At 36.4% G+C, this 144179-nt stretch overlaps 1 protein-coding gene across 1 annotated transcript; it reads left to right on the top strand.

The window, feature by feature from the left end:
• Positions 1 to 24318: 24318 nt before the first annotated feature.
• Positions 24319 to 119873, top strand: LOC110452432 (glutamate receptor 4-like). Its single transcript, XM_021500960.1, has 12 exons — positions 24319 to 25017; positions 49381 to 49524; positions 80160 to 80399; positions 88803 to 88981; positions 93411 to 93464; positions 96187 to 96414; positions 97098 to 97202; positions 105726 to 105854; positions 106981 to 107190; positions 111882 to 112714; positions 114061 to 114238; positions 115789 to 119873. Exons 1-12 carry the CDS (start codon positions 24903 to 24905, stop codon positions 115846 to 115848), a joined length of 2475 nt encoding a protein of 824 aa, XP_021356635.1. The 5' UTR covers positions 24319 to 24902; the 3' UTR covers positions 115849 to 119873.
• Positions 119874 to 144179: the final 24306 nt, after the last annotated feature.

Here is a 144179-nt window from a genome sequence, read left to right as displayed (position 1 = left end):
CCTTCATACCCCTGTGGTACAATGTAGCTATACACTTATAAGGCAGTAAATTGTACAAATATTATTACATATTACACACAGTACAAATTTGACGACAGTTCATACCGTCCTTATACATTATTCCTCATCCCAGTAATGCCTCAGAGTGGTCTAGAGGAGTAGGTTCTCTAATATGTATCACCCAGCTTCCCGTTTTTAGCATATCACCTCAGCCCCCAGGTGAGCTAGATCTACGCTTTTTAATCAAATGATTCCAAGGTCCCAATGTGTCTTTATGCCTTTCTTTGTATTATTCAGTATTGTAGGGTTAAACTGTTGAGATCTCAGATAAACTGTTTCCAAGACACGGTGGATAGATTGAACCCCAACGCAAATATATGTGGTATTAAAGTGAAACGGTGTTGGGTGGGGTCACACATTCCATTTGCACATAAACTAAGCGTTCTTCTTCAATAAAATATTGCATTTTAAGAGATAGTCGGGAGACCGTTGATATGAGTAGTTATCAATACTGTTAGCGATAATTATAGGGATTAGTAGCGGTAGTCGGGAGGGATTAACTATAATTGGTCTACCTGATATAAAATTAAACAATAAAGAGTTACCTACCATCTTACTCAACTTGAAATTAGCCAAAATATATCATATTTCAATGTTTTTCTTCCCTATTTCAAAACAAAATTTACATAAAATTGTTCAGAACGCGCTTAAATGTCACCCTTTAAAATGACCGAGAGTTACAATATTGTTGTAGTATTAAATTTAATGTTATAAAAAACCGCACACCTGCGTAGAAAGATTTTATTTTATATAAAATCTGTACGATTTATTAGCATTGCTGTTGTTGTTTCAAACACGGAAGTGCCCAACTGTGCGCTGATGTGTAATCAAAGCTCCCCTAACACCTGATTGGCCTTTTTGTCGTGAAGCGACTGTAGATTGTTACGTGTAAAATTACTACACATTCATCTACATGAGCAATTTCACGGTCAGCTTTGATAGGAGAGTGCTACTTTGGCAGTTGTATTCTGATATTGGAGGTATCTACTGTGAAAGGTTACCTTTGATTGGATACTCCATGTCCAAGGTGGTTGTTTTCTTATTGGGTGTGGGAGAGAGAAATAGTGGGAGAGAGTGTGTGGGAGGGAGAGTGAGTGGGTATTGGTGAGTTTTTTGGGAGTGAGTGGGTGTGTATGGGAGGGAGAGAGTTGGAGGGAGTGTTTGGGTGTGAATGAGAGAGAGTGGTTGTGGGAGAGTAAGTGAGTGTTGACGAGAGGGTGAGGCGTATTGAAGTGGTTCGAAAAGAGGTGGTGAGAGTGTGCGAGACGGTTTAGAGAAGGTGAGAGTGGTTGAGATGGAAATATTTGGTGTGGAGACAGGAGATACACTCTAGTAAATGTATAACAAAAGAAAAAGATTTTTGGGATAAGTATGAAACTTTCTCAAATTAAATATCATTATATAACCAATATCTACACTATTGTATGTCAAGTTCCATGCTTATCCAAATATACCTTTTATGTACAATCAGCGCATAAACATATTGGAAATAGGCACAACAATTGATAACAAAATGAAATAAGTTAACTTAAGCGATTAAAACAGATACCTTCCTTGAAGCTAGGAGACTTAATGTTACCAGCAAATCAATCTTCATATATTCAACAAAGCATTGTAATGTAGTTGTGATGCCAAATGCCATTTCTTTATTTATAAGTTAACTTTGATAAATAAGAAATCAAATCAGGACCTATAACTCACTTCAGCAACAGGTGCTAAGCACATATTATATAATATAAATGATATACAATATTAACTATTACGATCATATACTTATAGCATATAAAGGGTGTCCTGCACCTTTTAATTCACTTAAGATAGAGCGGTATTTGAAATTGCCAAGTTTGAGATGTGTCTAGAAATCATAACTCGGTATAAAACAAAAGGAAAGTGCGTAGTGAATATGCATTTTATATAAGTGTACTCAAATCAGAAAAGTTGTAAATTACAACTCAAAATATATATATTAGAAAGGAAGTTATTAAGAAAACAAAACACTTTTCATTTGAAAATTACCTAAAAACACCATTGACTTAATCCTCTGATTTTTATAAACAATGTTAAGTGACGATTGCATTTCTGTCATTTTTTATTCTTCTATATATGCCCGTTAAGTTTACGCGTGTTTTCAAAAACAGAAATGGAACTATTTTGGTATTTAAGCTCATTTTGAAAACAGCAAATTACATTTTTGATTTACCCTACCACTTTTGGTACCCCCAAAAACACACTTTTTAGTCAAACTTTGTTGTTGTTTTAGTGCATGTTATACAACAGGACATCTTTGTACAAATTAAGGAGGGCAACATCTGAATACACCGGGGCCCAAAAAAGGTGCACTCATCATTTGTTCTAAGATTGCAACAACGAAAAGTTAGCTTCGAGAAGTTAAAATGTTATACATCATATATAATTAAGGAAAAATCCACTGTATCCAGGAGATATAATAGAAAACAGTAGGGAACCAAACATAAGAAAAAGACTTTGACTTAATCTTGCAGGGTGATCGACAAACAGTGTATGTAGGGATTGAAATGAGTCTCAAACAATTGCCATAATCTAAAAATGAATAAACTAGGCTTAGTACCATTGAACTGTTCTCACGCGCAATTAATTAGTTTAGATTCCCAGCAGATCAAATTATTTAATTGTCCATGTTCTTGTTTTCAAAAACGTTCTTTGAGGTATTTCAAGTTTCCTTTGTGAATTAAAGTAGCAATTTCTAAGCGTTGTATATGTTATTACCTCCAGGTCATTATTAGCAGACATTTCTATATAGCAGTTAATGGTCTTCTCAAGTGAATCACAATGTTTCTTTCCATTTCAAAATCCCGCGTCCTTGTTTCCAAATATGTTTTTATCTGTAATATTTCACCGTCCAACAAATTAACAAAATATAACCATTTGTTCACGTTTACAATTGTATTTTTGTTCCGTGGAAATTGAGATTCCTGTCAAGTGAATACAATTAAGGACATATAAAAACTTCAGCACATTACAACGACACTTGTTTAATGATGCACATCGAGAAATGAGTTTCCGGTTTATTTGGAACAAGCTAACAAATTACAATTAAATGATTAAAAATGGATAACCAATAAATGTCATATCGATTAGCTAACTTGACAACACCCGCTACTAATGAGAGCAGAGATTCATTTCTGGGGGAGGGATGGGAGTTTATAATGCTGTAACTTAAAAAACGTGTTCTTCACAAGTTCATTAAAGCTCACTGATTTTAACGGTGGTAGTTTCATTCTATCTAACGTATTGGTGTATCAACAGCAACTGAACTCTGAGTTGGTTTGTCACCAGGCCCCAGTTGTATCAAAAGTCACATACTGAATACTACTTTAATTTGACAATATGCATAATGAACCCCAAAACTACAGTCCTTGTATTCTTAGATTCATAATGATAACTAACAAATAAAAAGTGATAAACTTATCATTTGCATAAGTATACAAGAAAAGCCTAAGTCAGTGCAATCTTCATGCATGCGTCTGTAGATAATTGCAATCGAAGCTTGAAGCAGAAATATTGATGCTATTAATCTTGAAGGCGAAGCCATATACATCTCTGAACACGTTGAAGAAGAATGCAACAGGGATCCGTGGTTTGTGTCTCAATTAGTATCTCTTTATTAATTACAAGTCGTTTGACAATGGGGAACCTTTTTTCGTATCCTAATTAAATGTTAAATCGACTGCAGTAAAGCCGAGTTAATAATCCAGACACCATTGCTCAACGTAAATAAGCCATCGCTTTTCGTTCCCAGTAGATAATCCAGCATTTTCAGTAGAGAAAACACCCAGCGTCATTTCCAGTAGATAATACCGTCACCGTCGTTCCCAGTTGACAATCAAGAAATCTTCCTCCCATTTGTTAATCCATCAAACGTTTTTATTGGTAAAAAATATAAGCACATTTATTCCAAGAAGATCCAAGTTAAACCACCATTGTTCTAAGGTGCTACTAGATCCACGTTCGTCCGAAAAGAGAACCTATCCACCTCCGTTCCCAGTGGATAGCCGTCAGATCGCCTTTTTCCAGTAGATAAGTCAGCCATCTTAATTTCCAGTAGATAATCAAGCTACTCAGTTCGAAGTACACAACCCGGTAAACTCTATTAACGGTAAATGTCCAAGCCACTGTCGTTCGAAGTAGATAAGTCAGTCAACTTCATTCACATTAGATAATCATCCAGGCATCTTCATTCCGAACAGAAAAGCCAGCCAAATTTCATCATTCATTATAAATAGATAATGCATCAACCTTCTTTTTAACCATTGTTCGAAGTAGATAATCTACAACCACGTATATTTCCAAGTGGAGAGCCCAGCCCCCTTTATTCCCAGTAGATTATTTTGCCACATTCGCTTCAAGAAGATAAGTCAGCATATTACTTCATTCCCAATAGCTAGTAATGTCGCCTTGGCTTTAAATAGATTATGTAGTCACCTTCCTTCTGTGAACGTAACCGAGCCACCTCTGTCTCCAGCGCATCATCTAGATACCTTTGTTCCCAGTAAACAATCCAGGAACGTTTGGTAAAAAATTGATAACCTGGCCTCCTTCATTTCAACATTATCATCCCCATTCTCAGGAGTTTGCCTAGCCACCTGCGTTTCTACCAAAGTGGCTTAGTTATGAAACGGCTAGATCACTGGAGAATTTGGCGTATGGAAAGTTGTAGGGCTTCCGAACTAGTGGTGGTTGAATTTACGAGGCTCATTTTTACCAAGTTATGGTACTTTAAGGGGCCTTTATCTACCAGCAGCGTCACTAAACCAGCGGTAGTAGATAACCAAACAATTTAACAACAAAGTTTATCACACCTTATTTCACAGTTCTTGCAGTAACTTAGACAGACCATGCAAAATGTCAATGAAACCAAGCCCTTATCCACAACCCTGTCTCACTCTAGGGAATCATACTTGCGATTAGTAGTGCTTCAAGATTTCAGAATCTAGGAAATATTCCATAATCTATTATCATTATCTAAGATCCACTTGATTTAATGTTTGAACCACGACTTAAAATTATAAGGCATATATGGATTATCACACTGTGTTTTCAGGGTTTGTCGTGAGCACAATTTTCTCATCGCGAGCACGCGGATAAAATCGAGAGGCCACCACAGGTTGACTAGAGATTTTATCCACGTGCGAGCGATCAGAAAAGTGTTCGAACGACAAACCTTGAAAATACTGTGTGCTAAACTGTTTATCATCTGTATACATACTACTACTTTATATATTACTTTATTTAAAAACGTCAACTAAACACCATATTTTCCAAACGACTTCTAGGCTCAATGTTCTTCGATCGGAAATCCTCGGCCTGTGACAAACGTATACAAATAGAAGATTTGCGCGGTGGAATACCATGAACCTTACAACTATGTAGAAAAATATATTTATCAAAACAATCTTACCGTCATTTGCACCATTCCATATGATTCCATATGCACATTAACGCTTGAAATGGTGTTATTATTCTCACAATATTTATTCGTAACTTTGTACTGATATGTTTATAATGAACTATTTTCTTACGCGAATCACTTTTTTGTGGACACTGTTTCCGGTTTTGGACGTCACGTGACGCGAGCAGACGTTATTTTTTGAGAAAATACCTTCCCAAGTTGTGGGAAGTGGGAAAATCCGTTCTCAAGTTCTTCTCAAGTTGTTCTAGAGTCGTTCTCAACTTTTCATAGTGACAACCAATGATAATGAATTTATCATGCTACCGGTAGATATTATAAAGTAGTTTATTATATAATACAGGCTATTTTCGTGAAATATTGCCGTTCAATAAAAACGATATAGTATACGTACAATAAACATGAAATGAGTCTTGTCACCGTGGAAAACAGGTCATATTCCTACGCACTACAACTTCTACGTTTGTAAACAAAATGGCTGACTGAATTACTGTTTGCATTGATAGCAGAGGCAGATGTACTGGGAGAATAAAATTAAAAACGAGTTTAATAAATTCACTATTATATAAACACGAGTGTTAGCTTCACACACATTCAACACCTGCATGTTCGAATTCCACTTGAACTTCTCCGACATACACACAATCAATGGCGAACACGTGTAACCAGTCAACTTCATCGGTGTTCCAGTTTCATGGCGGATCCCACAGTATATTTTCTGGCTCAGTGACAGGCGGAAACATCGAGGTTAACATTCACCAACAACACTCTCCAAAGAAATGCGCTTGTGTTTAGAGAGTAACAATCATTCCAGTCCCTGTAAACTTTTAAAAAGTGCAGACTTATGCCAAATATGAGACGTCACTGCTATTTTCGTAAACGCCAATTCGTTGAATGGTTTTCGTATAAAAATGATTATTCATGTTGTTATGGTAATTATTAAAATATTGATTGATTCATTGAAAAGGTTCTCGGGAAGAAGTTTCTGAAACTATGTTTTGTGGCGCAGCGAGCTCCAAACAAAATGCATGTAATGCGTCCTTTCGTCAGCCATCGGTACAATTCATATAGAGGAGACGTGGCAAGAAAAAGAATGTTTCTCGAATTTTATCATAAATATAATCTAACACTCGTGTTCATGTAATATTGAATTGATTAAACTCGTTTATTAATTTCATATGAAATTAATAAACTCATTCAATAAATTCAATATTACATGAACACTCGTGTCAGATCCTCTATATATAGATGATAAAACATATTCCATATCGTCAACTTCATATTTTGACATTTATCTACAATTTGGTAATAATGGTAGCAACGCTACTACATGGTAATTCACAAAAAGACCTTTAAATTCACGGCCGTTAGCTTCTATACAAATGCACGCTGCTGAAGTTGTCCTATCGTCACCTAATGGATATATAGAGCTTATATCTGGGAGGTTTTGTAATGTACTTTGCTTATGTTCGCGTCCTGAAAATAATATGCCAAATAACCCAGTATATGTACAAATGTTGGCCAGTCTGATAGAAAGTTAAAAGGAATTTTGAATATTAACGGTTTTCCATGATATTATTTCCAGGAAATCCGTACGAAAGTTATACCCGGCGAATGAAAGACTTTAAAAGGAATCTAATGACTATCGTTAGTAGATACATGAAAAAACTTCGTCTCAGGTCGTCGATGATCCAGATGGGATTACCTGCCGTTGTTATTATATTTTCCGTCAGATTTCGCTTCGAAATACAGAAGAGCGGCCAATCTGACACGGAGAACCGTAGCTAAGGCAGATAATCCAGTTTGGGTTTGTTTGGGTTTTTTTTTTTTTTTTTTTTCAAAACTTCACGAGAAGCATCATGACGGAGCCCTCATGTCTTGCAGGGTACTCAAACCTTCGTCAGAAACATTGGTTTCAGCAATTTGATAGGATTCTGTTTGGAGTTTCTCCGATCGTTGTTGTTGTCTTAAGTTTTTTTCCAACATAATTACTATAAGCTATTATAAAATTATAACCGACACTACACATATATTTGAATAAATGAATCTAATTCAAAGGTAACCATTTTTTTATTTTTTTTTTTATTTTTTTTTGTTGAAACGAAAATTCCAAGGGCAGGGTTATTAAAGATGGATTTTCTCACACGCTTATATACAAATATACATGTATAAAGATATATATATATATGTACAGCATTCTATTATCGATTTAGCTGTGGTGGTGGTGGTGGTGGTGGTGTGAGATTGGAACTCTTCCTTTGTTCCTTTCCTATTACCATATCCACGTTTTATATGACTCTGGCGCATTGTATTATGTATTCATTAAAATTATTCTGTACCAGTTTTCGTTAAATGGCAATATAAAATGTGTGAGGCTGTATGAGCAATCTTAGTTTCTTTAGCACTGTGAATAAGCGTCTTCTGGCCACAACGCCCCCTGAAATGTCAAATGTCGTTTGGGGTGTGATCACATCCCCACGGGAATTTTACCGTTCGCGGTGTTTACTTGGTCCTCGAACAGGCACAAGCGTTTCGTGTCAGTTTTTTTTAGTGAAAGGTCGAGAACGGTATTTTTTTTATTTTTATTTTTTTTAAATCTAATAAATCAATACAGTGTAAGGTTCTATTATATATATAAGAAGAAATATTGTTTCGACATGTATGGTTTGTGATCTTTTCGTTTGTTTGGGATTTTGTTTGTTCCAAAACAAATGTGCTTATACATGTGAGTGTGATAGGATATAGAGAAAATGTAATCGCTTTCCCTTTGAATACCGTATATTTTCACGAGTATGGCAGAGTATCGAAAAAAAAAATCAAGGGGAAAATCAATGTTAAGTTCTATATTACATTTTTCAATTACCTACATCACCGTTCATGACACAGCATCAAAATAGTATGAGGATAAGTAGCGTAAACTTTGGTGTCATGTTCCAATGACGTCACGACTGACAATATAATGTACACGGCCTTTCGAATCAGCTACTAAACATTATTTAACTCTGTTCTTCTTTTATTTGGTACGATTCGCTTATGAGATATAACCAATTGTATGGTTTAGTGAATGTCTTTAAGTACATAGCAAAGACGAACCAATCTACATATGAACAGAAAAACCCGGTTTGAAATGCAGACGTTCCAGTATACGTTGGAACAGAAAACCAGTTTTCAATGCAGTAAATGACAAAAACGCTTTGATTGGTCAATATAATAAAGGACGATAGAGCAGAAAATGTAACAAGTAAGCATTATCATTGCTGTTAGTGTGTGTTTATGTACAGTATATGTTTTGTATAAAAATGTAAATATCAATAATATGTATATTCATTAAGAAAAACAACTGGAAACATACGTTAAAGCTATTTTACATGTATATAATCCATATATGATAATGAAAATGCAGGTTGTAAATGAGCGTGTATGCTATGCATGTGTGTTTCTAATACTCCAGTAAAACGTCGATACATTTTATATTAAATCGTAACATAATTGCCACTTTCAAAACAGAATTCCGGGGACACGTTTGGTCGATGACTAGAATTACTTTAAATTGAGTTTACTTGGATGCGAAATTACACGTTTGCCTGCCTCTTCACGTGTGAATTGGAGCATTGTCGTGTTCTCACGTGTATACCCAAAACGCAAAAATACATTAACACGTGTTAGACAGTAAGAGACATAATGTTGTAAAATTGCAGGTTCGTGGTACGTATAGTAACGCATTGATGGTAACAATTCTCAACTGACACTCGCGAGGATGGTTTGATAAGAGATTAGCTGTAATAGCACACCTTAAATCAATTAAAAACAGGCTGAAGTGTATTTCTGTGACATCCGTTACGGGATCGTTAGCTACCGTTTGCATGACAACAAAACCGCAGAGAGAACAATGAGTTGAATTTCGATATAACTATTCTAACATAGTGAAATGTACTTCAGTGTGTCGTATGCTTTTTTATTTATTTTTTTATAGAATTCCTGCCTAACGAATGTTGTAACAGGGACAGCATACAAGGAGCATACCTCTACCACAGCGACTACATAAATGGACATGTCATTAACCACAGCGTAAATGCACAGTGACAACATTTACCACAGCATCTACATACATAGACAAAATTTACAAATCACAGTACCAATAAAAATATAGAACATACCCCATCGTCAAGACACAGTAAACATTATATACTTAATAGTTTTGTCGCAATCCCATTTGCCAGTTCCTTTACACGTGACCAGATCTCAAAACCCGTGTTTGACTGGTTTGTTTTATGAATTTCTGAATGAAGCATTAGGGAATGTTGTTGTCAGGGTGATATTTCTTCTAACCCCAACTGTACGACCTGAAACCTTCGATATGATATTGCATTAAATCCAAATCAATTTGAACCTTTCGGTTTTTGTCTGGGTTTTTTTCTATTTTCTATATACAACTATGGACTGTTGTGATGGTGAATATGATATGATATGATCATCCTCGATACTCCATAGTTTCGCTCACTTTTGCTCTCTGCACCCCTGGAATATGTCATGAAAAATCGGAGACTCGGTGTGCACCACATTGTTGGTAAGATAAGAAGACTTGTTTGATCCGCTGATGTACAACAAAAGAATTTCGCGGTCGCGTAACGGTAAAATTGACTGGCTCGTTTGTCGGTCCTCTGTAATCTTTAAAGGACAGCTTACAGCTAGTAATTGGTCAGGTTTTATAACCAGAGACCGATCAAATAGCTTGCCGCAAGCCTTCAATATTGCTATGACATATTCCAGGAGTGCAGGGAACGAAAGTGAGTGTAACCTCTTGAGTATCGATGGTGTGATATGATATAAGCCTAAAAACATATCGCTTTCACACAAGAACGAAATAAACCCCTGTCTCAACATACAAGGACATTATGTACCTCAGCGTCAACGTGCAACGATAAAAAAATACTATACCGTCAATTAACTAGAACAAAAATGACCATAACATCAACACAAGGAAAAAATGTACCAAAACGTTAACACACATTACCAATATATACAAGAGTGTCAAAATACATGTACACTGACAAAACCTACGAAAGGGTTGATGCAAAATTGCAAAATAGACCAAAGTGTCAACACACGAGGACAAAATCCGCCATAGTGTTAACACACATTGGCAATATAGACATGAGTGTCGACAGACAATGACAAAATCTACGATAGCGTTAATGCATAATGGCAAAATAGACCAAAGTGTCAACACACGCAGACAAAATCCGCCATAGCGTTAACACACACTGACAATATAGACAAGAGTGTCGACAGACAATGACAAAATCTACGATAGCCTTAATACACATTGACAATATAGACAAGGGTTTCATCACACAAAGGCCTATACGAGGAAACATTCCGAGCGCTACATTTAGCTCCAAACAGGATGACTGCTCTCGAATCCAAGGAAGTGTCACCCAAGAACAAGGATACAGTAGACATTATTTATCCTTGGTAGACACTGAAAATAGACAAAGTTGGATGACATGGGTGACTGTTAAATCAACGTAAAGTCAATTTGATCATGAGCACAAATTTAGCATAAACACTTTATCAACAGAGAAGGCGTGGCAAAATTAAGGAAAAGGAAAAGTCGATAATAATCAAAATCGTCTAGTTTGTAGCGGTGTGACCATATTTGTCGCAAAGCAACTGTTTGTGAAAATATAAAGTTGAGCGAGTCATCGTTTTTAGTTTTCTTATTTTTGTGTTTTACCATAATAGGATTACATCAAAATGCAATATGAGACGTACATGTCTAGCACGATTTTCCTACAGGAAACATATTGCATTTTTTCAAACAGAAACGTGACCAAAAAGGTTAGGACCATTCAATCCATGATGAGAGCCAACCCCGAAAGCGTCAATCAAGAATGACTGCAGACATTTATTGAGATGTAAGGGAACAAAATGCAGCATCATGTGGCTATTGTAATTTTTGATGATTTTTTTTCATTGTGTGCCTCTTGTATTTTATTTGTTTTACTTGTTGAATATAGAGGCTAATGCAGTTGACAAGGATTGTTATACACGGAAAAAATCTTCTCCAGGCTTTCCTCCACCACCAAAAACCTGGCACGTCCTTAAATGACCATAACTGTTAAAAGGACGTAAAACACAACCAAACAAGCAAAACAAACACTTATACTGATTAGTTATCATTGAAGTAAGCACTTCACTTTATCCAACTCGTACTTTCGATTACAGGTTTGACGTGGCTATTTGTAATGCATGTCTTCCTGTTTAAGTGTCTCCTCGGCTCCTGGATTTGTCTCTTCGTATAGAGAAATAATTATGGTTTTGTCCGTAGGTTTTACCACTGTACTAATTGTGATACTGACAAAATGTACCCATTTCACTCTAAGGTCGTTTTCGTTTATACTATGAATCGGTCGGATCACAGTTGTTAGTTTATTAGATAAGGTCGGACCTAGCAATCTGATACTGCTTTCTTGCAAGCCTTGACAAGACATTGTAAGGCATAAACATTTGCAGGTCCGCCAGTTTTGACACCCGAAATTGTTAAAAACGGACAAACCAGTTGTTCCGCGTAAACGAACAGGCCCTGGCATGAATATCATCATTTGCGATGCCATTGCCTTTTTCCATGGCTACTTTCTGTCTTTCTATGAAGTTGTTTGTTGTAAGCGATTCCTCCGCCACGACAGAAGCGATTGTGCCGAGGCGATTTGTTCGGTGAAGACAAAACGTCTTAAGTAGCCGATGATTTAGGATAACAATGAAGTGGGCTGTTTAACGAACACGACAGTCGTGGTAATATTTAGGACCTAATTTGTCTGAGGAGCCACATAGCACCTGGGCGAAACCTCTCAAACATTGGAAATTGCTGTCGACGTCTCGTGTGTTCGCAAGCATGATTGGTTGTTATGTCTTCGATGAGGCCGTACTTGTATATATTTCAAACGAATCCAATTCGCCACAAGCTGTTAGTTGGAAATAAACTCGAAAGTGAAGACCGTTCAATTTCAATTTTCAATTTCATTTTGATCATATTCACATACCAGTAAATGGTTTGTGATATAATTTTATGGGTTATGAAGAAATTATCTACTGATGTGAGGTGTATGCACTGGTATACATCATAGTCCGAGACAAGTTTAATCGCACGCTTTCTGTAAACATGTTTCTTATCTCTACCGTTTCCATGGCGGCGTATCACAGGCCATTGCAATCTACGGTCTGCTGTCAGGTTGTGAGAAACAATATCGTATTTATTTATTAAAATAATCTCAACGCCACACCCACACAAATAATAACTAACCATTTCTTATGGTGATGAATCAAACTTCTTTAAATTTAATAAAAGTCATATATTTGACCAAACTTGCTCTTTTTTCTCACAAAAAGATTGTTACCATGCAATCGGTAAAAGCGACGGGCGGTGTGTACAAAGGGCAGGGACGTAATCAACGCGAGCTTATGACTCGCACTCACTGGTTTGATTGTCACCCGAAAATTATCGCATCATTTCGAATTTTATTTATGACGTCACCATGTATGCTTTACACATGACACATATTGAAATGGAAAACTTGATTTTATTTCAAGTAATATCGAGGCTCGACAAGCGATAAAGTGTATATACAGGAACGATATTAACATGTTTTTATTTCTTTTAATTTTGATCAATGATTAAACATGAACAAAACTTGAAATCCTTACATGCTATCTGACGTAAATCAAATGTGATAAATTATTCTTTAATATAAGGTTAGTCTTATTTTGCATTTTTGCGATCTCACCATATGTGCCATCAACCTTTCGAAAAACGCAGTACAAACAATAATTTTTGACTTAATTTAATGAGGTATATATGAGTGTGTTTTCTACATTCTATAATTCTCTTTTAGCAACTTTTCATTTGTGTTACGATTGTTTTAATTCAGTTAATACTTAAGCAACTGTAAAATTTTATGGAAGGTAAATAAAAAAAATCGTGACAAGACATATATCGCGATATGATGTCTAGAATAGCAGTCAAGTCGAGCGAGTGACCTAACTTAAAGGCGAAAAGTAAACGAAGACATTGTGTTGGAACAGTTTGAGAGAAGCAAATATTCAATCTTAACCTTTGAGAAGAATATGATATGTAATATATTTTGGAACTATCCAAGTTTTCTGTGAGAGCAGGAAAGCGCAAACTGTTTAATTAACACTGATTTCATTTCCCCGTAAATAAAGACTGTTTGAAATGGAGCACTGAGTCTCTCAACATGGAAAAAAAGGAAATCGAATGAAATTATTTTGATCGATGCGGGCTTTTGTTGACGTTTTGTGCTATTTTTGTTCCTTTTGTTTAATTATTTTGTTGATAAAGGATCTCGTTATCTGTTGAGGATTACCGTTTACTTCCATTTCAAATTAAACGTTCCATATTTATACCACAGCGTCAACTCACAAATCAATCGAAGTCAATGCAAAGAAGACGGCACCCGTTGCCAAGGAAAGAATTAATAACTGAATCAGGCTTTTGTCGATTTCGTGGGATGATGAAATGAGTTGGTCTTGAGACACATTCAATTAATTTGCAAAACAGTTCGTGTTGAGTTTGTCATAAGACAAACTCGATTAAGCACCCCATGTAATCAGCGAAAGAAATATGCATTTAAAAAAAAAAAAAAAATTAAACCCGTGTATTAATACCAGGAACAACTATTATTAAGCACTAGATATACTGGAACTTGTGCAAGTCTATGTGTAAATGGACAATGTCTAAAATAAATCATTCTGAATACAGCTTTTTTGGTTTTTGCAGTAGGAGATCCATGAGTTCCTTAAGAGTTGTCAATATTGCATATTTCAAAAATAACGGAAAGACAATTTGAACTGCTGTGGCGGAGTAATCTAAACGGTGTGGAATAAAGCACAAATTCAAACGCAAAAACAAGTCATTTTTTTGTTATTTCATTGAGTACAGCGTCAGTAGAAACAGAACTGTTACAAATAGAACCTCCACCTATATGTGACTCACGTATAATGATATGCAACAAATACATATGTTGCTTTATTTGATGTAAAAATAAAAATTTGCAAATATTTAGATTTAAAAAAATAAAAACCATAAAAAAATATCATTATATTTCATGCAACATGTTTTAGAATAAATCATTGAGACATCTTTGCATACGTTTTCGCTAGTGTAAGGTTAGTATTTAAAAGAGACGCTATATATAAATACTGCTACAGTTGGTTGTACTTGTACCAGGTTCATAAACACTTGCACTATATAGCTGTACTCCAATAGAATCCGTGTTATTTGTATGGTGAGATATTGCATTCTCGGCTCGTTTATATTGTACTTTGTATTAAAATGATACACATTTTTTATATGAACGTCCATGATATTGGAAACCCTGTGAACTCTCCTCTCTAGGGTCCCTATATCTGAGATTTTCTTCAGACTTGTGTTGCACAACTGGGATGACGGCCTATGTATCATCTGCTGTAGTTAGTTGCATGTCATTATGACTATGTATATTTGCCGTTTATTAAAGTTGCTGTTATTTTGTAACCAATAACCGTCCAACTATTTTGTTTTCAGACTTTTTTTATTCTGTAGTGTATATTATTTGAATCTTTATACATTGTATGTCACCTGTTAATATAGTTTGTCGCAAGGAAAACTCCACAAGGGAAATACGTTTATAAATGGTGTATGCGATTTAGATAATATTGTATCGTCAAAACCAGCTGACTAATCTAAAGCAGTAATTGTTCTTAAAATGTGTTTACAAATTATAAGCATAAAGGCTTATAATGATGATAAAACGTCTCGAAACCTTCTTATATTTAAGTTAATTGTGCTTTCTGTTTAAAACGTAACCTATGTGTGTGACAATTGATTACAATTACCGTTAAACTTTCAACGTAATGCTGAATGATGAAGCGTATTCAATTTGTTCTTTCTTTTTACCAGAACAAATGGGTCATTTGCGTAAAGCAATAACATAGATAATCTGATATTTGTATTTAACAAATTACAGACCACATCAAATATAAATCGTTTAACATAATTAAATATTTGTATTGGATATGGAACATGCGAAGGTATATGACTACATTTGTATATATATGCTTTAAAAATAATATATCCTTCGTATGGTACTTAGCTAAAATAGATACGCAATATTTATCAACCTCATCAATATCTAAATTTGCATATGTATTTTTCATAGACATGTGCAAATCAAAACTAGTTTGAGATCGAAATTGATAACAGCATTTCCGAAATAACTCACGCTAATCCTCATTATGATGGTACTTGGTATTTCGACACCTTTGAAGTTTCAGGCACATTAAAATAAACTTGGCCTGCTTAATCATGTGGTATTATCAAATGCGGCGACTAAAGTGGTCTGGGTATATATAATCAGATGTACTTCAACTGCGTACACAGAATAAAATTAAATTAAAATTATGGCAATCATTTTTCTTATCTGATATTCCCGTTAAGTACTTTCCCAAGACACCTTAAGTCAGGCTGTCTGAGTGCAATTGATTTCGTATTATGTCCTTCTATGTTCCTTGGTTGGACGAAGGAAATGAATGGGCGGATTGGTCGAGTGGTTAACACTCCGGTCTGCACCGCAGGCGGCCGTGGTTCGGTCCCCGAAGTTGTCAAACGCATTGATATTCAGAGAAAGTGTTTTTCTCCTCCCCACACACCTCCAACAACACAGATGGAGTAAAAGTTGGTCTGGGGTGGATGTACTCCCATAACATGAGAGGCCGCTGGTCGGCCTTTTTTCTATCGGATATGATTTTGCCGACTGCGACCTCTCATTTCCGAAGCACTTATTCTTTGATGCAGTTTCCGCCCGAAATCCGGGCGGAACAAAATCGGCTTGAAAAACTCACTTAAGTGGTTAACAGTTCATGACAACGATGTCTACTCACGGTTTATATAATAAAGATATCATATGTATGTCACAGACACAAATATAAAGTATATTACGGAATAGAACACTCAAAATACATGTCCATGCCGTTGTAGCACATCTCTGTCCAACATTTAAAACATGGCTTCCAGGATTAATACAAAATAGCAGGGGGATTTCAAACGGAACGAAATGATACGGAGTTTGTTTGTATTCCGCTTGTGAAACATAACATGTAATCCATTTTTGTATTAACCGGAAAAATCATGGCAAATGCTGTCTGCTTCGCTTCGAATGAGGAAAAACTCATTATTTATGTCTTTGACACGATTTTTTTTCAAATAATCATGGATTTATGGAAAGGAATATTTATTGGACCCTTTTAACCATTTAAATGTATGTAAACACGATAAACTCTTTCTTAATCCAAACTTTGAAAATGATATCGTCAGCATCGGGAAAATCAGCTATGGGCAGTTAGAGGTTACGCGGCGCCTGTCAAAAGTTTTTCGCCGTGCAAAACCTCTAACATTGTTGGAGTAGGGTGGATGTTGCGGTGTCTGTGCTGAAGTAATACCGTTGGAAGCACGGTCCCACAACAAACAGAACAAAATACATCTCCAGCACACACGCAGGCATGCACACATAGGGAGATATCAGCCAGGTGGCATATGACTAGCAGTTAGCGCCTGATAAGGCAGCTCCTGCGAATTACTCAAAATTGTATTGATAGATGTATATATGCTTATTTTATTAATTGGATATCTATGTACTGCAAAGCGCTTTAGAGTGGCTTATGTTAGCTAGATAGGGCGCTATATCAAAGGTTGTATATTATTATTAAGTGTATCTTGTACGTTTAAAATGGATGAGGTATTTGTATAGATATCAATGATACCTTATAACTATTGATGAATCATCAGTACGCTCGTGTAGTTACACGTCGGTAGAGCTGGTGATTAGATTATCGGTAAATTAAAAGAGACGCCCTGTCGTGGAACATTCATCCGTTTCACCACTGTGACTGTTTGATCTTGTATGTTCAACAACTAGAGCACAACTGTTACTTTATATTCACATTCATACTGTCGCGTTCACAGAATGCTTATCAAGTTTTATTACGAAAACAAAATGCAATATACAAGCATACGTGTATGTTTCTTGTTCTGTCAAGTTGCCAAGCGACATGCAATTTTCTTATGTAAACAATACATGTCTAGCTAATGTGTTTACATTCTTGGAAATATCGCCCTTACACGGACATAGAAAATTAACTTCGTGATAAATTCATGGAACGATTAAAAGCATTGCCGTTATTATTGTCGGTGTTGCATGGCGTATCAACGTGCACGTGTGTTTACCTAGGAATCACTAACTTAATTAATAATGTCGTTATTAATTGGCACTATATGGCGTGTTATGATTGCTGCTGGGTAGTCTGTCCCAAGAGGGGTAATTGATTGCTGTGTTCTGTATAGGGACTCAGTCGTCTGGTATATGTATACACTGTCCTTCTCAGGGAATGGCTGTGGTAGGAATTTGTATACGTATGAAATGAAATGGAAACCAAGTTCAGGTGAATCACGTGCAGATGATTAATACCAAGCTAATAACGTACGTATACATGCACAAAATGTATGACAGAATAAAGATATTTGTCTCTTTCCCGTTTGTGTTATACGTTCATCTTTCAAGATACAAAATGTACAATGTATTAGACACTGCCGGTTGATTGCTTATAATAGTCCCCGAGGTTACCTTGATAGCAACAGTTATTGCATTGGAGTTGTGTCATATTTTATAATATGCATAATTTACTAATTAGAATTGAAATTAAACCAGTTTTCGTCTAAATTTTAAAATTATGGGGATTTTCACACATCTCTTTCTGTTTGAACAACAGTAGTTGAGATCGATTTGGAATTCCAACTGTTTGGCCCTTAGCATCACCCAGGAGTCCTAGAAGGACGAAACAGCGGTATGATGCAGTGAGTTCATTTTAGACATACAATGTACTGTATTATTTACCAAATTTTTAGGGGCAACCACCTGTATTTCTGTTATGCTCATCTTACTTGTAAATATAGAAATAATGATATCCGACGTATCATATTAATCACTCTTGTTGGCCCGGATGGAAGCGCGTGAATGGGTTTCAAAGTGGGAGGAAACCGAAGTACCCGGAGAAAATCCACGTCGTAGACCAGGTAACCAAATACGTTTCTAAACACGATCGGGGATTCGAACCCCGGCCGTCCTGGTATGTAAAAGGCGAGTGCGCTATTCACTTGGTCACCCGACTACCCAACAATAAGTGTACATGTACATTTTGAAGGATGACATAAATTACAAATAACTTAAAAGGTTTGCTTTTATTTTGTTACTTTTGATTTAGATGAATATCAAGTTTCATTGCTGAGGCTTGATGAAACATTCAGATAAAATTAGATCTCGAAATCTTTCATTTACTTCTACGATGGAAATTTAAACATATAATTATGTTACAAAATGGAATGAACTCCTTAGTATTGTTTCTAAAAGAAAACTTATTTGACTAAATGCATCAATTATATGCTGGAGATTAAGACAATTGAACCATAGATCCAGCCCTACCCATAAAAGATAATTTAAAAGATACACATAAATATCAGAAATGAAGGCAAGTACAGGTTATTAACTGCGAGACTGTTATACAATTGTATGTTGGTGATCATGTTGAATTACAGAACAAAACTGATTGTATTATTTATGCATTGTACTTTTAAGGAAATATAACAAATTAAATCATAGTTATCTTGGGATACAACGGAATAAAAAGACGTATCTTAGGGGGACAAAGGATAATCCAGAAGTATCTTGGAAGACAACGGAATAACCAGGGATGTGGTGTCTTGGAAGACAAATGAAAATCCAGAAGTGTCTTGGAAGATAACGGATAACCAGAGGTGTCTTAAAGAACAACGAAATAACCAGAGGTGTCTTGGAGGACAATGGAATAACCAGTGGTGTCTTAGAAGACAACGGAATAACCAGAGGTGTCTTAAAGAACAACGGAATGACCGGAGGTGTCTTGGAAGACAATGTAATAACCAGTGGTGTCTTTGGAGACAACGGAATAAACAGGGGTGTGGTGTCTTGGAAGACAATATAATAACCAGTGGTGTCTTAAAGAACAACAGAATGACCAGTGGTGTCTTAAAGAACAACGGAATAACCGGGGGTGTCTTGGAAGACAACGGAATAACAAGTGGTGTCTTCGGAGACAACAGAATAACCAGAGGTGTCTTAAAGAACAACGGAATAGCCAGAGGTGTCTTTGGAGACAACGATATAATCAGACGTGTCTTGGAAGACAATGGAATAACCAGTGGTGTCTTGGAAGACAACGGAATAACCGGAGGTGTCTTGGAAGACAACGGAATAACAAGTGGTGTCTTCGGAGACAACAGAATAACCAGAGGTGTCTTAAAGAACAACGGAATAGCCAGATGTGTCTTTGGAGACAACGATATAATCAGACGTGTCTTGGAAGACAACGGAATAACCAGTGGTGTCTTTGGAGACAACGGAATAACAAGTGGTGTCTTGGGAGACAACGGAATAACAAGTGGTGTCTTGGAAGACAACTGAATAACCAGTGGTGTCTTTGAAGACAACGGAATAACCAGTGGTGTCTTTGGGGACAACGGAATAATAAGTGGTGTCTTGGTAGACAACGGAATAAACAGTGGTGTCTTGGAAGACAACGGAATAACCAGAGGTGTCTTGGAAGACAACGGAATAACTAGTGGTGTCTTTGGAAACAACGAAATGACCAGTGGTGTCTTGGAAGACAACGGAATAACAAGACGTGTCTTTGGAGAAAACGGAATAATCAGAGGTGTCTTGGGAGACAACAGAATAATCACAATGGTCTTGCGAGAAAACGTAAAAACCAATGGTGTCTTTGCTTGGGAGACGACGGAATGACCAGTGGTGTCTGGGGAGACAACGGAATGACCAGTGGTGTCTGGGGAGACGACGGAATGACCAGTGGTGTCTGGGGAGACAACGGAATGACCAGCGGTGTCTTGGAAGACAACGGAATAACAAGTGGTAACTTGGGAGACAACATAATAACCAGATGTGTCTTTGGAGACAACGGAATAACAAGTGGTGTCTTGGTAGACAACGGAATAACCAGTGGTGTCTTGGAAGACAACGGAATAACCAGTGGTGTCTTTGGAAACAACGAAATGACCAGTGGTGTCTTGGAAGACAACGGAATAACAAGACGTGTCTTTGGAGAAAACGGAATATTCAGAGGTGTCTTGGGAGACAACAGAATAATCACAAGTGTCTTGCGAGAAAACGTAAAAACCAATGTTGTCTTTGCTTGGGAGACGACGGAATGACCAGTGGTGTCTGGGGAGACAACGGAATGACCAATGGTGCCTTGTTGAACCCAGAACTGGGATACAACCGGTTTACCAGGGATGACTTTAGGACATCTGGTTTATACGGCTTACTTTGGAGACATCTGTAAAACCAGAGCTAATAAGTAAGTATGTGAGTTTTGTTCAGTATAGTGGACAGGCATGGAGAACCTGTATAATACAAATTCCGTCTGTTTACACCGTAACAAAACGTGTTTTTTTTAGTATATACTTTTACCAAATGATTTGAAGCCAAGTAACAGACATGGTGCATTTAAATGTGAAATTTCACTGAAAAATGGATACATTTAGAGAAAAATTGTGACATATGTCATGAGTGACTGAGGATGACGTGCATGGATTTCTCACACACTTTAGGTACATCAGGTAAGTCTTCCTCACAAAATGGCTGATACGATTCTGCTGGTATTTTATGTACGTAGACTGAGGTGAAATTCGGTAACGTTACAAGAAGAGTCGAATAGACTGAGACATAGTTTGGCGGCATGAAAATTAGGACTTTAGCCAAATAAAATGACTAAGGGCGTATAATGTAACGGCAATAGCACTGATCGTATACAAGCTGCAAAAGATAATGTTGGATGATAAGTTGTGAAACTGAACAGATAAATAGTTTCTAGAAAAGAACGTAAAAAGGATCGAATTGATTGGATTCATAAGATGATGAATGAAAAGAAAGAGAAGACTTCCGATACTTAGTGTACAAGTATGAACTACTGTATTACCAAAAGGGCGAAAACGTGGTTTTGTTTGGTTTGTATGTGTTTAACGTCCTGTTAACACCTATGATCATTTAAGGACGTGCCAGGTTTTAGTGGTGGAGGAAAGCCGGAATTCCCGATGAAAAACCACCGACCTACGGCCAGTACCTGGCGACTGCCCCACGTATGCCTCGAAACCGCGACCCAGTGGAGGAAGGCTAGTGGTAGCAGATGGTCAGACGTCATAACTACGAAAGCGTGGGGCCAAACTCTAAGCGTAGACCATGAACACAAAAAAGCATTGCTAAAGATAAAAGATATATACATGTAAATTTTGGGAACCGATATGAAAGAGTCGGCGGCGACAAAAAATAAAGGTAAACATACAGCATAGTACAGTGTATTGTTGATTATATCATATGCTGTGCTTCCGATCTTTTCAAATACATGGTTGACGTTGATGTTTTAGATTCAAGTTCTCTTTTCTCTGACGCACATTGTCCAATTTTGATCAGCATACGTGGTGGTAAACCTGTCGGTGATACTAGTGATAATTATCTATTATCATATTTACTTCAGGGCTTGTCGCGAGAACAGATCTACTCGAGATTTTAACCACGAGTGAGCATTGGGGAAATATTTGAACGACTAACTATGAAACCATTGTGTGATAAACTGTTAACCATATACGGCACGTTCCAATTAATTTGTAACAGTATCTTAGAGATTATCTGCATTTACATTTGGAAGCAAAGTCTAGTTAGCGTGGAGTTATGCTACTAGTTGTTAAAAAACAATCGTTCTTGTTGCTCTATGTGCGCATTTCAGCTTGAAAAGGGATGTTGCTTTCCTCAAAATATTTTTAAGGGAATTTGTTTTTTTTAACAAAAGGCTTATTTCTCTTTTTGCAGCGCTTAATTGAAAAAATGGTGTTTCGTCTTAGAAAATCAACGTCACCTGAAACGAGCAGACATTCTAATTTGAGAAAAACCCTATTCCCAAATGGGAATTCCTTTCCCGAGTGTCGTTCGTTTTATCTAGTTTATTCTCAACTACTCCATTATAATCGGTCTATCATGCTGCCGCTATGTGGTAGATGCATAAAGTTACATACAAAAATGTACAGTTGATACTGCAGTTTATATATAAATAATTGAAACATGTGACAATACAAAATACAAGTACTACTTTAACTAATTTGGTCAAGTTTGGAAGAATGATGCATACAATTCATCGAAATATAGACCTGTCAAATAATCTTTAAAAGAAGAGAAAAAAACGATTAGGAGAAATAGATGGATTTTCAACGTTCAAAATAAGGAATATTTATATAAATTGGGAATTTGGAATGAATACAACTTCCAACGTGAATATAAATTTATGTCTGAATATCGGAAAACAGTTAAAAATAAATATTGATATATGAGACGTTATTTGATAAAATTTATAGAAATGATGAACTTTTAAAATGTATGTACATTGGATAAGGTACATGTCATTATTAATATCTTTTCTAATGAAAAAAATCAAAAAAATCCTCGATTACATAAATCTTTATGAAGATTACAAACCGTCCCCGGAAATATTTTAGCCGGATTCGTATGGCTATATCAGCACCAATCATCATCTCATCGTAATATGACTCATACTCGATCCATAGCATCAGCGCCAATTGGGAAGGTCCGTTTTTGCATGACATTCCATGAACAACTATAATAATATGGAATCGATCATTCCGTAAAGTCTAGAAACACAATATCGCATTGCAGGTAAAACAAGGTTGAATAAAGAACTAACACGTTGGTGTTTCAAACAAATGAAAGTAGTAATCGCGTTTGTTTTAGATTCAAAATATACTGAAGAATATTAGAAAAGTTACAAAAAAAATTCCTATCAGTATATATACATTGTATATATCGTCGCAGATTATTTTGATTGATCTAAAAACGGTCATGTCATGAATTAAATGAAAAATAATTAATATGCTACTTCAATATTCATATAAATGGATGTAGACGGGTTGCTGGCTTCACGAATACTCGAAACTGGGAATTCTCTTCTTAAACTATGTATCCCCCCTCCCCCGCCCTCCCATCATCCCCATGTAAAAAAAATACCCTATCTGTACCCAATTCTGATATTTGTCAATTCATGAACATCCCTGTGTACCTTTCCAGTGCGCCTTCAACTATAGCTAATTAACGATACATGTAGCTATCCTCTTCCTAAAGGATAGTATACAAGTCTCGTAGTCTGGAACTCTTTTTGGAAAGGAGGCGCATGTCACATTAACGTACCATGCATCTTCATGTGATCAAATTAACACAATATTTTTGCTACATTTGTCTTAATAAGACACAACGTGGAAGTGTCATGCAGCAACATACAAATTTAGAAAAGATTCCAATCGACGTTTCCGCTATCTGTCTTACCTACAGTGAGATGGCAGCAACGTGTCTAACCTATGATAGCTGTTATAGATAAACACAACGTCTGTGGAATTATCTGTTAATAGTACAGTGTGAATTCTACAATGTACGCCATGAGGACATCTACTACACATGGAAGCAAGGACCGTATCCAATTTTCTTATTGCTTTTTTCTGTTATTTCTACACAAAAAAACCTACCGAAATAATTGTCCCAAGTGTTTCAGCGACATACTCCTTCTCGCTGATAGCAACAGTAACGTGTGCACATCAAATGTAATATAAATGTAATATGTGTGTAAAATACTATATTAATAGTGTCATTATACACGTATACACGCTAGTGTGTTTGATAGATATAACGCAGGCGTCACAAATATAAACCCCGTGACTGTAATAAGAAGATCAAACAGATTGTTCCGATTCGAGTCAATACCAGATTAATAATTTGCTGATGTATATATATAGTAGCTTATGTAGATAGCGGGTCTGTCACATTTGTACTGGCCGTGTTGTCAAATGGACGTACATGACTTGTACTAATGTTTTAATAGCTTGAAACAATTATCGACCACTTCACTCCTCTATCATTCATCCGACTCTCGTCCCAGTCCATCCAGCATCAGCAACTGCGCGTGTGTACGACACTAAGGCCGCGCGAACAGCAGCTAGCTCCGTACGATAGGCCTGATCGCAACATGGAGAATTACGAGCCCGGTATACTACTGTTCGGCTGACGCTCGCATGCCGAGGATATAAGAGCACAGGAGTTACAATACCCCGGGACCCGGGCAAAATGGGGGACCAAACCATTATAAAGTGATGTTGTGACAAAAACACACCTATACAGGACAAATCTACATCGTGCCTTGTGTTATATATGTATTTTAAAAGTGATATAGTGCAGAAAAAATGGAGTTCAATACATTGACAGTTAGACGGGTATGTCTAGTTATCGTTATACTAGCATGCCAACTATATTTTGTGGTACCTGAAGCAGAGAAGCACAGCTTCATCTTAAATGCAGGTAAGTCTTAATTTAGATATACCCCATAAATAATTTACCTGTGTGTTTTCCGACAGGTAAGTAATTTAAACATATAATCTATATGTGATTCTGTAGCACGTGTTGCACATCGATTTGTAATTATGTGGTCTTGGTGGGTTTTTTTTGTTTTTTTTTGATTTTATAGTATTATATTTCAAGCCCTTAAAAGTAAGACAGGTAATAAGAATTCTACTATGAGTGTACAATATTCATTTATTTATTAAATTTAATACGTACCGCGTATAGAGGTACATGTAAAACCAATTTAACAATCCGGTATATATCCCCATATGTTTGTAATGATCCGGAGATGACAGCCCATTAACCTGTACCTTACATATATATAGCAGAGGGAGGCGACGGATCCTATGAAATATTTAACGCTTTCTCATTGTCGGATCTCGGATGTTATGATGTGGTGATTCTGCATCAATGTGTCAGTACGTGTGTTTGATGTCATGCTGCTGATCGTTCCGACAGCACACGATGTACAATGTATAAGCGTCTAAACAAACCAAGCTCAGATATCTATATCAGGGAAATACACAGAGGAGGGAAACAGCTTAATGACATATGAAAATCTTTCCGTTATAACACAGTAACGTTAAATAGATCAAGATGTTTTTTTAATTGAACACCACTACTGCTATATGCTGTTGTATAAGGGAACATGTACAGGTATGTAACGTGGATTTCTGAAGTTCCAATTATTCAAATATGTATAGATAAAACATAAGAGTTTGAAATACAAGTTATCTACACATTTACAAAATATGAATCCTTGAATACAGGTTTTAAATACTTTAAAGGTTAAATATATAATCATGAGTTACATAGTTTATATACATTCACAGGTAAGACAGGTTGTGTACACATTTACAGGTAATCTCTATCATCCTGAAATGCAAATCATCCACATATTTACAGGTGTAAAACAGGCCACCATTGAATGCAAATTAAAAGCATGCCATCCTGAGTTCAAGCGTTCTACAGGTAAACATTTACAGGTAGACGGTGATACTGCAGGGAACATATCATCTACACATTGCCTTTTGTCGGGTACAACTTGCGCACGTTTCACATTGCTGTATGGTTCATGCACAGGTATCAAATTGAATAGTTTTACTTTCAATTATGTATGAAGATCGACAAAATCACTCGCACAAATAATGCACAAAGGGGAGACAACTCCGTATTATACATTGTATGATTAACCAACAAAAAATGAGATAACACTCGCAGGCGGCTGGCCTACATTACAAACAGCACTGATGTTAATGACGCATGCAAATTCAAAAGGGATGGTCATAATTGATACAAACGCACAAAAATATGATGGAAGTCAGTCGCAAAACAAACCCACTCAATCGGAGACAATGCTGTTTATAAATTACAAACAAACACAAATGTTGCTCACAGTAGTACCATATGATCCCAATTGGAGACCAACAACAGTTAAAAAAGCCAAGAGGAGACAACTCAGTTATAGCATAAACACGAAGGGAGATAACTCGGTCACAACTGATACTTAATCATTAAGGGGTGACGATTCCAGATTAAAATGATTAACAACACAAAGGGGAGACAATAAGGTGGATAATACAAGTTGGAGTTATATGAATACAGTAAATAAGCCAAAAAGCTGATTCACAGACACAACTAGAGGGAGACAAGCAGGCAGACTTATTAACCTCCATGTATAGGGTCGGACCTACAGGCGACTGTAAACCAGCACAGTTACCTACAATGTATGCAGACCAACGTCTAAACTGCTTCATTCATTAATCTGGGGTCGGGTTTCATAACCGGCTTGTGGTCCAGAACGTTGTTTACATGTAACATGTACCTGTACCTCATACAGTGTACGTGCATTACGGTAATGGTGTTAAGAGATAACGTATAACTATGTGTGCTCCTCCTCATTAAGTTGGCACCTGTTATAAATAAAGCTATAGGACATTAGGACCAGATCATCAGCTCTCAAGTAGAAACAGGGACCTGAAAAGCCATGAGTTACGTACTTATTCACAAGACTCAAGTGCTCTTATCTTAAATAGTTCAATTGCCTGTTCCTTTGCCCATTTATCTGGGGGGGGGGGGGGGGGGGGGGAAGGTTTTTTTTTGTGAGTTGAACATGTTTGTAAGACAAATTGAATATCAGTGAAGTTTTCGTTAAATTCATACATTTTCATTGACTTTTTTAACACCACAATACTATTTAAACAGATTCAGTAAAAAAACAATTAAGTATTTTTTTTACGGTGTTTACTGTTGAAAAGTTTGCGTTGGGGTTTGCAATGCTTTAGAAAACTTTCCTGGTTGTTACGCATTCTCTACCCCAAAAATACTTCGTCTTCTTTGATGATCTAACCAATCAAACTGTGGCAGTTCTAATGGCGCTACTTAAACATATTACATTTATAACACAGCTAGACATATTTCCAACATATTATAACTCGTATTTTATCAGATCTGATAAATGCTGATGATGTTGGTGCCTGCTATCTGCAGCCCCTATTATATGTAAGAATTTGTTCTTCCGCGTGTAAAATTTATCGCTGGGCACAGCAGGAAGATTTAACCCCAGTATCGTCTGCTTATTTCTCTGAGCCCTCAGAAAGAGGTTCTTGGGGGCAAGATGCTCAATCATACCTAACAGATAATTGTCAGAGATTTTTTTACAAAAAATATCCGAAGATATTTGTGCATATATATACATCTCAAACAGGTGTCAAGCTGAACGTTGTATACAGTGTCAGAGCACTTATTTCTCTGGAGACTACGTGTCTTATTGTGGGTGTTGAATATAAATTTTGGAACCTTGATGCTCCAAACATCCTTCTTGTATTCGTATATTCGGTGTTTTGTAATGACAAGATTTTCGGTGGAAAACTATAAATCTTTTGGAATTTCTTAGACTCGCATTGTTTTATTGGAAGTGGACCTTTATTGTGGAGGTGTTCTACGAAGCAGCAATCCGAATCTATATACATCTATCGTCATGGCCTGGTGTTAATCTAAAGGGAATGTTAGAATGGCACTCTCCAGAGACACGGTTATAATAAAAACATTTCCGAAATAGAAGTAATGATTTCTGACGTCTCTAGCATTTCATTTGTCATCAAGTATTGCTTTGAAATAAAGTTATAGGTTTCTGTTTATCAGATATATTTCGAGATCTTTATATTTTTTAAATTATTCCGAGAGCACATTCGGTATCGAAATGAAATATTCTCCTGAAAATGTATGTATATCCATTTAATTGAGGAAACTACAAGGTTAAACGTTCTATTCATAATTTATAACTCCTCGGGAATAAGTAGTACCGCGGAAAAAAGAACCCGCAAAAATACAGTCATCCACAGTAAACGGATCATCGTTTCGGGTGTAGTGGTAAGTGAATTTCCTCTTGAAAACATCGACCAGATAACGGCCGAAACAGTGGAACAGTTTTGCAAAGGATGTTCATATAGGAAAACGGAATGTCGAGAATCCGGGCAGTTTGATTTCAAGAACGACGAATTATCCCGGATCATTGGGAGAGGGAATCCAAAAATCTTGCATATGCATTCGAAGAGTGCTTTCAAATGCGTCTATTTTCAGACGACGGTGTCTGAATTTTAAAATATCACCGATAGTGTTATATGTCTTGATAACCAAGGTTCCGAATAATCAGGAATCATTTATATCGTTTTCGATCCAAATACACGAGATTCGGTAATTGTAAAATTGAGATATTTACACATATTACTAATTATCAATTTTTGGTTATACTGTTCTGTGTCCGGAATTACAAACGGCAGCAAAAGTGTTATGTGACCGTTCCGATTAACGATGTTCAGCAATTAAGTTGTTTGTCGAAATTAATAAGAAACAAAGAACAGTTATAGTAATTAGTGTCTGTTTCAACGAAGTTCAGTGATAGTGTTATGTGTTTGGATTAACGAATACAAGTTATATTATTGTGTTTCTGATTTAAAGAGGTTCATAAGTAATAATGGTGTATGTCCTGTTTATAGAGGTTAAGTTATAATGTTCTGTGTCCGGATTAATGGGGTTCAGTAATGGTGCTGTCTGTCCGAATTAATGAAATGATATAGTTTTATGTTCGGATAAACCTTTTAATATTTGGATAACCATTTTTAAATTCCGATTAACATTTGTAAGCATTGATATTTTTGGCGTTCGGATTAACCAAAGTTAAGCAATAATGTTGTCCGTCCGGATTAACGGGAATGAGCAGTAGTGATCTATTTCCGAATAAGTGATAATGCTCTTTGTGATTAGATGATCAGCAATAATTCTCGATGTACGGATTGACGAGAATCAGCTATAATGTTTTATACCCGGATCGACGAGAATCAGCAATGTTGACCTGAGTCCGGATTGACAAAAATCATCAGTAATTATATATGTCCGGATTGACGGAATCAGTAATAATGCTCTATGTCCGGATTGACGAGGATAAACAATAGTTATTCACATCCGGATAGATCTTTATGTCCAGATTGACGAGCATCAGTAATAATGCTATATGTAGTACTCACGAGGGTCAGCAATGTTAATCTCTGTCGGATTGGACGAGGACCATCAATGTAAATCTCTGTCCGGATTGACGAGAATTATCCATGTTGATCTCTGTCCGGATTGACGAGAATCATCAATGATGATCTATGTCCGGATTGACGAGGATCATCAATGATGATCTCTGTCCGGATTGACGAGGACCATCAGTGCTGATCTATGTCCGGATTGACGAGAATTATCCATGTTGATCTCTGTCCGGATTGACGAGAATCATCAATGATGATCTATGTCCGGATTGACGAGGACCATCAATGATTATCTATGTCCGGATTGACGAGGATCATCAATGTTGATCTCTGTCCGGATTGACGAGAATTATCCATGTTGATCTCTGTCCGGATTGACGAGGATCATCAATGATGATCTAGGTCCGGATTTTGTGTTGGAATTAAACAATTTCAGGGGAAGCATGTCATCGTTCTGACAACACCATGAATGCAAATGTGTGTCGATCTTTATTTATAAAATAACCTCTTGGAAAGTACTCTTATATTCCAAGATCTAAACTGATGAAGTTCAAACCAAAATAACAACTTCCGTATTTGGAAACGATAAGTACATTTCAATCTATCTAATTCCGAAACTAGTACTACCATCATTCATTTTGTTACAAAGAACACCCGAAATTCAATTATTTATTTCTACAAAACTAGATCAAGTAGAGAGTACGCAGAGAAGTGGGACAGGCATGTACATAAATCCATGTATACTAGCGACATATTTATAAAAAAAAAAAAAAACACTAATAATGTCTTTCGTTTTCATTATTTAGTTATCAAATTAATTCACACAAAAAATAGATTGTTATTTTTTCTAACAGTATTTTATTCAATAAGGAAGGCAAGGTTATTCAATATATGAAATTACAGAAGGATTGGAAGACAAAAGCTAAGAGCTTATATTAATTCCTTTCCCAAATATATTTTTCTCATTTCAAAAATTAAAAGAGGGGTTTTGAAAGTATGTTGGTTTCTCAACGTATCATACTTATTACGCCTGCTAAAGTCTGCAAAAAAAATCTGCCTCTTAAGAATTTTGACAATATGAAATATAACAGTTGAAAAATAAATGCACAAAAATACACGTTTATACCAGTAACAGTCCCGATCATTCCTCACCAGAAACTCACTTTTTGTGATTTTATCGCTATGATTTACAACGCTAGGGCATCAGTAGGTCGCATGCATCAAATATGATGGATCTTTCTTGCACAGTGTAAATTTCCTTATTTTTTTATAATAAAACAACGAAGTATGACTAGTGAGCAACAGTTGAATTGTCTTTAAGAGTCCTGTGTCTACCATACCATAGTTAACGAGGTTAGTACTGTATGTGTGTTACATTTGTAATTTGGTAGGAACCAGTGCAGGAAGGTACAGAAACATTGCCAGGAACGATAGGACTTGATTAACAATCGCACCATGTGAAATATATCAAAAGCAAAAGAAACTAGGGAAAATAATATATATATGATTTAAAACATCCATGTTCAAATGTTGCATTGTAAATATATAAAGTAAGTGAACAAATAAATCAATGTATTGGGGTATAGTGTGTATCCTTCCTTAAGAATCCTTGTTTCAGTGCAAGCAAAACACTACATAACTCCACTGTCGTTTTATAAGTTGGCTAAGACGACCGTATAGGCGTGTCCGCGGTCTAGGGTTCGAATTTTGGCTTCGTTTCGTTGCATTTTACTCCGAGAAAAACTGTAGGTTTTATCTTTATTGTTTATTTTATCTTTTTATTTTTTCATACAGTCTCTACAAGGGGAATCCTTAACACTTGCTCTGGTACTTTACGTATATGAATGTACATGTATGTGTTAAATTGCGTATTTTTGTTTGGCTCATTTTTATTGATGAAATTTTGTTCTAGAAATACAGAACTGATCTAACCATGTTAGTGCACGTGTTGATCACAGCCAGTGGATTTAAGAATAAGATAAAGAAGATACATCCGGGTATCGTACCAGAAAGCGCTAGAACAGGACCTAATCCAGATCCAGTAAATCCTCTGATCGATAGAAATAAAAGAAATAAAGACGTTATAAGTACCCACTTCGTCTATGGCGGTTGTTTTGGGATTTAAGCCATAATTTTTTTCTACGCCTAACGCAGGTGCTGGATGTAAAGTCGTCCATTTTATTGCCACTGCCGAGCTGACATGGGGTTGATTACCCGTACGACCGCGTCATAGGTCTCGAGACGTGTACTGTTGGTACCGAGGGGCCACAGTGCCCGAACTCTGTGCCCGGTGTTCAATCAGTTTACTGTTTTTAATGTATACCCGCCAAGTATCGAGTTGCATGGCACATTTGCCCCTTTATCGATCTGGAACGATATCTCTTAACATTTGTAAAATAAAAAGAAATATAAACATGTCTAACACAGCAAAACATTGTAGTAACACTAAATGACGATTTGATTTTTACCTGTGCCTATTAATGCTCCTAATTAAAAAAAAACCGCACAGCTATAAGTTAAAATGTGTACACGTCATCTGTAAACGGTACATTGTACTTACACAAATGTATAAACATTGTACGGTAAACGGTACAGATTCATTATACAGGTCAATAGTAACATTTCTTACTTTCACTAAAAAAAATGATACATTAATAAGATTGAACTAAATATGTGCGATATCGCGTTTTAAAATACGTTAAACCAACATGATCGCACAAAACTTAAATTAAAATTATGATTAGAGCCGCGACCAACCCCTGTGAAATACGGGTTACATCATCACACCAGGTCATGTCCGGAATAGATTCATCATCGTTAGGACTCACACAACTGAATCAGCCAATCAGCAAGTGTTTCGTACGTTTTGTAGTTCCTACAAATGTATCTTGTTTACCTGTTTACCTCTTCGTCGACACCGTTGTTAGCTTGAAGTAGCTAATATACATATATAGGCGCATCTTAAATTAGTTCCGGCTAATTACTGGGCCACTGAGGAAGTTTAATGAGGAACTGATGACAGATTTAATAGGTTAATGAAATGTAGAGTTATTTAACTTTTGAAAAATGTGTACTTTTGATATATTTCCATGTTTGTGTGCGGATTTGCACAGGCAAAAAGTCTGGGGTCGTCGCGTTTTTTGTTTTGGGTCACCGGTTTTGCTTGTAAACTTCCGGTGGTCAACTACTGGACGCTGTGACACTCCAATATACCATTGAACCTACCAAACAAGTCCTTGTGTAGCTTTTGTTAGGTATGTATCGTTGAGTCTAGATAGTTGTCACTGGTGTTGAAATATTAACGTTTTTAGCTAAAATGTTCAGTGATAACATATAGTAAATAATTTAGTTGTGTGAGTCCTTTATGATCCCATTATAACATCCAATAAAGGGGCAGAATGGGTAAGCAGATTACCCGTCCCACAGACTGCCTATACTTACTGACTCGGTACACAGTGGCTAAGTGAGTTGTTTATCTATGTATCTATCTATCCATACCGCAACGCCCTCTTGCGGGTATTATGTGCAGAGTGCGCGTCTGTTCGTGTTTGAAGGTAGTATACTGTGCCTGAAAAGAAAAGCGCTGACTGGCATGTATGTACTCGATTTCATCAGATCAGAAAAAGAAAAGGTTTGGGTTTTCGGGTTTTCAGGGGTTAAGAGTCGAGACGCCGGTCATTTGTGCTCTCTCTCTCGACAAAGGAAACACACGTTTACGAAAGTTCGCTCAATACGTTTTCAATTACTGTTTTTGTTCAATACAAACTTAGCATTTATCAGGTCATGTCGGTATCACCGTTTAAGAAAACAAAGATCTCTGAATGTATGTCAACAATACATGCTGCTAATTAGCTCTAATTGGATCGGCATAAAGACCAATCAAAATACCCAGAGGACCTGGGCCAGGTTACGTACTGTATTGTATTGTTTATTCAACTTGAAGCCTTACGGCTCATTATAAGCATACACAGCAACGTATAATTGATACATCAGTGATATGAAATACCAAATAATTATAACATCATGAATGAAGCATAATCTTGTACATCGCATACATATATAGTACCTTTAAATGGACAGTATAATTCTTTAAATTATTATAAAGTACAAGATAAATAAATTATCGGAAGATGGACAGCTCTTGTAAAATTACCTCACTTAGGTGTACTTTGGCTATCGGAAAACAGATGAGGTGACAACACGTCATGTAAATACATCCAATAAGCCCCTCTGACCACCACGTGCAGGACCTCTTTTATGGCACCGGGCCAGACATTACGATAACATTGAAGAAAAAAACAGGTGTATTCAAAACTGCTGACCATATTGAATTTTACCACTGAGTTTCGCCAACAAAACCGAAAATGCATTCCTAGGTACAACGTAGTTCTCAACTTTATACATAGATGATCGCTTGTTTTGAAAGAAGAAAAAAAGGTTTTATTTTGACCCTCTGGACAAATAAATCATAATAATTTTCAATAATAAAAAACTAACACATGTCCCAAAAAGACATCGTATGTGAAAATGATTACGTAACAGACTGTAATTGACGACAAAAGGTACATAGAATCCAGACAAAAACGACAGCTTTTCAATTTCAACAGTACTTTTGTTATTCATGCTGAATTACATTTCATCGTAAGATCAATCATAAATTCAACATTAGCTGATACTCTATGCCAGTTATATACAAGATACATTGTCGAACAAAATGTCGCTCATAAAGTTTAAATGGATCATTATAACTTGCAAAGGAACTTGCCCGCAAATCTACTACACTTTTCAAATTTACTTAGCAACATTCAAGGCAACTTTAACTATGTGTTTACAACGTGTTACCGCGCTGTTTATGAGGAGATGAACTGCACTTATTGGTAAATAGTCCCGCAACGTTCATCCAGTTTCATCTGATTGCTTGCAGTGTGTAACATGGTTTAGTGATGAATTGTGTTCCCGGAAGTGACGTGGTCTTTGAAGTACATTTAAGTGAACACCAATATCGGCAAAAGTGCATCAAAATATAAATTAAAATATCGAGTGTTTTTGAAAGATACCACTATTATAGAGTTAACGAGACTTGCTTGAATCTAAAAGGCTACCCAAAGACAACATTTAGAGTAAACCCAGTTTTCTATTTTAGAAAATTGAAAAAAAATGTTGAGCAACCTCGTGATCCAATCGCCTGTCTTACAATGCCAAGCATGTTTATCGCTTAGAAGGAACAAAATAGAAATAAATTGCCCACAATGTACTTTTACCTCTAAATGTAATTACTTCCGTTTCTGAAGGGAAAACACTTACATGTAGCTGGCATGATCTAGTTCACAATATCCGTTTTCGTAAGCTATTGTATAGTACACAAAACACAAGAGAATCGTACGAAACTAAAAAGCTACTGAAAAGGAGTGTTGTTCCAAATGAACTGTCTCTAACATATCACACACTAAAACCCAGAATAAGTGTTTAGACTGAAAGGACGCCACCGACTGTTGACAAACATTGACAGAGACGCTGACTTCCTCTGGTCCAAAGTACGCACGAACGCTGAAGCTTGATGGAGATTACACGGCTGGTCCTTTCTAGAGCTCTATCTACTAAACAGTATTTACACATGCAAAACATGAGCTGACAGCATTCAATTTTAGAACGATCCCTCCTATATCCTGGTCCCTTTTAGGCGCAAATGAGTGTAAATATCTGAGGCGGTGTAATTAAAGTAAACGTTAACGGTTAAATGCATGAGCAGCTTAGTTTGTATGGATATAAAGAGTGATTAAGATGACAAGACTATATTGAGAAAACCCGATCGAGAAGCATACAGCTACAAGTGATATCGATACTTCTAAGACGAATCTAACATTAGCGCATCACGTTCTGGCTGTAAATATTTCACCTGACTTACAATTAAAAAATAAAACAGACTTTTTTCATTTCAAGTAGTAACCATATCCATATATCTGGTGTATTCATTATTATTATTTTTAAAAGGAATGGATTTTTTTTGTTCAAAAATATAATAAAAGAGTGCTCACTTATATGGTGAAAATATCTTGAGTGCTTCAAACGAGCATGTTAATGTTTTAAGTAAATGACAACATAACCTTGTTATAATATGAAGTAGGCACTGCCTATAAGCGAGCGCAAATAGTTCAGTAACCTTTGTGATGATAGTGTAGATCTCGGGCGCCAGCTTAGAGCTTTAAAGTAACAAAATGAACAGAATCCCTCCTTAGGACATTCTAGGTGCGCCGAATATTAATTCTGACATGAAAATGAAATGAATGGTAGTTTAAATAGAAATGTATTTTAATTAAGAAAACCTGTCAGATATTCCATGTAGGCCTTTTTGTTGTTACTAATATTTTAACACCATTGGCAATATATCGCCTGATCCATTTGGAATGAAAAATTCTCAGGACAAAATGAAAGAAATAGTATCTACTGTGCATAGAAAATATCTATTAACAAGGCAAAGTATTGCAATGCAATCCATATTCCCCAACCGGTAAGCATTTCTATACACAAACAGTACACCAATGTTAGGAAGCATTAAATACAGTTATAATTAAGGGTAGAACAAATATTAGAAATGATAACATTAATGGTAAAAGACATTGTTCAGGTAAACGTAGCTTTTTGACGATGATATTTTTTTTAATATATTGCGTCGTCCGGGGCAGAGGAGGCCGGGTATTAATATTAGAACTAAGGTAAAGGGACTTTATAGAATGCTTGATATCTGTCATCTTTTGTAAGTTTCGTTTTTATTAATCAATTAGAAGAGACAAAAGTGATGAATATTACTTTCCCGCGTTTCGGAGAATAGGGGGAAATATTTGTCCTGTTTACACGGAGTATACGAGGGCAGTTGCCTGTCTCGTGCAGAGGTTTTGACCAATCAGATTGAGGCACATGCTAAGGGTAGTGTACGGGTACGTGTATGTTCATTCTAGCTTCGAACCTCGCACGGCGAAGTACAGTTTGAAATAAAATTATAGCAGAATTTTATGTTTATGTAGCAGATGTATGTGTGGGCATCGTCATATTTAAGAAATCCCAGCATCAATTTTGTAAGAAACCTTGAGCATTGTCGGGCTGGTCCACCTCCTGTCGCGCCTAATAAGGTTTTCAGGTTGGGTGGCGCCCTTAGTTTTACATTTGTAGGGCAATGAACCATGCGAGGGTATATGTGGGAGGATTGTTTGTGTGTACGGTAAATGAAGTCAGAGAATGCGTATTTATTATACTCATATTATATTTATGAATAAATGCCGACTCCGTCCGTGCTATCGGTCGAGCATTTATTTGCTATTTGAATATCTAGAGGACATGTAAAAAGACACTTATTTCAACACGTCTAAATTCATGTTGTGCGTTTAAAAAAGAATGGCAATGTATTTTCCTTAACACATTAACGTTAGTGCAGGCAAATTCGCCATGTACCCAAATTCTTCCTGTACCCAAATTCGACACCCCGTGACGAAAATGCCACATGACGTCATAATACATCAGATGTGACATAAATAACGTCACCATAGTCTTCAACACAGTTAAAGCCTTCAAATATTTTGACAAGGAGGGGTATAAGAAGGGAAAGGTTATTTTATCAATCAAAACAGTTATGAAATATATCTTGTAATGCAACGAATCTTAAAAATTTGGTCTGTGCAACGGACATGTCGTAAACTAAACTCATTAATCTGAGGCCTGTTGATTGCAATTAGTGTTAAATGCATCACATACAAATTGAAAATACCCATATCTCAATGCTAATTTCAGTTTTATGGTCGACTGATCATGAGCCGTCAATGCAAGTACAAGTGCACTTTGGTACATACAATTTATTGACGACATGGAATGCTTGTTAATGGAAATAACGCTCGGAAGATTTAATAATTCATTTTCCATTTTTATGCAATGTGTATCATGTTTAGAAAACAATCAACCAGTATATTTTACAAAGTATTGATTGCGTCCAACATTCAGCCATCTTACAACACTTTCATTAATGCGTCACCCAGAAAAAAATCTATATTTACATTTGGAAAGAGTTTGTTGTCGGCATGAAAGTACTGACGATTGTACTTAGAGACCAACAACTATAACTAGCGTTGTTACGTACCAAAGACTGATTTTTACATGAAAAAGCAAGCCTTGTATATCTACTACACCTGGGGTAGTCTCTGTTGAGTACGTTTTCAAGCCCAAAACAATCGTTTTAATTTGTCAGATGTTTCCCGTTGTCGTGCCAGACGATCGGAGATGTACATGTGACAAATTTTCCAAAAGTCTGGGAAAGAAGACCGTTGCAAGCCCTAGACCCTCTCATCCGGATCCGATAAAAAATTTAATTTTGGACACCGATTTGGAAGATTATACTTGTTCAGGACTGAGTCTGTATTGTGATGCATGTAAATTGACCTCATCTCAACCGATCCCAGCCATCTTACTCAAACAGCATTAATCAGTTTCTTCAAATTACCAAAAATTTACTATTACAGCTAAGAAAAGCCATTTATTTCAATGTTAATCATGGTTACACACACATATTTGGAGCTGTTCGTATCATTACGACTTACAAAGAGTTACATTTAAAGACTTGCATTACTGGAAAATTAGTGAAATGTTGGAAGGTGGCAGAATTTCGATACATGGGTTTTTGTCTGCACTAACATTAGTCTGCAAACTACCAGCAATAGGTCTGCCGCCTTGAATATCGAATCCCCTCGATATCCCACCTTCAACCACAGGGGATAAATTCGTAACAAATGTCTTAAATATACCAGATACTATGCTGATATGGGTCACAGCATTATGTGTGATGTGACCCATATCAGTATAGCATATGTGTATTTCGGACATTTATAACGAATTTATCCCCTGTGGTTGAACCAACTGACTTGAAGCAAACCGCACTATGGTGGGGAGGGGGACGGGGGAGTCATGTTGCGACATATACACGAACTGACAAAGTAGGTTATGGATACTTACTTTTAACCCACACATGCACGTCAGACATGTATTTCAGGCAGCTCATCAGCATTGCCGCTGATAAACAAAGAAACTCTTCGTCTGACCGGTTCTCCTTTGCACTTAAGTGACTAGACTTGCACAGACCTAGCTTTCGTGAAGCCGACAGTTGTTTTCTTGTTGTGTATTAAAATTGGTAGACCTCGGAGTCATACATAAAACTTGTCTGTGATGAGGTCAAAGCTGGTAAAATTCATTCTAAACTCTTGTTGATTATTTTATATCGGATATAACCTCTTGTGTTTGGTAGTGCATGTATCCCGGTGAAGTTTTCTGTCCCGGTTTTTTTCCAATCAATCTGAATGTGGCAAATTTTGAAGCCCGCGATTTTCAAACCGCAAATATATTTATTGCGAAACCTGATTCGTCAAAAACGTCGATAACTTTAATTCTTAAACCCGTTTTAAGGAAGAAACTCTTCAAACCATAACGAATACGTTTGCAAAGTTCACGTAAATAAGATACGATTTGAAACATATTTTTTATTCCCACAGAGATGTTTAAAACGACGATTGTTTAGCTTCTGATCTATAAATAACCAATCAGAGCGTCGCAAATTTTAAAGTCCATTTTGCACGATGTAAAGAAAAAAAGATCGCATAGTATTTTAGTTTCGTTTTGTGTTTCTATATATAGCTTTTTGTTTGAATTATATATATACCACGCGTACGATACAAAAAGCGCTCGTTGCGCTCGCTATTAAAGTTCATTTAGGATTGGTGATATTTTCTAACTGAAAATAAGTACCTTTAGATACATCTTTTATACATGTAAATTGAAATACTATTATTTCTATTCGTATCTTCCGAAAAACTTGAAATTTTAAAATCTAACTTAAAGATATCGTTTATGTAATGAAGTATGTTACATCTGGGTCAAGATCTACTGTATACACCTTCGTTTGATCCTGAATTAATAAATAATCACGTGATGTTCCGAACTCCTGAAACAAACAAATATTCATCTCTCAAACTAGGTGTTTGGCATTGTTTTGTTTTTTACCCACTATGTAAACTGCTCGAAGATGCACCGTGCACGTTCACATTACTCAAAAAGTCTTTCTTTTTCACATTAACTTTGATATTAAGTACTGTCATTATATAGATTATATTTACGTTACTACTGTAGCCTCGGATAGGTTGCCTTGAACGCAAGCTATTGTAGCTAAAGCCATTATTGCTTTGAACGCCAAGACTCGAACCCTTTCCTTTCAGCACGTTGCACGGTGGGGTTTACAATATGTACTATACACACTGTTAGATAATCGCCGGGCATATCGGCCGTCGGCTAGTATTATTGCACTGTCTATTTTGATGTGTACCTCGTGACTGGGAGGGAAGTCTTTGTTGCTCGCTCAGAGCCTCTCGACAGGTCTGGTTCGCTGAAGTTGTTTTGCTGCTCTTGTAATGATACTAGACTATAATCTCTAGAAATGAATTTAGTAAGAATGGTTTCATTTCCCAGGTTCTCCCCCGTGCTGATGAAACTCATAATTTACCAGTAAATAAATAGAGATAGTATTTGGAATTCTGAACGTTACAGTAAACACTGAATTAATCATGGGGTATTATGTTTACAAATGCGTGTGTTATGTAAACAAGCGGAAGACCACCGTCAGTCAATTCATTATCGAGAGTGAATCAAGCAGGTTTGGATTCTGCTGATAAACCAACCTGCTCTATGTTGAAGAAATCCGTAACTATTTAGTTATGTTTCTATTTCATCCAGTGAAAGAATGAAACCCTCCTCAACCATAGAAGACTATGTACATTCGATCAGAGATTACAATAATGATAAACGTTTGAAATACGACATGGCCACGCTAAACATACACAGCATCCTCAAAAACATCATGACACAGAAAATGGACAACTGTGCTGTACAACTTATTTGTTAAAGAACATTCTCCGCCTACTTGCATGCATATGTCACTGGGTCAAACAATGGAGACTGGCGTGGTATGTCATTATAGAAGAGTACAGATACCCAGTCTTATTAAGGTTGGCCCAGAAATATCAAACAGAGAGGGTTATTAGCATGTCGTGTTGTTTATAAAGTTAAGCCTTCGGACAGCTTATATTTCACTACTGTAATTAAAAATTAAATTAAAAAAATACATAACCGAAACTTTTCGAACAATTTTGTTATGGAGAACTAGAGGACTATTGATTGTTGTTGTTATTCAAAAAACATCGATATTACGAGAGGAACGAAAACAAAGAAAGCAGGAACCAGATATTGTAAGTAATGCTCATCGACTGGTCCTATCATTATTATGGCACGTTTTACGCTTTTGACATTAAATGGTCCTTATATTCATCATGCGTTCATGTGAGTGGTTTAATCACGTATTTAGGTATATACATGTAACATGATTTAAACCCGTATTCCGATCTACAAATTTACCGTGTGGTACTGTTTATGTTGTTCGGACCCAAACATATATCTTAATATTCAAGTCGAGTTGCTTTAAGAGATAATTTTCCATTACTACCGCAAAACGTTTTTGCCGATGTCTGGGACGAGGAGTTGGTAAGGAGAGGAAAGCGAGATAAATGATAAGAGATTCGTTGTTACAAATCTCCAGAGGACCTATTGGCAAAATGTACCGGGTGATGCCATATTCTTATTTAATAGTCATTCTAACAGACCCAAACGTATGGGTTGCAATGATTGATTCCCCGCACACAATCACACAATAATAGTCCTAACGTTTTACATTGATTTGATTGTGAACCCATGATGCGTATCCCGTGAGCTCCTAAACGCAGTCAATGTGATACCAATCGGCTATTTTGTTTCGGGCAAACTTGTCAAATTGATATTATGTGCATGGTTCATTTGGCTGCACATGAAAGTGTGTATTATTGTCTATGAAAAAATGACGTCAGTGTTGATATTGTATCCTAACAACTGTCAAACAGAATGTATTATATTCACGAAATGCCAAATGCAGATATTAATCTGACAATAACAGTTAGTTAGTCTGCACAAAAAAAATGTATAACTACATACTTTTGTGATTGTGAATGGCATTTCTAATTAACGAATATTGGGAGTTGGACTCCTGTGAAACGAAATAATAACTTGTACAGTGAATTAAGGCACGCTTTTCAAACGAACAAAACATACACTGATGCAAAAAAAGGAATTGTAACTCGCTTTCGGAATATTTATATCCTGGACCAGCTGTTAAGACTTGTTCAGCCTAAAATGTTGAAATTTGTAACTGATATTGCATTTATAGAGAATCAAAGTGACCATCAAGAAACAGAAAGCTCAAAACATTTGTGAATATTCAGATATCTCTCATTCGGATTTTGATTTCTATGTTTATTTATTCATTTATTTAGATGCTTTTTATCATTCATTTATTAATTAGATTATTTTTTATCATTTATTTTTTTATTAGATGATTTTTTTTTCATTTGTTTATTTATTAGATAATTTTTTAAATGTATTTATTTATTGTTAAACCTCTCTTTAAGTTATTCTGGCTTTTGAAACAAAAGGTCTTAGACGTCTTTTTCTGCATAATCGGAGTCTTTTAAAATAAACAAGATGACACTGTATATTACACAATGGTAACCTTGATACAAAACCAGGTACATCTAAAAATGGGTGATTTATACACGTTATACCTAGTATGGTAACTCACGTTTCACTACTGATAATATTAAGGTCAACCACAATCTAAGACTACACGATTTTATTTTTATTATGGTACGTACAGTTTTCTATAGTTAAATATCGGGTTTTTATGACGACCTCAGCGTACTCATCTTTCCGCTAGAGTACACTGTAGTTATAGTCAAATTCGCAAACAGAATGCATCTGCCAGGTATATTCTTATACTTGTTTGTGAGGTGATAATTATAGCTATACTTCGGTTGTGGTTGTGAGTTCTGTCAACTAATCAAGAGAAACCAAAATCCGAAAAATGAGTACTATCTTAAATGGTGGAGTACCTTGCTACACTGCGCAAATCATTATATTTGCGTGGAATGGAACTCCAAAGTGGGCTTAAACGGCCTCTTCCATGGACATCGTTCATAAAACCTCAACTGATATTTAGACATTAAACCTCAAATAAAAAGGTAGTTTTCGCAATTGATGTTTTTGAAGGAGAAAACAAACCTCAGTATATCGTATTGTTCAATTTCATTTTGATTTCCCGTTTCCTTCTTGAGTTCCTTCAGCTACAACCTGCAAGCTAGAAATGGTATGTTTGCTGAAATAACTACAACTTAGCGTATGAAAAGCAGTAGAAGACAACATATTTTAAAGAGATATTTTATTAAAATATGGATGTACTTTGTTCACAACAATAAAAAAAATCAATCCGCATAAGAGAGACGCAATGACGTGATATTCACATTTGGTTTGGAAATCGTAGTTTCCTGCGGTTAATCTGGTGCCTGGGGTAGGGTTTCGGAAAGTCCTTTTTCTTGAATTGTTTGAAATGATGCAATAAACCATTGTTTATAAGGAAACCTGTGTAATAAAGGGAACCGATATAAAAGTCCACCAGCGTCCTTTATAGAAGAAATGTTTCGAGTACATATCTATAATTGGTCAATTTCAACAAATCGAGAGCTGTTTGCGTGGGCGGTTTACCTTAGAGAATGAGCTTAATCAGCTGATGTAGCTACACCCACTCGTCATGTATGTTTGTTTGTATTGTTTGATCGCATTATGATTTTGTTTATGTCCAATACTTCATCTCTTGCTTCATCTACAAATTCAAATCTGAAAAAGAATCCCTATTTGGTAAATTCTGTTCAGAAATAATATTCTGTTTGCCATTTCTCTTGTATTAATTACCACTCGACATCCTCCATATGATTTTAATTATTTGTTTCAGGTTATCAAATGTTTTTTTAATGTGTTAGATCTTTGGTAAGAAAGATTTTTAGGCCTTCTGTTATCAACATTGTTGAAGCCATACAGTGCAACAGCATGACTAATAGGACAGTAATATAATTTAGACAAATAATAAATGAGTGAAAATGTGCTTAGGTTATCTTCTACATGTTGGAGTTGCTACAGTCACCAAAGTCCAGATATAAAGACAAATTGTATATATAAGCTCAATGTTTCTGTAGGGTTTTCGAACTTCCCTTAAAAAGGCAAACTTGTACTGCATAACTTTTCAGTATTTATTTATTCACTTTTTGATATTGATGGCGTGAAGGGAAAATTAGAACCACCATGTTTGTCATTACTAGGCAACATTCACAGTTGGTGGCGCTTTCGTCTTAAGCACCTGTTTAACATTCACAGCGCGTGCGGTTTTGTTACCCCCTTTGATGACAATATTAAAAACTATAACCGAGCTAAACACAAATCGAGGAAGGTTTTGATTCTGCTGATAAACCTGCTGTTCGTGAAGGAAATCCATAACTATTTATTTATGTTCTATTTTATCCGGTAAAAGGATTATACAATCTACAACCATTTAAGATTATACTTTGTACACTGTCTTACATGTATATGCATTCGCTCAGAGATTGCATTATTGATACACGTTTGATATACGACATGGCCACGCTAAGTATACACGGCATCCTCAAAAACATCAAACGTTTTCAAAGTTAAGCGTCAACGATGAGGACAAAATGACCAAATTATACCGTAAAACGTTTCCTTTGTTTGGCTTTCGGTATCGACAAACCATTTGTTAAATAGCTGTTTCCCTACTTCGTAATCAAAATTTTCATTACAGTGCGAGCATATTCCATTGAAGCATTGTGTGCATTAAAACTGTTCATACAGTTATCAAGTTTTTAGCAAGATACCTGAAACACAGGCATTGGTATGTGTTGGCTTCAGTTTCCCAAACATAGCCATGATCAATACACAAGCCTCTTTAAATAATAATATACACAAAGCACTGATGTCACCTTGCTTCATAGATACATACATGTTTTTTGTCATCGATCTCAACAACCGTCGAAATATATCTTAATCGATACACAGTGCTGAGTGTTATCACACCCGACCTTTCGAACACGTTCGTATATACAATTGTACATGTAACTTTTACAGGCTCAGATTTCATGAGACGAGCTTCGTGGCGATGCAGGCGAACACAAAAATTGTATTTCGCGACAATATTGTCGGGCGATGACTATTACTGTTTACTGTACCGCAGCACCGTGTTAAGTGAAATGTATTGTAAATGAACCATAGACGTCATTTACAGACTAGTCTGATCCTGCTGTTTGTTTTTCTCTTTTTGCAACGAAGGCGAGAAAACCGTTTCGCGACTGTCTGTGTATCTATCATTGTAGGAAAACGCCGTTTAAAGGGAAATAGATTGTAAAGAAATAATACCAGTCCTATACTGAGTATTCCAATTGTTTTCTCCTTTTTTTGTTTTATTATGTTTCGGTTTCTTTACTTTTTATGTGAAATTGATGCATTTCTTATAATATATGTATCCTCTTAAAGAAGACTGGAGCTCCTTAGAGTATTCATACAGTACTAAAGATACATTGTTGCAAATTGTTCGGTTCAATGACGTACTAATGTAAAGTGCGTCCGAGTGTTATGTGCAACGGTTTACACGTCGACAGTATTTCGTTTCGTTTAATTATGTTTTCATTGATGTGACATTGAAGATAAACATCTAACCATACCAAACATAAATACAGTTTGTTTTCTTCAAATACCGCTCGAAACATGGCATGGTTCCATAAGACTTTCACTTTTGTCGCCGTTTTCATGATTGGGGTAACGGTCGACTGTCATGGTTATGATTACGACGGTGTGTTTCTACAGTCAAACATCATAGCAAGAGACGTATAACGCAATATCCTTCACCTCTTCAGTAGCTACAGCTGTACTTATAATAACAATATATAAACATTAACATCTACTAGATTCCTGATTAGTGTTTATTATTACATTTTGTGACGTCTCGCGACGTTTGGACATTGAAAAGCTATACTTTTTACAAAGGAACATAAACACCTGTTCTATAAATCGCTCCAGTTCACCCCATTATCCGACACCACACAAATGAATGTGATTGTGTTGAATTTTAACTACTTATTACACGCGAACAATGTACATTCAAATTATAAAACTGACATTGAGTCGTAAATTTATCGTGATGGGCATTACTGCGTCACCATTGCAAAAGATGAACGGCACTTAAAGTCAATTTTTCAGTATGTATTTTGTGTGCATCAAATTTATTTCCTTAAAATTGTCGACAATCGGTTGAACTGGTTTGATTTACCGAGAAAGTGTTAATGCATGTCTTCTTTGATGTTGAAAACGTCAAAAGTGATAGTTTGTATCAAGTTATTAAGGAAATGTCTTTTTTCAGGGACAAATTTTCTTTTAATGTATTCTAAACAGTTTTGAAATCCCAAAGAATCATGGAAAACTGTCCTCCAAATGGAAATCATTGGATACAATGATGGTTAGTCATTGAAAGTGTTGAAATACAACTGACATTCTAGTCATCTTTCTTGTAGATACTAAACACGTTCTTCACATTATAACTCATCACAATGCTGTGTTTACTTTACAAATTATATAAATAGAATTAGAATCACCCTGGTAAGTCCTTAGCTGATGATCCCACTCAAAACTCAACAGTCACGTATCGCGAAAAATCTGTTCTTAGCTTCGTATAATTGTAAGGGGAAAAATACCGGATTGTCAACAGAATCGATATTCAAACTAAAACAAAAACCCACTTTGGACAGAATATGAACATAGAAAAGATTGCATATTGACCTTTGAAAAATTACAAGGGTAATCATACCAAGTGTTTCTGAGGAGTAAGCGTGTTCTGTTTAATCGACGACAACCGCTATATAAAGGACTTAGGGCGTTATGGGCAAAAACAACAGTAAAGACATCATATTGGTTAATTGGGGCTATCTTGCTTGGTGCAGATTTATTCCAATGCGCATGCGTAGATGCACTACCATATAGCCAAAATATGGTGTTTTTGAACAGCTGCCATGCAGAAATAAAAGCCTCCACATGTGACAATCAAAAACTCCTTTCTACGAGTGAACATTAGTATAACAATGTTTAAGCATGTTCAATATGTATTTGTTTGTTGCATGCGGAGGCTTTCAAAAATTTAAGAGTGTTTAGTTAATTTCCTTTAAAATTGTCAAGTTTCAACCAAATAGCGCACAACAGACCATATCCCCGCGTTTTATCATGAAAATGCGGGTTTATGTCTCCCCTCGATATGCCATATCTCCTAAACCAATTGTCGAATGAATTTGACATTTCATGTTTGTGTACTTCATTACTTCAAGATTACGAATATTACAACTAATTATAAATCCCCGATGAGGCCGTAAATGAACGCCTCTAGTCCTTAAGGCCCTATCCAAATGACGTCATGAAAGCGAGAACTGGTGTTTTGACAAGAAAACAACAAAGCACTATGATAAACGTAATCAAAAGCATCGCCCTTTTTATCACCCCCGACACATGTGTTTTCGAAATCGTTCATTTCCATTTTTATAGAACGCCGGGCTATTTGTTGCACCAGATATTTTGAACGGAATCAATCGAGTTCATTTACACAATGTTTGATAAGAGCGTAAACATCCGCCAGTACAACTGTATTACATGTACATGTAACACATGCCCGACCTTAACATTGACAAAGTGACCTTTCCACGACAGTTGCAACGAATTCTTATTTGAAATGTTACTTGGATCTAATCAAAAAGATTTACCTCTAATGGGCATGCTTGAATTCCAAACCCCATTAGTCGGAACCCAACTCAATTTGGAATTCCGTTAGGTTCCTTTCATACCAACACAATATAATGCCCCTTCTCGCTACTCTATTACAGCTGTAATGATATTTTGGCTATGATATTCTACACTAGAGCAGAGACAAGACTAAATTGTATTTCGCCAATTAATGAAACGTTATCTGTAAATATTTCGGTTTTAATTTCAAATGTCTCATTGCGTACTAACAACGTTGTGCAGCAAATCCTATTTTACCATACCAGCCATCAAGTAGCTGGACGCGTAATTACTTTCATAACGTTTAGCTTTGTAATCGTTTGCCAGTTGAACGCATAGGGAAAAGATACGGATTTAAACACATTATATGTATTGGATAGTATTTTTCAAACAGCATGTGCCAAGGCCACTTACGTCACTACTAATTTGTATTTACATACGCAATTGTATAGCACAAACGATGCTGTCGGATTTAAAACGATAAAGTAGCCTTTTTGTATGGAGATTTGACCTCGGGGGACTGTTCTAAACCAGGAATGTATATCAAGGTATAAATCTCTCTCTGAAAGGAGAGTTTAACACCACACAAATGCTAATTCAATTGCAAAGTAGATGGCTATATAGACAATATATAGTTGAAAATGGAATCACTCTTTGAAAGTGATCTCATCAAATGCAAATATATTCAAAGGTATATAGGGAAAACAATGTTTAAACCGCATGTTACACATATTATTAAATAATGCATTTATATGCTATGTAATGCATATTGGTATATGCTATGTAATGATTTCCTCCCCTAATGAGTTTCACTGTGATAAACTACTATAACGAATTTCCATTTTTCACCTTAAACACGCTAAGGCGATTAAATCGACGAATTGTCGTTTTTCTGGAAAAAGTAAACAGCGAAAATAATATATGGTCGTGATCCATTAGGGCATGTTTTGTGGAAAAACACGATGGGACTATGATAGAAAAAAACATGTATAATGAGGATGAAATCGAGAGAATGATTGGATTCCTGATTGACAATATCTTGGTGGCAAGATCTTTAAACAGACTGTTGGCATAACAAATGACAATTTTTTCTATGGAGCTGAGGGACCAAAAGGCGTATTGGAACGAATATTAAACATTTATTTTATTTTTCTTTCTTCAGATATATCGTCTAGAAATGTATCGACCACGTAGGTCATTTATATATCACTTCCCAAACTGGAATCAAAGGACACCAAAGACTCTTCTACATAACCAGTTTACCTCAATCTTAACATACACAGGACTAGCAAGGACAGCTTACAACTAGACCGTGTGATACGTTATCAGTGTGATGATTTCAATTTCCCGATAGTTGTCATTTTTTTTGTAGTAATATCCCTACTCTCATCAGGAGAGGGCGTTGATGCTGCTAGTGCCATCTTCTTGTCACTATTTTTTGGCAAATAACTATATTTCAGCTTAGAAGTTTCCCACCTACGGCGTAAACATGTCATAGTAGATTCGGTATCTATGGGCTTGCTCAGAATACCATGCTTTCAGTAATAGATGATACGGACTAAAATAAAACAAATTATTTAGGAAATATAGGTTTGTGAAGACTACAGGCATGTTGGATGACCTCCATCATGATCTTAGTGGGAAATATTATATTTCCCTACACGATATGAATGTCAGACTAGTAACTCTTGTGAGTTGGTTCTCACTTCACTTATTCTCAATTTTAGGACGTGACATTTATTTGATTTGGCTAAGTTAACATGGCTGGTGTCGTCATTGAAGTAGAAATACATGTATGTTTACCCTTTTGATACACTCACTCTTTTTCTTGTTGAACTCTTTCAAATATTTCCTTGAAAATCATCAATTTGTTCTTGGTTTGCGTTAATTTATTGTTTTTGAGTTTGGCTCCTCCATTATTGGTTTTGCAACTTTGAACTGACTCTGGTTTCTGATTTTGTACTTGTGCATTGATGATGTGAAACGTTTTTATTCCTATTTTACCCTCCTTTTGCAGGTGTGGTACCGGCACGTGGAGTAATGCCACCCTGGCTAGAGATAGTAAATACCTCTCTTCAACACCAAAACATGTCCGTCCCTATAGCTCTGCTGGACCTTACCATCTCGGATCACAGATCACAGTATGACAAAATGCTCAAAGGTAAGTAAGCATTCCTGACACATTAGGGAGGTCTAATCCTCATTTCTTCTGAAGAAACATTCTCTTTAAATTCTAGCTAGTTTGTTCATGTATAAGATGAAGGTCAATCAACAAATATACATCACACGGTATATATGCAACAAGATATGATCAGTGTTCATGCAAAAACATGTTGGTGTGACCTGCCGTATACTTATGGAAGAAACGAAATAGAGAGGAGACATGGTAATTTTACAGTACTGCAGTAGTTCCAAAAGATAATTAATGTTAGTCTATTCAATGTTAATTTAAACATGGTTTTATCGCTGGCTTTAAAAAGTTCTTTATTACTTTGCTTGCTGTGGATCTTTATTAGAGAGCTATGTTGAAATGCTTTAGTATCATTTAAGAATTACGTCTGTACTAGCAAGATAAAATATCACTAGACATCTTGTAAAAACCCGTCAAGACCTTTTTAGAATAGATTAATCACTATTTATATTATTAATTGACTTGAAATGCCGAATAAAATTGTATTATCAATCGAACAAAAATATCGATAAATGCACACAACACATACCTCTGCACAGAATAATAAAAATCATTATTAAGTCTTTGTGTCTTCATAAGGTTCTTATTGTAATAGTAAATACTATGTGTGTACAGTATATTTATATCAATTATGTCATTCTTTCCTAAATACCCATCTGCTATATGCACAGGCCCTTTGGGCCTTTCGTTCAATTTAAACATAATGTTCTATCAGTATTTGATATATCTTCTGCATCATATGGGCGTTCTTGGGTGGCATGTACACGTGGTTGAGGTGCTCTGTTTTAGTGGGCGTCCTCGAGCGACGGTTACAGAGATCCCGCTATGCCACTGACGCCCTGGCAATTATAAATTACTGAAAATAGTTTTCCATAATTTTTGTTAACGCGGAAGATATTGAAACGTAACATCGCCAGGCGCTTGTTTGAGGTTGTAAATACGTCAGGACGCTAATATTGAATTAAAAGGTTAATTACCTTAAGTCACAGATAATGCAAACTAATAGTTCATACCTTAGCTGATAGCAATAAACAAGACAAGCTAATAGACAAGTATTTGATATTCATGAAGGCTCATTTGCAATGGAAAGTAATATTTAAAACTTATTAAACATCAAATATAACAACAGTTGGATACATTTTGTCCAGACACTTTGGTTTATTAAATGTATGTTTGTATTCATCACTTAAAATACCAAGCAAGTACTGTATTATTCAGATTATGAAGTAACTTAAGAGTGTGATGCCAATTTTGATTTTTAATGCGATTATAAGGCTAAACACTTACGTTATGTGTAAAGTAGCATATATCCTTATTACTAGTAGCCAATATCGAAAGCATAATGGTATATATCTGTGCACAAAGTTTACTTTGTGAGACTTTCTGCATTGACATACTACTTTTTAAATTGGCCTTTCCTTGTATTTCATGTAATTAATTCGAATAATAGGTTACTATCTTTTATCATTGGAGCGTGCATATTATTGTGCATGTATAAGTTACAGCTTCTAATGAGAAAACTAGACAGAATAGTTTCGAACATAGAGAAAGCATTTATTATTCATCTGTGTAAAATATGGAAAGATAACTCTGCAATGTGGTAGAAACAGAAAATCTAAATATTGTTATACATTGTGAAATAATCACATGCATGTATTTTTGCAGAACGATTGTCAGTTAAATAATATTTACTCGCTGTTAAGGAACAATCAGACGAATTCTGCAAATTCACAGCTGTCTGAATGTTTTTAGTATATACAAATAGAATTTGTACTTTTCATCTCTATATCGAAACACTTTTTGTTTTCATCATGGCCAAATGATAACCGACTACCTCCATAACTAAACTTGTATCCATTATATACGGCACATTTTGGTACTGTTAACCGCCCGTTAATCAAAGGTGTTTGGAAAGCGCTTTGGTAGCCATTGTTTGTTTGAGAAAAGAGAACGTTTTGTTTATAACTGAAAATAGCGATTTGTGTTTTTAAAACAGTAACGGTATTCTTACTTATGCAGACGGATAAATATTTTGTTTTATATTTCCTTAATTTTCCGAAAATAATCTTTATGCTGGTAAGTCCTTTAAATGTTGCACAGGTGTAAAGCAATATACAAACCTGCACTTATTCACCTTTACATAGTTTTGTATTCTGTTTGTATGGAAGTAAATATTTGAAATCGATATATACAAATGTAATGAGATCGTAGAGATGTGATTACTTGACGGAGTCAAGCAGTGCTACCGATACGGAAACTGATTTAAGTAGATAAATACTAAACACTTAGAATACTGGGAAATGAAGCACCTTTTCAAATATTTAGTAAGTCGATGCCGATATTAAATAAATAATCAGACAAACGGAGACAAACCTGTTCCACTCTACTACAAGTCCACACTCCTGGAGCTTTCTTTTGCGTTTCATATATAGTAAGAGAAAGAATCGTGTGTTGTTCGCGTTTTAATTTTAAACGATATATTACCCGGGAAGACATTTTTAGGTTGAAAAAAACTTTTTTATTTTTGAGCATTTTGATAATGAACAGTTTCACGACTCAAACGACGTGGGTTTTTTAATATCGTGAATGACTGAAAAAAACAATTGAAAACGTAGCATATTTTAAATAGATTTCAATTGAATTTTATGACTTTGAAATACAAATAACGTAGTTAATGATACGCACAGGTTTACCTAGATTGTTTTTCTCATGGATTTAAAGTCATGTTACTCAAATTAAGAACCAAATGATAATGAAAGGACGTCACTAATAATAACAAGGCTCGTATAGTAAATGAACTGCACCCTGATATAACAGCCAATATCAAATAAATAATGTCTTGAACTTTCAAAATGTTTAATAAATAAGGCAATCGTGCGATGAAATACGAAACCAGGCAAAATTATTGTCTACGGGTTGTTTATATCCTTTTCCAAAACGTTAACACTTCCGTAGACTAATTGTTATCATAGACCAAAGTCCTCTGTCTAATTTAAAATGTTTCCGATTGATTTTAAAATCTCAATTTCAAAGTTGTGTATATTGTGCAGGTTGGTGTCTAGTGACGATGTCTTGCGCTAGCTAATAGTGTTATTTTTAATCAAATCTGATTCGATTTAGTCTCTTGGGATTGAAAACAATTTATTCACTTACATACAACCCCTCGAAAAAACACGATTCTGTCAAAACGCATTAAAAAGTCTAAATTCTAAATCTAGCCCTGCATTGTCTTTTATAATCAGGTTCACAAATCACAACTGACCTAGTTTTAAAACCACCTCAGATCTAGTAAACATCAGCAGCATCAACTATTAAATATCAGGTTATAAAAAACAGAAAAAGCAATTGTCAACAGCTATAAACAGGTTACATTACGTGTTGAGGGATAAAGCACGGCCTCCGTTTCTGATACATTAAAACAGTTAACACTTCCCTTCTCGATTTTATGTCTCGTTACAAACTCCCAAGAGAATTTAACCTTTTCCGAAAACGCTGAACATTTTCTGTTTTCACGAAATAAACGTTGCTGATGGTTTCAACGAATTCACTATCCCTTACTGTTAGCATCCTGTGTGACCGAAAAACGTGATAGGCAATTTCGAAAGACCTTTCCTTTTAGAAATGGGATACAGTCCTTGGGGAATCCAGCCTGCTTTGTGGTGTTCTGTTTGGATGCGATTTCGTTGTTCCATTTTTTTCTGGATATTTTTACCTTTTTTTTTACTGCTCTGTGTCTCTGGCGTTTAATTTATAGCCGTATTTTCTTGACTGTTTCGTCTTTTATAGCTGACACTGTGCTATTTATACCACACTCATCCACCTCTTACGTCGATGTATTGAGAGAGGATTTTTAACTACAACATAACATTTCCCTGCACTGTTGCAAACCTGTGTTTTCAGAGGAGAAACAATCACTTTTAAGCCGTAAATATACGTTCAAAGCTTTTTTGTTCACCTAAAGTGTTAAAAATTAGCTAGACAGTATTGCCCATGTGTCTATAATATAAAGATATCTCGTGGCGTTCACTCTGATATTGGTGCTTAGCGCTTCCATGTTGTTTTGTCATTTGCTCAGATGTCTTTTGGTTTTGTCGCCACTGCAATTGCCTTGTTTGTTTCTAGACGTATTGCTAGCAGATTATACATGTAAAACGAAAGCTCCAGTATTCTCTTTCTAAGTTTACTGATAGCTGGTGTCCTTTTATCAACACAGTTTAACGAGTTTTTTATTTGCCGTTTCATTATTTTCCTATCGCTCTAATCTTTATGTCTGCGATGGTTTAAAGCATAAGCTTGGCGTTTGCTTTGTAATCTAGGTGTGATCTTTTGGCAGCCAATGGGATAAAGCGTCGTTTACAAAGTGTCCGTGGACAGAAAACATGGCGACTCTTCATGATAAATATTTCACATAGAATATATCGTGTCTTTGTATTGCACATTTTGGGGAGAACACACGGTGTCTTTGTTGTAGATATTTCAGAAAGAGTACGTGGTTCGTAGTAAATGTTTCAGAGAAAGCACAGCGTGTCTCCCTAGTAAATATTTCCGAGAAAAAATATATTATCTTCGTTGTTTCTAGACAACATTTATTACATTTTGCCAATTAGATATCGAATTTGATCAACGTGATAAAACCGATATCTTTCAAACTATGAGATACATCAAAGTGTTTTTTGTTACAATGTGAAAATACCATGTTAGGCATTGACAAATCAGAACGACTTTTCCAATCAATTCATTAATCCATAGATTTTTCTGTTCAGATACAGCTGAAGCGATTGTATAATAATTGCTTGTTTGGGTACATTTTCTTTTACATACACTAAGGCATTAATTTATTTACACAGTGGATACCATAAGCAGCTTTTAACAAATAATTACAAAAAGCGGTAGAACTGTGTTCAGAAGTTCAATCAAAATACTGCGCAGGTTTTTTTTTACCAATTGTGATGTCCTTCGAGTATGGAACAAAATATTACGCTATTATATTCCCAGCTGTATTGATGCAATTAATTCTTTCCTGTGCTGCCATGTTGACCAATCAGCATTCAGCTACAGTTTCCAGTTTCAGTTACATACATACAGTATGAGTGTGACGTCATATCTTTGTTTTTGCACAACATGTGCCATGACCTGAGAGCTAGACAGTATTTCCTAGCACAATAAAATATTTGGATATCCCTTTCCGCTAGCCAAGAAATATCGCCATTTATGTATTAACGCAAATCCCCATTTCTGCAGGGGATTGACACACTAGTTGCCTCTTACAACATGTAATGTTAACTATGTCCTGAGATACTGTTGTTGGATTAAGAATTTGAAAGACAAGTAAATTTATGCTTTTTCGAACATCTTTGTTCTGAATCTTAGTTGTTGTCATTTGTATTTTGAGCCGGGTATTTGTAGATCGGAAGTTTTCCGCCAGAGGCAGCGAAACACATGCCAAATATCAATAAAGACTTTGTGTATTGATGCAAAATGATTATTTCCAGGATACAATTTTGTATCATAAACAAAATATATGGGTCTCAAGCTTCATTAGATGAATCAAACAGTAATTTCCTTTGAGATACATTCCATGCCCTTGATCTATGCTATTTAGTTTTTCCATGTCCACCGTTATGTACCCTACAGGTTGAAAGACTGCTTATAACATGATGCCAGTGTTTAAAGCCAGTGATCCCTGTATGGTGTCGAATTACAAACCCATATCATAATTAGATTGCGATGGGGAAACATACTTGGAAGGGTTGGATTTTGCCACAACGCTCCAATATTTACCAATTAATAGAATTATGTCACTCTCTCGTTCAGTGACTCGAAAAACATTGAACACACATTTCTCATTTTCTGTGTTTCCTTCAGGGCTTTTGGCAGTCATTGGTATACAAATATGCTGCACAATCTCTTCAATTATGGAACGATATGTTCTCTCCTCCGATTGGCTACATAGTATCACTCGAATAGGAGGCACCCTGCTTTATCAAATATTCTCGATCGTCCTTTTAGAAAGTTGTTGATGCTGGTTTTTGCTATGGTTTTGCCCTTGTTCCTCTTCTTTCTTAGTTAACATAAATGACCTTTCATCAGACGTAATAGTTCCTACTAGGTCATTTGTTGATAACGCATTGTAAGGAAACATATCACGTGATCACCGTCAAATTTAATTTAAATCTAATTCCGACCTTAAAATGTTTTGGAAAAGTGTCAAAAACGTAGTTAATTGCCTTTTAATCCGAACAAGACTGAAGCGATGATCAAATCAAATGTTAAGTCGCCCCTTTACAACCCAGAGCTTTCCATCAGTAACAATACCAAAATACTGGTAACCTTCCATCACACACGTCCTTGGTTATACTCAGTGTTTTTTCATAATCAATATTTTGCATATGTCGTTTAGAAACCGGGAACATTTCCCTGAATTACCACTTGATCAGAGCAAACCTTGTAAAAATATCAGGATGTGAGAGTTTGCATCCCTGTGCTTATTTTTTTTTCAATCGCTCTCATATAATGATATTTTTCATATATTCGCTTCCATGTAAGGAAAAGGCACGAATGACTCGGAAAACGTTCAACTTGTATAATCAATCCTTGTCTATAAAATATATTAAACATATTGAGGTTATATACTGAACAAAAAAAAGAAAAGCACAATCAAATTATGCAACCAATAGCCAATGACATTTTGGGAAATTTGTACAACATTTTATATCAATATGAAGAGACAAGTCTACTCTTTACAATACTGTAGAAGAAAAGTCTGTGTGACGTCACTCGTGTCATCAGTAGTTACTCAAAGTGGGATACCCGCGAAAAACAAAATGACACTTCAGTACCTGGTGTGGGCACCTTTTGCACGAATCCCTGCACGGATTCTCCTATGTATTGAATTCATGAGAACATTTATTCGCCTTAAGGGAATGTTGTTCCATTCTTGTGTTAATGCTGCGGTCAACTGGGCCTTGTTCGTTGGGGGTTTTGACGTTTTCTAATACGCCTGTCCAGCTCATCCTACAGATGCTCAATGGGAGACATGTCGGGGCTATATGGGGGCAATTCCAGAGGCTGAACTTTGTTTGCCGTGAGAAAATCACGACAGACTCTGGCAACATGCGGTCGAGCATTGTCTTGCTGGAAAATTAGGTTATGACGTCTGAGAAGTAGAAGGACATGCGGTTGGAGGATCTGGTCTCTGTATCGAACGGCATTGAGGTTTTGATCCAGGACCACTAAGAGGGGTTTTGCTCCATGGGAGATGCCTCCCCAAACCATTACAAAAGCCCCATCGAATCTACGAATCTATCGCGTTCAACCACGCATGCGTCGGCGAAACGCTCACCGCGTCTGCGATATACCCCTTTTCTTCCGTCTGAGTGATACAGACAGAATCTAGACTCGTCGGTGAACATTACATGCTTCCATCGACGCATCCCAAACCTATTCGGGCCAGGTCTGCGCATCCAGTCAAGACGCACTTGCCGCCTCCGTGGTGTCAGTGGTTGCCCGACATAAGGTCGGCGCGCAATGATTATCTCGGCACGCAAGCGGTTCCTGGCAGTTTGAGGAATAATGGGTCAGCCATGAGAACCTAAGGTATGCAACGCAGTCTCTACAGCAGTCTTGAATTTGTTGCGCAAGTGCGACAATCGAATCGCCCTGTCTTGTCGTGCGGTCGTTACACGCGGACGAACGCTCATGGGACGATCGGAAACTAACCCCAGTATAACGGAAACGTGTACAGAGACGGTTAATTGTACACGGACCAACACCAAACTGCCGTGCGACAGCAGTTTGGCTATGACCATCCATCAACATCGCAATTGCTCTTTCCCTCTGAATTTGCGTTAAGAGTGGCATACCAGTCAATGGCGAAATCAAAATGCCAACGTGGAAAATCAATGTGGCTGAACTTAGAGTATCCGTTAGGATTATTTGTTTGAAAAACTCCGCCTTGGCTTGATCACGCCGCGTGATTTGGACTAAATAAGCTCACAAAGTCACACAATGATATCGTCACGCTTGGCTGATTTTAGGGTAGATTGTTGAGAAGAGAAATCGTTCTTGATGTAAAACCTGACCAAATATTCCATTATTTCCTTACAGCTAAGGTGTACGGCATAATAATGAAACTCAATTTGATCTATGAATGACCGAGGATTTTAAAATAAAACATTCAGATATTACAATGAACAATATCATATATTTCTAAATTAGAAAAATAATGATTTGATATAACTTTAAGTTGAGAGAGAGAAGTGATACAAATTGCAAATTGATTCATTATACAATTGTATATGAGTAGAACACTCTTCAACACGGTCATTTTTTAGGATATTTATATAGTTAAACGTTTAGCCGTTCACGCCTTGTAGATGCTTTGTTTGGTTTGGATTGTGCTTTACGTTAAATTTGGTGGTATAAGAGGATGGTATTGTTTCGGATATGTACTCAAGATTCTAGTGACGACAGTGTCAATAGCAAACGTGCATGGGTAATTACATATTTATACCATATACAATGTAGTATAGTGTTATCCCGCTGGATTGTCAAGGACAAATGGCACTATAAAGTCAAACAAAAGAGACACAACCCCAAAAAAGGCAAATAAAAAGAATAGAAATGAAAAAAAAGAAAAATATTGAAAATGTGGACAGCAAATCATCTTTTGTTTTTTTCCGATGTCCCGAACTATTATTGTGAAAGGAAAGAAGAAACCCCCTATTCTGAAGGGTCCTGTATCATTCGCATTTAACAATAGCCATTCTTTCAATACTTCGCACCTACAACAATTCATTTGTATTGGCCATTTTTAAAACTATGACTGTAACATTTCGGTAATTGGATATGATTGTCGGCCCATTCCGAACGAAGGCATCAAACAAAACAATGAGTCTATTTTACTGCCGAAATTTTACCACTTAACGGAAAGTTTTAACTAAAAATAAATCTCGTATGCTTATTTCTGATATTCTTAACGATTATTTTGTGGGCGGGATAGTATAAGGACATTCTATAAATAACTTATTTATGAAGGTAGATGTTTTTAGGTTAAGCTCACTCGTGTGCCTTGTGATTTTAACGTCACTAACCGAGTTCTCGACATGAGGACGTGACGTTACTTAGATTTTACCTAGATTTACGTGTCGGGTGGCGTCGATGAGGCAGAAGGCGCTTACCCTTCCGGAACGCCTAGTCTTATTTTCCTTGTACTTTTTTCAAAGTTCTCTATGTGTTTCTTTCCGATGTTCATAATACCCAAGTTTTATCGATTTTTAGTTCGAATTGTGGTATTGTTTACACTTCGGTATTGATTTGTCATGTATCAAATACACGAGAGAGATATATTTTGGATGTCCTGCTCATATTGTCGATCGCACTTTCAAAGTTCACGTGTAAATTGTATGTTATACATAGACACTAACTCAAAGGCAATGTATATATATATCTAATGTTAATATTTAATAGCTTTATGATTTTACATTAACTTGTTTGACCTCAAGAGTAATTATTATATGAAAGCCTTATATTTTGTTGAGGTTCTTTCTGGAACGGTAGGATGCAACTATGCATGCCGTGAAAGATAACATAAAAGATGTTATAAAATCAGTTTACAAGCTATCAATAAGTCCGTATATATTACATCGAGTACAGTTTTAACTAATTTTCATCATGTCACCCTGTCTTCCCAGACAATCAACCCATACTAATTATTACAAAGACTACTACTTCAACGGGTCATAAAATGCATATTCAATATGTCTTCCGTTTCAATGATTAATCACTCCGCGTGTGACCCTTTGGGAATGCACAGCTGCAAAGCAAAATCTTCGGTGCATACCATACGTGGTTAATGATACAAAAAATGACCCGTCTATATGCATAATTATGGTCCCTCAGGATTGTCTGGACGACGGTTGACGACCCTTTAACGGTTACCGGAAATGACGTCTAGGATTCATGTCAGGGCTATCATTAACTGGGTCTACAGCATATTGGCCATACATGTCCCATACCAGTCGTGAAAGACGTGATCATGTTTTTGCTGGATATTTGTTTATGAGAATATACTTAATTAAAAATGTACAACAGTGTAAGTTACATTCGCTCAACTAGAACATAATGCCGACATTCTTCTATGCTAAGCCTGGAATTTCAGCATATTTTGAGGCCCATATGATTTAAAATGACGTGCTCTTTTGCATGTCATTCTCGTAGTAAATATTTCTTTGGGTATCAAAGGGGTTTTGAACCTTGTTAGATTCAGTAAGGACGAAGTACATGCTGGATTCAAGATTGACTTAATATGATACCGTGCATAGGATTTGATGATACATGTATTAAATGTCAGAAAGCAATCATGTATGGTGTAGTAAAACCTCATACCAAAGATAAGACTTGTATACCAGTGATTAACCGAGTTCTGGGCTCTAAAGTATGAAGGTCAATTTTGTCTACATCATACTTAAATGATTTGATTACATACTTGCGTGACATTTTGACAATTCAGCGTTATAACAAATCATTCATACCGTGCTTCCCGTACTGACGTCACATGATTGTTGTTGTTATAGTGCGTGTCGGCTTCCCGAACGCGGGGCTTGATGGCTTTTCCTTGCACAAAGCAAAACGTCTACAAATATCTCAGTCTGACAAACCTTGGCCCCTTTCGCGTATCCGGTTCAACCAGTTGAAACGGTTGAACCTGTAAAGAAAACGACATGAACAGATCTGAACCGAGGCTGAACTCAGGAATATACGGCACGTGTCGATTGAGGGGTCCAGCCGTACCTGACCGAAGCGAAAATGCTGACTGTTGCTAGTTTGCGTTATTTCTTTGTAAAACAATGTCAAGCCACATGAAGTTTTTACGATACGTTATGTAATTCAGTGGACGCGTGAGAGAAGGATATACTATTCTTGACACATTGTTATTTATTCTCCGAAACTGTACATGTTTAGCTCTACGTATAGAACGGTCCAAGTGCGTTCGTTTATCGTGAAGTATTTTTGCCACCTGTACCGTTTCAACCGGGATACGCGAATGAAGCCCTTATCATATATATGAACCAGTCACTTACAAGTATATTAAATTGTGAGCTGTCTGTCTACACTACTTTCAAACCAATAACTGCAAAAGTTTTTAGTTTGTTTGTATTCAACGATGATTACAATTGGAACAACAGAAACCTCAAATAAAGTCACAGAGTATACATTAGATTCAACAAAGAAAACTTTCGGCGCCGTACTTTAAAACGTCTTGAAAAGTCGGAAAACTGTGGCATTTCAAATCCTAATCTACAATCTGAAGGTAAGATACACACATGTGACTTCGTCTATAAAATGTGTCAATTGATACAGTTCGCAAAAAAAAAATTACACTGCACCATAGAGCCATTTGTTCCATCTAGGACTCCTCAGTGATGCTAGGGGCCACAAAAATGGAATTCTAAATTGTTCTAAACAACTGTTGGAAAGAGAAAGGGAGTTAAGAAATATCGAACAGCTAGGATGGTAATAGGATTGCCTGTTCTCAAAAAGAAATATTTTGTTTACTTTGAAATTTGCGGTTCTTTCTTTATTTTACATTAACTGTTCTCGATTATTTAAAAACATAGCTGAATCTTATCTAAATGTAGTACTGTCCATGACTGTTAGAGGCATAAAAGCCACCAATTAGCTTAATCACCGCCTTTAATGGCTTGCTATTTCCCTCTTTAAATTACTCTTAATTATTGTCTTCTATAATCTACCTTTAGGCAATGGAATAGCTCTCCGGACAACACCAAATAATCACCGTCCTTGTAACGCTTTTGATTCTCCATTCTCATTTGACACTACAAAAATAGCCATTAGACTTTTATAAATTTCATAATAACGTATAGAAAAACAAAATGACTCTAAAAGACGCTAGAAGTATATTAAATACTGATTATCTGTCAAAATAATCATTTTAAGTTTGATATACATGTGGAGGAAAGCTATTCAGCGAACAGATGTCCGACTGTTAGCCAGGAGTCCATAGGGTTAAACGACATCTATCGGAAGCCTGAGAACGACAGTCAATCTGATGAGTCTGCGTCCCTGGTGTGCTTGATTGACCCGTGATTTCAATGACGCAATTTCATGAGCCGACAGGGAAGGTGTTGTTCCAGAGTGCTACGGTCTACAGTTTAACGATTCGACGTAGTAAACGCAACGAATAAAACTTAATTGAACCTAGTTGGGATTTCAAATTGTCTGCACACAATAACCAAAATAAAGTTCAGAAGAAAATGAAACACGTCAACCTCGCGTAATACACTGACAGGTTTCTGTGGATATAGCGAATCGGTTTCCGAAATTGTTCCCGAGTAGTGTTTAATTCCAGGAATCGATATTTCATCAAACCTGCCTCGATGCGGATATGGGAAATTGTCATTGGCGTTGACCTATATAACGTTACACCGTCTGTCCTGTTTCCGAACTGATCTAGCATGGCCTGTCAACAGGCGGACGTGAAATTAAAGGATCGGTACGACAAAATTAAATTCCATGTATCAAAGTGGCTAGTTTTACTGATCAGTTCCTGTCGACAGCTACATGGAGCTACTGTGTATCTCTATAGGATGAAAATACATTTCTGATAAATGTGTACAACCCTGTGGATTTTTTAAAGTTGAAGACGACTCTCGCATAAGGTTTAACAATGAAAATTGTAAGCAGTACCTACTAAATATAGCATATTTCTCAATCAAAAATAAACAATTGGTTTTGAATTTTTTTTTATCGATTTGTTTTCTTATCAGTTAAGAATTAATACTGAAGAAAGATTGAAACGATTCCTAAAACTTTTTAATAATTCATCTAGCTACCTTTATCAGTCAACAAAGACGTTTGAGTTACCAATACTGTTTAAACTCGATAACAAAAACACGAAAAAGACCAACCACCATTTTACTAGCGTCAAACGATAGTGACGTGAAGGACTTTCCTCCCCTGCCATTAAGGTAATTATGTGTACACCAGGGGGCGCTGAAACAGAATCTTGGCAATGATAACTATTCTTGTGTCTTGTATATTGTGTTTATGTTGACCTAGGCGAACCGTTACAACAGCCTGTCACACAGGAGACATCCGTGTATTTCTTTGTGTTCGAATCAACAAATTCCAAGAATGCCTTTAACTTTTAAGTGAATACCAACTGTCCAAGGATTCCTTAAAGCTATGTCAATCGCTCCAACATTTCGACTGTATTTTATCGATTAGGTTACAAACACAAACACGATATTCATCGTCGCCAAGTATATGCTGTTTTCACATGAGTCCATCATGCGTCTGTTATACTACAATGTATGATAGCTCTATGAGACCGGTTACGAATCTTCAATTAAAATGAGAGTTATGAAACGAGTCGAGAAGGTATTATTGTTCTTCGTTTATCGAGCCTCCAGTGATCTAAGAGGAAACCTTGGGATAAATGCCCTAAAGCTCATGTGAAATCGGAACAAGTTGATCCTTTTCTCAGATTTCCAAGACTGCATGTAAATGTTAGCGAAACTTGTCAATGTCGCCATTTCTGCCTTATGTATATTGACCTCACTGTGACGTCATATTGTCATGATATCATAATTCTTCTAACGGCACAATGGGTGTTACATAACGTAATACTCAAAATATTACTTTATTCACTGTATAATACGATGGTTATGTATATATTTACATATATATATATGGGGCAAAGAAGTAATTCCAACAGTGTGGACAAGTTTAGGTTGTCAAATTTTCGGAGCGATCCGCTCCTTTTTTTTCAAGACACAGTGAAACAGAACAGTTACATCTTTGAACCTTACATATATATATATATATATATATATATATATAAAAAGAACAAAAGACAGAGATAGCGTCTCTAGGCCTTTCTCGGGTTGATTCCCCGTTTATCAGGAGACTGTTTATTTTGAAAACAGTCTCCTGATGAACGGGGAATCAACCCGAGAAAGGCCTAGAGACGCTATCTCTGTCTTTTGTTCTATTTTTTATATTTAATTCCAACACAAGGACTTCTCAATGTTTTCTTTATATATATATATATATATATATATATATATATCTAACAAGTTCAATAGACTTTAAAAGTACACTGCGGGTCCCAGTGCTATATCTAATGTGTGGCCTGCCAGTTTGTGGTGTCGCTTAAGATTAGATCACTGTCAAATAATGACCAGACGATGTGTAATAGGTGTAACATTTAAGTGTGGTTGCACACCAATACGAGTGGTTCCTCATGACCTTTGCTAGTACAAAGACATAAAACCCTAACAAACGAACAATAATAAACGTTTAACAAGTCCAAAAAACTTAAGTACACGCCTACATTTTCCAGATCAAATAGACATTGTATAAAACATAAAACAATGTGCAACTAAATTTCATTACTAACACGTTTCAATCGCGTAACTCTATATTACTAGGCTAGTAATTTAGTGATCAGCTTAAGATGGATTTCTCAAATTTTAAAAACAAGTAAATTCGATTTCCATTACTATCGTAAAGAATAAGTATATATGCTAATGAATAAAATCAAATTTTAGGTATAATGAAACAAAAGCATTCTATTTTGAACCTCAGAAAAGAGGTTATTCCTAGTTCTTAAAAGCTTGCAACATATCTTTGCTGTATCTTACAGAAACTTGCCATCTATTAATATTTGAATTTGTTAAAAGTAGGGTAACTGTTATGTCCACCGTTTACCTGTGTACATGTCATATGTCAAACAACTGTTATGTGCACTGTATAACCTCTATGACTGCCAGTGTAAAATGTAGGGCAACTATTATGTTCGCTGTATAACCTCTATGACTGCCAGTGTAAAAGGTAGGACAACTGTTATGTGTACTGTATAACCTCTATGACTGCCAGTGTAAAATGTAGGGCAACTATTATGTTCGCTGTATAACCTTTATGACTGCCTTTGTAAAAGGTAGGGCAACTGTTTTGTCCATTGTTCAACCTAAATACTGCCTGTGTAAATGAAAGAGCAACTGTTTTGTCCATTGTTCAACCTAAATACTGCTTGTGTGAACGGTAGAGCAACTATTATGTCCATTGTTCAACCTATATATATGCCTGTGTTAAAGGTAGTGTAACTGTTATGTTATCTGTATAACAAATATACCTGCCCGTGTAAAAGGTAGAACAACTGTTATGTCCTCAGACATATAACTGCCTGTGTAAAAGGTAGAACAGCTGTAATGTCCACTGTTTAACCTATATAACGTTATCTGTATAACAAATATACCTGCCCGTGTAAACGGTAGAACAACTGTTATGTCCTCAGACATATAACTGCCTGTGTAAAAGGTAGAACAGCTCTAATGTCCACTGTTTAACCTATATAACAGCCTGTGTAAAAGGTAGAACAGCTGTAATGTCCACTGTTTAACCTATATAACGTTATCTGTATAACAAATATACCTGCCCGTGTAAAAGTTAGAACAACTGTTATGTCCTCAGACATATAACTGCCTGTGTAAAAGGTAGAACAGCAACTATTATGTTCGCTGTATAACCTCTATGACTGCCAGTGTAAAAGGTAGGACAACTGTTATGTGTACTGTATAACCTCTATGACTGCCTGTTTAAAAGGTAGGACAACTGTTATGTGTACTGTATAACCTCTATGACTGCCTGTTTAAAAGGTAGGACAACTGTTATGTGTACTGTATAACCTCTATGACTGCCTGTTTAAAAGGTAGGACAACTGTTATGTGTACTGTATAACCTCTATAACTGCCTGTGTAAAAGGTAGGACAACTGTTATGTGGACTGTATAACCTCTATGACTGCCTGTGTAAAAGGTAGGACAACTGTTATGTGTACTGTATAACCTCTATGACTGCCTGTTTAAAAGGTAGGACAACTGTTATGTGTACTGTATAACCTCTATGACTGCCTGTGTAAAAGGTAGGACAACTGTTATGTGTACTGTATAACCTCTATGACTGCCTGTTTAAAAGGTAGGACAACTGTTATGTGTACTGTATAACCTCTATGACTGCCTGTTTAAAAGGTAGGACAACTGTTATGTGTACTGTATAACCTCTATGACTGCCTGTTTAAAAGGTAGGACAACTGTTATGTGTACTGTGTAACCTATATAACTGCCTGTGTAAAAGGTAGGGCATGAGTTATGTTTACTTTATCACATATATAACTGCCTACGTAAAAGGAGGGGCAACTGTTATGACCTCTGTTCAACCTAATCACTGCCTGTGTGAACGGTCGGGCATCTGTTATGTCTAACGTAAAACCTCTATAACTGTCTGTGCAAAGGAAGGAAGGGTAACTGTTATGACATTGTCCACTACATAACCTATATATATATGTCTCTGTAAAAGGTAGGAGAACTGTTATGTGCACTGTATAACCTCTTGTAAAAGGTAGAACAGCTGTAATGTCCACTGTATCACATATATAACCGCCTGTGTAAAAGGTAGAACAGCTGTAATGTCCACTGTATAACCTATATAACAGCCTGTGTAAAAGGTAGAACAGCTGTAATATCCACTGTATAACCTATATAACTGCCTGTGTAAAAGGTAGGGCATGAGTTATGTTTACTTTATCACATATATAACTGCCTACGTAAAAGGAGGGGCAACTGTTATGACCTCTGTTCAACCTAATCACTGCCTGTGTGAACGGTCGGGCATCTGTTATGTCTAACGTAAAACCTCTATAACTGTCTGTGCAAAGGAAGGAAGGGTAACTGTTATGACATTGTCCACTAGCTGTAATGTCCACTGTTTAACCTATATAACTGCCTGTGTAAAAGGTAGGGCAACTATTATGTACACTGTATAACCTATATAACTGCCTGTGTAAAAGGTAGGGCATCAGTTATGTTTACTTTATCACATATATAACTGCCTACGTAAAAGGTGGGGCAACTGTTATGACCTCTGTTCAACCTAATCACTGCCTGTGTGAACGGTCGGGCATCTGTTATGTCTAACGTAAAACCTCTATAACTGTCTGTGCAAAGGAAGGAAGGGTAACTGTTATGACATTGTCCACTACATAACCTATATATATATGTCTCTGTAAAAGGTAGGAGAACTGTTATGTGCACTGTATAACCTCTATGACTGCCTGTGTAAAAGGTAGGACAACTGTTATGTGTACTGTATAACCTCTATGACTGCCTGTTTAAAAGGTAGGACAACTGTTATGTGTACTGTGTAACCTCTATAGCTGTCTGTGTAAAAGGTAGGACAACTGTTATGTGTACTGTATAACCTCTATGACTGCCTGTGTAAAAGGTATGGTAAATGCTAAGTGCACTGTTTAACCTATATATCTGCCTGTGTATTAAACAGTAAAGCTGAAGCACAACGTCATGCATTTAAATCGGAACACATTTCCTCATTGCCTGCTTGTTGCATCAACTTTCTTATAACAGACATAATGTAAGAGTTGCAAGCTTAAGTCGTACATTTAAAGGAAGAATATTTCATTATCTTAAGGCATCTGATTTCTTGATTGTGCAGTCTTATTATAACTGCACAATCTTTTAACGTGTACGAGTAAAAAAACTCTTGATTGATGTTTAACGCATCTGTTAAGATATTTACCGTTTAATACTCTAGAAGGCCGACATCTTTAAGTGTTCCTTATTGGAATTTCAAAAAAAATGCTATATGTTCTACATTCCTTTGATCAGTTTGAAATATTTCTCTGTCGCCATTATAAATTAATTTCGTATTTTTTAACCTGTTTTCGATAGCTGGAAAAATAAGTTAGTAGAAATATAACGACGGGATTCTGATATGTTTATTTAGTTATTTATTGCTATGTAAAGCAGGATGTAATACGTCTCAAATGTTGGTATACATTTTAATGTAGTTTCTATCACACTCTTTTCACAACGCCCTTTAGTTTCAAGTCGATCTTGCCTTCTGATGCTGCAGTATATTTTATTCTATTATATTTCGATCATTTTTATTATAAGATTATTTGACAGAAGTTATTACGTGTTATGTTGGTACCAGTATAATTGACTTAATCGACCTTTACACAATTGAATTCCCGCGGTAATAGCCCGTACTTGCCATAGAATATGGTTTTTGCTTGTTTGCTCAACAATATGGGTTTGATCCATTATCGTCAATAATATAACTTGAGCGGCACTGATGAATTGTCACCACGTTATCGTAGTAACCTGGTCACGTGGTTATAGAAAGGACGTTGAAAGATGTTTGCATTATACCACATTAAATGAATGTAAATAAAGGTATAGCAGTACAGCTTTAATCCATACCACCTGTCAATGTTATCACTCACTCCTTCGGAACTAAAGAAAAATCGAAAAATATATCAATTTGTTTGTTTTGCAGAGTAAACAAAGCACAGATGGTTTGTAAAATGGCGGCTACTTGACCGCCGAACGGTAATACTCAGGAGCTCCACTGCATCAATTAGCTACTTTATTTTTAAACTAGATTGTAAACGCAGTTTATTCCTGCCTGTCAAACTGTCAAGCACCTGTGAAATGGTTAATATGAATACTTATCTGACATACGTCTTTGGTTGACTTTGTTAAATGCCTATTTCTTAAAAGCGACATAACATGGATATGCTGAATAAAAATTACCTGTGTTTAAATATTTTCAATTTTGTTTACTATGTTTGTAGAAGAGAAAGCATAAACAAAATTAGTCGCAGTTGCATGTTCTTCCTACATGTATGTTAACTTCTCTGCATATTTACCACATTTCTGTTTATACAATATATATATACTGATTGCTGAGATTCATATCAACAATGTAGGAACAAACTAATATAGGTTGGACCATCTACATTTAGAGAACACTACCTGTACAACAATACCTCTAGCGGAGTCATTACTACACATGATATCACGAGGCCAGAGCTTTAGGGAAATACGCATGCTAACATGATATAATGCATGCTTCGCCTTGGGAAATAGGCATGGTCAAGGGACACCAGAAACTTGCTATATGCCTCAACCCCCTACTTTAACCGTTTTATTATACCGATACACACTGGAGAGATAGTTTCAACTAAAAAATATGTTTAAACCATAAGCTGTATAGCTTCACGTCCCAACTACCCTTTTGATGACAATGGAGCCAAATGCTTCCGAGTTCGGTAGCAAGCTCCGCCCCCCTCGCACGTCGAGTTCGGTAACAAGCTCCGCCCATCTCTCGCTTGATTGGCTCGGCGGAAACACCCGAGTGTAGGTGTGTTTTAGTTCCCAGACTAACACACAGGACTAAAACACACTCAGGCAAAAGTGGGGATATATTCGATTTAACAAATTACTTTTATATAGAGTAAATAAAGTAGAGGTGTAATAACATGATTTACCCTAAACGATGGAATCCATATGTCAGTTGTTATTGTGCAAGATGACCTGATGATGAACAGACAAGTCCATGGTCAGATTCACCCGCATCGCCCATTAAAGCAACCCGTATTTGATACACGTGGGTATACTTATCTAGGATTGATCACAGTGTTAATGTTTGTTAGTCGAGTGGGCGACTACCTTACCTACCAGCGTCTGTTACAATAATAGTCAAACTAAGTATGTGTCGTATCTCCTCATTGAACTATGCAAACATATTATCTTTAACAACACATGTTTGTGAAGCAGTAGAGGCCTTACCCGGATGTGTCTCTATATTGTAGTTCTAAATGTTAAAAAATTCTGAAAAAAGATATTATTCCACGCAAAAAATACCACTCAACATCGATTGGTGCACGAACAAGGAATATTCCCAACAGTAAGTTTTCTTATCACAAACCACTGTTTCGAGGCTTCTCAGAAGTACATGAGACCTGAATGGCGTACAAAATTAAAATGGCATCTCGGGGCGACAGCTTTAGGGACATACGCATGCTAACATGATATAACGCATGCTAACATCCTATACTGTACATGGCATCGCGGGGACAGAGCTTTAGGGAAATACGCATGCTAACATGATATACTGTACATGGCGTCGCGGGGACAGAGCTTTAGGAAAATACGCATGCTTACATGAATTAGCGGTTATAGGTTGTGTACTACTTACTAACGATTGGTACAGGCAGGTACGTATACCTGGTGATCGCTAATGTAAGCACCAATTGGGCTTAACGGCTTTTACCCTAAACGATGGAATCCATATGTCAGTTGTTATTGTGCAAGATGACCTGATGATGAATAGACAAGTCCATGGTCAGATTCACCCGCATCGCCCATTAAAGCAACCCGTATTTGATACACGTGGGTATACTTATCTAGGATTGATCACAGTGTTAATGTTTGTTAGTCGAGTGGGCGACTACCTTACCTATCAGCGTCTGTTACAATAATAGTCAAACTAAGTATGTGTCGTATCTCCTCATTGAACTATGCAAACATATTATCTTTAACAACACATGTTTGTGAAGCAGTAGAGGCCTTACCCGGATGTGTCTCTATATTGTAGTTCTAAATGTTAAAAAATTCTGAAAAAAGATATTATTCCACGCAAAAAATACCACTCAACATCGATTGGTGCACGAACAAGGAATATTCCCAACAGTAAGTTTTCTTATCACAAACCACTGTTTCGAGGCTTCTCAAAAGTACATGAGACCTGAATGGCGTACAAAATTAAAATGGCATCTCGGGGCGACAGCTTTAGGGACATACGCATGCTAACATGATATACCGCATGCTAACATCCTATACTGTACATGGCATCGCGGGGACAGAGCTTTAGGGAAATACGCATGCTAACATGATATACTGTACATGGCATCGCGGGGACAGAGCTTTAGGAAAATACGCATGCTAACATGATATACTGTACATGGCATCGTGGGGACAGAGCTTTAGGAAAATACGCATGCTAACATGATATACTGTACATGGCATCGCGGGGACAGAGCTTTAGGGAAATACGCATGCTAACATGATATACTGTACATGGCGTCGCGGGGACAGAGCTTTAGGAAAATACGCATGCTTACATGAATTAGCGGTTATAGGTTGTGTACTACTTACTAACGATTGGTACAGGCAGGTACGTATACCTGGTGATCGCTAATGTAAGCACCAATTGGGCTTAACGGCTTTTACCCTAAACGATGGAATCCATATGTCAGTTGTTATTGTGCAAGATGACCTGCTGATGAACAGACAAGTCCATGGTCAGATTCACCCGCATCGCCCATTAAAGCAACCCGTATTTGATACACGTGGGTATACATATCTAAGGTTGATCACAGTGTTAATGGTTGTTAGTCGAGTGGGCGACTACCTTACCTACCAGCGTCTGTTACAATAATAGTCAAACTAAGTATGTGTCGTATCTCCTCATTGAACTATGCAAACATATTCTTTTAAACAACACACGTTTGTGAAGCAGTAGAGGCCTTACCCGGTGGGGGCTCTATATTGTAGTTCTAAATGTTTTAAATTTCTAAAAAAAAAACAGTTATTCCACGCAAAAACACCGACTCAGCATCGAATGGTGCACGAACAAGGAGTATTTCCAACAAGTCCAACAGTACGTTTTCTTATCACAAACCACTGTTTAAAGGCTTCTAAAAAGTACACGAGACCTGAATGACGTACAAAATTAAATTGGCTTCCAAACTTATAAATATGTCGTGTATGTATTGCCATAGTTATATTTGGCGCCGATTCAACAAGAATTATAAACATATGTTAATTGTATTTACCCTTTTTTTTTATAGAAGTACAGTTTATACAAATGTGCTTATTTTTTTTATAAAGAACCAAATGTATTTCAAAAAGAAATTGATTTTGATACCGAGAAAGTAACATTAGCAGATATATATCCCTCGAACCACCCCATCATAGAAATTGTTATTGTGATAAAAGTGATATCTTCACTGCAACAAGACAATATAAAAAGTGGTAGATTAGCAGCAGTAAAGATATCACGCTGTTGTGACGTCACATAAAAAGGCTGTTTGTGACGTCTGATGAAATGTTCGGAAATATAAATTGTTGACGGGTTTCCAGAGAGATTGTTAACAGAAAATTCAATCAGTTTTTTACAATGATTATGACACTTTTGACAGATTATTTCATTATATGACAGATTTTTTATATATATTTTGTCTCAAGCTTGGCAGGTGTTACCATATAACATCTAATATGCTCGTGCAATATTAATGATATTCAATTTGGCACTATTGTATATCTTAGATACCGTCGGAAAGTCGCCAATATTCTTTGAAAAGTGATCACGCATATATGTACAACGCGACACATAATTGATTTAAAGTTGAGACTGAAGTGAAATACTGTTTCGAAACTCCAACCTTAGTGAGCGTGCATATTGCTCCCTTCCAGCGTTCGTGATATAGTGTGGCAGGCTGACCTATATACTAGCGTGCATGTTGACCGATGCCGTGTACAAACTAAGCGTAGACATTGATCGCAAAACACGAGAGATTGCTACAGACCTAGCGTGTTCCTTAACAAGTGTCCTTCTTATTTTATCTGACATTTGTTTCTTCCCGAAATCAAACGCGGACTCCTCAGAGACGTATATAATCCAAGCTCCCTTCAACAAATTAAAAGAACCCACATTGAAAATGCAAGGAGGTTTATCTAATTAAACTGATATCGCATGCCTCACGGCATCAAAAACCACTTGCCTGCATACAGAAGCGTTCTCTGTATCAATACTCATCACGTTTCCAATGTGTATGCTCTAAAAGTCTTCGAATTGCATCTACGTGGATGCGAAACTGCACAGCACTTAGTCAAACAGACGGCACAAACGCGACGGATCAGCGTTGGTCGAATGTGTATTCTTTTACTGCTTTTGCAATTTCCAGAAAAAAAAAGACAAACGTGCACTAGAGACCAACCCTATTGAGTAACTACATCTGTTGAGTGACCCCTTTATAAATTGTTCATGATATTCATTTACATGTCAAACAAGCCAGGTCTGTGGGATCATCTTCAATAACAGATATCGTTGTAGTTTCTATGTGCGAGTTTGACTATAGTATACAGGTGTTTTAACAATGTTTCTGAGTGAATAACCATATCATAACTTGTCCAGTACTTAGGTAGCTTCCAGTTTGTCAGTTTCGATCAATTGCTATTATTTATCCGCCGCCTTGTTGGCTTTCACTGTTTTGTATCTTATCTTCACAGAATGCATTGTACATGTTTATATACATACTTTCCACATTTTCTTTTTATGTACTTTTTTCTTCTCTTTCATTGTTCACATAGCTGGAGTGCTCATTAAGACGTTGTAGATTTCATTACAATCGGTGGTTGGTTTTTTTCATTTGACAAGGGGTTGTTTTTTCAGGAGTGACTCGGTGGCAATCAATAAGTTTTACTCGAAAGTACGGCAGATGTTTGTTATAGTGTATGCCATTTTCAACCTTTTTAATTGTAAATTCAGGTTTGTTTATATTTAAGGTTTATTTCAAAAAGCTAGCGCTCTCTAGTCTAGTTCATATTTTCTATAATGTTTAATATTGAGTTGTTTTTTTATTGGTATATACATGAATTTCCCATTTGTCTACACCAAACGGATTCTGAATCTTTCTCTGGATTAGGGATTGTTTCTTTTCATTAAAACGCTAGAAGTGTCAGATATAAACTTCATTATATTAAAGACATTGCCCATGCATATAATACCATTTGCTTAACCGAAACTAATTTAGACGAGCGGGTTTCTGATGAAGACTTATCTATAGAAGAATGTACGCGTCTTTCCGGTTAGATAGACACTTTGCGGATGGAATGATGTTTGTGTATGTAATTGAACGCCTTGAGGTAAATCGTTCATCTGAATTCCCAGGAAATGAAGGAATATTGATTGAAATTTCAACTTCTTCGGTCCAGTATTTAGATTCTTATTATAAACCGGCATGAAATGCAATATATCCTTTTGGGGATAACTTAAAGGAAGCCGTAGACCGTGTACTGAGCATTTCTCAGAATCGACTCATTATTCCTGAATCAAATGTAGACGCGCATATACTTCACCAAGACAATACTTTTTACAGACATATTTTTTATGTATACCTTTTTAACTATTGTATGTAAACCTACTAGGTTTGAGTCCAAGCCATGTCTTCTAGGACCTTACTTTAAGTTAACAGAGTTACACGATCGTCACGTGTAAATTCCCCGAAGGATAAATATATCTATATTGTGTATACAACGTTAAAGTATGAAGACAACGCTTTAACATAGAAAATTTTAAACATTGTTGCAAATTGTCAATGTAGACAATTTTGGGAAAACACCTTTTATTTCTTTTTCATGTGTATTGCTGTAATATTCAAAGACGAAGCCTGCTTTGATATGCGATTATTTGAAGCTGGATGTGCTCATAGGCTACCTTTCCCGTTCTTTGGTATTAATCTGCTATAACACATAAACACTAAAATATTTCTAAACGTGTAAAAGCTCATCAAACCAGGCGAAAGTTTAAGTAAATCGAAAGAAACTTAAACTTAATTATCTTCTTCTTTTTATTGGAATCTCTAAAATTGAATTTTAATCTATAAACGGATTTATGATGTTAAATATCTTATGTACAATGACATTTATTGTGACTTACATTTTGCGATCTGTCAATACATTAAAGTATATTTTGAAAAAGGCCTCATATGGCTATAACTTGTGCCCAATCTGTTTGCTCCTGTCAAGCAATAAAATATGGTTAAATCAATTGCTTGGAAGGAAAACAATTCGTTATTGAAGTCAGAGACCTTGCATTCTAAACGCAAATGAGTTCTTCCTGACAGGAAGAGGAAGCATGTTGCTTCTTTTAGTGTATTTTAACGATGACAAAATCATGTTAACGAAATTACCTTGACCATGGAATTGAGATAACGTACGAAATATTCAGTTTCTGAACTGAAAGCTGATTGGCGGGCTTCAAAGCGCAAACTAATTGTCGCTGATTTGTCCTATTTTATTTCTTCGTTTGTTGGCGTTTTAGACGGCGGCAGCCATCATACGAAATCGGCCTATGGTCTGCAAAATGAGAGTCTGGATTTGACATCAATCGCTTGATTTTTGTTACGAAATAATTATTATAAACTGTATCTAATACTAAGAAGAAAATCCATTTATGAGCTTTTGCTATTAGTGAACAATCCGCAAACATGTTTATTGTATCTCAGAAAGAAATGTTACTGTAATCCTTAGTGTTATTATAATGAAATGGAAATATATTTGGAATGCGATACAGCTCGTTTGCACGTTTATCGAATGAACCCTGATCACATGTTGACCACTCTTTACTTAAGTCTGCATTGAAATATAGTCCTTTGTTTCTAACATTCTGAAGCACAAGTACAAATATGAATGAAAATAAAAGGTTTTCTCCATGTTGTTTTGAAACTTTGTTTCATTACCTGTACCTTTGTGCAGTGATAAAATGCTGTACTCGTTTTAGGCGACTAATGTGAGTCTCATTGCAGATATGCAGACTGTCTTCCGTGTCTCCTACTAGAGGACATGGATAAACCTCTTTTTTCGTTTCCTGGTACATGTATGCGTCAATGTGTCCCTAGAAACCTCTGCTATAACCCAGTGTATCCCTAGACACCTCTGCTATAACCAAGTGTATCACTAGACACCTCTGCTATAACCAAGTGTATCACTAGACACCTCTGCTATAACCAAGTGTATCACTAGACACATTTGCTATAACCAAGTGTATCACTAGACACATCTGCTATAACCATTTGTATCACTAGACACCTCTGCTATAACCAAGTGTATCACTAGACACCTCTGCTATAACCAAGTGTATCACTAGACACATCTGCTATAACCCAGTGTATCACTGGACACCTCTGTTATAACCCAGTGTATCCCTAGACACATCTGATATAACCCGGTGTTTCTCTAAACACCTCTGCTATAACCCAATGTATCACTAGACACCTCTGCTATAACCCAGTGTATCACTGGACACATCTGCTATAACCCAGTGTATCCCTAGACACATCTGATATAACCCGGTGTATCACTAAACACCTCTGCTATAACCCAGTGTATCACTAGATACCTCTAATATAACCCAGTGTATCCCTAGACACCTCTGATATAACCCAGTGTATCCCTAGACACATCTGATATAACCCGGTGTATCACTAAACGCCTCTGCTATAACCCAATGTATCACTAGACGCCTCTGCTATAACCTAGTGTATCCCTAGACGCCTCTGCTCTAACCCAGTGTATCCCTAGGCACCTCTGATATAACCCAGTGTGTCCCTAGACCCCTCTGCTATAACCCAGGGTATCTCTAGACACCTCTGATATAACCTAGTGTATCCCTAGACACCTCTGAAATAACCCAGTGTATCCCTAGACCCCCCTGCTATAACCCAGTGTATCTTTAGACACCTCTGCTATAACCCGGTGTATCCCTAAACGCCTCTGCTATAACCCAATGTATCACTAGACGCCTCTGCTATAACCTAGTGTATCCCTAGACGCCTCTGCTCTAACCCAGTGTATCCCTAGACTCCTCTGATATAACCCAGTGTATCACTCGACACCTCTGCTATAACCTAGGGTATCCCTAGACACCTCTGATACAACCCAGTGTATCACTAGACACCTATAACCAAGTGTATCACTAGACACCTCTAATATAACCCAGTGTATCCCTAGACACATCTGATATAACCCGGCGTATCACTAAACACCTCTGCTATAACCCAGTGATTCCCTAGACACCTCTGATATACCCCAGTGTATCACTAGACACCTATAACCAAGTGTATCACTAGACACATTTGCTATAACCAAGTGTATCACTAGACACCTCTGATATAACCCAGGGTATACCCCCTAGACACCTCTGCTATAACCTAGTGATACACTGGGTTATATCAGAGGCGTATAGGGAAACACTGGGTTATAGCAGAGGTTTCTAGGGACACACTGGGTTATATCAGGGGATACACTGGGTTATAGCAGATTGATACACTCGGTTATAGCAGAGGTGTCTAGTAATACACTGGGTTATAGCAGAGTTGTCTAGGGATACACTGGGTTATTTCAGAGGTGTCTAGGGATACACTGGTGGGTTATAGCAGAGGTGTCTTGTGATACACTGGGTTATAGCAGAGGTTTCTAGGTGTCTAGGGACACACTGGGCTATAGCAGAGGTGTCTAGAGACACACTGGGTTCTAGCAGAGGTGTCTAGGGACACATTGGGTTATAGCAGAGGTGTTTAGTGATACACCGGGTTATAGCAGAGGTGTCTAAGGATACACTGGGTTATAGCAGATTGATACACTCGGTTATAGCAGAGGTGTCTAGGGATACACTGGGATATAGCAGAGGTGTCTAGAGATACACTGGGTTATAGCAGAGGGGTCTAGTGATACACTGGGTTAGAGCAGAGGTGTCTAGGGATACCCTGGTTTATAGCAGAGGTGTCTAGGGATACTCTGGGCTATATCAGAGGTGTCTAGGGAATCACTGGGTTATAGCAGAGGTGTATCACTAAACACCTCTGCTATACCCCAGTGTATACCTAGACACCTCTGATATAACCTAGTGTATCCCTAGACACCTCTGAAATAACCCAGTGTATCCCTAGAACCTCTGATATAACCCAGTGTATCACTCGACACCACTGCTCCAACCCAGTGTATCCCTAGACACATCTGATATAACCCGGTGTATCACTAGACACCTCTGCTCTAACCCAGTGTATAACTACTGCTATAACCCAGTGTATCACTGGCCACATCTGCTATAACCCAGTGTATCCCTAGACCCCCCTGCTATAACCCAGTGTATCACTCGACACCACTGCTCCAACCCAGTGTATCCCTAGACACATCTGATATAACCCGGTGTATCACTAAACACCTCTGCTATAACCCAATGTGTCCCTAGACACCTCTGCTAGAACCCAGTGTGTCTCTAGACACCTCTGCTATAACCTAGGGTATCCCTAGACACCTCTGTTGTAACCCAGTGTATCACTAGACACCACTGCTATAACCCAGTGTATCAATCTGCTATAACCCAGTGTATCCCTATACACCTCTGCTATAACCCAGTGTTTCCCTATACGCCTCTGATATAACCCAGTGTATCCCTAGACCCCTCTGCTCTAACCCAGTGTATCCCTAGACGCCTCTGCTCTAACCCAGTGTATCACTAGACTCCTCTGCTCTAACCCAGTGTATCCCTAGACCCCTCTGATATAACCCTGTGTATCCCTAGACACCTCTGATACAACCCAGTGTATCACTAGACACCACCGCTATATCCCAGTGTATCACTAGACACCTCTGCTATAACCTAGTGTATCCCTAGACACCTCTGCTCTAACCCAGTGTATCACTAGACACCTCTGCTATAACCCAGTGTATCACTAGACACCTCTGCTATAACCCAGTTCTCCCTAGACACCTCTGCTATAACCCAGTGTATCCCTAGACACCTCTGATATAACCCAGTGTATCCCTAGACACCTCTGATATAACCCAGTGTATCCCTAGACACCTCTGATATAACCCAGTGTATCCCTAGACACCTCTGATATAACCCAGTGTATCCCTAGACACCTCTGATATAACCCAGTGTATCCCTAGACACCTCTGATATAACCCAGTGTATCCCTAGACACCTCTGATATAACCCAGTGTATCCCTAGACACCTCTGATATAACCCAGTGTATCCCTAGACACCTCTGATATAACCCAGTGTATCCCTAGACACCTCTGATATAACCCAGTGTATCCCTAGACACCTCTGATATAACCCAGTGTATCCCTAGACACCTCTGATATAACCCAGTGTATCCCTAGACACCTCTGATATAACCCAGTGTATCCCTAGACACCTCTGATATAACCCAGTGTATCCCTAGACACCTCTGATATAACCCAGTGTATCCCTAGACACCTCTGCTATAACCCAGTGTATCACTAGACACCTCTGCTATAACCCAGTTCTCCCTAGACACCTCTGCTATAACCCAGTGTATCCCTAGACACCTCTGATATAACCCAGTGTATCACTAGACACCTCTGATATAACCCAGTGTATCACTAGACACCTCTGCTATAACCTAGTGTATCCCTAGACCCCTCTGCTCTAACCCAGTGTATCACTAGACACCTCTGCTGTAACCCAGTGTATCACTAGACACCTCTGCTATAACCTAGTGTATCCCTAGACCCCTCTGCTCTAACCCAGTGTATCACTAGACACCTCTTCTATAACCCAGTGTATCACTAGACACCTCTGCTCTGCTATAACCCAGTGTATCTTTAGACACCTCAGCTATAACCCAGTGTGTCCCTAGACACCTCTGATATAACCCAGTGTATACCTAGACACCTCTGATATAACCCAGTGTATCACTAGACACCTCTGATATAACCCAGTGTATCACTAGACACCTCTGATATAACCCAGTGTATCACTAGACACCTCTGATATAACCCAGTGTATCACTAGACACCTCTGCTATAACCTAGTGTATCCCTAGACCCCTCTGCTCTAACCCAGTGTATCACTAGACACCTCTGCTGTAACCCAGTGTATCACTAGACACCTCTGCTATAACCCAGTGTTTCCCTAGACACCTCTGATTTAACCCAGTGTATCACTAGACACCTCTGCTATAACCTAGTGTATCCCTAGATACCTCTGCTCTAACCCAGTGTATCACTAGACACCTCTGCTGTAACCCAGTGTATCACTAGACACCTCTGCTATAACCCAGTGTTTCCCTAGACACCTCTGATTTAACCCAGTGTATCACTAGACACCACTGCTATAACCCAGTGTATCACTAGACACCTCTGCTATAACCCAGTGTTTCCCTAGACACCTCTGATATAACCCAGTGTATACCTAGACACCTCTGATTTAACCCAGTGTATCACTAGACACCACTGCTACAACCCAGTGTATCCCTAGACACCTCTGATATAACCCTATTGTAATAACCCAGTGTATCCCTAGACACCTCTGCTACAACCCAGTGTATCCCTAGACACCTCTGCTAAAACCCAGTGTATCTCTAGACACCTCTGCTATAACCCAGTGTATCCCTGGACACCTCTGCTATAACCCAGTGTATCCCTAGACACCTCTGATATAACCCTATTGTAAGAACTACTCGACTTGGTGTAGTTTCATGCTATCGTGCTCAGTAACATGTATTGACATCTCAGCAGCATTTTAATGTAGCCCTACAGTTACCCCGTCATGTGTGTATAGCGCGTCTTCAGATGACTTTAGATGTTAAGAAGATGCAAATTTCTGAACAAGCAGACCAAGAAGCATACAGGACATACATTGTGACATTAAATCTTTTAAAACACTGTTTGTATGCGGTATCACGAACGACACCCACTTATATTTTACTATTAACTTTTTTTTTGTATATGCCGGGAAGTAATCGTACGATAGACTGGCGTTGTTCAGAGGGGGATGCGTGTTTTCTTAGTCATTTAACCCCAGCGAACAATATACAACTCCCACTGGACAATGCATCAGACCGGGGAAACACCTCATCTTCCATAAATCTGTCTTAACTAACAATACTTCTTTTGTTTTTCCAGCAATGTCCAAACTAAAGAAAGCCAATATCCACGTGGTCATAGGACCATATGACGATGCGATTGCCATGGTTACGGAGAACTTAGGAATCCCTTATCTTTCCACGTCTGCGGTCACGAAAAACAAACTTAATAACACCTTTCAAATTCTGCCACGTCTATCGGATTTTGGCCAATCAATCCTTGACATCGTAAACTACTATAAGTGGGACAAGGTCAGCCTCTTCTACGATGATGACAAAGGTAAGAAAACACGACGACGTCTCATCTATCAGAGATATAAGTGCCCGCTTTATAGCCCTGTCACATAATATCGCGATAACTTGATGGCGAGACGAGTCGTATTATAATGTCTTTACGCGTTTTGAAAACCGATCTCATGTATGTAAAGCTACACGTTATGAACAGATAATGTCTAGCAAGTACATTGAGCATTGTTTTCTCAACCCTTTCCGAAAATGCACTGATTATCGTAGCTTTTATGTTCTTTGCATCATAATTACTCTTTGTAGTGGATCAACAATACTAAGAAGGATTTGATTGTTAAAATAAAGAATATTTCCTGTGGGTGGAGAGTTGATTATGCATGTTTAATTATTTCTAAGAACACCTCTTACGTACATTAATAGAGAAAATAATTTAACCAGTTTGATGCAGGTAAATGAAATGTATATACTTTCAGCTAATCAATCGATGGATAGCATAATAATATTTCCCTTATTTCAATTCTATAAATGGCTATTTCACACGCACGCTTTTAAAATGTTAGATATAATGGATAAACCGTGGTTTATAGTACAAAAATGAATTGTCTGTGCTTTGGAATAAGCAATGCTTGAAAGTTATATTAAAAAAAAACCTCAAAGTTATCTGTTAGCAACTAAGACAAGTCATATGCACTCATTAACAGAACTGCTTAGTTTGAACTTGTTTGAACGTGCTAATTGTCTATATGAAAGCAATTTGATTGATTGGGGTAGCCCAATCAATCAAATTGCTTTCATGCTGTATCATCATTATGACGTTGGTGTCTATTTGATTTAAAAGGCACACTCAGAGGTGTTGTCTGTATAAATATTTTATCAGATTTGACCAGGTCAAGCCAATATTGTTTTAAGTCCGAGACTAGCTTTGTGTGACCAGTTGATGGTATACGTTGGTCAATATAAGCTGACTGAGTAAATATAAGGCCAGGACGACCTTTCGCGAAAGCTTCACTGATCCTCAAAGCAGGTACCTAATTGGTTGGCAAATAAACCCCTCACAGTACACATGAGCCTAATTTATCCTGACACTTCAATTTCTTAAACAAAATCCGAACTTACAATAACATAAACTGGAAATGTCATTTTAAAGATAAAAAAAGAGTTCTGAATTTTAAAAAATGCTGGTTTAAGGTGTTTTTGCACTTATGAAAATATGATCATAATATTATGTCCCTTCGAAATATATCATGTACGAAATCAAAAGCATTTGAATATATTTTTGGAGTATAAATATCTTTTTTGCCAATAAAGAAAGGTCTTGCTGTGAAACAACGAGGAAGTTCAAAATTCCATAACTTTATTAATTTAACTTGATTGCTACGATTATCAAAGAATATGTATCAATTCCTGCCCAGCATTCAACCTTTAGGAACTATCAGACACGTATAAAGATGATAGATATTATCATGTTTTCAATTTTCAAAGCAATTTAAAAAGTTGAACAAGCATATTCATTGAATTAATTTGGACATTGGCAGTGCGACAGTGTATGATGTAGTGTCTACTTCTACACCAGGTCTTCTAGTGACAGTAATTTTAAAAAGAGCGATACCCCCTAGTACACCCGCGCCCTCTAGGGGACAAAAATGTCGCGGTGAGAACCTTTGGGTTTAATTCGTATCTAGATGATGCATATTAGCTCCCGACATTACTGCGTAGCTTTGATATTAATTATGATATGAAATAAGAAATAAAACAATATCATGAAAAATAGATTACGGTATTTTTTTTCTGATAACCGTTGAGTGGGAGTGAACACTACATGCATGCTGTTTCATGTCAGCAATGATGGGCATTATGACATGTGATTAACACTCTATCATATTATCACGGAAAAGTAACGTTACGAAAAGTAGTCTCAATTATTACCAATCATTTTAGTCGTCAATTAATTTTCATTTCCCATTGAAAGATCGATTATATAAGTGACCTTCTAGAACAATCCCTCATCCAAACGCCCAGATACTTCTGGACGAATTTGGAGTGAATCCTTTCGATGTTCGAGTTGATTTTTTAAGTTTCGAGTAAACATTTTCGAGTTTCGAGCTGACTTTCTCGAGTTAAGAGTGAATATTGAGGAAAATTAATTACGTTGACCTTTTCGAGTATCAATTGGGTTTTTTCGAGTAACTGACGCAAAACTCGAACATGTTGACGCAAAACTCGAAATTAGACTCCAATTCATTCTCCCTAAATTCAAAATAGGCCGACATCAGCACGGTTAAAATACATCAAATAGTGTACACGGTTTTCTATCCTGATCTGGTTCATGATCTGAGAGTGCGAAGAAAATAAAAACATCAGCCAACAGTTATAATGTTATACATTTCTCCAGATATTACCAGAAAAGAATAATAGAATACATAGTCTAGCTGTTAGAACAAATGATAATGTAAAGGGCTTAGTCAGTCAGCCACCCACATAGTCAGTGTCCTATTTATCGTTTTGATGACGTCATTTTCGACCGTTTAATTCAAGCTCAAACAACAAAAAACAAAAAAGTCAGCCTAATATGTTATTCTACAGCGTTTTAACATAGCGCCGACAGTAATATAGTAAATTAAAAACACGTTAAATTATGTGATATTTCACTATGGGAATGACTTGAGACGGAAAAAAACGTTTAGTTCAGCTACAAAATATAACATCAGATTATCACCGGCGTGAATATTAAATATTAATTTAAGGCTTTTGTTTTGTGGGCACGTAAACTGACATTAATCGCGGAAACCATGGTATGGATTACATGCATAAAGCGTCAACTGCCATAAATAAGAAGAAATTCGCGAATCTGTCATGGAATATAGTTAATTTTTAATGTGACAACCGCTTGCTCCATTGGTGCAGAAAACGCAAATAAAAATGTTTGTGTTGCAAAGTGTACAATGAAGTGTCAAGTTAAATTCAGTGATATATTGGGTTTTAGGGGACCATGCAATCAGTAACAAATGATCGGTTAACTCCCAGGGGACCTCATGGAAATAAAACACGTTTTAAGTCGTGTGAATTACACAATGTAACCATTGCCGGCTTGATATGCTATATCTGTCATTTAATTCAATTCTATGACTAATTTAAGGCGACCAATGTGACATTGATTTACTGCACTATAAATGTCGTTGGAAGCATGGTCCCACTACAAACAGAACACATCACATATCCAGCACACACACACGGGCATACACATAGGGAGATATTAGCCAGGTGGCATACGACTAGTGTTTAGCGCCTGATAAGGCAGTTCCTGCGAATTCCTCAAAAATTGAATCGATAAATGTATATGCTAATTGTATTAATTGTACATAAATGTACTGTAAAGCGCTTTAAAGTGGCTTATGTTAGCTAGATAGGGCGCTATATCAAATGTTGTATATTGTTATCTTTGGTAGCTGTGTTTCTGCTGTAACAGGTACATGTTTCATCACCTTAATATATCTGTTGATAACTTTCACAACATGAAGTTACATCCTTCTTCGTTACAATGTGTACTTACTTATTTTGTACATTAAATGATTCAAACTGAAAGACGTTCACAATCAAGAAATTACGCGGATAATCCTTGTTTCGCAAAAGCGTTTTCGAAAAATACGCGCTAGACTTTAGATGCTTATTGCATCTGTAGTATTAATATGTTATTGAACCTGAGAACTAAACACAATGATTCTGGGATTCAAAACCATAGAAATTGAACACATTAAACAAACTTACTTATTTTACAGCGCTATCTTCTTTTACAAATATTGTAAAGGTTTGAAATAATTTCACATACCTTCTCATCAAAGCAATTGAAGATTGAACATAGATTCTATATTTCATTTATAATAAAGCATTCGAATTGTAATTGAAACCTAGACACTATGGGATTAAGATCATTCGAAAATTTAAAATTCAGCGGATTTCTTTCTCTCAAAAATTTAAAAACTAACACACTTTTAATTAATGAACCAGGAAGTGTGATAAATGATTTCATGTTGTTATCGTTGAAGCTAAAAGCAGAATATGCTCTCGGTAGAGTTAAAATGCACGTGCTTATGTAAATTAGTTAATGTAGTTTCATATGTATGGGCATTGAACGCCCATTAATTTTTTTTTTACCAATAAGGTTCCCCTTTATTCTGTAGTCTCATTGATACATTTATCATCATCCAATTAAGTCGGTTCAATGAGCTAGATATCACTGCTCAGACATGACTGACAGAAACAGGAAGTTCTTTTCATACAAATGCAGAACAGTAACACGAGAGAATGATCTCCTGGGAGAGATCTAATCTCAGCCAACCTGAATGAATTATAAGGAATCAACAACAACTAAAAATGTATCCCTTATGATTATAATGAAGCAAAACCAACCTCACTCTTATGCATTATAAGTTGACATGTTTTCAGGCAGTGCACACTAGCTACTGTCAATATCAATTTCATGTCGCAGCTCGATCATATCAGATTTGTTTATTGCATTGCATTTGGCGTTTCATATTTCATTCAAAAGGCATCATTGATATACCGTTATCTGTCTGTTGGAACATTAATTTTGTTATCGAACAGATAACGTTTTCACTTATCTTAATATCAGACCGTAACAGTCATGAAAACATCTGTAATAAACAGTATATTTTTGTAATATGCACTATCTCTCTGTAGTTAAAATTTTATATTTTCAGAAACAATGTATCTTACATCTTACAATGTATCTGCAGATAAATGTGTATTTGTGCATTGGCATTAAATTTTGTATATCTGCAGTATACAATGTGTCTGCAGTATACAATGTATACCTGCAGTATGCAGTGTAATGCAGTATGCAGTGTTTCTCTGCAGTATGCAATGTATCTCTGCAGTATACAATGTGTCTCTGCAGTATGCAATGTATCTCTGCAGTATGCAATATATCTCTGCAGTATGCAATGTATATCTGCAGTATGCAATGTATATCTGCAGTATACAGTGTATCTCTGCAGTATACAGTGTATCTCTGCAGTATGCAATGTATCTCTACAGTATGCAATACATCTCCGCAGTATACAATGTATACCTGCAGTATGCAGTGTAATGCAGTATGCAGTGTTTCTCTGCATTATGCAATGTATCTCTGCAGTATACAATGTATCTCTGCAGTATGCAGTGTATCTCTGCAGTATGCAATGTATCTCTACAGTATGCAATACATCTCCGCAGTATACAATGTATACCTGCAGTATGCAGTGTAATGCAGTATGCAGTGTTTCTCTGCAGTATGCAATGTATCTCTGCAGTATACAATGTGTCTCTGCAGTATACAATGTATCTCTGCAGTATACAACGTATCTCTGCATTATACAATGTATCTCTGCAGTATACAATGTATCTCTGCAGTATGCAATGTATCTCTGCAGTATGCAATATATCTCTGCAGTATGCAATGTATATCTGCAGTATACAGTGTATCTCTGCAGTATACAGTGTATCTCTGCAGTATGCAATGTATCTCTACAGTATGCAATACATCTCCGCAGTAAACAATGTATCTCTACAGTATACAATGTATCTCTACAGTATACAATGTATTTCTGCATTATGCAATATATCTCTGCAGTATGCAATGTATCTCTGCAGTATGCAATGTATCTCTACATTATACAATGTTTTTCTGCAGTATGCAATGTATCTCTGAAGTATACAATGTATCTTTGCAGTATACAGTGTATCTTTGCAGTATGCAATGTATCCCTATTGTATGAAATGTATCTTTGAAGTATACAATGTATCTCTGCAGTATGCAATGAATCTCTGCATTATACAGGTTATCTGTGCAGTATGCAATGTATCTCTGCAGTCTACAATGTATTTCTGCAGTATACAGTGTATCTCTGCAGTATACAGTGTATATCTACAGTATGCAATGTATCTCTGCAGTATACAATGTGTCTCTGCAGTATACAACGTATCTCTGCAGTATGCAATGTATCTCTGCAGTATGCAATATATCTCTGCAGTATGCAATGTATATCTGCATTATACAGGTTATCTCTGCAGTATACAATGTATCTCTGCAGTCTACAATGTATTTCTGCAGTATACAGTGTATCTCTGCAGTATACAGTGTTTATCTACAGTATGCAATGTATCTCTGCATTATACAATGTTTTTCTGGATTATCCAATGTATCTCTACAGTATGCAATGTATCTCTGCAGTATGCAATATATCTCTGCAGTATGCAATGTATATCTGCAGTATACAATGTATCTCTGCAGTATACAGTGTATCTCTGCAGTATACAGTGTATCTCTGCAGTATGCAATGTATCTCTACAGTATGCAATACATCTCCGCAGTAAACAATGTATCTCTACGGTATACAATGTATCTCTACAGTATACAATGTATTTCTGCATTATGCAATATATCTCTGCAGTATGCAATGTATCTCTGCAGTATGCAATGTATCTCTACATTATACAATGTTTTTCTGCAGTATGCAATGTATCTCTGAAGTATACAATGTATCTTTGCAGTATACAGTGTATCTTTGCAGTATGCAATGTATCTCTACAGTCTACAATGTATTTCTGCAGTATACAATGTATCTCTGCAGTATACAGTGTATCTCTGCAGTATACAATGTATCTCTACAGTTTGCAATGTATCTCTGCATTATACAATGTTTTTCTGCATTATCCAATGTATCTCTACAGTATGCAATGTATCTCTGCAGTCTACAATGTATTTTTGCAGTATACAGTGTATCTCTGCAGTAGACAGTGTATCTCTACAGTATGCAATGTATCTCTGTAGTATGCAATGTATCTCAACATTATACAATGTTTTTCTGCATTATCCAATGTATCTCTGCAGTATGCAATTTATCACATCAGTATACAGTGTATCTATGCAGTTTACAGTGTATCTCTGCAGTATGCAATGTATCTCTGCAGTATACAGTGTATCTTTGCAGTATGCAATGTATCTCTACAGTATGAAATGTATATCTGCATTATACAATGTATCGCTGCAGTATGCAATTTATCTCTACAGTATACAATGTATCTCTGCAGTATGCAATTTATCTCTGCAATATACAGTGTATCTATGTAGTATACAGTGTATCTCTGGAGTATGCAATGTATATCTGCATTATAAAATGTATCTCTGCAGTTAACAATGTATCGCTGCAGTATACAGTGTATCTCTGCAGTATGCAATGTATATCTGCATTATACAATGTATCTCTGCAGTAAACAATGTATCTCTACATTATACAATATATCTCTGCAGTATGCAATGTATCTCTGCTGTATACAGTGTATCTCTGTAGTATACAATGCATCTCTACCTACAGTATACAATGTTTATCTGCATTATACAATTTATCTCTGCAGTATACAGTGTATCTCTGCAGTAAACAATGTATCTCTGCAGTATACAATGTAAATCTGCAGTGTGCAATGTATCTCTACATTATACAATGTATCTCTGCAGTATATGATTTATCTCTGAAGTATACAATGTATCTCTGCAGTATACAGTGTATCTCTTCATTAAACAATTTATCTTAGTTAACATTTTATCAGTGTAGCATACATTTGTTTGTCAGTGGATTAAATTGTAGCTGTAAAGTTACCCTTATTTCTCTATATTGTACATGTACATGTACATATACAATATAGAGAAATATGTACGTATACCTGAAGTCAAATTGTTTCTCTACAGCTTGTATTGTATCTCTGTAGCATAAAGTTTATCTCTGTATTACGAACAATGTACGTATTGTACTTGAAATTTGAGACAAATCAATATCAGTAGCATATGGCCTCTCTTTAGGACGTCAGTGATCACTGGTCAGCACAGCTATGGGATATGAACGACGTGCATTATGATCAGTTAGGTGAATTATGAATACATTATTCGATATAAACCTATATAAAAAGTCTCTGGTGCACAATCCGTCGCCTGGTTATCAGTTATACATTCACATTACTGTCACACTCATTACACAAGTAACGCTATGATGCTGCCGTGTCGGGGTTAATCAGTGCATTATGTACTTCAGGTGAACTATTGACTATAATATGTTCCATTTTCCGGAAATCAAATTTCTTTACCTAACCCATTAACTTTTTCCGTGCTTTACTCGTCAATTATTAATCTTAATTTTTATAAATATATAATAAAAAAAAGTTTTGTCAGGTTTCGTCACTCACTTGACCATTTAGAGGTGATAAGTGCACAACGTAATGACTTACTAAGTCTTTCAAAATTATTATAGGTATATGCAAAATTATATATATTTCAAACGTTTATTGTTGAATATTTTATGCTTCGTGTTTGTATGAGTGAACGCTACACGGCTGTATCAGGTTGTGTCAGTCACTTGATTTTTAAGAATGTCTTTTTTCACCGTAGGTGTGTCCATCATTGAAAAACTTTTGACCAATCATGATCTAGTGGTCAAGTCTTGGCGCGTGGACCAATTGCGTGGAACTATGCAGATCAGGGAACATCTCGTGCACATGCGCAGAGCGTTTGGTCAGAAGAGCGTCCTTTTCTGCAGCAAAGAGAACACCAGAAATATCTTGGAGCAGGTATGTTGGTTTAGAAGGGTTGTGTCGTTATTTCTTTGAATAAAGTGTTTACTTAAGATGAGTTCCATTGCCGGATTAAAAATGATGGATGGTAAATTATGTAAAACTGAAACCAGTAAAAATTACAAGCCCCCAATTTGTATTCCTTTTGTTGAAAATCAGTATAACTGTACATTCATACTCTCTCACCTGATTGTACATTGAATATATATATATATAAAAAAAAAATCATGATATTATTATTTTTTCTACATTATTTTTTTTGGTAAATTCTTGCTTGAAAATTACCCATTAAGCATAAATGTACAAACGTTTAAACATCATTGCTTTATTATTAGGAGTCGAACCCAAATGCATTGATCTTATATTTCAATGTCTTTCTGTTTTGCGGCTTCCTTCATAGAGCCGATTCCTTAAATTCGAATGTTACATCGTCAATACTTATGTGCGCGATAGTAATCGACTCCTAAATGCGTTCCCTGACGACTTTGCATGTCTCTTCTATCCACTACATGTAGACAGCTACCCTTGGGTGCAATATGACTTCCCGTTGACTTCGCAGCTTCTATCTCTGCACCTCTTCAATAGCTCTTCATGTTACCTATTTGTCTGTATCTCAAGGTAAAAAGTGTACCTACAACACTGTGCACAAATCGGATAACATATTTGATATAACCCTGCTCCAATCTATAAGTCACGATGTGATGCAAATGTCTGCATCTCAAGGTAGCAAAGTCTTTTTCTATAATAATAATAATAATAATATACAACATTTATATAGCGCCCTTTATAATTTGTAAAATTACTCTAAAGCGCTTTAAAACATATGGATACTAGTAATGGTTATAATTGTGAAAACAAAAAACAAACGCTTACAATCACTTTTTTACATTTAAGCAAGCAATGTGCACAAAATTGGACAAATAAAAGGGTGGTATTTACATGACGTTTTTGCAAAGATTCTAAAATGCAGACGTGAAGAGGTGAGGTTTGATGTCCTCTTGAACTTGGCCAGGGTATTTGACTTTCTAATAGCAGATGGTAGCTATTCCACAACGTAGCCGAAACCCTACCAAAGCATCTGTTTCCGTAGGTCACAGTACGAGATTTTGGGACACACAATAAAGATTCTGACTCCGACCGCAGTGATCGTGACGGCTGATACAGGGTAACAACCTCTGTCTGTCTATAATACACTAACTACACAATGCAAAAAAAGAGCAACAAATATATTCATTAATCGCCCTGCATCCATTATAGTTATTAATGCCATGTACTTTGTTGTTTCATCTGTGTGCCTTTGCATAACAGATAAGTACGCATAAAGATATATTAGTTAATTTCTATCACCCTAATGATAGTGTTTAATACTGTAGCTCATTACCACCTACACTTGCGCTTGGCGATGATGGCAGTATCTGCCCAGTAGGCCAAGCAATGTGGTAAAAGGGGGCGATGATTCTGACAAACAAACTCCAGAAAATCCCTAGGCTATCAGATCATTGATTTTTACCATAGATAGCTAATTACATATCCCTAAAGTGTCTTTTCCATACGTCCTCTCTCGCTGATTCTGCCAAGAGCACAATAACTTAAACTGATCGGAGCACGAAATGTGTCTGTCGGCCAAATAATATTGACAATTGTATCGTCTGATTTCAGGCTACACAAGCGACCTGTTGTAACGCTGTCATACATGTAGTGTTAAAAGATACAGTTAATTTTATCAAAGACATACCACCCGCCCTAATACGTACGGTCATATCACGGGCGAAATCCCAAACAATTTTATATTGTCTTGCTTTCATTGTCACCCATGTTATCAGTGGAAGTGATATAAGTGCTGCTTATAAATTACATACTGTGTGTATTTATATCTTAAAAACACAGCTGTGCTAGTGATATAAATTGTTGAGTCCCGCTTTGTATTACGAAATATCACAAATGTAACCATGCACGCAAGAGAAATTCTAAATACCAACTATACACGGAGTTACTGGAATATAAATAAATGTAATATCGGCGCACGTGCAGCATATCTCCCAAGCACGCGCATTCTACTATCAGATGCATTTGACGGCATCACGACATGTTTGTACAGCGATCATGCAAACGGAATCATACATCACAATAAAGCTGATCGGTCGTGTCAAAGACAAAGCAATAGATAGGGAATTGCTGTTATTGATGAATGTTTATTGCCGGCCGGTTTTCATTGATCACAATATATAATAGGAACCCTTTCCATATTGTATTCATTGCACGAGGGCTGTTCGCTTTTATGCAATACTTTACAGTGTTAGTAAACTGAAGCTATTGCAGATGTTTGATGATCAGATAGATCAATTACATGTATCAAAATGTTTAACTTTGTACATTCTATTCACGATTGCAAACTACTAGCGATTGAAGACAATCCCACTGAACGGATCACACCATGCAGTAGTTGTTTTTCTTTTTTGTCTTTTTTTACAAGTGTATTCTTTTAAGGTTACATTTTGTGTTTCGTAAATATTGCTATATTTCCCTTCGACATACCGACATACCTACTTTAACTGCCAAACCACNGGGGGGGGGGGGGGGGGGGGGGGGGGGGTGTCACTGTACAATAACTCACGTTACAAAAAGAAATCACACTTAAATATCTGCATGTACAATAACCATTTAAATCTACATTGAACGTTTGCCATTTAAAGCTGGCAGTGCTAAGCTTGTAGCGTCGTGATGCCTTGTGTATATCTCTTTTGCTGATGTTCCCAATTTGTATGCATCATTTGTAAAGAGTAAAAAGTTCATTTTCATTGTTGCTTGCCCACCAGCACTTTGCAACCATAAGTATGCACAGAATAATGGTTTCTTTGGCTGTAACTGATATAATGAGAAAGTTTCAACTTTGTTTTTACCTTAAATAAGACGAATTGCAGTGATTGGTGATGGTTTTCTTATCTCTACTGAATACTGAATACTGAATACCTCTAGGTTTATGGTAGACTGTTGAAACAGGACGCCGTGGGCATGCGTATAAGACAAGGTAGTGATTTTATTTCCAAATTTAAAATCGTAAATCACAAATAAAGTGTCAATCATTGAGATAACGGAGTTGACTGTTAAGTCAATGAATATTTATAAATGTAAGCTATAGCTTATTTGACACAAAGGACTAAGTGAACCGATGTGACTGGATGACTAAGAGAACTTTTTCCCCAGAGACTTATCAGTTATCATGGAAAAAAACATACAACCAGTAGATTTCAGACGTCCAACATATGACAAATTAATACAAAAAGAACACAAACCAACGAAGGTAACACTTTCATACTTTAATAGGCAACTCGTTGAGGAATTCTTAAGGTAGCTGGCTATGTGGGAACACACCGTGTGTTTTTTTGTGTGTTTTTTTTCATTTACGTACCTCTAATACACGCAAAAGACTCAATCGAAACGCCAAGTAGTACTAGTCGACCACGATTGTGTATGAATCCGATGATGATTGGAATATTAATGAGAATGATGATATGAAAGTGAATATACATGTCGGAAAAAAGAAAGAGTAAACAAGTAAATGAATAAAACTGTCAACTGTACTTTAATACAATACCTGCTTATTGAATATTTTCATTGCGTCGGTTTGGATGCCAATTTAGTCGAGAAAAGACTATGTAACACCTCTTGTTTTGAGTAGCAATAACGTTACACAATGGAAACAATATCAGAACGAAGATTGTCGAGTCATCAGAATTAAATAATGATGTAGCAGCACCACAAGATGATTGCCTTGGCCGTCTTGTAACAATGGTAAATCCGTGTAAGACGCTTGATTGATGTGACTAGACGATATATCATTAACCGGAAGTTGATCGAACACTAGTTCAATCAGATGTTTGTAATACCAGGAGGGTCAAGTAATATAAAAGTGACGCTCAGAACTGACGTAAATGTGTCTTCCTTGCATCTTGACGAAACTTGACGTATACTGGAATCACTCACAAAAGGTTCAATTATACTTTAAATAAGTCACTGTGACGTTCACCTCAAGGTCAAAGTAGAATGTGCTTAACTATCAGTTTGTCAAGGCAATTCATTTTGAACATTTATTTATATATGCATATCCCGGGGGAAATAATTTACTTACGCCGACCTCAGTTCAAATTACATTAAAATGAAAATGTACTGTGATGATCGTCTTTACACTGTCAGAGTAGTGCGAACATCTAAAAAGGTTTTCGGTAAATGCTACAAGAGAGAATTAAGGTTTGATAATGTACGTTTTGAAGTTGCATTGAAAAGGTGAATATATTTTTCACACTACATACTATATGAAACTGTTTGATTAAATACGAGTTATTCATTGTTCAATTGCATGTTAAAAAAAAATAAGTTATTGTTTCCTTTTGATTTACAGTTAAATGTGTCCTTTCTTACATTTCAGGCACGGAGTCTTGCTATGCTGTCAACGCCCTATGAATGGTTCTTTTACGATCCCGTACGTAACATAAACATTGCACTACTAGGGTACAAAGAGAGGGACATCTTCGATATCCAGGGGTTACGCGTACTTTCACTCTTTGCACCCCTTGAATATGTCATAGCAAAATTGAAGGCTCAGTGTGCGCCACCTTGTTGATGAGACAAGAAGACTAGTTCGATCCTATGATACACATCAAAAGAATCACGGCCACGTTACGTTAAAAATTGACAGGCTTTGTAGTCGGGCGTCTCTCCTTTATAATCTTCAAAGGACAGGTATCAGCCTAGCGATTGGTCAGTTCTTTTTTTACCCAAGACCAATCAAACAGCTATATTCGTGCCTTCAATTTTGCTATGACATTTCCCAGGGGTGTAGAGAGAGAAAGTAAGCGTAACCCCTGGATATCGAGGATGACAGGGAAAGTAGGAATGTCAATATGCTTCCAACGTCGCATTATTGGAATCAGATGGAATGTTGATATGTTTCACCGTGGTATTTCTAGAGCGTTAACGAACCGTTAAAACGGCCATCAGTATCAAAATTGGTGTATTGTTCATGTTTTATGAAACAAACACCAAAGCAAAAGAGTTAAGAGTAGGAACAGAGCGATATGAAAAATGATATGTCAATATTAAGGTTTCCCGTACAAACCGACATGAGTGGAGTTGAGTTAATTAGTTAGAAATGTATCGATAACATTATACTAGTAAATGTTATGCAAAGAAAAAGATACACGAGAATATCTCTTTACTTCAGACTATCTGTGTTTCGCCTAATATTTATTTTCGAGTACCGTATCATTCGCTTGTATCACGTGAATATTATTCAGACCGCAATGCATACGGTATACAGAGTAATTATCAAGGCAGATGCATTTTCGCGGTGTAGTGATCTGTAGATTCAACACAAACACAATCGCGGTACGTTTCCAGTACAGCAACCTATTCCAAACACACTCAAAACCGCAAATTGAACTCTGCACGAATTATCTTTTCATTTGAATTTTACCATGTTGGTAGTACACGTATGTCGTGTAACGAATAACTTCTCCTTCATTTCATCCCAGTTGCAGTTCGTTATTGTTACGGCGAGATCCATGTCATGATGACACTTTGTTTGTGTTTCTAAATATAGTTGTCGGAAGATAAAACTCTCCAGATTGTTTAATTCTTTATAACCGATTCGATGGACTATGGTTTGTTTGTGTTTTACGTCCTATTACCAGCTATGGTCATTTAAGGACGTGCCAGGTTTTGTGGTGGAGGAAAGTCGGAGTTCCCGGCGAAAAACCACCGACCTAAGGCCAGTACCTGGCGACTGCCCCATGTAGGCATCGAACTCGCGGTAGCAGACTGCCAGACGCCTTAACCACTTGAACCCCATCCCCCCTATTCTCTAGTTGGTGGACTATGTGATGTTTCCATGTTAAATTATTATCAAGAATAACTCATTTGGTATTTTGTTTGAACTGTTGCTTGTTCAGAACATAAAAACCAAATAATTCATCTAATCCTCAAAATTAATTTGACCTCTGCCAGGAAAACTTTGAAACCAGTCGTAACATTTTACTCTACATACACTAAGATACTCGTAAAAGCAATTCTTTCAATGTACGTCAGAGTAGCAGCTGGCGCTAGGCTATCTTTAGTAGTCGTAGAAAGATATTTTATGTCCGACCTTCATAAGATGTGTTTAGGATCTTCTTGGGACTACTTAATCGGCGCGGAGAATATAATATATCATATATTAAGAAAATTTCTAAGAGAATTCGAGCTGTCCCTCGAAAACTGGGAAAAGTAATTAACTTTGATGTAGATTACGTAACTCCAGTGTTCTATTATAACCAAGCTATACCATTAAGTAATAAATGCAGGTACTAATAAGACATTTTAAACCATTTGTTGGTATAAAATACTGTCACCCATACACTAAAATTAGGTTTTCTTCAGTCTTTTTTCTTGAATACGAAATGTTCTCATTGGGTTCAAAAACATACTAAAACTGTATATTATCGTTCTGCTCGCCGGTTTGTCCCGCGGTGACAAAATATTACAGCAGTTCATACAGCCTATAGCTACCGCTGTTCAAATATAATGAAGCATGGGTTGTCGTAGACTTGCTATACGTTTCATTTGCCTATACAATGTATATATTTTGACTTGAACAAGTATAAGGTCTCTAGACCATAACAAGTCCTAAGACATCAAAATAATCGTTTGGACTGAAAGCCACTCAACGATTTCCGTTGAAAGCTCAAAATAACGGATTGTACTTTTATTTAGGTCAAGCCTTTATTTTAAAAGAATGCACAATAATTATATGACATCCTTTATCAAACAAACTACTCCTGAAAAGGATATGCTAGCGTGAATTTCATGTATTTATTAGTTTACACCTATAACAAACACTGTTTAAAAGCGTTGGGCGACCGCACAACGCACAACAAATACATATTACACCTTCTGTAAGTTGAAGTAAATATAGATAGAATGATAAACATATAGATGTAGCTAAAATAAAGTAGCATACATAAAAGTGCATAAAAATGAAATCGTGTTTATTGTTACTGTAAGCCATTCCTCGTATTTACATATTTGTATGGCGTGCACTTTTTCGTGCGCTCACCGCACATCCTGTAACGTTGTACTATCCCATTAACTGTAATATATAGTGTTGTTTGAGATAATTTGAAGAAATGGACCTATTGTTAATTAATTTGGCGTTTGCTTATTAACAGGGCGATCAGCTGAATGATGTATTCACCGACTTCCCCGAGGTCACAGTGAATTTCACCATGTTTGGTCTGATGAACGAATCGGCTTCTTCTAAGATTGGAGTGAACGAGGACCGTCTCAACAGATCTCTAGCCATGGACGCGATATCCCTCATCCGGTCCACGGTGGATGGTATCAGGAATTATACGACGATGGATGAGAGAAAGGTTCTTGTTGATGCCATCAAAGAGGTACAGTGGTATGGATATAATAGACAATTATGTCTATCGCAATTAAGTTAAGTTTTAGGAGTATGTATGTCCACTGTTAATTACTTTATTGTCACGTGTTCTTTATTTCGCGAACTACATGTCTGTATGTATGTCTTATTTGTGAATGCGTACGTTCAGAAATGAGAGGATTGTTTATCGATATTGATTATGCATACCTATGGAGTAAACAATTTATGTTAATTAGCACTTGCTTATAAGTCCCTTTACGAATTAACGCGAGATTATATCCTTCGCAAAAATACATATTTATTTGCAATATATTCTTATGGAAATTAAAATGTAAGATAACCAACAACACTAGATGTAACTTCGATCAATTGAAACTATCACTTTGCGCGAGTTTCAGTGTCTATTAAACAATAATTATAATTATTCAGCTTGCTTTCATTCTCAATGATGATAGCAGAAAAATCCAAACAAATTGAAAAAATGCAATCCTTTACGACAACCAAATTGAGTTGTACTGTATCTAAATACAATGTGTATATAAATATCTATGTCCCTTCCATTGCTTTAAGGATCATATTGCCATAACACTTACAAGACCCTCGCTTTGATCCCTGTCAAAGTTTTACCCACAATTCCTTCTTTGACTTATATTTCCGGCTGAAGTAATCCTAATCCTGTTTTCGGCCTTTTAGATTAGGTTGACGGGACTGACTGGTGTAATGGAGTTTGATGAGAGCGGGCGGCGAAGCAATTTCTCCATTTTCCTCTCTGAATACAACGGATTCGAAAAATACGCGGTAAGTTATGTAAGAAGTGTTGTGTGCGGGAATAACTATTTCGTCTTTTGAACATTTTGCTTTGAGTCTCGTGTAATATGCGCACGTAATGTCATTTTATGCTGTTGATTATTTTTCCGATGATGCATTTTGTTTTTTTAAGTTAAAACGATGTCTTATGCTTTACAATTCCTGTATCTATTGGTAAACTGTACCTTTATTGATATAAATGTACCATATCGACATGACTTAAAAACGAATTCTTAACTTCGGTATACTGTCATCTTAGATTGATGGTTGTGATCCGCCCCAGAACATTGACGTCATCTAACGCGAGCGGACATTCTTTTTTCATATAAAAGACATTCTAAAACGGGAAGATGCGTTGCCTAGTATGTTCTCAACTTCTTCTCGGGTATTCCCAAACTGACCATCCGCAATGATTTTATTATGCTACTAGTAGGCGGTATAAAACGTGTATTGCTGATATATTGTTGTTATGACAGACCACCATGGTGTTATCTCAGACAGACATTTTGTAATCACTGACCGATAGGGTGATACAACATTCAAACGTAATGCTATCACAGACATCACGAGTCTGCGATTACACATGTTCTATTTGCGCCTTCATATTTTCCACTAAATCAGTTTATTTTGGCATATCAGTCATCTAGATTTCAACGAGCAGAATATAAACAGTTATTTGTATCTGCATGTTTCCCGTAAACACATCAAACACCACACGCACCAGTGCTCGCACCGCTAACAACAACGTAACTAGCAATATCAAGTACGATTTGGGAGCGAGACAACATCACGTAACATATAGTTATGATCCCATTCAAATGCCGTTTTAGTGAAAATAGATTTATTTGTCAGTGGTTATTGCTTCCTTCACGCTAGAAAGGGCGGTCTTCTGCGCACAGACGAGAGATATTCGGTAAGACGTGTATGACACTGTTCCCTACTCTCTTTCATGTAGGTAGGATATTTTATTTTTATCACAGTGGAATTGTTTTTAGCACGCTTTTCCACCCTGTGACAAAGGTGTGATATTATAGTTTGCTCTACATAAAGCGGCAATGGTTTTGATGTAAAACAGATTTTTTAACTTATCAAAAATATCCACAAAAATTGCCCCTGTAGAGGAACGGAAAGAGCGTTAGCAGAAAAAAACCACGAAATGAAATCACAAAGTTGAAAAATATGCTTATTCTGGATACTACGTGTATTTTGTTTTTTGGTGTGTTTTTTTGTCTCGGGTTTAGGCCTCCGTAGCTCTTCAATGGGCAAATAGCGATGTGGTGACTCTTCTTTGTAGTGGTACTTACCATGAAACCTTACTCTGATAACAGGCATATACTAGGTAGATTGATACAGAGGTCGTTACTATGGAAAGCATAGATGATATCCAAACAATTTTCACGTGGATGGCAAAGATCGAATTATTTTTGTCGCTTCATCTCGTCTTTAGTTGTAACGACAAAGAAAACATTCTGCATGTGGCACTTCTTTGTCGCCTTTGATGATCATGCAAGGAGGTAAAACGCACGGGTTTATTGTCATCATCACAGACCGAAAACAAAATGAAATGCATAACATTAAATATGATGTCTCTATACGAATGGTGTATTCTAGTATTTAACGCGAGCTGGGTCCCTAGCTGTAGCACCACACCTTGCTTGCAAATGTGCCCTTGGCCGATCCCACGTTACCGGAATATGTGACTTCATGACTTGTTTGTATCTGTCAATACGTGACATGTGGGCCTTGATGATCAATTCAATTTCCTGTTCTTTAGACCCTTGTTTCCTGTTGTCTCCTGATTATCCTGAGAATCGGCATCGTACCAATGCTCTCACCGAAACAGGCCTGACTTGTGTTGAGTTTTACATTCTTCCTGTGTATCCACATTTCCCTGAGAATTTAGGTTCATTTCCCAACATGAGTTTGCCTGATGTCATTCTTAAAAGAATCTGACAGCAGGATTCGTGACAATGGCAAGTTGTATGGGAGGAAAATCAAATTGGTTACGGAAGCTAACGTTAATTCATTTATATAATCGTGGTAATGACACTATCTCAAGGGTTATTTAAGTAAGGCACATGAACTCAAAATAACTGTTATAATATGAAGTACTACACAATTCAGTCATACCTTATCCAGATCGTTTTCGTTATTGAACGGTAGACGGAATTAATGCAAATTAGTACCATTCGACGACAAACAAAATAATGTTTCAGGAAAAATGCCTCCATCGCGAATACAAACGAATGCGACTTTTTAAAAAAAAAAAGTGCTTACAATTAAGTGTCTGGAAACGCCTTAGAGATATAAAGCTTGTTTCTGCTCAACTATTTTTTTCTGTGTTACTGGAAACTTCATTTCGAATTTTCAAAACATGAACAGTTTTATGTTTTACACACGTAAGATATGCATCTCTGCAGGTTCAGTGTTTATTTTTTCATATTCACTTTTATCTTTTTAAAAGAGAACTTTCTTAGAGCCGTGCATATTTTGGGGTTTCAAGAACTCCGACATGATAGAGATTAGGTTGCATCCTTACTTTCTCTTGGAATCGCTACATTTCCAACTTTTTAAAAATGTATGTTGTCTTCTTAATCTGTCTGTTTTCATCGTTTGATTCCAACTTAATAAGATAATAATTAATTTCAATGAATATCATGATATCAGTTGTATCAACAAATAAATTAGAAAACGTCCTTTACATTAATAATGTGATAACGATTTAATAAAAAGAAAACAATAACAATTATCTTTTAACAAATCGCTGTCATGGGACCTCGTATGACCTAATAACGCTGATTTGCTGATAATAATAAAATGATATTTTCAAATGTGATGACAATGATAAGTTCCGACTCAGAACACGTTATCTCGGCCATAGTTCCAAAGCTGTCACTCAGTACCACAAAATATGGTTGGTAGTCCAACGTCCGTGCATTTGAAAGCTTGATGGACAAACCGTGGTCCCATGGGTACTCCGTTTGCGTTTGTGTTCCGTGTGACATTTGTGTCGTTCGTCGCAGTCCTTACTGACAGGGATACTAATTTGCCTTGACACCGCCATCCGTCTAACTCAATATAATGAAATCACAACATCTTGCACAGTAGTCCCCATCAAAGTCACAGCACCAAGACTAGGCTAATGCCGATTTATAGAGTAATACGCGCTACGTTATCAGCCTGTATGATTTCTACTTATTCACAAGGAATTAATCGTAGAGGGTTGGTTGTTTTACGGTAAAAGTCTCATCTGATTTACTCAGCAGACTTGACATCATTCGATTTTGTTCCTACGATAACGTGTATTAATCCGCGATGCCTGCGAAGTAACACAAGTTAACTGCCGGACTATATGCCGCGGTTACACTAGCCACCGGGATATGTTACACACTTACATAAAAAAGAAAAGCAAGACTCCTTATGTACGACTTCTAATCAGAACCAATAACACCAAATAACCTATGCAAGATATTTTTTACAAGTTCTGAAAAATAGGAGATTAAATGTCATTAGAGTTCATTGCTCTGCTTGTTATGCAAAAGGTGCCCTGCAGTTCATCTGTCGTTAATCACTTTAAGGTTTTCTGATATTTATCTATTGCAATGTCTCAGTGGTTCAAAGAAGAAAACTTGAGAAACGCAAGAGTCGAACCATCATTTATCGAGACAGTGGTAAAGCATTCTACAATGTGACGAAGCTTACATCCAAACAACGGAGGCACGGTAATCTAGTGTAAGGACGCCCGGCTCGTTACCGAAGGGATGCGGGTTCGAGTCATGGTACGGCATTGTGTTGTATCTTTGAGCAAGATACTTTACCACGCTTGCTCCAGTCTACTCAGCTGTTAATCAGTTCGTGGTTGGGCAGTGCTAGAATTGTTGAAATCTAGCTGTGAGCGCCGAAATGGCAGCACCGGCTGTATGCTCCCCAAGGAGTTGAGAAAGATATTGGCTGGTTGGGAAGGCCCTATAACCACGTATGATAATTTGTGAACCGCTTTGAAACGACCTACGAACTAGGTTGTGATAAAACGGTATATAAGAACCTCAAACTATTATCATTACTATTACAACGGATTTTAAACGAAGAGTTTACCTGACTATTTAAAACTATTATCAAGTCCGTTGATTGACGATCCGCTCTTAAATAACTGCTATTACTGGTACGTAAGGCACATTTTGTCAGTAATAAAACGTACAGTTGTATAAAAACAAATAAAACTGAAAGAACGAAAAAAATAATCTGTAATTTCTTTCAAATCTTTGAAATAGGAAACAAAAAGTCTTAAATTGCTTCCACTTTCTTTGGAATCGGAAGAAATCAATATGGCTATGTATTCCGCAGTAATTATAAGTATCTGCAATTCTTCATTTGACGTCTCGCAGCTTCAGATAGGCAACCGGTTGAGGGGAATTGCCTCCAGTTGCTTTTTAGGTTCAAATGGACGGGACGAATGTGATGGCTTTGCGTTTTCATTACAATGAGCAACAGCAGAAATTGGATTCTATTCCTGGTGTCAGGAGTCTTCTTTATGAGAAAAAGCAAAACGTCGAAGTGTGTTTCTTTACCAGCGAGAGAGGGAGTGTCACTGATTAGTTCTAAATTCGTATTATTGAGCAATAATTTCAGGCAAAGACGGAGGCAGGTGCTGATGAAAGCGACTTTATAGGGAAAAAAGGTTGTTGGTTTTGTAATATAAATAAACGGAACAGATTGTAAGTGACAGAAATTCTGGTGATTATTGCAGGAAATTAAACCCCGAAAGATAAACTATGACGTAAAATCGATTTGATGGGCTTACCATCATCTGTAGCATTGATTCTGTTACCGAGGCTGGAAGTCAGATGTGCTGCAATTTTGCATGCAATAGCGTTGTAAGAATTCTAGTATACCTGGAAGCTACATTTCAACTCAGCACTTCTCCTTCTAAGTAATATGTGGTCTCAAAACGAATTTATCATCATTATAATAACTGTAACAAATAACCATGAAATGGAAAATAAGCATTCAAAATACGTCCTTATTCGGAATTGGTGGTCAAAGGCGTATCGGGGAACTAACCAGACACATTGTTCCGGAGTCGTGATATCGGAAATCGGATTCCATCTCTTCATTGCTTTTAAATCTCTCCTAGAAATGCGTTGACGTTTGAGTTTAAATCTTTCAAACGGGGAATCAGCAACGCCATTTTGCGCGTATAATGAACACATTTTTTTTCATACGATTTATTTGACTATATAATGTCGCTATTAAACGTTATAACGTAGTGTGAAGTACAAGCACGCTAATGGGATCCATTCGGTGTTTCGTTTTCGAAATTTTATTCTAGAAGGCTGAGCTCATACTACTGTACTGGACCTTTTATGGATGTCGCTGTTTGTGTTCTAAGATATTTATAGAACGTTCAAGATAGTCTACAGACAACTAATAACACAAAATAGAATTTCAGTTATGCAATTTCTTTTTTATTTTATTTTTTTCATTTCTTTTCCTCTGTCCTTAACTTGTTCAGTATTCTCTTTTTAATGACTATAATGTTTTATTCGTTTTTGCATATTTGCAGATATTGATTTTCCGGTACTAAGATGATCATTAGGACTAAAATTGTTTTTAAATGTGAATTTATTTTTAACTTTAGACAGGACAAGAATATCTTAAACAACTGATGAATTAACCCTTTAGATAACATAATACTTCTAAATTCAATTAAAAATACATTAAAATCAATTAAATAGCCCAAGAGAATTTAACAAAATTCCGTTAAAACTCAATCAATTTCAAGCAAATGTCCACTGTTTCTTAACTCATTCATCCCAGTGTTTATGCATATTACCAAGATGAATATGAATCTTATATTCTTATCACGTGAAACATGTGTTACATTCTCCTGGGTATCGTAGACTCCATGGAAACTCATTTTGCCCGAAGATATACTTTCAGAACCTTGTCTTTTGGTTATCCATCATTTTGTGATTTAAATCTTTGACAGGATCTTGTGTTGTACATTTGTGTTTCCGTTCGATGTCCGTCGCGGAAAAAAACGCCATCCTCCGCGAGGTCATAAAGGCACCGGTTGCCAGAAGGTCTCGAGGACATAATTCATGAGTCTAAAAACAAATAAAAACAATACGCCCACGGCTTTATAGCATAACGGAAAGGGACATTCAAGGAAATAACAGTCAAGTGTAATGTGTTTCATGTTGATCCATGTGGTATGTACATAGTTGGCCCTGCGGTGGACGCATTGTTTGTATCAATATATATAGTAACATCCTGTGCATGACCTTATCTAGTCCATCTTGTGTGTGCCGTACACTGTTGATCTGACCGTGTCTGTGAAATTTTCTGACCATGTTGCGCTTGCTTTAAGCGATGCCATGGACACCTGCCCGTTGTCTACGAGAACGGGAGCCATGTCAAAGATGGCGGATACAAAAGTATGAGGTTGTGTTGATGCACATTATTGTTACATGAAGCATTTCCGGAAATAGTTTAATAGCATTATGCTTGTATTTACACGTATCCTTGTTAAGGCGTATTTTGGTACTTACATCTTACCTGATATAACGTAGAGACAGTTCCCAGACCGATGGAGGAGTGCCTATGGTGAATATTTGGCGATATAGGTACGGGGCATATTGTAAGATTTCCTATCTTAAAAAATACGTCTACTTATATAAAGACAAAGAGTTAAATCCAAACATCATCTTTATACCGGTAAATTACACGATAGTAGCATTGTGCATCACACTGAGTGTTATGTGTGATGACAGATCTTTATAGCAAAATTATCATACATAACCTCAAGCACAAGTACTCAAACAAGTTGAAGCGAACAAAGGGAGATCATTCACATAAAGCACTTTTAAAGTAAATTAATGAACTTAAATCAAAACCCGATGACTTTTATTACAGAAGATAGTTATTCGACGAGACAAGACTTTCGTTATTCCATCCAGTAAAAGACAATGTGTTGTGTTAAGAGCATTCCCCTATAGAATAATACATTTAGTCAAATTCGCGTCAGTCTTTCCAATTTGTGAAAACCAATATGGCCGCCAAAAGCGAATGGGCAGCAAGGGACAGTCGAACCGATCGTTAATTTGTCTGAGGGTCACATTCGCAGAGTCAGACGGAGAAACAGCATTACCTCGTGTAACCTGAAGGATCCGGGTTATTATACGGCGCACTGTGGTACCATGTCGTTTTGTACATTGATGTCACCTTATGGTAGAAACGAGAATTAGAGGCGGTCTTATTTACAAAGGGCGTATATTTTTCACGTTATATGGTGTGTTTGGTGACACTTGGCGTAATTTTGGTTTGGCGGGCTGATAAAACGCATCCGTAAACGTCTCCATTGGATTAGCAGTACGTAATTCCATACCTCGACGGTGTGAGGAGGCCAGAGTATTATGACCGCTGGAGCTGGGTAATTAGTCACTACGGTTGTAGCGTGGACAACGCACAATAACAAATTGATGGCAAACATGCAAGAGGTCGAGGTGACGGTTTGGGAGAAGTGTCGGGGTGGCCATCATTTCCATCTACGACGTATCGCCAATATCGTTATACCTTCGGGTCAATGGTGTTTTTATTTATTTACTTTTCTTATTTTCATTTATTAATTGATTCATTATCCTTATTTATTTAATTAATTTTAGTTGTTATTTTATTTATTTGGTTGGGGGGAAAGAGGGTTGCAATAACAAAAGAAACAGAAACGTTATGAATATCTATTGTATAAGATGAGGAACCATAATTGGATCAGACACCGATATAGTATAAAACTTGTTGAGTTTAGATGAGCGTAGGTAATTATAATAATTACGCCAACAGTTTGTAAACAAATACAACTTTAAAGCTTCGCATATTAGATTTTCTTCCCGTTTTTTATTTTGTTTTTTAGGCTTAATTTACAGCGACAATAACCCAACCAACGCCTTAGAAAATAATTCTCAAACAACGTGATGAGAAATTGGATAAGACTCCCGGTCTGTAAATAGCAGTGCTCGTTATTACAATGTGGAAAGCATGTCATGTGGTTATTGCTTGAATTTAAATTGTCGAATTAAACTGACAAGACCAAATAATGTTGGCCCATTTGCGCATGCAACTCGTTACAACTTGACAACATTTACGATCGATACTTGGAAGACTCTTCCAACCCAATGATTTTGATCAGTATTGAGTTTGTCCAACAAATGTTACAGTATTGAAGACCACACTAAGATTACCTCATTGTCAATTCAGCTCCAGCTACTGATGTGAGAAATTGTGTGAAATTTATTTTTTCCCAACATTCCTCAAAAATTGAGAAATTTGTCGATATTGAAAGTGTTTTGTTTTTCTCAAAAATAACCAATTACTGAGAGCGAGAAAAATACAAAGGGAATAACGTATTGGTACAGAAGTGTTGTTGGTGATTTTGAAATAAATGATTCTCTTGCAATCAAATTTCGTCGTGACTTTGAATATTGAATCAATCTGAAATGATTTCATGCTATGTTTTAGATAGGAAAATGGGTGTCAATGCCAGACTTCTTCGATTCGAGAATTCAGTTCCGGGACAGGATCAACAGAGGGAACAAAACACAACCATTTCCTCTAAGAGGAAGAAGGGCTAAAGTCGTCATGATTTTGGTAAGGTTCGCAAATGTTTGGATCCGTTGAACAAATATTTTGTGTGTGGGCGTGTGTAAACTTTGTCTTAATATAAACCTTGCCATATTGAAAAATGATTTAGCTCATTCTGAGTGATATTTGCCGTTTTCCAAATGTTTTTCCCATATTCATAAAACTTACTATCTTTTCTGTGAAAGCAGAACTTTTATCAATCAATATAATACCAATTGCGTTAGTGTAAGGAGTAATATTTGCATATTTAGGGGGCATTATACATGTATATTCAGCCTGTGACTTTTATTTTGAGTTATCGTCAAATATGGCATTAACCTACAGCTGAGTTGATTACATATGTACACAAGTTTTATCAAGATACGTTTTTTTATCTTTAGAACGTACCATCAAACAATAATAAAAATAACAATAGGGTATCAAACACTTTATTGAAGAAGCTGACTGTCAAAGAAAAGTATGGAGTTAATAAATTCCAAAATTATATTCTACAGTCACCAAGTTAATCCATTGTTTTGCTTTTATCTTTAAGTGACAATTTATCTTTTGTTAGTTTAAAGAACTCTATTCTTTGAGACTCTTTGTTCAGAAAACGAAACACCCAGTTTATCTGTTTGGGATTTAATGAGCTCACAATGAGAACTACGGTAAAGGTGTTCATGTGTGATGTAGATAGCCTACCATCTTAATTAGCACAGTTTCATTGAACAGATGAAAGGTATCTCGTATCACTTGCCCGACCTGACTGGAGCGTTGATTAATCATTTCTAAAAACGCATACCTTGCGAGACTTTTGTGACAGAATAATAAAGATGATATAAACCAAATATACTCAAAAAGGTGCTCTGTGTGTAAAAAATCATCTCGGCTAGAAAAGTATCCTGTCACTCTACTCAACTTTGCTATTTGTTCAGACGTAGCACCCTAGTAAAATTGCACTATAGTTATATCCAAAACAGAATTAAGGGGAGGTAACTGTATATGCGAATTGTTTCTAGTGTTTGACCTACAGTTGGAAGAGATCCTTAGTCATTGTGAGGTTTTCCGTACATGGATAGGTCAATCAGTGTGTTCACTGCAATTCATATAACACTTGCACGACTTACTTACCCTCCCCTCTTTTCATTTACAGGAACAACCATTTACCATGCATAAGCGTGATTACCGCTTACGTCACGGTAATGACCGCTTCGAAGGGTTCGCCGTAGACTTGATCAAGGAGGTGGCGGAAATGCTTCAGTTCGACTACGATATCTATCTCGTCCACGATGGAATGTTCGGGTCTAAAATTGACGATAGCAACGAAGAATGGAACGGAATGATTGGAGAACTTCTGGCGGGGGTGAGAAATACCGATACCATTCCATATATTTAACAGGCAATTACGTAATCTTTGTTCCTACGATAAGTACAGGTACATATAGTTATCATTGAGATGGAACGGAACAGTCGCCAAGAAGCGAAAATATTCTCTGTAACTCTGTGGTTCCATGTCACGATCAATTCGCTCAGGGCCTGGTTAGCTTTTGTACTATCTAAATTCTTTAAAAAAATAAAATAAAATAAAATAGAAATCATTGATCAATATCATAAATATATTATCTGAAGATAACGTCGATACACGTTTGAAGATTCACGTCTTTTTGAATATAAACAAACGATTTCTGAAATTTGAAAATAAAGCTAGTAAGGCTTTTAATGCATTTACTTACTGTTAGTGTCCCTGCTCGCAAAGTTGTTTTACTACCTCGACATCAGACAAGGATTCATCACAGACTGCCACCGCCTCCTGTGTGTTTAGCGGTACGGGAATCAAGGTTGATTCAGTCTGTTCGTGACAAATAGACATCGGTTATATTTGTATAAATCTTGAAGGATCGCTGTAGTCATTTCAGGATGTTTGGGTTGTGCATTGCGTGAGTGAATCTCATCTTTCTTTACTTGTATACTGTAAATATCATATTTCTGACTCTAGCCTACGGTCAGGTCGTCACTAGGAGAAAAAATACCCTCTTACTACATCATGTGAGAAAAAGTTTTCTCTTGTAAACCATGTTTAAATATGATATGCTGACACCATAAGCGTGATAAATACCAATATCTTTAAAAATTATAAATTACTTTATCGGCATTTAACTTCGTAGAGAAATATATTAATTATATGGCCCCATTTGTCAATGTCAATTCAAACTAACCTGATTTCTAAGAGTAATATTGGCCCTCAATTGTATTTTGTCACATCTTATCTTGGTTCGTCGATACTGAATTGAATTCAATCGTTTAATACAGATTTATAGGTCATATAACAACTCCTTTACTTTGCTATGATGGTTAACGGTGGAGAGTTTGGTTAGGATTTAAGTTTTCACAACAGCATTTGGCGAATGACGACTGCATCCACTTGCTTATGTTTAGTGACTGTTACCCTGAGATGTCTCTCAAAAGAAACCCGACTCTGTCACAATGTTCTGACAATAACTTTTCTAGGGAAGAATAGGTATAAGGAACACGAGACATGGATCCAAAGTGATATGCACCAGCATAACAGTTTTGATCTGTTCACATAAGATTGTTTTTAATAAACACAACAGGAAAGCATGATGAAAAGAAATTGCTAAATAATTTCATAACTTAATCTATTCAAAGTGTGATTAAATCGTCATTAAACTTGCTTAAATTGAACAACAATATCTATTTGTAGAAAATATCAGAGATGTTTTGAATAGTTTTAGTTTATAAAGGATTAACTTGAATATATTTTTCATGTATTTTTCATAACACAAAAAACGGTGTGTACTCTAAATAAACCGCGAAGCGGTTTATGATAAGAGTACACTCCGGATTTTTTGTGTTATAGTTCCATAACATGAAAAATATATTCAAGTTAATCCTTATAATTTAATCTACTATACACAATCCCTGTGGAAATCCACTTTTATTGATGGACTCTTTTTTCTTAGAAATTATTGCGCTGCTGTATCAGCCAATCAAAAGCGACGTTGCAAACGGCGACGTCATTTTTTTTATATTATGGGCTGATAAAATAAATGTTTAAGCCAATAAAAATGCTTGTTACAAGCAAGATTAAATTATTAACTGATATCAATCAATCAGCAGGTTATGTTTTCTCCTTCTATTATCCTGCTTCTCTATATCAAGATAACAAACAAATTTAAAATTTCATCCGGGATAACTGTTTCAGATCTTACATAAATACATACAATGTTAAACAGTATTTTACCTATGCTAGCAATATACAATTATAGCCTCACGCCGAGTTCATAACTTTTCTCTTCGGCACCAGAACAATCAAATGGCCAAATTTGTATAAAAAAGTTTTTCCTTTTTATTTTTCTGGAATTTCAATGCAATTGATCTGCTCGGGATTTTTTAATCAAATGTTATCTGAGAACGCAGTCCGAGCATAATGCACTTGTATTGTTGATAAAATTGACCGAATTTTGTGGGGAAAAAACCCATATCTGTATCGTCATTTCTCCGTGACTTATCTCTATTTAGAATTCTCCTGTTTTAATGACACGTTCTACTTTTTTTAATCTCAAAAAAATATGTATTTCCACATATCTACCTTGGGTTTCGCCTCTAAAAGAATCATGGTTTATCTCAGAAGAATAGATTCAAATGGACCTAATTCTGAGAGGATATTTTAAAGATTTACACGTATCATGCTAAAGTTTTAGAGATATCCCTTGGCTACACTATCAACGAAAATTCAATACAACAGGGAACATACATGTAATTGATAGCTTATTAGCAGTGAACGAGAAGTAAGGGAAGCCATATGTAAGTAACATTGTAAATTTTGTATCAACTTTATATGATATATTGCACAAGGATGGTAAAACATATGATAGATAACATTAAGTTGGTGTGAAAGCCCTTTCAACACGTTAAATGAATAGGATAACAAAAAAAGGACGTATTTTACTAGCAACTTTTAGAAATATAAAGGGCAAATTTCCAATCTTTTAGCAACTTGTTGAGAAAATGATTTGAATATCATAATGCTCGTTATTACATTTCAAATCCCTCCTTCAACGACTTTCATCCAAATTCGTGTATGGAGCTTCAATATGCACTGGCAATGATATCTATACCGCTTTAATGGATAAACAATTAAGTATAAATATTCGTTATTGATTCTCCTGATTAAATAACTTCATCATTAAGAGTGAATATTTTAAAAATATGTTTACAGTAAAATGGTACGGTTTTACAGGATATCCTCTGTGTAAGCTTTACCACAGTAACCTATCACAAGAAAGAACGACGAGTACATATAGCGTCACTTGACCCGCTAACTACTAACAACTAACAGAAATTATAAAGTTTTTGTCGAAAATAATTAACGAATTTAATTTATTCTACTTAATTATTTCTTCGATTAACTTTATGGCAATCAATAATAAAGTGGGCATGAAAATTGGCTCTTCATCATCTAGGGTTGCGTGTTTAACGAAACAAGTATATTCCAATCACACAGTGTGATTGGACAATAGAATATGTAAAGACTGTGTGATGAAGACCCAAGAGTAAGGTTTTTCTGTCGAAGACGTAGCTCAGCCAAGATCAAACAATTATAGCCTTATCAGGATGGTTGATATTTTCTTGTCATAATTAAATATATTTCTCAGCCTCTTAACACCTACTAAGAATGCTACCAAGACAAAATAGTTCTGCCACTTTTACACATGCGCGAAAATATGATTACGCAATCCTATTGTGATAGTAATAGGCTGCATTAAGCGCTGACGTTTAATAATATAACCTAATTGCGAAGTGTTGATATTTTCAGAAAAAATGCACTTATAAACTTTCTTTTCCATCCTTGGAGTTCAAATATGTCTTTAGGGGTGAATGAGTTAAACAATAATGGAAGCACGAATCAAAAGTCTGGTCATCTGACAGTTCAGTAACGATGTTGTAAACAAAGCCTCACCAATGAGATTGATTATATATATATAAATAAATAAGGGTCGTTCCCCTCCAGATTGGATTACACTACTATGGTTATAACCAATATTAGATGTTATTAAGTGATGATTGGGAAGATAAACTTAGATACCATCCGTAATATGACGTTGGTAATATATTTATTAGTTCCTTATTTGTCACATTCCTGTTGACTTATACCATTATGGAAAGCTTACACGTGATATTTGACCCCCTAATCAAAGTAATAGACATATAGATTACCCCGAGCTGCCAGTTTAATGGGTTTAAGGTTGTGAGGACGTACGTCATTCTGACCTATGCTTAGCCCATTCTCCAAACCCATAGGTCTGACACATAATGGAGTGCTGATGGGAAATCAATACCTATAATATATCGCATAGGCGAATGACACATTGACCGTAAACATCGCAAATGGACACTGCAATACCGCAGACAAGAGAGGTCATCTAAAATATCAAAGATAGCTTTGAATATACTGTTAGATTGAATATGTCAATATCATTATTAGTTTTGAAGAATTATTGGCATATTGCAAGGACCACATCCTAAATATCCGTGATACATTTGTAATAGTATACATACAGGAATTCTAGGTATACTCTAAGATGCAAATAACACACACTGTTCTCATAAATAAATAACATAGGAAATGTATGCCATATCGTTAACACACTAGGACAAAATGTAACAAAGAGAAAGCACAAGATACCATTACGAGACAAAAGACATTCTGAACCCTTTCAAAACTTCATCTGTGAATAGGTTTGCTTTGAATAGGTCTGAAAAAATTATTTCTGTAAAAAAACATTTAATGTGATGCAGAAATTATCAAAGAAAAAGTATTTTAGGGAAAACCATCATATACATTGTAAGACTCCGCTGTTTTATATAGTGATTAATGAGGGGATTACATTCGTCATAGTTGACATTAAACGGTGAAATTAACATGACCTTAGATATATTTAATCATTGCCCTTAAGATCCTACAATTCGTACAAATGTGTTTGGTATGGACCTATGTCACTCGTTGATTATTTTTGATATTTTACTTTTCAGAATGCCACGATGTCTGTAGCTCCAATAAGCATCAACTCACAACGGGAGGAAGCAGTAGATTTCACTAAACCATTTATGACCCGCTACATAAGTGTCCTGATGAAACTTCCCAAATCTGAGAGGTCCTATTTTGAATTTCTGAACCCCCTGCACCATATTGTATGGTTCTGTACATGTGGCGCCTTTGTGGTAGTTAGTATAATACTCTATATGCTGGAAAAGATAGGGGCGTCTCATAATAAGGACTATCCGGCGATTTCCTTCCGCGAGAGCTTGTGGTTTGTTTTCGGGTCACTCCTTCAGGGCAGTACTGACGCCTCGCCGTCCACTCTCCCTGGCCGTATACTGACCAGCGCATGGTGGTTCTTTGCCCTCATCCTTATTTCGTCATACACAGCTAACCTTGCTGCTTTCTTAACGGTCAAGAAGATCAACGCCCCTATCAAGTCGGTCACCGATTTGGCATCTCAGACGAAAATACAGTACGGTACCGTTCGAAGCAGTGGAATAATGCATTTTTTTAAGCAGACGACAATTGAGCATTTCTCGAAGATGTGGGCCCAGATGTCTGAAGTCCGGGAACAGGACTCCATGGTTGACACTACAGCGGAAGGTTTTCAAAGGGTCAAACAGGGAAATTATGCCTTCTTTTGGGACACAACGGTTAATAAGTATATGACCATCATGGACTGTGAGTTTATGGAGATTGGTCCCCATTTCGATCCCAAAGGGTTTGGAATAGGGGTCCCTCCTGGCGCCACCTATCGGGAGGAATTGTCAATGGCTATCCTAAGGATGAGTGACACCGGACTTCTACACGAGTTAGAAAACAAGTGAGTTTTGTTTTCGTTGATTATAAAGCATTTGCTTGACTGTTTTTGTTTTGCTTTTGGGGGGAGGGGGGGGGGGAGGTTCTTATGCCTAAACCTTCACGAATCTCTTCATTGCCTAAGTATGTCGCGGCATCCAAAACACATGGTCATAAAAATGCTTTTTTCAAAATGTGTTTTTCTCTCTGCTTTTCGGCACTTATAAGATTGTATTCAGAATTTGTTGTTGTTGTAGACCTCCTCTATCGGAAGACAGATCCATATATAAACACTGATTTTGTGAACAAACATCCCCGTCAGAGAAACGAAAGTGATATTAGATTCGTTTTTCACAGATAGGATCCTAAAATCTTCTGTTACGTCATCTTTGTAGCGACTGTTGACTAGACTTAGATAATTTAGTCTTTATAAACACTGTGGTATTTACTTTGTCAATCTCTGCTGAACGTTTTCAATTAGTTTCGCTATGTAAGAACACATAACTTGATTCTCGTTTTCGATAAAGGCTATTTCCGAAGCATAAGCATAGCACCAACGTCCTAATGTTCAAATGTGATTAGCCCAGAACACAAGAAGATGGGAGGATGTTGTGTCTACTTTCTCTTTGTATTATCTTTTCCATGTATACCATTGTGACATAAATAGTAATTTCTTCCTTGTTTTCTCTCGTTACATCTTTTGCCGCAAAAAGGGGACATAACTTAGGAGAACAACTACTAAATACTGTAGTTACAGTTTATAAAGCCAACAGTACCCGGTTGTGTAAGCATTAGTGTCTAATGACACTAACGACATTATCCTACTCGTTATTACCTATATTGCATCCTTGACGCCAACATTTGACTATCAATAACACTTGGAGACAGACAATTGTTGTGGTTATTTTCGTCACACCGATCCCATTTCTCTCCCCTGATACCAAGAGCGTACTATTCGTCCTTGTATGCTTAGTTATTACTAGTGGATTTTCCATCGGCCAAATGCGGGATTAACTGAATACTGCATTCGTGAATAGCAATTGAATTGATCGTGGATTCCAATCATCATGAAAGTGCCAATTGCATAGTTATGAGTCTGTCGAAATGTCCTCAAACAATGGCGTTAATCTAGTTTACGTAAAGTATTGTATCTTGAAAACGGGATTGTTCTTTTTTGTCGATCTGGTTTCTTGAATCCACGGAGGAATAGAAACAAATTATGCAGCCCTTGTTGTCTATAATACGTCTGAAGCCATAAAGTCTGCAGAATTAAACCAAAACTCAGTTTATATGAACTCGCTCCTTTTAATTGGTTGGCCAGTGTAACCATTCGAAGAGTGCTTGTCTTACATTTCATCATTTGTGTTACAGATGGTGGGGCCGGCGAAATTGTCCGGATTTTACCAAACCGTCAGCGGACGAGACGTCAGAGTTACAGATAGAAAACATTGCTGGAGTGTTTTTCATTCTAGTAGGCGGCATAGTGTTCGCAGCCATTGTGTGTGGGTTTGAACATTTCACAAAAATGCTCCATAACGCTGCAAAAAAGGTAAATAAATTAATAAAATACACATGGCTCTCGTTATTTTGGAAACAATAGAACGAATTATCCGTATCAACATTATTGATATCTGATTGGTTTTTTGTCCATGTATTTATTTGATCGTTATACTGTCATTGTTGCGTCATGGGTATCTGCAATATGGCTTAGCACTGCCATTAACATTTGTTTCCGTAAACATGCTTTGATAGCAAACCATTCAACATAATCCTTGGAACGAAAGTGTTTGTTCTGCTCTCGGAAACTCATTAACAATCAAATAATGAAAATACGTGTTTTTATGTTTTACATTTGTTTAAGGTTCTAGGCTCCGGTACATCCAATATTTCTTGAAAACTGCCTCTTCAGTACAATGCAAATTGATATTGCGCATGAAGCAATGTTTTTTTCGGTTCGATATACATATCTCTAATTAATAGAACGCTAGATAAATATGCATAACAGCATGATGTAAAGCGTGCTGTGTTATCGGTATTATAAACCATAGTTTTTATGCAAAACTGGAAAATAATATTTAATTTGAAATCCTTTATCCTTGTCAGAGGTGGGTCGTTCTTGGTTACTTATACACACAGAAAATGTGTACCAGGCCCGCCATTACAAACCTCCCATTAGTTTCTGATCAATAAACAGATGTCAATTCAAGAGAATTTCATTATTGAGTCATATTTGCTGAGTATTAAATGTTTTAAATATAATCCATATCTAATACAATACATGCAATACTGGCATTCACAGCTATGACAATACGGCGCTTTTAAGTTATTAATCAGAATATAATTGAGTGTTCGTGTTTCCGAGTGTATTTACGCACTGCATGGTGCTTTGACATTAAATGTTAAATGAGAGGTAAAGACAAATATTTATTTCTATCCCCGACTTATTGATTGTAACCTGTACCGCAATAATATAGAAAATCGGCTTTCTGATGAATTACGTAGGCCGATAGACTTAATTCTTGTCGTTCATCTCTGTCAGCTATTTACTCAGCTTTTAAGTGAAATTACAAAATCAAGTATTTCAAAAAAACATATCTTAGTGAGATCTACTCATTCTTCCGGAACTATTTTCAACATGTGACAAGATCATTTATCATAAAACAACTAAAGGTTGAAATTACTTTTTCGCAACCTCAACAATAAAAAAAGAAAAATACTTATCTATGTTTGTGCTGAAGAAGCATTTCAGCCATGGCGAGAAGGCTTGGAATAGTGCAGTTTATAAAAAGATATAGGGCCATTCCTTAGGGCATCGTTAACTTAAGGGTATATGTTCCTTCACATATTGTTGCCACGTGTTGAGTTATCTACCTTAAAAAGGAAAAAATCTTTATGATTTCCAATTTCTTTGTTTATATTTTTAAAATACTTGATGGTGAATATGTTGGATCTTGGTCTGACAAAACAGTTAATGAAGAAAATATTATGACGCTTACAGTTTTAATGTAACTAGCTGTTGAGTCTAAAGCTTGATATTGTTTTCAACACATTAATTTTGTACAAACTGACATAAAAAAAAAATCATATTTTGTTTTACAGCAGAAAACACCACAAGCTGAAAAGGAACGTGAAAGTTTTTTACTTCCAACAAGAACGTAGATAATAATTCATGTGACGTCAAATTCGTTCCAGTACTTTTGGATTCCTGTGTTTAAAATCTTCATATATAAAAGCATGTTCAAACCACCAAGGAGATTTCAACAACGATGGATTGAAATATTAACTTTTATAATCTGTAACGATTCAAGGCATTCAACGAGTAGCAATAGCCACTAACATTGACGGAAACAGAAACTAACACAATTAAGCTTCCGTATAATTATGATGGAAAAAGGAATTCAATGTTTCGGATAAAATTAACGTTGATAGAGTAATACGTTAAATTGGAATGCTACAACTATTCCAAAAAAGCCTAGTATGTAAATGTGTTGTGTATGAGATGGTAGTTCCTTTGAACACTAGTATGGATCCAGTATGGCATGTTACGTGTGTGATAAGTATAACAGTTGTCAATCAACATTGGATTTTTTGATTATCGGAAAGTGTTAGCGTGACAGGTACCATAGTACATCTATCAATGATAATGAGAAAGAACGAACACCTGTAATAATATACTTGCAATGGTGACGACAAATTTGAGTATGAATGAACGTTTCCAAAGGAGTATGACTCCATGCTATTGATACATAATATACACAAAAGCGCAGAGGGTAAATGGTATCCAGGGAGAAAATGACCGTATCAGGTGAAGAACGTATATAACCCTAGGGAAAATATGAGGTTATGATAGAGATCTGGTAACTGGCGGTTGTGATAATAAATGATGTATCCCAATAAAAGAGACTAACGTCAAAAAAAGGTAGTCGAGTGATTCTGCTATTAATGTTTCTTTCATTATGTGGAGAACTGAGTAATGTACCAGTATGAGTTTAATTGAAAGCAATCTCTGCACCAAAATGAATCATTCCGTTCATTATCAAGTACATTGTCACGATCTCTTTATTTTAAGGTGTTGTGTGAAAGAATTTAATGCGATGCACCAACACAGTGATTCCCTACTCATAATGGGACTTCCGGCCCGGCAATCCTATTCATAAACATGTTTTATCGTCACACTCCCAGTGGGGGAAAACCAGATGAAGAAATGAATATTCTTTGATTTGTTTGTTTGGTTGAATGATGTATTTCGGGATAAAATAATATCTGTACATAGCTGATTAATATGTCTCCTTGTATACACCTGTTGAATATATATATTTCTAGAATGAGTGCTGAAAATAAGTAAAAATGTATACTCTGTATATAGACCTTTGATGTGACGGATGACTGTAGCATTAATCGATGATACTGAAACATACGATAAGGTTGGGGGTTTTTACCTTTAATTGGCCTTACTACTCTTTATACTGTCACCCTAGAAACTAGAGGGACGTAGTACTGTTTCTTGAAGTATTAGAATTCGTGATATAGCTTTTCGAATACTTATAAAAAGAGAACGAAGTTTAAGGATAATTCGTGTTAAAATAAAGCGGCAGGGAACTAATCTAATTAATTAGTATAGAAATGCATTATGAATCACGTCAGTCAAATTACAAATGGTCGCAAATTAAACTACAATGTAATTGAATTTATCGAATCAAGTATCACAGCTCAGGTTGCAGGTTGTGGTTTGAATAAAGCGTCGCCATGGTGATGTTTATTCTCAGCTTTTATCGTCTCATAAGGTGTGTCGTATAATTGGCTTGCATAATACTCCACAAACAAATGATTCGATTGATATAAAATCTAAGGTACATCAACCCAATAAGTTCAACAAGGCACATATCGTAGACAACCGAAAAACTATGTAAGTTAGCATAAAAGACTCGCAATCAATGCATAAAGTCGATGTTTGTGTGAGAGTGAACAAAAATGACTCGCAATCGTTGCCTTCAGTCAAAGTTAGTATCAAAACTTTATATCTAGGTGGCCTGTTTATGTGATCACGGTAGAGGTTTTGTCAGTTAGGGGGTTGGATAATCCAAATGAATACTTTTACAATGATGAGCTCTTTAGTTAGACTCCAGATATTACTACGATGAACATATAGTTACATGACTTGTGAAATATTTAAGAATTTACAGAGTTTGGCATGCGTCCAGTTTGATATCACATCCTTTACCAGTCTAAGAGTCCCGATGTCAGCCAGATGAGCCGGAGGCCAAGGAGTTTATATCGGACTTGAAGTCTCATAAGGAGTATGCTATCGAAATGGTCAGATGTTAAACTGATTTTAGAATTTAGTAGACAATTGATAAAATATCCGTTTATACTAATGCAGTTCATTTAATTTTCACGAGTGTGCTTAAAATTCATAATTTGATATCACACACCTTATCCACGACAGTTGATTTAACAGTTGCATTGCAATAATCTCCCATACAATTGCGAAAAGGGTTATCAAGCCCAGTCTAGAGTTTATATAACAGTCATTTCACTGTGCCATACAGCATCACGTGACTTAACAAAACATCGTCTTTCTTTGAATTTTGCGTTTCAGGAAAAAACTCATTCCAACTTGCGATGGTCGCTTATGACTTGGAACTCATTTTCGCAATTGTTTTGATTTTGCGATTAAATCCTCTCGTGAATTAAGGCGAATATATATAAATGTCTCGCGACAGTAAATTGTTTAGCGGTATATCATAACAAGCAGGTGACCATTTTGAATCTTTCCCTATATGACAATATGTCAGTGCCTTATGATGATGGTAGTTATACTAGACGTTGTTTGGCGCATTTCCTTTCAAATATGTTTACACTTCACTTCATGTTATGTGGCAAGTTATAGGTTTTTGTCCCTAACATAATAACCTATCTGTAAATTAATCCGCTCAGTAGATAAATGTTAGTTAACTCGTGTCAGACAGTCTAAATTTGTTCCTATGTCTTCATTCTGTAAAATATTACTCGTTCAATAGCCCTCGGGGCTGTTTCGAATATCACCATTTGTTTAAATTGGGTTCTTTCGGAATATGAAAAAAAAAGACTTCTATTGTAATTTTAGATTATATTTTTATGAAATTTTCTATTTCTATGATAGTTTGATTATGTTTTGAGGTCAATCACCGATCCTTGTTCCTGAGGTTTTTATTTTCATTCAGCAAACAAATGTCCTTTGCTGCAAACATAAAATTTCCAAACATTACTCATGCTAAAAAGTTAGAGGGCATTTGCTTCGTAGGTTTAATTTGATTCCTATCATGCAAAAATGTATCACAGGTTTATATGATAGCATTCGCTAGATTTTCTTTTTAACGTAGGTTTTAGTTATTGTTGTGAACTTCCATTTGATGTTTTTGAATGTGAATACCGTGCTGAAAATACAAATTCGAGTTTCCGTTATATTTTAAACGAGTCTTTCATAAGGAAAAATATTATTACGAAACCAACTTGGAAGAATGATTGAAATTATTCACCACGTATTCAATTTTACTATTTGCACTGTGAATTTAAAACGATCCACAAAAGATATGCATCACCAAATATCTATGATTGGTGGTGAGTATTCGGATCAGGTCATTTTATAAGATGTACAATAATACCAGTTTCCTCGAATAAAGGTAAAATTATAGTGTGTTTTGATGTAGGTGAACATGATTATAGTTGTTCTCGATGTCATGAATCATAGACCGGAGATAAAAAAAAAATCTATCCCTGTACGAGATGCTCGAAGTATGTGTAATAATGATTAAATGTAAATCAGATTATCTCTGTAGTAATATATGGGGTTACTCTGTTTTACTTCTTTGTGATATTGATATATGACAGATGTCGGGTTTTCTATTCTTAACCTGTTACAAGTAGCCCATTCTGACCTATCTATATGTAAATATATCATATAATAATATTATAAAGAGTTTATTTTGTTCTTAATATATTTATAATTTAAGTTACATCATGCGTGCATTGTTTGTTTGTCTGTTTGTCTTTTTGGGGTTTAACGTCCTCCTCGGAAGAACTAGTATCATATGAGAACATCATCGATATCCAGGTGTTGCGCTCACGTACGCTCTCTGCACCCCTTGAATATGTCATGGCAAAATTGAAGGCGCGAAGATAGCTGTTTGATTGATATCCGGTAAAAAAGAAAAGAAACTGACCAAACGCTGGGCCGATACCTGTCCTTTGAAGATTACAAAGGAGCGACACCCAACTTCAAAGCCTGTCAATTTTTACTGTTACGTTACCGCGAGATTATATTGATGTACATCAACGGGTCGAACTACTCTTTCTGTCTCATCCACAAGGTGGTGCACACTAAGCCTTTTATTTTGCGATGACATATTCCAGGGGTGCAGAGAGCGTAAATAAGCGTAACCCCTGGAGTATCGAGGATGTATGAGGACGGCATGCGTACACGTTTGTGTCTATTTGTAAGAAAAGATGCAAGTGAGTTACATGGGAGGATTTAGATGAATGTATTTAATTAATGGTATGGTTTTTATTTGGCTAATCGTTATTATTAGAATTTTTATCCAATTGTACATACGAAACATAGCTTATAACCGCTTTAGTTCTTCCATAATATTTCGTGTTTTCGGTTAATCATTAAGTGCCCCCATAGGTTAACAAATCAAACACTTATTTCTTAGAATTCCGGAGGATACTCTATAGTATCATAAACTAAGACACATAATGAATGCCTTTTGAAGTCGAAATGGTTTCTCCGAACATCACTCGAGTTCAGCTTGTGATAGATTGACACACTTTGCTGTGATAGAATGTTACTGATGTAGATTTATGAGTGAAATATCCCTGCTGCGTTTCCTATTTTTTCTTAGAATTAAATGCCTATCATGTCTTTCAACAATTCCATAGAACACTTGCATATAGCATCAAGTCTTGCCCATATGGCAGCTCATTTCTACGTCAGATCAAATATTTCTGTTTTAATTTTTCCTTGTCACCTCTGCACCTTCACCCATAGGCATTTCCTCGTGTTAAGCTGTTGTAACGAGATTTCTGGACATTAAAGTTATATCTAAATAACCATTTTGTCGTTATTGTTCGTTTGTGTATTTACTGACATTATCTGTTGTAGTAATTAGAAAAATGGTGATGATCTGTTTATCTGTACGCAATCAGCCGATGTCTTGTTAGCAGCTTCACTACGTAAATAAGGACTGATCATGTATAAGAGACTCGATTTTATTATCAAAATTTAAATAGGGATTGAACGGCTTTTTTCATTTTCCATGCCTGTACGAACGCAAATCGATTTCATCTATATTGCATAAAGCCCGCTAGGGCTACACGTTTAATATAGAGGTAAACGGTTTGCGTTCATAGTAGGGGAAGAAACTGTTCTTTTGGATTAAACTTTTTTTTTCTTTTTCTTATGCCAGTATGAACAGTAGCGGAAGAAACCAGAGTTCTGGCTCACTTTCACCCGCTGGATTAACATGGGGAAATGGTATCCTCCGAAGGCTTTTCCCCATGTTAATCCAACGGGAGAAAATCAGCCAGAACTCTGGTTTCTTCCGATACTGTTCATACTGGCATAAGAAAAAGAAAAAAACCCGTTTAATCCAAAAGTTACGTTTTACTATAAAATCAATTGCAAAATATTATTCATTTGTTCTTAAAAAATTAATTGATTTACTGCGTTTTGTATAAGCGTCGTACTTTAAACGACATTGCCGAAAAAGACCCATTTGAATAAACTTTGCGCCAATAATTACCGTAGTCATTTTAGCGTTTGACGCGGGGCATTTTCCAGGTTATCCGAAGCGAAGCGATAAAACTTTCATTGAACAAGGTTTATCTATGACGTCATTAGTAAACCACGTGTTTCGTCACGAGAGTGTTTGCTTGCATACTCAAATGAAATGCATTTCTGCTGGTTATGTTCATATAGTGGGTTGCAGCGCAAATGCAGATAAACGTGATTGATGTTATGTATATAACGAGAGTACGATACTTTTGAATATCCACACAAAGTTTGTTTAAATATAATGAAAATATAATGCTATCTTATCATATCATGAAGTAGATGAAGCTTTATACAAAAGAATCATTTATTAAATTGTTTGTAACGTTAATTCAAAAAACTACCTAAACGCTACATTTCTTTGACTCAATTAATATTAACCCCGATACAACCACGGTAAATTGACAATTATCCTCGAATAAAACGTTATCAAACTTACATGAAACGTTATATTCATATCGTTGACGTTGAGCTAGAATCCCTTACCATTGATTTATTGGCGGACATTGTTATTTCCGGTTATTTCCTTTGCCAAGAATTGAATTAGAAAACATATAGTAAACACGTTTGATTTATATCAATATAACTCAACTCTATAGTTTTATACTGTAAAATAATCGAAAATTGAAGTTTCGAATGTGCCAGGAAGCCATTTTGACACCGAGATGTCAAGACGTTGACTTGAATTATGAAGTCTGATCCGGAATATGCAAAGCATTGTTAGCTTAGGAAAAAAATATATTTAAAAAACGAGATATTTTTTCGAAATACCTAGACATACTGTATGTGTTGGTGATGTCTTCAAACGATTCAATTCATTTCAAATCATAAATATGCAGGGTTTGGTTTTCATTTTAAACTACATTACTACATGATCATTTTGCATATTTTGACGTTAAGTTGATCAAGCGTTGCAACCAAACAAACACAGAGCAGTGTTGTGTATGATCTTGTTCCATAGTTATCGATGACTATTATCTCACGTCCGCGCTAATGATACAGGGATTAGAACGCTTAAACCGGAGGGACACGCCCGATTACTCCTAGTTTTCAGGCACGCTCCCAGCCTATCTCTTTGATTTCAATACTGACAATAATTCCACTGACGAGAGCGCTGTCAGTGTAAATACTTGATCTAGAGAACTAGTGGACATGGAATTCGGTGCATTTTTGTCAGAAATTGGAGAAGACACATTTAAGTATCATTTCCTCCATAACTATAAATTACTGGTCGCGTTTCTTTAACCAATCCGGGCAATTTTACATAATGGAGTCGACAAATTCAAAACTTGATAGCTGATAATGTACAATCTATAAAAGTACGACACACATTTGGATTCAATTTCAATTTCTTCCCATGAGACTCAATGAGGTAATGCAGAGATATACATAACCTGTCAAGTTTAGAGTAAAGTGTCTGCCCCTTTTTGCGGAGTGATATATCTATCATTTGGAACTCGAATATCTATATTATAGAATTAGAGACGACTTTGTCCCCAGACGATAACATATCTGCATATGTGATGTCATATAAAACGAAGATTGATCGAACCCTTACTCGGCCGAGGTAAATAATGGTACGGCTGTTATCAACGTTGATTAGACGGTTTCGGTGTTTACATACAAGTACGAAACCCTTGCCATGCAATTAACTGAATCGAGGACTACTTGGATTGTGTAGCAATAAATCCGGATATGGTCACGGGGGAAGCCGGAATAATTATATTTTCTCACTGTGTACATTTATTTGAATGTTCAGGAGAATGTTTGCATGGAGTGGAGATTGCAGCAGATTCTGCCCGCTTTATATTTCACTTGTATATCACAGAGAGCACAAGAGCTGTGACTGGATCATACAGATGTTTGGGCAACCTGTTAAAATAAGCGTCCTCGGTAAAACCGGATGTTCATATAGAGTATGTGTTGTATATGCACTGTATCACAGTTCCTGGGACTTTTAGGTCATGTCCGATAAAATGTATGCAGACAACTTGTCTTGAAGAGATACAGTATGACCAACAGGTAAACACATGAACGCTCGATGTACCCAGACACCAAATCCGCACTGTGGTACGACAGAAACAGTGCATCGTTGATATTTAAGAACACAAATGTGTGTGTGTGTACACACTTTCAATAAATAATCACATGTGGATGTAGGTATATTGTGGTATAGGTATCCATTTCCGGAAATAACATATTTTCAAAATTATAATTTTAAGTCGTTTAATCTTTTTTATTATTTTAGTTAGTACTGTGATAAAATATCTTCTGAAGCAATTATATGAAATACAATGACAATGACATATGTAATGCATGTTTCACACCATCGATGGTTGCCGAGGAAGACTCGCTGTCTGGTTGTACGAGTTGTATTGTCCAGTAAATTATACCTAAAGCGCTGCAAAGTTTGAAGGAGTAAGTTTACATGGAGCATGCATAATATAATATACATGCAATACACATATATAAAAAGGTTGCTTATAGATACAGTCACACGTTTTTTAAGAAGACCGCCTGTGTTAATAGACCATTTTCAAAAACAAAACTTGAGTGATTTATGATAACTGAATGGATCTGTATATTATGAGACGACCTGCAATGAACGAAAACTTAATGGATACCCCAAGGGTGGGCACTCAATACAGGTTTGTATATATTACTTAATAATCTGTATTCTTCAATGAACGGTCACTACATTTGAATAAAGTAAGTGTGTTATGTACATTGTTCCGCTAAGGTTTAAATAACAGCTTAGTTATATGTCGATGTATCGATTGCGAAAACCTCCATTGCTTAAGCATAATAATGTAAAACCTATAATTAAGCTTACCAAATGCAACACTTATGAAATACAAGTACATGCATATATGATGGTTTTTTTTCTCTCAAAATAAGGCAACATGAACCGATTTATTCCGTTCTATAGACTATCTAAATGCAGAGCTACGTGTCTGTATAAGCATTTCAACTCGAGATGAACCATGTCTTATCATCGTTTACTCACGCTCCGCTTGTGATCAACAATCCGGACGGCTCTAGTGTGGGATTCAATACTCTCGATTGGGGATCACTTCTAAGTGAGATGGCCTGAGGGTTCACAAAGCAAACACCGCGTCGTTACTGGGAGGCACCAGATGAGCTAAGGATCGGATACACACAACGAACAATCCAGTATAGGACGAATCGAATGCGGTGAACGTAAACCTTTTAGCGTAAGGAACAATTTTCGAGACGTGAATGTTATTTCAATGTGTGTTTAATGTGAGTTCGTATGTTGGCACTTGAAAAAGATGACGCAGGACTCGTAGAAACCGTCAAAACTAAAAACGCAATTCTAAAAGATTGACTCGAAACTCGAAAAAGTCAGTAACTCGAATCTCGAACAAGAATGAAAATTATTTACAGCTCAAAAAAAATATCTGGGCTTACAATATCTGGACAGGGAAGAAAGTCATTATTAACTCTATTAATTGTTTTAAAAATATTCTACAAAGGTTTTTTAAAGAAATGTCATAAAGCAAATATGGTTGCACATGTGTGCATGCCTTATCAATTCAAATGAAATAATAAAACAACGACAATATACTAGAACAAAGAGAAAACACAGCAGGACCTTAGGGGACATCAAGGCCAATAGCAAACCATCATTAGCTTCCACAGAAAACGAAGGCGAAACTGGTAGTGCAGATAGAGTAAGTATTTTCTAAAGGTACTTCAGAATCACCCACGGAAGTACATATTATGTATATATATAGCAATGCATTTTGTCTGTTCATGTATAGTGTGAAATCTTAGGACTGAATCTGATTTGACATCCGTGCATATACAAGTACGCATTATAAAAGTATTTTGATATAATGTCAGTGAGTGCATATGAAATGAGAAATTATGCCAATTACTTTCATTTGTATATTTGAAACAGGAAAGCCATTTTATCCAAATCCGATTTGTCGTAAGGGTTTGACAACATAAACCACTTTTCTCACGTTAAAACTACTAAATAGTACGAAATAATTAAATACGGATTTGGGTTATTCTCTTTTTTCGTCTGTTTGTAACATATTAACATTGAACATGAAATCCATTCAGATCCTTACCTATTATTCCTGATTCAATATCTATACCGCTTAATGTGCATAGCATTTCTCTTTGGTATCCTAACAGAAGCAGCCAAGATGTCTTATCACTAACAAATTAACAAAGGAAATTAATTGACTCGAGGGGAAAATAAAAGCTTGAGAAATTCACGTCTAAAGCACTGATAGTGTGTACTCTAGGATTCGGATCTGAGCAAAGGGCATTGATTATCCAGACAATTTCTCATGTAGTTATAATTAAAACGAATTGGGAAAGAGTTTAGCTGACCCAGACTGCTTGTCATGTGACATTTAATTAAAAGAGCTCTATATGGGGGATTTATGACACGACAATCTTTAACATAATTGGCACTCTTTACTCGTTTTTTTCTTTTTTTGTTCCAATGCTCTTTAGACCTGTTGCCATAACACAACATTCAAACCAACGGAATAACGAAATGCCAAGTATTCTTAACAGAACGATGATCGTTACCTGACATTCCTAGTGTGATTACTTGAAGGCGTTTTGCCCTTAAAGCAAAGCACGATCTTGTTTTAACGAAGGTGTAGAGTAGGCCTAGTTAACATTACCCTTTTTATCTTTATTTTATCCTTTTTTTAGATAACAAGAGATGGTCGGGTGGTCACGAAACCTGAGTTTGACTCCCGACGTTGGCGATATTTCAACAGCATGCCAAAAACCTTTAACATTGTCATGAAATGATGCTATCGAAATTGTTTATTTAAGGCGGTCATTGATAAAATTATCGCTTGTTCGCGTCTGGTTCATTGTCAAATGTCTGCAGATGTGATTAACAGGGAGAATAATAGCTAAATACCTTCAAGCAGTCATCACAGTGGTATCGACTGTGTTTTAGGCAATTTCAGAGCACTTGAGGTTATACAGAAGCATAGCAATGACCTCTAGTAACCTCTAGTCTACTATTCATTGCCCAAACAAATTTTTACTTTGAATAACTCAATTTTGATGAATAGAATGAGATGAACAGGGAGAAGAATAGCTAAATACCTTCAAGCAGTCATCACAGTGGTATCGACTGTGTTTTAAGCAATTTCAGAGCACTTTAGGTTGTACAGAAGCATAGCAATGACCTCTAGTAACCTCTAGTCTACTATTCATTGCCCAAACAAAATTATACTTTGAATAACTCAATTTTGGTGAATATTCATGTCGCAATTGTTCTTCAGCAAACATATTCGCGAGGCAATTTTATTCGAGAAAGAAAATCAGCTGTTTTCTGTCCTTTGTTAACTAGTATAGTATTTGTTTGTGTTTGCGAAATATAAGGCTCTTCTCGTGATATAAGGGGGAAATGACACATTTTGTGAATTATATGTCATTGACAGGGAAGGTATGTAAACCAATAAAACAAACCTGCATTCTGCTAACATCCTCAAATCATCTATGTCGTCTTTCATCCACGAAACAATACATTTTAGTTGATTCGTTTTCATTTGTATTAATGATACTAGGTCATTATTACTAAAATAGAGCCAACCTTTGACCATTATTTTGCGTTCTCTTTTTGCATAAGATTAACATGTACAACAATTGTATGCATGAACCTGTCCTCATTCCTGTGTTTTTTTTTATAATATCAGTTTTGTTTATTAAAAGCTGTTGTTGTTGATTGTTGTTGTTGTTGTCGTATCCTTTTACGGATTGACTTTTGATCATTTCCGCCTTTGTGTTGACGCTCTGACATAAAGATATTACTTACGTATGATGGGATAAATATTTATAACGAACCTTATCCAAATTTCAATCTTTTGTGAGATGTGTGAGGCTACTGGAACATTTTCGTTTCATCTCGCCAGACGCTCGTCAAATTTAGGAATTCTTTGATTGGGTCATAGATCTCACAAAAAAACGAACATTTCCGACGGAAACAAAATGAATATCCTTTTATCCTAGAATCAAGAATTGCCGAGAATATTGGGGAAAAAACACCTAAATACTTAAAGAAGTCACAAGTGGACATATTACATAAGTTCATATACAAAATATATGACATGGGGGAATTTGCTCAGTGATATAGAATGAAAAATCGATCAATAACCAAATATCAATATCATTACATAGATGCCAAATCAGTAATAAGTGAATGGATGACCTGCTTCATGTCTACAAACAGAACCTTCTGTCCTGGCTTTATTTCCGGCCTTACGACGACTGTGGGAAGAAAAGATGTGTAACTCGATAATTGACATGATAGAAAAGATCTCAAACAAATTTGTTGGTGCTTACAAGTTCAATAGATATGCTAATTCTGCTCCTGGGTATGGCGTCAAAGCATGGTGCACGCCCATAACTTGTGCTGAAATGACCTTGTTACACTCTGAAAAAGATTACGTCTGCAACTTGCAGTGGAAAACAGAAAAATGAAAATAATAAAATTGCATGGGTTTTCTTTTGTTATGTCAGCTAGAGAAATATTAGTTTCGTTCGTTCTATCATAAACCTTTGAGTATCGCGTTGGATTATCTTCGTGTTCACTCTGGATGTGTGTCAGTTAACTAATAAATCAGGATCGTTTGATGTTTGAGTGTCGAATACGTGGATTGATGGCAACGAACTTTTGCAATTAACTCAGCACAGATTTATGGCAGGGACTCTTGAGATATTCACTTCAAAGTAATCAGGAACTTTTTGTTTTCAACATCGACATGTAAGAGATGAAAATATTCATGGAGACCTGAACACGCTTACTCGTCCCTGCACCGAGGTTTGACCCTGACAATAGCATGAAAGATGGCTACCAGGAGACAAGGTAAATGTCTAACATAAAACATTTTAATTTAAGTTCTTGACTTTAAACAATAAAGTGAATCATTACTGACTACCAATACGAAAATAGTACTACACATGCCGATTATTTTCACTCATTCACCCCTAAAATTCCATAATGAACTTTTTCAACCTTTAAATTGGAAGAATTCAAATGTGTCTTCAGGGGGAAGGAGCTTATGTCATCTATGAACAATGCTTCATTGATATAGCCAATAACATTAAACTTCATCCCATATACCAAGACAACAACAACAACAAAAAACAGAAGATACAACGAAAAACGCCTTAAATTACATTATCGCATTCTCATATTTAATCAACTTGTTGTACGTGGTAAAATCGACAGCCGTTTATTGAATCCACACACCCATTCCATTGGGTATCGTTGAGTCAATTGAGCAATAACTGGATGATTCTGACCCCTGTAAACCCTGTGATATGTCAAGGCTACTATAGCACTCCAAATTAAAGTGTTTCTAAGAGACCAACAAATCCATCCACATGCTTGCTAAATCAATCCGGGCAACTGTCGAAGGATGACTGTTGAAATTAATTCCATTATTCCTCTGTAGTCCACATCGATGGGTTTTGAGAGAGTATATGTAACACGAGGGATCGCGGGAGAGAGGGACTGACATGTTTACAATGATTTAGTCAATAAATAATTAACAGGAATGCTCGAGTCTTTGGAAAGGTTGAGGATAAGTGAAATGGGTGTGTTACATGTGGACAATGGGTGTCAAGAGAGAGACCATGGAAAGGTTAGCAGAAGAGTAGCAATAGGAACAGACCTCATAGTTTATCAAGGCTCGTATCCAGTATTGCATTGAATTTTAAAAGGAAAGAGAAGACAACTATGGCTTTTCTCTGGCTTGGCAGAATATACCGATATTTTCACTCGCGCTTCTCACTCGAAAAATACCGATATTTTGCCATACTCGTGAAATATGTATGGCAGTAAACGGTAAACAATTAAATATTCTGTAAGTCATGTTGCTTGTTTTGTGACTGCAAATGAAACATGTAACACGATCTATCAATTGTAATCTTACATCTGGTTCAGTTATGAAGTAACAATTATAAAAATAATAAGATGACAATACACTTTGAAACTACATTTCTAAAAACTGAACGATGGGTAGAAACACGTTATTTTCAGAATGATGGTTGAGTGTGAGGTACAAAAAATATTTTGAATTTGTTTCCATTTCAAATGTGATTTATGAAATTAACATGAAATGGAATGTCTGTTGTAGTCTTATATACGTTGCACAGAATAAATACTATAACTTGTGATATTACGAAATGTTTGCATGGTAATACGAAATGTATCTAGCACATTGAGAGATTGTTTGTGTACATAATTAGGGGATAGGGATAAATACGAACATTTCCGTTTTAAAAACTTTTCGACCTTCGTAAAACACTCCATGCTTAGATTTTCATAGAAAAAAAACACCTGTACATAGTTGCATAAACATTACGTTAAAGTTTCAACAAATTCTGCTTGTTAATTGCAAAAGGGTTGAGCCTCCTTAATAACATATCGTGACTAACAATCACAATCCGTGTCGTGTATTTTAGCAGTCTAATACCATAGTTGGATGATCCTCGGTAATGTTGCGCGCGGTAGTGGCTGATCTGGCGCTTTGTAATTCCCGTCGCTTGATGTTCAGTTAGTGAGGAGTAATGTCGTCAGCAGACCCCGAGATTAAATGAGGTCGTCTCTTTGTCACCGATACATCTCCAGCTGTCGGTTCATTAATCTACTTTCTCTGTGGACGCAAACAAAACAGCAAACAATGTTGAAACTCTCACCTCTGTGCGTTACTAACATTTTGAGGTGTGTGTTTGCGTGAGTGAAGAGAACGAAAGCTTCAAGGACACATATTTTTTAATCAACGCTTGCTCGTTATATTTATATGAGGCAGTGAGTATGCCCATCAGGGGACGGAACAGGATAGAGACATGTAATAAATGAAACCAAACAGTAATTGTTCCGGATGTGAAGTGACGATGCAATAAATGTCCAATAATAGTAGCTAACGAAGCCAACATTTCCAGATTGGAGTCGCTTCAACATTAACACAGGGAAAGTGGAAATTAATTGGAGTCACATAACCTTTCTTTTTATATGGTGTGGGCAATCTTGTCAATATTTGCAAAAAAACGTTCAATTAAACACGATGCATTAAGTAAACGAACCGGAAGCGGTCTAACGTAAATAAAAACGGTTAACAAATAAAAAAATTAAAAAAAGTCAATGTAAACAGCATTGTATTATGCACTTCCCATTCTGTCACCTTTTTCATATTCAAATATCTGAAAATAGTTATTCAGGCACAAACAGAGACGGGGAAAAACAGCTAGGTATTGCTGTTTCTTTAACGAATTAAAATCCTCGGGAATATATTCATGAGAATACATTAAATGAAAGATAATTATTCACGATACTTCAATGATTTAGAGTTATGTAAAGGTACAGATCTACAGCAACATCAACAATCCAACCTTAAACATTTTTTGACTAAGAATTGTTATATTTTACATCGTTTTCGTGTGTAACAGCAGAAATTCATGGCCACACCGGGATTCCAACCCAAGACCCTTTGAAGTTCAGACCGACGCTCTTCTAAATAAGCTACCTAATCACCGGCATTCGACCCAGCCTTTTTCTAAGTCTTCACCCCCGAAGACAATACCATTTACAACCCAATCTCCTCCAACTCGTCCAAGGGTTCCGTTCACGGTATATCATTGAAACTCCAAGGGATTTGCAATCATTAAGAGAATATTTTAAAGAACCCTTAGATAAACGTTCTCTACTCCCTTGGAATATGAAATCTTGCTGGTGATACGAGTTAACTTGTCTGAAAATGGCCACGAACCTTTATCTACTTTTGATTTATTTGATACAAAATTAAATGAATCGGGCGGCGGCATAACGGTAAAAGTGATCGCCTTGATTTTTGTGTAGCTTCTCTGTAATCTTTCAAAGTATGAGTATGAGTCTCACGATTGGACAGGATTTTGATGTACGAAACTAATCAAAGGGCTAACAATGATGTGTCAATCTCAGTCATTACATATTCCAAGGATGCAAGAAAATATGAATATTGAACGCGGAACCTTTGGATTGCGAAAACGACAAACCGGAACACCATCAGCATTTTTTTTCCACAGCAGGCACGCCTAAGAAATCAACCATGCTACACAAACATTAATTTCATATGCACCTTAAGTACTATCAGATGCATTAATAATTCGAAATGACAATTATTTCTTGCGCAAGAGTAGCTTATCGCTAGGCCTATTATAAAAAAAAATAATGACACCCCATTTTCTCTTTGTCAAGATCTATGGGTAACCTTTAACAACAGAAAATCATTCAAGAATATTATTGGCCGGATAAAGTACACAATCTCTATGTTATTTTGTTATTACGTAACTTTTNACGTAACTTTTTTAAAAAAAAAAAAAAAAAAAAAATCTCCATTTCTTGGAAACATTGCTGTCTTGATGATTATGTCGTAGACGATGAATGAGCCCTAGCGCGCGGAATGAAAAAGCATTGTTAGCTTGTTTTACTATAATTGCAAATTGAATAAATTTAATTACTTTTTTGATATATCTGAAAATGTGCATACTGGTTTTTGAGAATGCGGGCCTCCGCTAGTGATATATAAAGGTTGCGGTTATTTTCTAAAGATAGAGTTTATGAGGAAGGTTTAACAAGTTTGACTAATTATATAAGCTGATCAAAATATTAAAGAAAACTATGGACCTTATTATGATGATTGAGTATTCCGTTCAAAACATTCTGATTACACATTGCAGTGCATGCATATGCATTTATTTTATATCTTTTTACTTAATATTCAATATAGAAATATAATTTCATTTGATGCATATTTTTAAAGAAAATAATTAAGTCTGTTACACCCGTTGACGCGCAGAAAACGCACTAGGAATACAAATGAGGTATATGCACGTTAATCCTGTATCGCCGCTCTGGATGGAGTGGATCAGAAACGCAGAAATATATTGACACTTCAGCTGTGGTTTGATAAAGTAAAATCTTATTTATATAACTAAGGATGTCAAATCAGTTTCGAGTGTGACTTTGAATATGTATCAGGCTCCAAACAGGTAAAGCCTATATCGATATGTATGCTTAAATCGCAATTGCAGCAAAGCAAAAGAAAGGGAAAGTATAACGCATAAGAGGCTGTATTTCACAGAAGTGCGCAGGGAAGGAAAAACAAAAACAAAATATTAACACTTTTTGAGTAACCTTATAAACATCATTACAGTCCTGTGGCGTATTATTGTGCTCCATCTTTTCGGAATATATTCAAGATATTGTTTGTGTTGTAAATATGTTTATGCAATATCGTTGACATTGCTGTTACAAAAATGTACCATGTCTGCCATGTTATTCGTCATTTAAATAAAATGACATTTACTGGACATATTTTATTGATGTATATATATCCCCCCAAAACATAGCTTTAGTCGTGATCTGATGATCGGAATGGAGATGTATAGCATAACTATTAATCATTGAAGTATGTCATTTAAATAGAATGAAAACATGTATGCTAACTAGAGTATTTAGCGACTCATGTTTAGTGTACACCCGATGTAACAGGTGATCAAGCAGATCACGCGTCGATGAATTACACAACCGGTCAACTCAGTTTTCAGAGCAAAATTTCTTTTTTAAATACTTACAATGTAAATTAACACTTGCTAGGTAGCAAATTTTGTATTACCTTCATATATAATCGATGCAAATTAAAAAGAAGAGCAACAAAAATATCGCTGGTGGTCACTGTCTGTCACCTTTAAGTCTATTACGTGTAAGCATCAAGAGTAGCAACTCGGTTTTATTTCGTGGACACACATACATGTATGTAACACAAGTTATGTATTCCGTACAACAGCCAGAATAAGTAAACACTGTTACGGAGACTTGCTGGCCATATGTCATCAAGGTCCCGCGGGAAGGTCAGTCACCATACAAATTCATTGAGTCTTCAACAAAACAAGCGATATTGGGGAAGAACGTCCTTAGAATGGCATGCTGTCAGAACGAGGCTGGGTAATAATGTTTGAAGCACGCAATTGTCCTCCGAGTAGATGGACCGACCTTCCCGCTCGCCGGTCGTTATGATGTCCACTCAGTCGACGTAATAGGGTTTCTCAAGAATATTGTTCCTACCGAGGTGATTCAAATGCCAATGTCTGTATAGTTCAAAAGTCATGGAGTTCCAGATATAACAACGATTTCTAAATCTTTCGGCAATTAATGAAACATCTCGGTGAACACCTCGTCCAATAAAATAGGTTACCGCGTCCTAATAGACCTTGGGGCCTCGTTTTAGATAAGGTGGGTCAGGTGGTGCATGGACAGCTTTGCTTTCTAAAAGGCAAAGCAATGTCGTTGGAGAAAAGTATTCGTAGAAACGGGGAACCAAACAGAAACGTGTCGTTAGAAGTTTGACTTATTTGTGTACCAGAAATAGGTAGGCAAAAATAGGTATGATATTGCTGTATCATCGCTCTTTGTTAATGCCTTTAACAGTCAAACCTTCAAAATAGAACACCAAATGCTTAAATGACGTTGTACGTTACGACTGAAGACACAATGCGTTTTTGACTAGCCACAATCTTGATTTTATATCGTCAGACACACTCAAAGGCGGCATATTCGACCAAATTGATTCTGCCGTCTTCATAAAATCACTATAAAAGAAGCGGAAACAATTCCGACCCGTTGTCGGTTTTATGACGAGAAGGGTTCGGCTTCTTGTAAAGATTCAAATTGTGTCTGGCTTGCAACTTTCTCTGGTCACTTACTCGTTTATGTAGAAATCTAATTCTCCCGCATACAAAACTTCACTGGTGTGATCTTCGAACTAGATTAACGTCAATCAGCCAAAGTTATTGGTCAATAAACACAACCATTTTTAATTCCGTAAGCGGCCCTATCAAGGAGGAGCGGAAGTTACTTTCAACTTGCGTAATTTGTAATTATGTATGCCTCCTCGTGCAGCTCCATTCCGGATTCGGATGTAGTAAAAGCCAGCGTGTTCAAATTGACAACTGTGCATCATAAAGACATTTTCAGGTCTCTTCTAAGTCGCAAAATCACTCAAAGACAGAGCAATAAATGGCATCGAGCAATGTGATCTGCAAATTATTGCAGCTATTACTCCAGAAAGAAGTGTTCGTATCATTTAAGGATGGTCTGATGGTCGGTGCAGTATGTTTTTTCAGCTATTTTGATTCAATACCATGCAAATACCACAGCTGTAGATCGTTTTAAAAACAGCAATGACTTCCAACTGTTCGATTACTGTCAAAGGAGTGCTACCAAATGTTAAATCTTTGTAGCATCATGTTTTGTTTCACTGGGGTGGCTGAGTCCAGACGTCCTGGTTGGGACAAGATGCGTCAGAGAATTTTTAGGTATTTGTTTTTCAAGGTTTTTGCACATAGGCATGGCCTTAAACATCGATATGTCTATTATAAACAGGGTTTCCCTCGAGTGTCTTGTCAAACTCGACACTACATACATGATACAATAGCATGTAGATATCAGTGCACAAATGTTACCAAAAACTGTTACGATTCCCAAAGTAAATCTCACTTCTTACTATTGTGAAATTCGAAAGTATTTATGTATGTTTATACCATATCGAATCCGGAAAAAAAACCCCGAACAATTAATTTTCTGATGGATTGCCTTAGGATTATAAACGGAATTTTACTCTTAAAACTAAATTATGTCCGACATGGAAAAAACAAAGCTTATATATGACATTTTCCCGTCGGGGCTTCGATGAATTGATACTTTAGTCTTGAAAAAAAAAATAATACCAGCACGCTTGTAGAATCTGATTTAATGTTGCACTTTTCTTTATAACACTGGGTTTTCTTCCGAAGCAGAACACTCCGGATTAATTACCTGCAATTGTACTGATTGCATACAGCGTGCTTTTCCCTTTCATCAAAATGCTGTTCATGGCTTGGATATGTAACACTGTTACGGTAGCAGGTACTCCAACAGTAATTGAAACTTTGACTCGGCTATATTTGGGTCGGCTATATTTAGGTCTCAATCTTTTTCCTTGAAACAACAAACAAGCGTTATAGGAGGTACCGATCCCTGTCAGGAAATCTACTACTACAACATGACGTAGTGTTGTGACACATGTTTCCGTATAGTCCCCGGTACTTAGCGGGAATTGTTTCGCTGACTTAATATCTAAGCACCACTGGTTATGGGACTCCTGATAACTAGCAATAAATCTCTCAACAATCTGATCTTTTCTTCGAAAGTGATTTAAAATCGTTACAAACAAGATGAATTGGTATCCTCACCCTCGTAGACATTGACTGAAGACGGTTTCTGATTGAAGTGGTGAAGAATCATCTCATCGAACTAGGTCACGCCGATGTAGCCAGTTTCTTTTCGGTTATTGCCGTGTTCCAATAAGTATAGTTATTGAAAATCTTCAGTCACTTTAGCGGTTATCCGTTACTATTATAGAGATAAATATGAAAAGCGATTATTTTTGTTTGAAATACGTTTTGAATTGAAGATAATTAAAACTCTGCTGCATGACGCTGACAATGAAAAACGTCCAATTTCACTCGTTTTTGACCAAACAACGATAGTACAACCAATATTTAGCGCAAATTCAATTTGTAAATATAAAGGACATATTTGTCAGATGTAGCGTACAATTTTGTACAGAAAACGGTACAATGTTCAAAATTCAAAATAACCAATGCAGTAACAAAATATGATTGGCCTATTACGTTCTGTTAATGTTTGTTTTTTCATGTCGTTGTTGTTTTGCCCGAATATAACGATACACAAAATAGTAAAGTAACAATAATAATCGCTTGTTGACTTTTTGTCAGTTTTGTCATATTCTATCATTACTGAAAAGACTGAATTGTACCAAACAAAATATATTGCTTTGTGAGTTTTGTCTTGTTGTTCCTTCTATATTTCTTACAAATTTTCGAAATTCGTTCACATAATCATCGTCGATATTTTGGGACAAATTGAAGGAAAAAATAAAAAGTAAAAAGTAAAAATAAAAAATAAAAAATAAAAATTATCGTCATTAGCATAGTCATTCACTTGATGTAATACCAACTGTTTCGTGCTCATTTTAGTTATACAGAGATGAAAATAATGGTTAAAATAAAATAAAATCCTATATGACGTGTTAAGTTGATTATCAAATTCAACTTCGCAGTTCTGTAGGCTGTTCCTAATATAACAATATGAGAGAGTCTGATTCATCAGGGACCCGCGCCGGATGTCGGTATTATGGTCACAAAGTCGAGCTGTCAAAATAGAAAGTAAAGCAAATTGTCGAAGTCGGAATATCGCGTGCAATTTCTGTTCTTTGATTGGTAAGTCCGTCAGTGTTCGCGTTATGCCGTAAATGGCCGTACCACCGGAAATACGCATCTGAGATACGACCATGAAACATTTCCGAATGTCAAGGTCAATTATGTGTGTTACAACGCCAGTATATATTGACGATATGGTATAACATTGACGTTTATAACTTGCTTTACACTGAAATGTCATTTCACTTCCCTGTAGATCGTAATCTTTGTTCCTAAATGTGACTTCCACAAAAAGAGGCTCCAGGTTCCAGAATGAGTAAAGATGCGTCATTGATAAATAGGAACAATAACATCGTAAGGACAAACGAAAATACAACAACAGAATACCAAGAAGGCTTCAAAACAAACCTGTATATCGTAATCTTTGTTCCCAAATGTGACTTCCACAGATGTTTGTGTGTAATACAGGCTCCAGGGTCAAGAATTTGTAAAGACGTGTAAATAATAAATGTAACAGATGACATGAAGAAGACTTCAAAACAAACCTGAACGCATTGTGAACCCACATAAAATTTTGGAAGTTCGGCGTTTCCCCGGCAGCACGCTTCCCTGTCAACTCCCGAAAGTTACGTTTTCAGTGTATGTTGATGGAGTCTTGTGGCGGTAAGCTCAATATTTTAAATGCTATTTTAATTATTTCATTAATATATTAAAGAATAAGACATATATTCTCGATCGAATTACCTATGACTTGTGTAAAACCAATAAAACTGAAAGTCGTTTTTGTACAATACATCCTCGCTACTACATTACATGTAATAACGATCAAACTGGTTTACCATCAAACTTAATTATATGGGTTAAGAGATGTTTTGAAACAATAAAATTGAAAAAAATGATATTTCAGCGTGGTATTTTCCATGCGAGATGTCCCATCAATATGAACTAAATTCAAGTGAACCCAAGTATGAGAAGCTGCTAACCATAGGATAATCGTCTCCCAAATCCCAAACATACTTAAAAACGTATTATGGTTTCTGTCTTATGACCATTTACGTAAAGGTTAAGCATCTTACTGAAATATCGACTACAATAAGACAATCATTTGTGATGTATTTATCAAGTAGATGTGTTACGTTTCACAAATAACGATTTTCTCGTTACATACACATAACGTTCATCCAAGTTAATAATATTAATTGACCTTTAACTAAAACAAATATTCAAAGCAATAACAAAATGGATTTTATATATTTTTGTGAACTTTTTTTTTTTTTTAATTCATAGTGGCGTAAATATTCAATAGAAATAAAAGTGGGAACGCTGACGCAGTTCCGGTCAAATTGTCCCATCATTTTAACAGTAGAGAATTATTACTCTCCCCGGCGAGAGATTAATTATACGGAGCCTTAATTATAACATACGGATGGTTACATATGACGGCACGGGAAGCTCTCTGTTTAGCAGTGTAGGGTATATTTTATTCTCATCAGGAAAATCAATACGATTGGAATTGTCAATCCTTCAACAAAAAATATCGATGACATATACAAGTTTATTTATTAGATTGTATTGGGTTTGTTTTCAATGGAAGCGAGCACGGGTCAAACATATATCCGTAACTCACCTGAACAGAGACATGTTCGTCCCTGTGACGTCACAATATTAAGGTATCGGGAGAACCCGTAGGTACCAAACAACATATTTCGTTTCATTTAAATTTATATGGAGCGTTATGACGAAAATAACTTAAAATATCCTAGATTTAAAGATCGATTTTACCATGTTTCCTTGAGATTGTCATAGCATTTAATGATGGTCTGAATATCGACACAGTATACGCTCCCTACCGATAGGCGAAACGTCCCGGGTCAAATGACATAAAAAAATATACAATTTCGTCACATCGTTGCACAGGTAAAAAGTACAAATCGCTCACTCAGTTATAACTTTACCAAGGGGCTAGTCGGTCTTGATACGTTGCGACACTTTTAATACGTACATTGTAAGTGTAGAAAGTAAAACTGTGATATCACATATTTCCAAACTGATTAATCTTATTGAAGATACTAGTATAGCACTATGTGATTTTCATGTCTGCTATCTTGATATAATACCATGTAAATAGCATTGACTTCAAATTGCCCTATTGCTTCCAATTACAAGGGACGGACTGGCAAGTGTTATATATCTGTGGTAGCATCCAGTTGCTGTTTCAATACGGCGGGTGGGTCAAGACGTCCGGGTTGGGGCAAGATTATACCATGGACTTAGATAATATAATCTAATTCCGTGATAATTCACATTTCACATTTATGGTCAGCGCTTAGATCGAGTCATTGGGAGATCCGAGAAGACATTATGGATAGTCAACAATTTATCGTTTGGAGATGATAAATAACTGGAGGGACAGTACCACGTGTCATCTCATATAAGAGGTCCCGGCCGGTGTACATGTATGTTGTCAAACCATAAAACGAGCGGACGTCAGACAGACAGGACGTGTCCATCATGGCTGGCTCAATTAATGTTTCCGACACAAAATATTGAGGACATTTTACCGGAAGCTATCGGAGCGACAACATCCGGGATCCTCAGAAGTCGTCATATAGGCACAAACAATAAAACGTACGATAGCGATAAAATATTCTGCTTATTTCGAAATCAAATTACAATGTCTAAACAGGAAAACGTGTTCAAAGAAAAGAAAAGACAAGTTCCATTAACACAAACCAGAGCGGTATGTCAGAGGAATAAAATAGACAGCTATTAAAACGCAACAGAAAAATGCCGGACATACCCATTCAGGAACCGGGACAAGGTTAAGTTAGTGTCATGTGTGTAACAATTTTGCTCTCAATTTTATACATGGACAAGCTCTATGACCTAGCTTGATTTGATATTGCTACAGTTGTGGGATCGCACAACGCTACACGATGTGCGGTGTGGTGTGCGAACGATTAAATTCTAGACGATTATTGCTTGCGCACATATTTGTGCGGACGATAGACGAACGTTGTGCCACGTTGTGACAATCGTGGTTGGTTTAAATTGAGAAAGGGCTTAACAATTTATACGGCTTCGTGTTTAAACAAACATATAATGTATAAACTGGATTTTCAAGTATATTTCTATATTCTAGCTTCATGGATAAGCTGATCTTTCTATCTATATTTTCTTAAATTTAGAAATGGTGTTTTCGGTGTTTTTTAAACGACTCAAATATCGACACATGTAAAATAACACATATAGACACGGTGCCATATAAGGTATACATAGAGACTTTGTACCAGTATATGGACCGTAGTCATGTTACATGTGTACATTTTTGTGGAAAACAGATCTAACCGCCGCTCCAAAACATTGTTAGTTTTTGACGATTATGGGTAACGACATAGGCGATCGGTTGTTTCTATCTTTGCACGCATGGTATTTAGTAAAAAAAAAATGTTTATTTTTATTTCAATCTACGTAAACTTTTCAATGCGTACAGGTTTAGTTTGATATTTGCTGTTTCAAAAAATGTATATGTTGTCCATTTGATTTCATCTATCCTTATAGACAATTCGAATTTCTGTTTTATTCTTAAACTACTTCTCCTGTCTAGTAATTATGCACACCCCAATCCAGGCCCTGATGTTCACACAATTTCGTACTGTACCCTTAGAAATAATAAAATAGAATATCTGGAACATATAGCATTGGATTTTAATGTAGTTTGTATTGCTGGGACTCACCTTGATTTATCCATAGAAGATGATGACATACTCCTAGATGGTTATAACTTGTTTCGTAAAGACCGTGGAACTCCGGGTGGTGGGTGGGGGTGAATGTTTACACTTCTAGCCTCCTGTGCACACGTCGTAGAACAGACTTAGAATTCCAGATAGGTAAAGTTGTAAGGGTAGAGATCCAGTTTCCAAATAAAAAAAAGTATACCTATCATGCACAGTCAATAGACCTCCAAACACAATTTCTGGAACTTTTTTCGACACTCTGTAGAAACAGCTTTGAATGAGACACCATATATTGTAATAGTTGGTAATATAAATGTAAACCTCCTGGTATAGCAGTTAATAACCACGCACTTATATATATTATGTAAACTCTTTCCACCTCTCGATTGTAATTGACAGACCGACTAGATTTGAACGCACGTGCTGCTCGCTCCTTGACCCCATTCTTCTATTGGACACGTGTACTATTAAGATATCGGACACTATTGACATAGACCGCGTCAGACTTTCAAGAGACATGTGTAGATTTGAAAATAGGGACAACTAGCATTAGGAGCTATAAGGGAGGAATACTACGCTATATAGATGCTGACTACGAACGTTTTAACCCCTCATAAGAAGAAACTGACTGGGACGAACTTTTTTCGAGAACCCCTACCCCGGACGATGTTTAGAAATAGCTAAAGACTGCATTCCATCAAAAATAGTTATTGTTAGACCCAATGACAAACCCTGGTTCAATTCTGACCTGAGACGTGAAATAAGGACTATAAAACTAATCGCACTCCTCATAACTTAAACAACTTTTGGAAACAGCGGAATAGAGTTCATAATCTTAAAAAAAAACCCGGACAAATAAATTGTTTTATGCGGACATTAATGGACTTTTAGACAATTACATCGATATGAAACTTTTTTGGAAACTTGTCCGCAGATTGATAAAAACTTCTAATACTGTACCACCATTGAGGAGTGTGACTGGTATTATAGACATGGATGACGACATCAAGACCAACATACTCAATGACTACTTTGTTTCTATATCTACTATTGACGATACTGACACTGACGTACCTGGCATAGAATCTAGATCCGACTCGAAAATTTCTGACATAGCTTTTTATATTTATGATATTATTGACATACTCAAATCTGTAACTATTGGTAAAGCTGTAGGGAAAGATTCAATCAGCCACACTATGCTTTAGGACTTTCCACCCTTCGTAATATACATGTTTTTCTTGTCGTATTTTCGTGTCGTCATTTCCGTAATGCGTATAGTACGGGGCATTCAATTACCGTAGTGTAAATTATAGTAATACCGGATAAACAATGTAGTATATGTGCGTGACGATGATATGTCAACATGCGATATCAAGAATTCACTGGGAAATGTGTAATCACACGTACTTCAGAAAGAAAGCTGATGATACAAAGACATTAATTAACTCACTGGAAGGCATAAGATCAGAGGACTTCAAGAAGGTCGTATATGAGGCGCATGGAATGCAGACTGATGTGTTTTTGTTTACCGGCTTCACCTGTACATATCACGTGCTCTCTACGACTTTTGTTGTCGAGCGAGTTTCGTTCTGTCATATAAATCATTTCACAAATGCAATTGCAATAACTCTGTGAAAAAAGTGGTTTGTAAAATATCAAGATCCCTATAAAACGAAGCGCATGTACGTGCACGTGATAACGGCATACCATACGATAGCCTATGTATACCATGCGTAAGCGGCCTATGGAATGATGTCCAACGTGTACATGATTGAGAGAGAAAAAAATTCGTGAAAGAACAATAAATTGACGATTTGATATAGTAATTTAATGTATTTCCTCTGTTATTGGTATTCCGTCTTTGCGTATTGCAGAGTTATCTTCTCTTGGGAACAGGTATTGATTGTTACGTCATTGGTTTGTGTGAGAAAATTACGTCGTTTTCTCAAAAATTGTTGACGTTACTCTCACAAACAAGTGACGTAACAATCAATACCTTCTCCCAAGAGAAGATAACTCTGCAATATGCAAAGACGGAATAGTAATGAAAATAGCTGTCATTGTATAAATTCTATCCCTCAGCAAAAAGTTCCGATTTTTATCAAGGTAGACAACTCTCATCAAGATCAAAATTATTGTAAAATGTAAAATAAATGAAATATAAAGACTTTGTGTGTATTTGGTTCAAATTTTCACTCTTTTTGTATGAAACTGTGTGTCCTGTTTGCTTTAAGCTTGTTTATAACTACTTTTATCCATACAATTTGTATAGAAAATGCTTTTTGTGTAACATGTTGTAGATATTTTATGATAAATAAAATATTTGGAGGGTTGATTACCAATGCTTCTTTTCATTATTTTATTGTTGTAATAGTTTTGAACAATGCCGTACAATTAAAAAATGAGAAAGTGTTAAATATGACAAAAATCTCAAGTTTATCGGAATGCTTAGATTTCATAAAATCATCTCTACATAGTGACATAACCATTGTGTGAATCGTTCTTTGAATTCTGCTGGTTAATTGCGAAAGGGTGGAGCCTCCTTAAGAACATTGCAAATGAAGTTGCCTACCCATTATATTTAATTATTCGCTCTTCTTTGGAAACTGGAACTTTCCCCAAACAATGGAAACACGCCATAATAATGCCATTTTTCAAAAAGTGAGAAAAGTAAGACCCCTCAAACTATAGACACATTGCACTACTTAGTACCATTGCTAAAGTCTTGGGAAGATTAATAGCGAAATATTTACATAATTATCTGTCAGACCATTCTCTAATATATAAATACCAGTCAGTATTTCAGCCAGGTCATTCTACTGTACAATAACTTATTGAAATATACCATAAAGTGTGTTACAATCTGGGGAAAAAACAAGCCACATGTCTAGTTTTCTGCCACATTTCTTAAGCATTTGAAAGGGTTCGGCACAGGGGGCTGAAAATGAAACTGTCAAGTTATGGAATTTCAGGAAAATTATTGAATTGGTTAATGAACTATATAACAAATAGATCTCAACAAGTATTCATTGGAAATCGTAAACCCTCTGTAAAGACAACAAATGCAGGTGTGCCTCAGGGTTCGGTTCTTGTTCCGTTGTTGTTAATACTATATATCAACGATATAACTGACAATCTAGACAGTCTTTCGATACTTTCGAAACTCTTTGCAGATAATGCTTCTCTTTAATGCTCTGATAAATCTCTCAAGAAATCGAACAAAACAAAATAGGGATCTCGGAAAATACAATTGTAGGCTGGTAGGTTGTTAGTTAAATAACAGAGGCCTTACTTGTATCCAATATCGAGTTGGATAACATCATTGAAATTAATTCTAACAATGTAAATATAGACTTTGTAGACAATCATAAGCATCTAGGAGTAATCATTGATGCTAACTGTAAGTGGGGCTGTCATATTGAAAATATTTGTAAAAAAGAAGTGAAACAATTGGGTATCCTCCTTAAATTTAAATATACGCTTAGCCGATGTACACTTAATAAAATATATAGATCTTTCATTCTTCCTAATCTAGAATATTACTGTGAACTATGGGATGGTTGTTCTCTTGCCGATGCAGATAAATTAGAGAAGTTACAACTGGGGGCTGGACGTATTGTCACTGGTTTACCTTCATACACTAGAAAAGTTACAACTGGAGGCTGGAC

The sequence above is a fragment of the Mizuhopecten yessoensis genome, unplaced genomic scaffold (assembly GCF_002113885.1).
Source record: "Mizuhopecten yessoensis strain PY_sf001 unplaced genomic scaffold, ASM211388v2 scaffold6683, whole genome shotgun sequence".
Classification (NCBI taxonomy): Eukaryota; Metazoa; Mollusca; class Bivalvia; order Pectinida; family Pectinidae; genus Mizuhopecten; species Mizuhopecten yessoensis.
Note: the sequence above shows the minus strand (reverse complement) of the source record. Positions and strands in the feature narration are given on the sequence as shown.

Coding starts and splice junctions, on each gene's coding strand:
- LOC110452432 (XM_021500960.1), top strand. CDS start 24,903: ATGGAGTTCAATACATTGACAGTTAGACGGGTATGTCTAGTTATCGTT. Junction 49,525..80,159: donor GTATGACAAAATGCTCAAAG/GTAAGTAAGCAT, acceptor TTGTTTTTCCAG/CAATGTCCAAACTAAAGAAA. Junction 105,855..106,980: donor CTAAAGTCGTCATGATTTTG/GTAAGGTTCGCA, acceptor TTTCATTTACAG/GAACAACCATTTACCATGCA.